Here is a 144179-nt window from a genome sequence, read left to right on the forward strand (position 1 = left end):
CATTCATGATTCCACAGATACTGAAACAGGCCATGTGAGCAAAACCTGGACAGTATTCAGGTTTGGGCTGGTAAGTGGCAAGGAACATTCATGGCACACAAGTGCGACCTCAGACATGAAAAAAAAGTACCATCTATCCTTGACATCCAATCGTTTTCTACTACTGAACCCAGCATTTTGGGGATGGCTTTGACCAGAACTGAAGTAAACTATCCGTAAAAATACTGTGGCTCTAAGAGCAGGTCAAAGACTTAAAAGGCTGTGGTGAGAAACTCACCTCCTGATTCCCCACAGTGTGTCCACCATCAACAAGACACAAGTTAGGAGTACAAAGTTAAAAATCACACAACACCAGGTTATAGTCCAACAGGTTTAATTAGAAGCACGCTACCTTTCGGAGCTCCGAAAGCTAGTGTGCTTCCAATTAAACCTGTTGGACTATACCCTGGTGTTGTGTGATTTTTAACTTTGTACACCACAGTCCAACATCACATCTCCAAATCAAGTTAGGAGTGTGATGGAATGCTCCCTACTTACCTGGATGAGTACACTTTCAACTGGTTGGTGTGATGCTGTACAGGATAAATAATCTGGTCGATTGCCACTCCATCTGGCACCTTCAGTATTCATTATCTCTACCATGATGCACTGTGGTAGCAGTTTTTAGTATTGTCAAGACGCAGTATACCAAGGTCCTTTGACAATGTGACCTATATGATCTAGAAGCCACACTCTAACCTGACTTAGAACTAGTATCGCTGTTACTTCACTATTATGTCAAGATCCTGAAATTCTCTTCCTGATAGCATTGTGATCATACCTATATCACAAGGACTGCAGTGGATCATGAAGGTGGATCATTACCACCTTCTCAAGAACAAGAAAATGAAACCTGGGTTTCCTTGTATGCATTCATGTGCAGCAGCTGGTGAAGAAGGGAAATGTTGGCCTACATGGTGGGAAGACTCAAGTACAAGAGCAGGGATGGTTGCTGCAACTGTACAGAGCCTTGGTGAGACCACACTTGGAGTAATGTGTGTAGTTTTGGTCTCCTTATCTGAGGAAGGATATCCTGACAATAGTGGGCGTTCAACAAAGCTTTACCAGTCTGATTCCTGGGATGCAGGAAGGATGTTCAAAGAGTGATTGGATCTGTTGGGGCTTTATACACTGGAGTTTAGATGAATGAAAGGGATAGCATAGAAACCTATGATGTTCCAACAGGACCAGGCAAGGTAAACAAAGGAAGGATGTTCTCAATGACCAGAGAGTCCAAAACCAGGAGGCACAGTCCAAGGATACAGGATTGGCTATTTAAGATTAAGTTGAGGAGAAATTCCTTCACCCAGACAGTGGTGGGCCTGTGGACTTCTATGTCACAATGGCTGCTGCAGGGGCCAAAAAGGTATTAATAAAATCTGGAATTATAAAGTTGGTCTGAGTACTGAAGACTCCGGAGCAATTATTAATTGCTATTTTCAATCTATTTTGTTTACTAACATCCTTTTAAATTGTTTTTCCAATCATTGTACCTGTCTGGCCTACATGCAACTCTTGATCCAAAGCAATGTGGTTGCCACTTAACAGCTTTTTGGATGGCTTGAAAAGCCACTCAGCTCAGAGCAATTATTCATGGGCAACAAAGTCTGGTCTTGCCTCATGAAAGATTAAGTGTAAAAGTTTTAGGAAGACCAAAACCGTTGATTTTATTCCTGATGTCCAACTCCATTCCCATTTGCTGACTCCATCCCTTTCCCTGGCAACAGACTAGGGTTATGTCTGGCTGTTTATCTGCAATGTGAGTGTCACATTTATCCCTGAGATGAGCTTCCAACCTCACAGTCATGACGTCATTACCACTGCCTATTTCCATCTCTATTAAATCCCCTGATTTTACCTCTGTGTCAGATCATTTGCTGCTGAAACCTTCATTCATACTTGCCTTACCTTGAGACTCCACCATTCCACCATATTCCAGGCTGGTTTCCCATTTTCAGTATTCTGTAAATGTAAGGTAATCCAAACTTCTGCTACCTATATCATAAATATACTGTCCTGGTTCCTATGTAGCCCCTGTGCTGACCTAAATAGGCATCTGTTTTGATATTGAAAATTCTAATTCTGTTTTGTCTTGTAAATATCTCAAAGGAGTATTTTAAATAAAGCATTTCTAATGCCAAAGGTTACAATGAAACAAAAATTGACTTTCAGTACAAATCTCAGTTAAGTCACCATCGTCCCAGAGGACTGCTGTCTCATTAGGTGATGGTTTGATATGAGGATCACCTTGCCTCAGGTGAGGGGTGAGGAAAGTAGGATCTGCATGGTGGTCTCAGTCAGTGCAGGACTGACATTGCTGACGTCACTTTGTATTGCAAACCCAGTTATTCAGCCAACTGAGCTACCTGACCTCACAAAGTTCAATAGTATGCTCTAACGCATTTAACACATTTTTAAAAGTGAACTCGTGTTTTAAAATTCAGAGTTTATTTGCATATAAAACCTTGCGCTGAAAGCTTTCATAGCAGGATTAGTGGTGATATGGCAGGTGAAGGCATTGAGAGGAAAGCTTGATACGTTCCTAACACTGTGGTGTATTGTCAGCAGCAGAACCTCAGCAGTTTCAGTCGCCTGCCAGATGGTCATTTAAGGGCTTGTTTAAGGACCACTCTCTGTTCTATCAGCATATCCTCTGGGCAGAACCTCCTTAATTCATAGCTTCGTACGCAAAGAAGAGCCCTGTTGAGAATGACCATCCACACCAAAATTTCTCGCACTCAGTAATCTGCTAACCCACTGCCTGCCTGCTCCAGCCTTTTTAAAGCAAGCCTGCTCTTTCCGGATAAACCAGCCCTGAAGTCGTCGCTCCTTTCTGCTGTCACCTTAGTAAAGTCTGCCCTATAATGGCGATACTGCCAAGGCTGTGGGACTATTGTCTTCTGATTGCTTGGTTTTTTGGGGAGAGTGTAAATGGGCTGCCACCAGCAACATGCCATCCCATGATCCCAAACCCCATTGGCAAAGTGTTAGCTCCTGCCTCTGGTCCCGGTGACAGCATGTCTGTTATGGTGGCAAAGCAATAACCAAAAACCTTCGAATTCAGTGCTGAGGATTCAAGTGTCTCAAGATGAATGGATCTTCCTTAGGGCATGAGGAGTAATTTCCTCTCTCAGGGGTGTCCATCTTTGGAACTCACTATACAAGGACAGTGCAGGCTGTGTTATTAAATATTTTCAAAGCTGAGCAAGAGTTTTGATCTGCAGGCAAGTCAAATGTGATGGGGGAGCAGCCAAGAAAGTGGAATGAAAGCCATACTCTCACTAAATGGTTGGGCAGGTTAAAGCAGTCAAATAGCCCATATTTCCTCTATTTTTAGAGGAAAGAATGACTAAGAGGGACTGTGCATTGCTCTTCATGACCTCAGGGCAGCTGGGCTAATGGATAGTTATTTTAATCAATCTGTTTGGGCATACCTGTGAGTTAGGTGGGACTTGAATACAGAATGTCGGACCTACAGGTACTACCATTGTGCCTGGAGAGCCCACTTGACTAATGCTAAGTGCCTTTCAAAAGCAGCCAATGAGGAATATTCCAGGTAGTGTATGACTGGCCATGTTTCCATTAGTGAAACTCATAGAATCCCATAAAAAGAATTCTCGCTTCGAAAAAAATACAATAAAATTTGCTATTTAATTCTCTGCCACTTACAATTAAAAATGCCCCGATCTTTAAGCACAGAAAACACTCCTCAGTGGTTAGCACTGCTGTCTCACAGCACCAGGGTCCCAGGTTCGATTCTAACCTCGGGCGACCGTTTATGTGGAGTTTGTACATTCTCCCCCTGTCTGCATGGGTTTCCTCTGGGTGCTCTGGTTTCTTCCCACAGTCCAAAGATGTGCAGATTAGGTAGATTGGCCATGCTAAATTGCCCATAGTGTTAGGTGCATTAGTCAGAGGGAAATGGGTCTGGGTGGGTTAAATTCGGAGGGTCGGTGTGAACTGTTGGGGCTGAAGGGCCTGTTTCCACACTGTAAGGAATCTAATCTTACACATTTCTTGTGCTTTATCACTCTTGTGAATAAATTACAAACAATCATGGAAAACATTTTAAAATCTTTTAAATTTATTTTGTGTGCAAAAACAATGAACAAATAAATAAGTACTTGCAGTATAATTACTTATTCATGTTCAATGGAACATACAATTCTAAAAGCTTACACATCAGTTGATAGTAAGATAAAAGTGGTGTTCAACAACATGTTTAACAGTACATAGATACTATGTAGGAAGGTTTTAAGTTTGATAAATCAGACTGATACAGCTGCTTAGTCTTCTCGGAGATGTTCTCAGTCCTGATATGACATTTCTTCCAATTTTTTGCTGAAACACAAAAGGAAACTATAAGTTTTATATAATCTAACCTGTCGGGACAAAAGCAATACACTAAAAATATAGCCACTCGTTGCTACAACATGCTAAATAATGCAAAGGACTTATTCACATTTTGCAGCAATTAAATAAGATAACATTTGTATTGAAATTTACATCCTAAAGGCCAATTGTGGAGCCACACTTTCTTGCTATAGGCTTATCAATGTCAAATACTTTTTCGATGTAATGGACAGTGAGCTTGCTGAATGTTGGAGCTTTTCCCATACCTCAAATAACGGAGAGCTCTTTTCACCCATTTGTTCTCAGGATCTGTACACACTGCCCGTCCTCCAACTGTGTAGAATCTGTGATATCATTAAACAGCATTTTTTACTTCACAGAACAGCATCAAGTAAGACATGGTTTTCAATCAGGTGCGCTACATCGAGTTCCTGTACTTACATGATTGCATCTAGATCACATACTTCATTGGATTGCTGTTCCACATAGCCACTGATTACCCTGAAAGGCAATCGCTTCTTGGAATAACCGAGACAGCAGTCGCTATACATCGAATCTAGGATGGAAAGCAAAAGGTAACTTTAAAAACAAAATACGTCCGAGCCCTGATTAAGTACTGTTCGAACAGGCAGCCCTGCTAGTAATAGGTTAAAAGGTAGTTGTGAAACTTACGTGCTGATACTGAGAAGTTAACAATGTCCAGCGTTAGCAGGGAGAGGACAGTCACCAGCAGCAGCTTCCTGAGTGCATACATTGCTGGCTATCGCTGTGTTTCTTTGCTGTCGAACGTGTTGTTAGGTCAGTCTCTGAGATGTGATGTCCTGTACGAAGCTGCCAACCAGGTTATATACACTGGCCATGCTGTTGGGATTTTTCCAGATCAAGGAAGTACATTGCTGATATATCCCTCTGGGGTTTCCTCTGTTGCCTTTCCTCGTGTGATCTGCGGTTTGTGATGTAATCGGTTTATTCGTGTATTTTATAAGTAGATATTTAACCTCTTCATTTCGCAAGCTCCAGGCACCGTCACCGTTCCCTTACTTCCCAAGGTATTGAAACTTATTGAAAGTTTTACGGTCAGTTTTGTGGCTCCTAAATTGTTTCTATTCAGATCAAAGATTAATCACAATTACGTAACAATCTAAAGTGAGTTTCCAAAGAAACTAATTCTTCAATATGAATTGAGAACCAGGTTTTTAAATCTCACAACACAGAACAAATAGTAAATGTGAACATTTATTCTATTATTTAGCAAAAATAAATTTAAAAACAATCAATCCTTACAAAAGGAATGAATGGATCAGAAATGCAAGGCAAAGAGTCATAAAGGTTAGCTTTGCTAATCAACTGGTTCAGAGATGTTGCTACACATTTCTGGAGCAGGTGGGACTTGAACTTGGGTCTCTTTCGGCCCTCTTGTACATTATATTTGATTGCATGTGGGTATTTCCGGTGATAATTAAATGTAATATGTATTTTACATACCGGATGTGGTTATTATTGAGGGTGTGGGACTCATACTGAAAAGTAAAATTCTGACCATGAGGGTTGAAGAGTTCATGTTTGATGTTAGGAGACATAGGAAAGAAAGCATTTCATATTACTTCTGTGAAAGCAGTGAAGGGACATATTGGGGACATGTTAAAGCAGAGAAAATTCTTCGTCAAAGGATGGAACAGTTAGCAATATGGCTGAAGGCTTTGTACATGGCTGCTCTGAATATTAGAATTCCCATTTCGTATTATGATGATCAGTGGAACCTTTCTATTCTGAAAGGTCGCATTTGCTCTCTTCTGTGCCGTCACTTGGTAATTCCCCTCATGAATAAACTAGGTTTGACCTTCTTTAGCAGTCTATGAATAAAGAGTTTAGGATGTATTCATGTCAATTTAAATATATCTAACCTTGAAAGCAAATCTGTTCTTGCATAGTTTCTAGAAAATTTATATCTGACTTTGTGTAACAACAAATAAATTGTGCAACTCTCCATTTGCCAATAAAAAATGATTTGGTTAATTTGAAATTGACATGCACGGAGTCAAATCATCGCTGAATTAGGCAGGTTTCAGCTAAGTTAGCAACATAATGATGCAAGGTCTACAATTTTGAAATTTGAAGATGACTTAATAAACACCTGATGAAGAAGCAACGCTTCAAAAGCTAGAGCTTCCACATAAACCTGTTGGACAATAACCTGGTGTTGTATGATTTTTAACTTTGTCCACCCCAGTCCAACACCGGCTTTTCCAAATCTTGAAACTCGTCAGTATTGTAAAGAGTGAGGAAATGGTAATGAACCAAGAAGACGTATTGCAAATGAAATTAAATGTGGGAAAGCAATTCATTTCATGTGCAGAGATAGTACATGCCAAATTTTATCATGTTCAAGAAAAAAAAGTGATCTGAGGCTTTATAAGCAGATGGTGGTCAAGGTAATGTCACTGGACTAGTAATCTCAACACCCACACTACTGAGCTGGGGACGCTGATTCATATATCACTATGGCAATTCATTCGGAAATTGAAAGCTAGTTTTGGACCCTAAACCCCTGGCAGTATGGTTGACTCTTAACTACTTTCTGAAATGGCTCAGCAACCACTCAGTCCATGTGTAGTTAGCAATGAGTAACAAACCTTAGTCTTGCTAATGACACTGTCCCATGAAATTTTTAAAAACACAATTTTTTATTAATTGAAAAAAAGATGAACAATGTTTTAAATAAAGCAGATGGAATACTGAGCTTTAAAAATAGAGGTACAGGATTAAAATAAACCAATATAAATTATTAATTCTATCCAGTTTGCATGTTGTCAGCTTCTGGATATCACAGTTTAGGAAGGATATGAAGCCTTGGGAGAGGGTCCAGAACTGATATAGACACTGATTTACCAGAATAATTCTAGGGATGACAGATTACAGTGAACTAGATAGCATAAAGTGGGATTGAAATCCTTCAATTGCGTTCCGCAAAGACCACTCCCTTCGTGACTCCCTCGTCAGGTCCACACCCCCCACCAACCCAACCTCCACTCCTGGCACCTTCCCCTGCAACCGCAGGAAATGTAAAACTTGCGCCCACACCTCCTCCCTCACTTCCCTCCAAGGCCCCAAGGGATCCTTCCATATCCGCCACAAGTTCACCTGTACCTCCACACACATCATCTATTGCATCCGCTGCACCCGATGTGGCCTCCTCTACATTGGGGAGACGGGCCGCTTACTTGCGGAACACTTCAGAGAACACCTCAGGGACGCCCGGACCAACCAACCCAACCACCCCGTGGCTCAACACTTTAACTCTCCCTCCCACTCCACCGAGGACATGCAGGTCCTTGGACTCCTCCACTGGCAAAACATAACAACATGACGGTTGGAGGAAGAACGCCTCATCTTCCGCTTGGGAACCCTCCAACCACAAGGGATGAACTCGGATTTCTCCAGTTTCCTCATTTCCCCTCCCCCCACCTTGTCTCAGTTGGTTCCCTCAACTCAGCACCGCCCTCCTAACCTGCAATCTTCTTCCTAACCTCTCCGCCCCCACCCCACTCCGGCCTATCACCCTCACCTTGACCTCCTTCCACCTATCACATCTCCATCGTCCCTCCCCCAAGTCCCTCCTCCCTACCTTTTATCTTAGCCTGCCTGGCACCCTCTCCTCATTCCTGATGTCGGGCTTATGCCCGAAACGTCGAATTTCCTATTCCTTGGATGCTGCCTAACCTGCTGTGCTTTAACCAGCAACACATTTTCAACTGTGATCTCCAGCATCTGCAGACCTCACTTTTTACTTGAAATCCTTCAAGCAGAGAACACAAATATTTGGTAATGGTGTTTAACATTTTAAAGGATTTTACTAAATAAAGTCCAAATATTTCTAATGTCTGGTCAAGAACCAAAGGGTACCAATTTGAGGCAATTGGCAAATTAACCCAAGGTATCATGAGGAAATGATACGTGTGGTTAAGATTTGCAATGCACCACCTGAAATGGTAAAGGCACAGATTCAAAAATAACCTTCAAAAGAGAATTAATAAATACTTGAAGAAGAAAAAATATTGTCAGCCTTTAAGGAAAGTGTGGGAATGGAACTACCTGCTTTAAAAGCATCAGTTCTGACTCGATTGGCTGAATCATCTTCATCTGTACTTAGCCATCTATGGATCCATGAAAACTGACTTCAAGTCAGTAATCTAGTAAAAGGGTAATATACCTCAGAGTGAATGCTACCTTGTGTACGATTAACTGTTGGAAAGTTACATGTTGACATCAGGGTTGACATTAATAACGTTTTGTGGAATGATTCAGGTGAGTGGGAGTACACACATTCTCACGTTACCAGTGGAGAATAATTATGTGACTGAGGAACTAGAATTCCCATGAAATTCTACCCAAAGGTTTATTAAAAATAGGGAGGGAGAAGGAATTATGAAAATGATAAATGAAATACTAATAGAATAAAAATAAGAGCTGATAATGTGGCATTTGAGGATAGAAGTATGGTGCTCCAATTAATCTTCACTTAATTGGTCAAAGCATGTATTTTATTTGCATGGGGAAAAGGGACTGTAACTAGAGAGTATTAACAAGAAGAGATTCATGTCTTAACAAAATGATGTTTAATGTTAAAACTATTAGGAGACACAAATGACACATTTGTTTCTTTCGAGATTTAGAACTATTGTCTTAACCTCTCCACTTAAGACTGTATGACATCAGATTAAGTGAGCTTTTTGCAGCCTCCAACATTAATCCTTACCAAAATATTATTTTTACAACTAAGTAGGGTTACTTAAATTTCCAAAATTTAAAGTGAAAAGCACAAACATTTGAGTGCAATAAAACAAAAGAGCAAGTTTAAAGTTTTCCAAATTTGTAACATGCAAAAATAACATAACCTCAAAATGGCTGCCAGAGATAAACTTAGAATGGCTTTGTACAGCATTCCTGCATCTATAATTTAATGCTTTTCCTTAATAAATACAAAAGACTAAGCAATGTAAGATCTGTGCCAATGAGTAATCAGGCATGTGGATTTGGCATTGAGCAGGAAGGTGCCAGTTTAGATCTGTAATGTTTTGCTCTATTCATTAATTCAGCTTTCCAATTGGTCTCAATGTCCTAATTGCAGGTAGGACAAACAAGCATAGTTTCTGCTAGTTTGTGCTTCTGCTAAGGCATTGGATGAGTTTGATTGTGATCTGTGCATTTCTTGTAACAATTCTAATGCTTGAATGAGAAATTGAGATTCAGATGAAGAATGGTTCTTGGCAGCACAATCAATTTGCACCAATGCCTTTGGATGTCTGCACAAATCCTGGCTTCAAAAACCATATTCGAAACAAACAGTTTCAAATGCTACATTCAAAAACTCCCATTCAAATGTAAATATGTGAGAACTTAACAATCATCATTATGGTATAATGACATCCAAACCCAGTAGTGATGCAATGTGAAATTCCAAAAAGAAACGTATCAGTGTAAAAAAACGCATTTAACTTAGCACCATTACACTATCATTTTTCCCTAAAGGTGAAATAAATGCTGACTTTTGTTACTTGACAGATCTGCACAAAGAACTAAATTGACATAAAGAAAGAACAAATAACAGTGAAAGGTCTCAGGTAAAAACAAAGTTGAAATAAGAGAAGCATCTCATTGTATATCCTGCATTTAAGCAGTGTCTTCTATGTCCTTGTTGCGTTGACCACTTTAATGCCAAAAAGGTATCGTTGAAGAGGGTTGATGTTGTAATGTGGAATACAGCTGTATTCAGCGATCACATTACGTGTTGTAGAGAGTTGAATGCGCAGAGGGTATGTTTCGGAGTTGTGTTTGATCAACTACAGTGAAATCATCCATGTGCTTTCTTAGAGATAGATACATTTAATTTTTAATTAAAAGTGAACGATATTCAGTGCTTTTTACTTTTTTCACATGCCGTCTGTGTGAATACTTCAATACGTTTAACTGTATTTCCTGTTTGAATTGATGCCAGGTTCAAAGTAATGTTAGGAAATGGGTAATCTATTGGGAAACCTTCATCAAAGTCAAAGTGTAAATGACCATTTCATCACTAACTGCAAAATTCAAGCTGTTATTTCAATATACTCGTTCAAAGGAGGAAATCCATCCCTTTAAACGTTTCTGTCTTTACCTGACCTACTAAGCACAAATAATTCCCAACAAAGAAGCAAGAAAGTGCAGAGACTGTGAGGTTCCACATACCTCAGCAGTTGAGATAATGGAAAGAATGTTGATCAAATGAAGAACAGCAGAGAACAAAGAATGAGAATGCAAAGAGAAAGAATAATTAGAAGTGAAGAATGTGCCATAAAAGAAAAACTTCTTTTTGAAATAAAATCGAGAAAGACCTGCTTTTAGTGCACTCTGATATCCTTGCTGAACTGAATCTGAGAATAATTTAAGCAGTTTTCTCATGCATAGAATAGCATGGAAATCCAGACACAGTCACCAGTGAATCCACACTTTTGCAGTGTTAAAGGTCCCACAGCCTCCAGTCTTCATTGCAACCATGATTTGACAAAAGCCTCTACAGCCTCATTATTAGACTTTCTGTCAAAATCCTCAATAAAGTTGCATCTTGTTTCATGTTTGTTTGAGAATTACTGTGAAAACCCTCATGGCCCTAAAAAATGTGTTTACGAATATCAAATTTGTTCAGAAATTCTTTTTGGAAGATGCCTTTTATTTAAAATATGCTTCTTTCTGGAAAGTCAGTTTAACTTTATTTTAGTTTCTATCTTAATATACCACATATTTATTTCACAATTTGAAAATGCGGATCAGAAGTGAAGGGTTTTAAATCCTATTAACTTCACAGAATTTAAGTTTGATTTGTTGACATCACCCTTGCCACATGCCAAGGCAACTCTGTGACTTGGAACAAGACGTAAACTGCTGCAAGGTTTGTAGTTCAGGTTGAGGTTTAGGGTGTAGGTTTGCTCGCTGAGCTGTAGGTTTGATATCCAGATGTTTCATTACCTGGCCAGGTAACATCATCAGTGGCGATCTCCAAGTGAAGCGAAGCTGTTGTCTCCTGCTTTCTATTTATATGTTTGTCCTGGATGGGGTTCCTGGGGTTTCCTGATGTCATTTCCTGTTCATTTTCTGAGGGGTTGATAGATGGTATCTAGATCTATGTGTTTGTTTATGGCGTTGTGGTTGGAGTGCCAGGCCTCTAGGAATTCTCTGGAATATCTTTGCTTAGGACTGGCACAAACACCTCGTAGGACAAACAGGAAGAAAGTTAGCCACCAGGATACGCAAACACCAGCTAGCCACAAAAAGACATGACCCTCTGTTCCTCGTAGCCCTACACATGGATGAAAAAAAATACCATTTTGACTGTGACAATACATCTATCCTGGGACTGGCTAAGCAAAGACATGCCAGAGAATTCCTAGAGGCCTGGCACTCTAACCACAATGCCATAAACAAACACATAGATCTAGATACCATCTATCAACCCCTCAGAAAATGAACAGGAAATGACATCAGGAAACCCCAGGAACCCATCCATGAGAAAGATATAAATAGAAAGCAGGAGTCAACAGCTTCGCTTCACTTGGAGGTTGCCACTGATGGTGTTACCTAGCCAGGTAATGAAACGTCTGGATATCAAACCTACAGCTCAGCGAGCAAACCTACACCCTATCACTTTTTGATTGTGCTGAGCTTTCTCTGAGGTCATTGCTGAGCACTCTTGTTTTCACTGATATCATCAAATGAAGGCCAGTAAAAAGCTGCAATTGTATACTGCACCCCTGAAAGTTCGCTCAACATCAATATAATTGTTGGTTGAAAGCCAGATAACGTTCTAACACCTCTGGAATTTTACATTTCTTTGCTGGCATTGTTTCTGTTTACTTTAAGTGAATGGTTAACTAAATGAAGGGTCTTGATAAACAGTGGAAACTCCTGACTTCTATGGGAATTTGTTGGTACTTTAGTAGAATTGCTACTACTTCTGTGAGCACATTAATGTCTTCTGCTCAGTGCCTTTCGTTCTTTGTTTAAGTAGCATACTGCTGTCATGACTGTATATTAAAACTTGTTATTGTTGTCTTTTATACGTGCTGTACTTCTGTGGCACACTGTTCATTCCTTGCACTGGTTTATGCTCTTCTGAAGGAAAATAATGATCAATCTTACCTCACCATTTGTTCCAAATTCTATGACTGTGTTATAACTTATGGAAAGGTTGGATGCTAACATAGCAGCATTGTTTATTGTATCTGATGATCAGTATTTGGAGTAATGAAGTGTTTCATCTCAGTTTGCTTAAAAACAGTCAGTTGCTGGTCTCAGATTGTTACTTGTGAAATGTGGAGTAGATTTAAAACAAATTAATTTCAGCTCCCAAATTCACTTTCTTTATTGATCACCAAGCTCAGAATATTATCGAAACAGAAAGATTGCATTATGCTGCAGTACAGAGGGACTTAGGTATCTATGTACATGAACCACAAAATCTAAGCATATGTGTGCAGCAAGTAATTAGAAAGGCAAATATAAATTCATATTGAAATGGTCACTGATGTTATTGCAAGGTGTTTGATCCCAGACTGCAAACTGTTTTGGTAGATCATATTTTGTATTTTTAATTAACAAAGTGGTCTTTCACTGAAGCGCAAGCATAAAATGCTGCAGATTTGATTTTAACAATAAAACAAAAAAAAATTATGCAAAATAAATTAATGTAAAATAGTGTACATATTAATACAATGTTAAAGATTTCAAATACATTTAAATACAATAATGTATCTACTCCAACAACAATCCTTTACAGTTCTTATACTGCACAGAATCCTTTCTCGATCACATACAGGTTCATGGTTATCAGTAGATTTTTAATCCCAGAGTTTTTTTGGAACTCAAATTCCACCATCTGCCATGGTGGAATTTGACTCTGGGTGCTCAGAATATATTAATTGCATTTTCAATATGTTGTGGTTCTGTTCGCCGAGCTGGAGGTTTTTGCTGCAAACGTTTCGTTCCCTGGCTAGGGAACATCATCAGTGCTATTGGAGCCTCCCGTGAAGCGCTGCTTTGATGTTTCTTCCGGTATTTATAGTGGCTTGTTCTTGCCGCTTCCGGGTGTCAGTTTCAGCTGTAGTAGTTTGTATGTGGGGTCCAGGTCGATGTGTCTGTTGATGGATGTTCTTGCCGTTTCCGGGTGTCAGTTTCAGCTGTAGTGGTTTGTATATTGGGTCCAGGTCCATGTGTCTGTTAATAGAGTTTGTGGATGAATGCCATGTCTATAGGAATTCCCTGGCTGTTCTCTGTCTGGCTTGTCCTATGATGGTAGTGTTTTCCCAGTCAAATTCATGTTCCTGGTTGTCTGAGTGTATGGCTACTAGGGATAGCTGGTTGTGTCGTTTTGTGGCTAGCTGATGTTCATGGATGCGGATTGTTAGCTGTCTTCCTGTTTGTCCTATATAGTGTTTTGTGCAGTCCTTGCATGGTATTTTATAAACTACATTAGTTTGGCTCATGCTGGCTATTGGGTCCTTTGTTCTAGTGAGTTGTTGTCTGAGTGTGGAAGTTGGCTTGTGTGCTGTTATGAGTCCTAGGGGTCGCAGTAGTCTGGCTGTCAGTTCTGAGACGCTCCTGACGTATGGTAGTGTGGCTAGTCCTTTTGGTTGTGGCATGTCCTCGTTCCGTGGTCTATCTCTTAGACATCTGGTGATAAAGTTGCGTGGGTATCCGTTTTTGGCGAATACCTTGTATAGGTGTTCTCTTCCTCTTTTCGCAGTTCTGGTGTGCTGCAGTGTGTTGTGGCTCTTTTGAATAGTGTCCTGATGCAGCTTCGTTTGTGTGTGTTGGGGTGGTTACTTTCATAGTTTAGGACTTGGTCTGTGTGTGTTGGTTTCCTGTGTACCCTTGTGGTGAATTCTCCGTTGGGTGTTCTCTCTACTAATACGTCTAGGAATGGGAGTTGGCTATCCTTTTCCTCTTCTCTCGTGAATCGTATTCCTGTGAGTGTGGCGTTGATGATTCGGTGTGTTTTTTCTATTTCTGTGTTTTTGATGATTACAAAGGTGTCATCTACGTATCTGATCCAGAGTTTGGGTTGGATTTGTGGTAGGGCTGTATGTTCTAACCTTTGCATAACTGCCTCTGCTATGAGTCCCGAGATTGGTGATCCCATGGGTGTTCCGTTGATTTGTTCGTATATCTGATTGTTGAATGTAAAGTGTGTGGTGAGGCACAGGTCTAGTAGTTTAAGTATGCCGTCCTTGTTGATAGGTTCGGCCTCCTGTGTTCTGTTATGTATGTCCAGTAGGTTGGCTATTGTTTCTCTGGCTAGGGTTTTGTCAATCGATGTGAACAGTGCCGTCACGTCGAATGATACCATGGTTTCTTCTTTGTCTATGTGTGTATTCCTGATGATGTCCAAGAATTCCTGTGTTGATTGTATGGAGTGTTTGGATCCGCTGACTAGGTGTTTCAGTTTTTGTTGTAGTTCTTTGGCCAGTTTGTATGCTGGTGTCCCTGGTAGCGATATTATGGGTCTGAGTATCCCTAGTAGCCATACACTCAGACAACCAGGAACATGAATTTGACTGGGAAAACACTACCATCATAGGACAAGCCAGACAGAGAACAGCCAGGGAATTCCTAGAGGCATGGCATTCATCCACAAACTCCATTAACAGATACATGGACCTGGACCCAATATACAAACCACTACAGCTGAAACTGACACCCGGAAACGGCAAGAACATCCATCAACAGACACATCGACCTGGACCCCACATACAAACTACTACAGCTGAAACTGACACCCGGAAGCAGCAAGAACAAGCCACTATAAATACCGGAAGAAACATCAAAGCAGCGCTTCACGGGAGGCTCCAATAGCACTGATGATGTTCCCTAGCTAGGGAACGAAACGTTTGCAGTAAAAACTTCCAGCTCGGCGAACAGAACCACAACAACGGACACCCGAGCTACAAATCTTCAACCAGACTTTAAGCATTTTCAATACTTTGTCTTGAGAATCAGATTGTCTCTACCTTGAGGATATAACTGAGTTTAAGTTTTTTTCAAATAACCTTGTTCTGTTCTAGAACTTTCAATCTCTACTCCTTACACCGGAGTATCCTATTAATTAACAATTCTAAACTAATCCTTTTCTTTAGTTAAAAATGTTTGGCATATCTAATTTCCACTAGGACTTCTCTGGACAGAAAGCAAAAGGCTTTACAAGTTGTGGGTGTTTTACTTAAGATAAAAAGTCAATTCTGGATCCTTCGAACTGGAGGCTGCCCAGTCCATTTATTCTGTCCATCTGTAAAACATGCCAGATGCAAACAAACCCCCATTACACTCAGAAAGTCTCTCTGTGTTTCACTTATACTGGGTTTAAAAATATATACATCAGAAAACACAGACAAGATAATCATTAAACCACACACAGACCAAAAATCCACCTGCTACTTGCTTAAAATGCAGTCTTCAAAAAATGATATTAAAATAACCATATCAATCACACACTTTATAGCACAGCATGTTAGTTCTTTTTTGCAAGAAGAATGGGACAATTATTTTATTCATTCACGAGTTGTGGACATCACTGGCCATGTCAGCATTTATTACCCACCTCTAATTGCTCAGAGGGCAGTTGTGAGTCAACCATATTACTGTAGGTTTGGAGTCACATGTAGGCCAGACCAGACAAAGATGGCAGATTTCTTTCCCTAAAAGACATTATTGAGCCAGGTGGGTTTTTCCAACAATCATAAATCGGTTCATGGTTATCAGTAGATTGTTAATCCCAGAGTTTTTTTTGGAACTCAAATTCCATCATCTCCCATGGTGGAATTTGACTCTGGGTCCTCTGAATATAACCTGGGTCTTTGGATTAATAATCTAGTGATAATACCACTAGGCCATCACTTTCCCAAAAGTAGGGAAATCTTGTTACAATCGTACAGTTCATTGATAGGACCATACCTGGAGTATTGTTTTGACTAGAAGAGGGACACACCTACAGTGGAGTTGATTCAGAGAATATTCGTTCAGCTGCTTCCTCAGATGAGGGTTTTGTCTTATGTGCAAAGGAGTTGAATCTATACTCATTGACGTTTCAAAGAATGAGAGACTGAAGCATACTGAGGGGGATTGATAGACTAGATGTTGAATGTTTGTGTTCCCATGTGCGAAATTCTGGAATGAGAGGCTCAGTTTCTAAATTAGGGGTCTCCATTGAAATTGAGAGGAGGAGAAATTTCTTCTCTCAAGAGGACATTAGTCTTTGGAATTCTCTTCCCCAATGTGCAGAAGAAGATGAATCACTGAATATATTCAAGACTGAATTGGACCTATTTTAGACTTAGAAAAATAGAGTTAAGGACCTAATTTGATCAGCTCAGATCTTACTAAATGGTGGAGAAAGCTGCAGGAGCCAAATAACCTAGTTCTGCCCCTTTTCTTATGTTCTCTGCACATTTTTGCAACAATAAGCATCAGATAATCTATTTTGAGGAGTGTGATGTCAAATACCTTTATGATAAACTGATGGGACCACCAAATAGCATCGACAAGATTCAAAGTTAAGTTAAAAGTGTAGGTAGCACAGTAATCCTCTTGATATGAATTGCAGTCAGATTATAGACAGCTGAGTTGCCGCACTGGTTTTGAAAGAATGCATATTCGAGATAATTTGACATTGACATGAAAATAGTCATATAATATATACTTTATCAGTTTATCTGTCATTGACTTGACAAATGGTTGTCTATTAAGTTAATAACCAGAGCATTGTTAAAAATTAAAGTGTTATTGCCAATAGTTGTATTTCTGCATAAATGTCATGCAAAGATAATGCTTCAAGCATCATTAAAACCAACACACTTTGATTATTCTGTGAACCCAATACAATCTTTCTGACATGTTTGTTGTAAGTGGGATAAATGTTCAATTAGTTTATTGTTACCAAGTTGAAACAGTAAGCCATTCATGAGACTTTACAAAGATACAAAACTCTTTCCCATAATTACTTAGAGTAAGCAGTAGGCCCGTGGTTTAATGACAGTTTTACTGAATGCTGCTTGCTTGTGTAAAGCCAGTTGGTGGGTTTCCCAGATGAGAAAGAAATGTAGCTGAAGCAAGATCTAAATAATTGTTAGGGAATAAAATCCTATGCTGGATAATTTAACGTCAGGAGTTGAGAGCTTGAGTATTAGCATGCTTTATCCATAGCCATGGGGATTACATTTTCCCTTGGAGAAGTCTGATGTGGTCCATCAAAATACAGATTGCCACAGGTTATATAGTATATCATAAGCACACTATCTGTTAGTTACGCAACCTAGAGGGAGTCATATGGTTAGATAAGGGCAATGGTCCGTTGGCACAGCTGCTATATACATATCTCAAGTCTACATTTCTCAAATTTGTAAATGAATGTTATCTTCTACTTCAGGTTCACATTAGGCAGAAACAGATAATTAGTACAATAGACAATTTGTAGCAGAACTAGTCTGGCGTTTTGGGGGAGCTAAGAATGAGCTTGTAACTACAAGGTAATTTCTAGCAAAAACAAATTTCTCAGCTTACTCGAAAAGCATTGTGTCAGCAGTCTAAGCTTTGCTGCGGAGATTGCTTTGTGACAAAATAGCTTTCACACAAATTTGTGTCAAGTCTTGTGGCAAATTTTCTCCCACAATTTTAATCCTTCTAACTTCATTAACTTAAGTTGAAAAGAAATGTTTTCAGTTTAGTTTTAGTTTAGAGGCTTAGTTCATTGATGACATAGGTGCTCACGTTAGAGGAATGCAGTGTTCTCAGAGGCTTAAAGAGCCGAAGAAAGTCATGGAACTAATAAGGGGCATTACTTTTCTTTTAATATAGTTATAGTGCCTATATCAAAATTGATCATGCTCTATGCCCAAATGCCTTAATGATGAGGTAGAGTGGTGGAAGAGAAGGAGAGAAGAGGAAGTAAATTCTGCTCTCCAGTTCCCAGTACTTCATTGGATGTTCTGTGCCATGTGCATAAAGGCCTATGGGTTGGGAGTCAGGCTATTCAATCACACAAAGACTCACGGCAGTAACATGCTAACATGAGAAGATATCATCCTTCATTCAAGGGACTGCCAATGTATATGTTCTTTGGGCCAATAATTTTATTTCTTTCATCACCATCATGGCATCGCATCACTGCAGCAGAATAGCAAGGCACAGAACATAATGGCAATTTGATGTTGATTGCTCTAGTTATCCTTTCACAAGGGGTATGCGAGAGACTACCCAAAGATGACTGTCTGCTTTGGATTTCACTCTCCTCTGTGACAGGGCTTGTAGCTTCCATTAAAAAGTGAATGAAGCAGACCTGCGTGGGCCTTATTCAGTTACACTCTGTCACCATTGCAGTTATTTAATGCCACAAAGCCACTGTTTCAGATTATTGTGCATACTTCTTTGGTCTAAGGTAACCTGCATTGTTTTGCACAGAATATCTTTCTTACAACCCTTGTTCAAATCAGTCAAATGATTGTTGAAAATAGTAAAAGTTCTTAATTATTTAGGTGGCTATAATTCAATAATTCAAAAACAAGCTCAGAGATGTACAACATTTAGAGTCAATGAGAATAGTTTTTTGTACAAATTTAGTCACAAGATTTAAGCTCCAGCTTACTAATTGATGTGACATTACAAAGGACAAATGCAGTATTATATGTGACATTTCAAATCTGTTACAAGTTTTGAAATGAGACCAAACGAAAGAGTGAAAGTCTCAACAAGTCAGGCAGCATCTCAGGAGAAAAACAGAGTTAACGTTTCATATTGATGATCTTTCATCAGAACATCAAATTGGATCAGTTGTGATGAAAGTGACAGTCTCTGGAATCAAACCATGCCTCCTCTTATTGCGATATAATCTCCTTTGTAGTGATGGGTGGAATTTTTTGCTGTCACCTCAAAAATCACCCCTCCTTTGCAATATGGAATCTGTCTGATTAAATGGGTCATCACTATGAATGACTAGTTTCCGATAATTTTGTGTGACATGGTAAACCCTTCCATTTATGTGGCTCCATCTAATTCAAAGATTGTTGCATTTTCACTCATTAATCTACATATCAACAACTCCTTTGAATCGTGGAGACAAATATTCCCAAACTAGGAAAATTTTGTATTTATCTGACCTTTTGTTGCAAAGTGCCTTACAGTCAGTTTTTGTGCTATTGAAGTGCAGCAAGGTGCAGAAAAAGCAATTCATTCAAAGCAAACTCTTGCAGTTATGTGCTGATAATCAAATAATTCTTTTAGCACTGTTCAGTTATACATTTTTGCCAGGATATGGGATAAACTCTTGTGTTCTTCCTCAATACATTGTCATAATTGACAATCCCTGTGAGTAATGGGACTGCAATTCTCATTATTGATGTCTTGATTGTTTAAAGTGGAAACATTTTTAAAAAGTGACGTGAAGGAGATTGAAACCTGAAAGTTGCGATGGCCTACTGAGCATGTTCATCATCACCAATGTGTGCAAATCATCGACCATGAAGTTGATGAGATCAGTCATTATATTAATGCTGTTCAGTTCTATTATGTGTAACATGTTGATTAAGGAATGTAAAGGTTGATGATCTCTCCGGTGAAAATGTTAATGTTTAATACAACAACCAACTTGCGTAATTTCCATTTTAATGAAACCCTTCAGCAACACTTGAGGCAAAACAAGAAGATTGCTTTGATGTGATGAAGATGAGCATTTAGCAGGAGGTTTTGTACAAGTACTGTCTGTTTTGAAGTCTTCTAACAGAAGGGCAGACGAGAGCTGAAATGTAACCTCCCTGTCGAACTGAGTTACTGGTGGGATTTTCCATTGGAATAATGTTGAGCAATGGTTATGCCCATGCAAAGTTTTGCTGCAATACTCAATTAATGTGGCCAGGGAGTAATGGAATACATCATGGTTGTTATATTTAGTGGCTTACCCCATAGTGAAGTGCTAGTCACGTCAGAATTGTGCTGGTGCCTGGTTGATGGGTTTTAATTTTTAAGGTGCTAAGATATTTAATCATTGAAACGTCTTACAGTTTTCTTCGGGAGCATCAACTCACTCATCATTTGGAAGGATAGGATAATCTCTTTAAGTTGATACAGGCAACAGAGGCATACAAAAAAAACTAATTTAGTTTGACTCCATCCAGCTGCAGCAGACTCTCTGATGCAAGTGAAAAAAAACCACTAAGAGTGTACCAAGACAAAACACTTTCTAAAAAATAGATATTTTTATTGAAGAAAAAGGCAATTTTTAAAACATTTTTTTACAAACTTACAAAATAACACAAACAAATGTAAACACTAATATACCATTAAATATGAAATAAATAATAACCAAAACACAACAATCACAAAAAAAGAAAGAAAAAAAACACTTCAACTAAGAACTAATCTAACCTACAAATAACCAAAGCATATAATAGAACATCTTACATTACTCAAAAAAACATAGTAATTAAATAATAAAGTACATGCTAAGAATGAATTAACACTAAGTCAGAATAAAACCTGTATTCATAGGGGATTCCTCCCCTCAGGGCCCCCCCGACCAGCCAGACCCACTACCACAGCTAGATAAAAGCCCTTGACAATATGGCCAAAATATCTGTATCTATATAGTTCAGGAAGGGCTGTGATATTTTATAGAATAATTTAGTATTTTGGTGCACCATATTTGTAAGGAAGTCAAGGGGAACACATTCCATGATTAACCTGTGCCAATTCGAAAGTCCTTGAGGGCCCTCAGTTACCCAGTTTACTAAGATATTTTTCCTTGCACAAAAGGAGAGAATAGAAAATAACTTCCTACCGTGCACATCCAGGGAGGGCAGGTTCGGAAAGCCCAGGAGAAGAGATCCTGGATTTACTCCAATTTCTGCTCCCAAGATTTCTGTCAGTGCATTTGCTACTCTGGTCCAGTATTTTCGGATCTTATGACAATTCCATAAGCAGTGTGTGAGAGTGCCTACTTCTATTTTACATCTAGGACACATTGGAGATGTTCCTGCCCTACATATTGCCACTTGTTCCAGTGCTATATGAGTCCTATAGAGCATCTTTAGTTGAATAGCTTGGGTTCTGTTAGAAATGGAGATCTTTCTGGCATTTTCCCAGATGTTGTCCTACATTTCTAATGGGATTTCCAACCCAATTCCTGATTCCATGTTCTAACCAATTGTTCCATGTCTTTCAATAATTCATTCTGTAATGAGTGATAAAGAGTGCTGACTGAGGATGGACCCATTGGCCATAACACTCTTCTTTCCCTATCCAATTTTGTAAGAGCTATCTAATAATGTGGTCTTCTTTTGTAAATAATCTAGAATTTGGAAATATCGAAAAAGGTCTCCATTAGGCAGTCCAAATTTCTGGTGCAGCTGTTCAAAACACATCATAACCTCCCCATCGAACAGATCCCCTCAGCAAGAAGTACCCCGGACTTCCAGGTTTTAAATGTAGCATCTGTGTGCCCCGGTTGAAAATTGCATGCTCCCACTATAGGAGAATAAGGAGAGTTTTTTTGTGAATTACCCTCGTCTTGCTGCATTATCTTCCAAGCTTTAATTGTATTTAATACAAATAGGGTTTTTACAATGGCCCATTGTTTGTTTAGAGGTTATTCTCTTGATCAATAGCTGAGCAATTCCAGCAAATATGAAATCAACTGTATCAGGCTAACCCTAGTGACATGATCAGTGAGGAAAGGCTAAACTGTTGCTTTGAGGTGCATTTAAGTTTCCTTACGATTTGATTTATATTTCCGTATCTATTGAAAATAAAGACTCAACTTATTTTGAACTTTGGTACAAAATGAACATTTTTCATCTTTAAAGTGTGATGGACGAACCAGAAAAATATCATTTTGCAATAAATCCTGTTGTAAAACCTCAATGGTGACTCCTATTGACAGGGAGGTTGATTCACTGGTCAACATTTCCATCACAAAAGAAAGTTTTTCGCCCTTCCAACACTGAGCTGAGTGATGACCTATTAATAAAACAACAAATCATTCCTTTCAGACCATGATGACTACCTATGTTTTCCTTGGTGTCATGATTTTGCTACAGGAGTATTATAATGCTGAGTGTCACCTGATGTCTATTTTTTTCAAGCTACCTTTTGGCAAATGAGTCATCATAAATATAGTCTCTGAACGGACTCAGCACACTTGCCTTATTATTAATTTAAATGCCTATCCTTCCATTTGCAAACTGCAAATTCAATATCACTCATGTTATCTTGTAACAACATTGATTTGATTTAAGCTGTATTGTCATGTGTACTCAAGTAGAGAAGTACAGGAGCACAGTGAAAAGTGTATAATTTCACCACATATGGTGCCAACTTAAGTACAAAACCTAGGTACAAGTAGTGACTTAGAGAAACAAAATTAAAAGTAAAGCATTGTCGTTGTTTTTCATATAAAGAGTTAAATAAAGAAGTAAAATCGGAAGTTAACATTACAGTCCTGAAGTCCTGCAAAAGCTCAGTTTCCTCTAGTTTGACCTGCTCTCCAGAAAATCTCGGGCTTCCTGCTCTTTTGAACCCGTTGATGCTGGGGTCTGACACGTCAGGCTGGCTCTAACCATATTGGGCTTAGGCCCACAACCGCTCCATGCACTGGATCCCCAGTCGACGGAGCTCAGGACCTAGGGCCAGTGCCACGCTCTCCACAATAGCAGCTTTCAAGAAGCACTTGGACGAATACATGAATAGGATGGGAAAAGAGGGATACAGATCCTGTAGGTGAAGATAGATTTGGTATGGAAGGGCAAAAATGTGGTGGTGCAGGCTTGGAGGGCTGAAGGGCCTGTTTCTGTCCTGTATTGTTGTTTGTTCTACCATGCTGGTGCTGTCATCTTGAACAACTGAATTGCTCTCCTCTCTGTACTGCCAGGAACTTTACAGTCAGCATTCAAACAACTAAATATCTTTTAAAAATGTACAAAGCTGTTCAATATATTGCTATTAAATTATTACTGTTAATGTTATCGGCCATAAAAAAAAGTGGCCTACAATTTGCTATTACAAAGTAAAGAGAGCTTCCAGTATTAGTTAGATTTGTCCATGACTATATAGTCTCTATCATGCCACATGTAAGTGTGAGCTGATCATGTGCCCACAGGGCAAGTGGGACCTGAGTGAACAATGTAAATGACTGTGTACCTTCAAACAGGTTAGAAAGTTGCGAAAAAACTGAGCAAAGGTTCAGAAGTATAAATTTGAAAGTGAAATTTGAATTTGCAATCATTATCAAGTTAGGTGAAGACAGAAAAAATGAATGGGAAAGAGAAATTTGACCAAGATGAATTTAAAAAAGAAACAAGAAGTATAAATAATCCTTGTGTGGAGGCTGATAGCAGTGAGGAAAGGCTGGGGGCTGGGGGCTGGGGGCTGTGGTGAGATGGGTGGCAGAATTGGGAGAGAAGTCTGACCATGCCCGTCTCAACATGGAGATCAGCTTGCCCCAACCTTTATTCTTTTCAAAAGCAGTTCAGAAAGATTCTCGTCAAATTCGCCCAACAAACTATGAAAACCCGACATGGAAGTGAGAGTGGGATCTGGCGACTTTAGCTCAGCACTTGTTCCAAACGGCCTCCATAATGCATGCACCATTCCTGCCTTGCAAAGCCTTGCCTTTTTGTGCTTTCTCTGAGATACCAGGATCATGTTACCACTGTCCTGTCATGCCATTTAGCATCAACACAAAGCCATGAAGCTTACCATAGTTGTCAGCAGTTCTCAGTTCAGTAAATGGGAATAGCCTTTGCTCAAGGCATCCCAGCACGGTAGGTGGAGGGCAGTCTATAATATCAGTCCAGAGCCCACTGTGTGTAGGATCCTATCCTAGAGTAAAGGGAAGACATTTTTTAGAACAGAGATATGGAGAAACGTGGTCAGCCAGAGACTATGGAATTTACTGTCATAGAAGGCTGAGGAGGCCAGGTTGTCGAGTGTATTTAAGATTGACATATATAGGTTCTTGATTGTCATTGGGATCAAGGATTACAGGGTGAATGTGGGAGAATGGCGATAAGAAACCTATCAGCCATGATTGGATGGCATAGCAGACTCGATGGGCTGAATAGCCTAACTTCTACTTCTCTGTCTTCTGGTCTTATAATCTATCCTCATGAGGGGTGAGGAGCTGAAGAAAAGGCAGCACAGCACTATCTTGACTGTTTTTGACCTATTGTGGGCTGTTCTTCCCTTGGAATAGGAGATGTTGATATTATGGAAGATGAGCACTTGAAATGTCATAACATTCAATTGCTGGAAATTTTGCTTGTGCAGACACGACAGACTAAAGGGCTTCTCCCGTACTGTGTATTCTGAGTGAGTAAGTAGGCAAACCAGAGGGCCTGCAGGGTTAGTGGTTTGCAGGTTGGAGTGGTTGGGGGTAGATGTGGAAGATGTCACAGAGGGTAGTGAGATTGGTAGAGCTTGAACCTTGGTTGGGAGCTGGGTGCAGTAGCAGAAATAGTGAGTGTGATATTATAATGACAGGATACATCCCAAGGTGTGCCATTGAATTGCAGAAGCATCCTGTAAAAGTATCAGAGATGTGTCATCAGGGTTGTTAGAGTCTGGCACATGTTGTATGGCAGTGTCTGTAGAAGTTGCTGATGACCATGGTGTGTGCATGGGATGTTAGTGCCCAGCATTCAACATGCAGATTTTTTAGAGAAAGCAGCAGGTTGAACCCACTCTGGTTTCTATGTCAAATTTTCCCGAAAGAATTTCTTTGGCGAGTTTAGTAAGATCGCAAACCATGGTGAGTTGTACCATTAACAAAGTATTTAACAAGCAACAGTGAACACAGATTGGGAGCTTGCTGCTCCTTGGACAGAATTGCAGCACACCACTTGGAAAAAAGCTGTGGTGATATGATCTAGACATCAAAATGTTGCTTACCGACATCGCACCATACCACACATCTCTCAGAGAGTTATAAGATTCTACCCAATGAGATTGAAGTACACTTCATGATTGAACGTGGATGGAGAATGTCTTGGTAAATTAGGATGTGAGCCAAATAATATGGAGTTATACCAAGTGAATTTTGTGTTAAGTGTTAACATTTGTGCCTTTGGTTTTCCTGTGTTGTTCAGGGATGTTGGTGACTCAATATAACAAAATGTGTCAAATAATGTTTGTGTAATGAACACCAGCCAGTTCAAACTAATGCGTCAAACTCACCCCAATGCTCAGGTCCCACCTCACCCCTTCAGCAGAGCATTGGAACTGTTCCCTCAGGACAATTCTCATAACAGCTGTCTGGTCATGCCTACACCATGAGGCTTTTTGCATTAGGTTTTCAGCAAACTTTATGATAGGTTTCTAAGTCCCTTGGATCATTATTTTGTGCTGCCTAGATCCAGTCTGAGACTTAATGGGGTGTCCATGACATGCAGCCTTGTAGTACACCTGCAAACAATCAGGAGATCACCAAATTAAAACACAGCTTTCAGAAATAGTACCTGCATTAAAGAGATGTGAGTCCATTCCTGGATGAACTATAATTGATTGAACAAACATCTAAATGCCTGAGAACTGTTCTACTTCTAGAAGAACCTTTCCTCTGATTCACTAAACTGCAGAATTGTAAAGGGAGATGGAAATCACTCCCTAAACAGCACCTTCAAATGATACAGACCCCTATTCACTGAATGCCTGGAATGATTTCAATAATTGTACAACACTTTATACCTACATACTATATATCTTTAAATCAGACATATACAGTTACATTTGTAAATCACAGTATGGAAGAATTCTACATTATCCTATCAAGAGGACATGCAGATTGGCAGAGAGGGCAGGGTTGCCTTGTTAGTAAAAGAATGAAATTGCATCGAAAACAAATGATATAGAGTTGGATGGCATTGAACCTGTATGGGTAGACTTGAGGAAGTGCAAAGGAAAAACACCCTGATGGGAATTATATACAGGCCTCCTAGCAGCAGTCAGGATGTGGTGCCAAAAATAAATCAGGAGACAGAAAAGGCATGCAAGGAAAGAACTGTAACAATAATCATGAGGGACTGACCTTTGCAAGTGGACTGAGAAAATCAGGTTGGTATCAGATCCCATGAAAAGGAATTTGTTTCATGTCAACGAAATGGGTTTCTGGGGCAGCTTGGGGTATAGCTCATGAGGGAACAGGAAATTCTGGATTTAGTAATGAGGCAGTTTGGTTAAGGAGCTTAAGATGAAGGGACCCCTATGGGACAGTGACCATAATATAGAATTCATTCTTGAGTTTGAGAGGGAGAAGCTTGTATCAGATGTAACAGTATTACAATTTGGGTAAAAATAACTACAAAGACATGAAAGAGGAGCTGGTCAGAGTTGATTGGAAGGGGAACCCAGTAGGAAAAACAGTAAAGTAGCAATGGCAGGAGTTTCTGGGGTTAATTCAGCAAAGCAGAAATTCATCTCAAGGAAGGAAAAAAACATACTAAGGGGAGGAAGAGGCAATCATGGCTGACAAAGGGAGTAGGAACAGCATAAAAAACAAAATGCTCAGAGACTGTACAGACTTGCTGAGCTGACTAATATCCTTCTATACTGTAACATTGCTGTGATCTGAAATATCAATACGTATTCAGCGAGTTTCAATGCAAATTACCATGGAGTCCAAACTAGAAATAATGATTCAAAAATAATTTAAATTTTAGATATGCCACTAATTGATCTAATGGAGTTCCTGTAGACTGGCGCACAAAGTATTTGCATTTTACAGCAATGAATAAAAACATCACTGAAATGATGCTCAGAAAATAGAATAAAATAAAATTATAATCTTAGCATAACATTTTAAATGCTACATGAACAGCAACAAGCATAAGTTGGACTAAAGGCCTCATTAAAATGTATTTAAAATACTTACTGACACCAAGCTATCAAACCCTAGGGGTCAATATTTTGCAAATGCAGAAATTCTGTTGCCAGGTCTGAAAATGGCTGGGAAAGGGTGGGTGTGGAGCTATATTTTTCAGTTGCTAAGTAAGTCTTTGCTACTAGAGTTGTGTTAAGAACTCATTTGGAAGGCTGGTAGCTCAACAGCCTCAATGGTGCTACTGCTAGTGTTGGAACTGTGCCTGGAGGATGAGATACCATTGATGGCTTTGCACCTTCAATGTCGGTGGGTGGGATGTGGGGTTCGTGGCCTGTCATGTAGGCTCCAGTGAAGTGTGGGAGGGCTGATGTAGCTGACGGCACTTTCGTTGGACAAAGAAGGCACACATCAGCTTGTTTCAGGTTACCAGGGTTTCACTGGTAAAACGCCAATGGAGAAGAGAATCAACCCATAACTGGCCACTAAAGTAGGTCCTTTGGACTCCAGGTGGAGGGATGTTTGCCATCTATTCAGTTGCTGGCAAATTTCATGACAGCAGCAAAGTGCTGGGCGCATCACTTGCAATCGTTCATCGCAACCTAGTCAGTCATCTTGTCTTGCAGCTGCTGCAATTCAGCCCTGACAGAACAAATCAGATTCTGTGTCTCCTAGAAATGTTAGCATGACTTAGCATGGCAAGAAGACCATTCAGTCCATCGTGCCTTGGCTGACTGTTTGCCCAGGTTTCTGGATGTTGTTGAGGATGGGAACTGAAGTGGAAGGAACACAAAGCTCCACAAGGCCAGTTATTCCCCCATCATATCCCACACCTTCCAGCAATGTCTGACAGGGCCAGCATAACATGGATCTGACAACTACCCAGAATCACAAGCTAGCTTGTTAAGTTCATTAAAAGACCATTTAACACTTGTGATAAGAGGCCAAATGGAAGTTTTGAGCTCGTCTTTTGGCTGCCAGTGTAGTCAGAAGCTAGCATTGGCCTGCCAATATGTAAATAGGATCACCTAGCTAGCGACAGCTATATTGTGCGTGGCAGATCAAACTATAACCACAGGCCATCCCTCCTTTATGGTGGTCTGGCAACTGTGGCCATATTTAATTTCAAACATTCTTAAAGAGCTGAGTGAGTGCTTCCTTTACCTCCAACATCATGCTACAGATCCTTTGTATCGAGAAAACCCCTTCCAATAGGTCCCACTCTTTTTTGTCCCCCCTTCGCCTCAAAAATGTCTTTTCTTATTGATGATGGTTCATTTCGCTAATACTGTTTCTCTTTCTATATTGCAGATGAAAGTTTCTACTCAGGTTGCTTCTTATAATTGCTGTCAGCTGTTAGACAGCAGCTCTTGTTTTACAAAGTCCCAGGCACTCACTACTTTTCCTCACTGGGTGCCTAAATAGGAGGACCCTCCCCAACCCCTCCCCCGCCACCCTCTCCCACCTCCACCCTGTCCTGTAGCCTGGTCAGGTGGGTTCACCTGGCTGTTTGCCTGTGTGTTAAGGCTCTTGTCCCCTCTCGGTGGGTGTGATAACAGGTAGTTATATGTATTGGGTTGGAAGGATCAGGGTGGTTTTGGGTGATGTTGGTGGGCTTGAGGAATGCCCTTAGCTGGTCCTTAATCATGGCCTTGTCCTTCGCTGGGCTGACTTTGCCTGTACAATCTAATGGTAGGGAGCTGGGAAGGTGATAGCTTCTCCAACCTGTGCCTTCCCATCAACATTGAAGCCCCCCCCACCCCCGCCACGCGACCCTTCACTTTTCAGCTTACAGTTACTGTTAGTTGCAGCAGTATGTAGCGGAACTACCACTAGGATAGCTGATGGTATCACATGTAGTTTCCTCAAGTTGTAATACTCGGTCTGCAGCAGGACATACTTTAAGACATAGCAATATAAGGATCTCTACTGGTTCTATGCATAATGTACATGCCTCAATCAGCAGTTCTGGTAGTTAAGACAAGCTCCACATTTATGTCTAAGCTCTGTCACAACACATCTATGCTACTGATTTGACACAAAAATCAATGCAACTATTAATTAGGCTCTCGACATGCATAAAGTACATGCACAGGCAAAAGGAACACATAGAAACACAAATTGGTGAATCTTTAGCACTTTAATGTATTACTTAAACATTGGAAAATGTATGAAAAATGAAGTTCGATTTTCTAACAAATAATGTATCTATACAAATAACATAGCCACACTCAGCTAACATTTCAATCTGTCACTGCAGCAAATTGTTAGCAGCCTTATTGCCACCAACTATAATTTAGTACATAGATGCTATGCAGAAATAATTGCTTAAGCAAAGCTGACAGTCTATTTGTGGAGAAGGAATTCATCAATCAAGGGACATCTCTTCCAGTTTTTTGCTGTAGGAAAAGAAAATGAGAATTTTGTTTCAGATCACTTAACTCTAACAATAAAGCAACACAATCATGATTAAAACTGGGATATGATTGGAAACCTACAGCAGAGGAGTCAGCCTCTGTGGTGGAGTTCAAATTCTGCCAATATGTATTTTTAACTCTTAAATTGTAATTTTGCAGGTGCACAACAGAAAGTGTTGTTTTGTCTGTTGTGTCCAGGGGTACTGATGGATTAGTTTGCAGCATTTCCTGTTCTTACTTTAAGTTTACAATTTCTGCACTGTTTTTTTCTTTTTATGTAAAATATAATTATGTTTTGTACATACTCAAAAGCTCTCATGCGGAGATTGTTAAGAAAGTATTTCTTTGAATTGAGAACTGTCATTTTCAGGGTGGATAGAACTCTTTCAATTATCTAGTGCCAACAATCCCAGGTCAAGAATTACATGCTTAGATACAACTTAAAAGCAAAGTTGCCAAAGTCCCAGAGGACTGTGCTGTCATTAGAGAGAGTTGATTGGTTGTGGGTTTAATTCCCACTCCCTTCGTGACTCCCTTGTCAGATCCACACCCCCCACCAACCCAACCTCCACCCCCGGCACCTTCCCCTGCAACCGCAGGAAATGTAAAACTTGCGCCCACACCTCCACACTCACTTCCCTCCAAGGCCCCAAGGGATCCTTCCATATCCGCCACAAGTTCACCTGTACCTCCACACACATCATCTATTGCATCCGCTGCACCCGATGTGGCCTCCTCTATATTGGTGAGACAGGCCGCTTACTTGCGGAATGCTTCAGAGAACACCTCTGGGCCGCCCGAACCAACCAACCCAATCACCCCGTGGCTCAACACTTTAACTCCCCCTCCCACTCCACCGAGGACATGCAGGTCCTTGGACTCCTCCACCGGCAGAACACAACTACACGACGGCTGGAGGAGGAGCGCCTCATCTTCCGCCTGGGAACCCTCCAACCACAAGGTATGAATTCAGATTTCTCCAGCTTCCTCATTTCCCCTCCCCCCACCTTGTCTCAGTCGGTTCCCTCAACTCAGCACCGCCCTCCTAACCTGCAATCCTCTTCCTGACCTCTCCGCCCCCACCCCACTCCGGCCTATCACCCTCACCTTGACCTCCTTCCACCTATCCCACCTCCATCGCCCCTCCCCCTAGTCCCTCCTCCCTACCTTTTATCTCAGCCTGCTTGGCTCTCTCTCTCTTATTCCTGATGAAGGGCTTATGCTCGAAACGTCGAATTCTCTATTCCTGAGATGCTGCCTAACCTGCTGTGCTTTGACCAGCAACACATTTGCAGGTTTAATTTGTAGGTCACCATACCTCAGGTGAAAGGTGAGTTAGAGAAGGGCTTCTATAGTGACCTCACACAGTGTGGAAATTGAACCTGTGTTGCTGGTGTTACAAAACATTACAAGCCAGGCATCCTGCCAAGTGACCTAACCAACCCAACCAGATGCCTTTTGGATATATCAGACTGTCTTGCCTTCTCCTGTTTACTATAATGATGGGCTCTAATTTTAACTCACTCAAACCCATTGACTTGCACAATTAATGCAATTTTAATTCTTTGATTCTGTTGCAGTCATGACACAACACTGTACCAGTGTCATATGTTCTGTTTCCCACCACAGTACAGATTGTGTGAGATTGGCAACGTGACACCAATTACAAAAAACAAAACACTGCAGATGGCAATCTGAAATAAAAACAAAGAATGCTGGAAAACACAAATCAGGTAGCATCTGTGTAAAAAGAAACAGAGTTTTGATGCAATGTTACCAATCTGAAACAATCATTGTTTCTCTCCACAGATGCTGCCTGACCTGTTAAGTATTCACAATATTCTTTACTTTGATACCTATTCACTTTCATTAGCAAGAAGACATGTAACAGCAGGAGTATAAAGGAACTGTTTTAGCTCTAAATGAATCTTATTTATTAGTACAGGCCTGTACTCTGTCTTCATGTTTCTATAACGAAGGCACAGTAATGACAACGCATGGGTGGTGGTGGCATTGTGGTGTTGTAATTGGATGATTAATCCAGCATCCCATGCTAGTGAATTGAAGATAGGGGTTCAAATCCTACCATGAGAGATTGAATTGATAAATCTGGAATTTAAAAGCACTAATTTAATGGTGACGACATAACTATTTTCTATTGTCTTTTGAGGGAAAGAAGTAAATAATCTGGTTTACTGATGTCCTTTTAGGGAATGAAATCGTCCATCCCTCACCAGACTGACCTACATATGGTTGACTATTAAGTGTCCATGAAATGACCAGAGGGCAGTTAAGGATTGGCAGCAAATGCCAGCAAGAAGGAAGAATATAAAGATAAGAAAAGTTCAGATATTTTTACAAAATTAACTTTTCTGGTAACTGTCCTCAAGTAACCTTTGGAGTTAGTTAATCAAATTTCAATTCTTCATAAAAAATTTATTTTGCTTTAGAATTGTACATATTTTCAGTAGAGAGCTGTAAAATGGCATATTCTTTGGCATACCCTTTTTAATTAATATTAATTTCTGATTTGTGTAGTTTATCAAAGGGAAAAATAGTACTTCAACATTCTAGAAACAAATTTCACCATTTTTTGGTATAATTAAGAGTTTGCGCTCTTACCTCAGCAACTTCAATGCAATTTTCACCCAAACCATGTCAGGGTTTGCACATACTGCCTGCCCTCCAACAGTGTAGAATCTGCATTTACATAAAGTTTGTTAGTTCATGGTCAATACTACAAGTAATTTCTAATCATTCCGTTTGATTCAGAAAGGCTTTGTACTTACATAATTGCATCTATATCACAGATCTCATTGGACTGTTGTTCCACATAGCCGGAAATTAGTCTAAAAGGTAACCGTTTCTTTGAGTACCGGAGACAGCAGTCCACTGTAGAGGTTGAAAATAATGGCATTAGATAGATGCATGTTTTGTTTTAAAACAGTAATCCATTTTGAAAGTAGGATTAATATAAACCCTTTGTCTTTATTAGATTTCACAGTACATTCAGTAATCATAATGAATTAAAAGTTACACCACCTTTGTGTAAACTTTAAATCAAAATTATATGAGTTTACAACGTTTCATTTATCTTTATATCCTCTTTACTCAGAGTTTGTCGTATCACATGCTGCATTATTCTATCGTCCCATTGAAAGCAATTATTTATGTCCTAAAAGGTAAAGTTGCTGCAGTTCCATTCCCTCATGAGAAAGTCCACTGGTGGTGGTTTAACCCGAGGGTCTCCATGCTTCAGCAGAGAGAAGAAGAGTCCTTTATGGTAACTTCAGCCAGTGCCAAAGTTGAACCCACACTGTCAGCATTACTATACATAGCAAACCAGCCATACAGTTAACCACACCTATGTTAGACTATAATCGATATTAGGAGAAAGTGAAGGCTGCAGATACTGGAGATCAGAGCTGAAAATGTGTTGCTGGAAAAGCGCAGCAGGTCAGGCTGCATCCAAGGAGCAGGAGAATCGACGTTTCGGGCATGAGCCCTTCTTCAGGAATTCCTGAAGAAGGGCTCATGCCCGAAATGTCGATTCTCCTGCTCCTTGGATGCTGCCTGACCTGCTGCGCTTTTCCAGCAACACATTTTCAGCTATAATAGATATTAGTTTTATAATATATCTTGAGTTGAAATAAGTTAATAGTTAATGCACTACTTACTTGCAGAGACTGAGTCATTGAGCATGTTCAGCACCAACAGTGAAAATAAAGCAGCTACTACGAGGTTCCTGAGAGCAGTCATTTTATCACTGATTACTTGAAGCAAACTTTTCTTCTGCTGGTCTCTAAATAATACCTCAGATAAGCAGTGATCTTGCCCTTTCTTATCATCTTATTTATAGAGAGGATTTGGAGTACAGGTAAAAAAAAAGTCAGTGGAAAAGATGTGCAATAAAGGAAGTGAAACAGCCTTCATATTCTAAATTTCCTGCGTGTATTTTCCCTTGTAGTCATCAGAGAAACATTCTTCAATGATATCAAGTGAAGTAGAAAATGTTTAAGTGAAATGAAGAAAATCAAGTGGAATCATTATATTTTGCAAATGATTTTGTAATAATTCTATTGCTTGAATAGAACTGTTTTGAAACTGAATTTATTGTGTGTTATAAAATTATTCTCTCACTAGGATGGAGATTGCTGATGTCTATATGTGTGGACAGCAATAAATATATTTGTTTCTGTCTTCTGTACTTAGGGTAAAATAATTAAAGATAGCTTATTTCAGAAGACAGTTACAATTTTCCTGGAAATGCCAAACAAGTTTTATTTAAAAATATGAATTAATATATGGGATAGAACTTCACAAGCATAGAGCCGAGAGTGTGGTGCTAGAAAAACACAGCAGGTCAGGCAGCATTCGAGTAGCAGGATAATCAACGTTTCGGGCAAAAGCCCTTCATCAGGAATTACCCGAAACATTGATTCTACTGCTCCTCGGATGCTGCCTGACCTGCTGCGCTTTTCCAGCACCAGACAATCAACTCTAATCTTCAACATCTGAAGTCCTCACTTTCCTCACAGAGCATATCCTGCCATCATTTTGGGGGCAGCCAAAAAAGCTGGAAAAACACTGCTTTTCTGTTTAATCATTGATCCAGAGTTTATTCTAATGACATTAGAGCATTAATCACTCTGATTCCTGAGAACATAAGTGCTGATTATTTTATGTTTATTATTTGAAAGCTGTGAATAACAGTTTCCTCAAGGAACAATGTAACTAAAATTCTACAAGATTCTGTGCGAGTCAGGGTGGCGATATGAACTGAAAGTATGTTGATGAAATATTTTGCCCTTACAATGTTAACATCCTTCAAAAAGACTTGTTGAAGCTTCACTGATCAATCATGACTGGCTCCCTGTGCCTCAGTGAATTTACTTTCATACCCATTATGCTTTGCCAGTCGTATGATGCCCTCTACAAACTGTTGATTGGAAGCAACATTGTCAGATGCTACCTTTCTGGAAAATTCTTTCCCCTTTCTTTCCACCCAGAATGCTGTCTTTAAAGTTTCATTAGAGATTTAGGGTATTTGTCTGTTCATAACATGGGGACAGTAGCAACTAATTTAAGTCAATGGAAAATAAAATTGTTTGATATGTGGAATGACCTGCCAATTTGCTATTCCCCATTTTGTTCTACGAACTGAGACCGCTTTATTGTTGGTATCCATTTCCTGAATTTTCCACTTATTCTTGCTCTTTGATCCCTAATTCAACCAACAATCTGACATTTCTCATTTCAAAAAGACTACACAATTGCTAGATTATTCTGTGGAACTTAATTGGTTTTAAAACATGTATTTTTCTGTTGCACATGAAGTACCACAGCTGGCTACTTGATTTCATAGTTGTTTAAAAAATTGTTCACAGGATGAAGTCATCACTGGGTAGGCCAGCATTTATTGCCCATCCCTAATTGCCCAGAGGGTAGTTCAGAGTCAAGCAAATTGCTGTGGGTCTGGAGTCACATGTAACCAAACCAGGTAAGGATGGCAGTTTCCTGCCTTAAAGGACATTAGTTAACCGGGCTGGTTTTTCCAATGGTCATCATTAGACTTCTAGTTCTAAATGATTATCAAATTCAATTTCCATGATTGAATTTGAACCCAGTTCCTCAGTCCAATACCTGGTCTCTGGATTGATAGACTAGCGATAATGCCAGTAGGCCATCCTTAATTATAACAGAATCTTTCTATTTGTGATGTATCTTTCACTGACCCTCTATCAAATTTCATTGCATTGCCACAGTTAATTAGGGTGTGAAAATCTATTGATATGCTATTTTTGTATTTCTATAATAATAATAAAATGCCTCAAGTCATTTCACATGATCTCTATGGAATGGTTTGATAGAAAGAAATATACAGTGAATATTATTATAGATGACCAGAAGTGGCCCAAGAGGAAGACTTTATGAAGAGTTTTAAAGAATAAAAGAGATGTAGAGAAATCACAAGACTTAGGGAGGGAATTTCAGGCTGATGACATGGTCAGCTGGAAGTAAATATAATAGATATCGTAGTACAGGTCATTCTTCTATAACACATGTTTTGTTAGCGTGAATTGGCTATAACACAATCGACATTTTGTGGCCATTGTTTGGATAACATGAACTTTATACTGAATGGGTACAGTGATTCTATTAGGGATCTTCCACAGTGCGATTTTCTATAGCGGTCTTCCACAGTGCGATTTTCTATAGCGGTTTTCCCACAGTTAGATTTTCTATAGCGGTTTTCCATAGTGTGATTTTCTATAGGTTGCGGAGGAAAACAACTGTCGCTTTAGAGCAGAATGGGAGAAGTGCAGTGCTGCCTGAGGATTGGCTGTAAAAGGTAATGGAAGCAGGTAATGGTGAGGTCATGGAGAGGTGTGAACACAGGGGTGAATACCGAGATGTTTTAAACTGATCCTCACTTCAGCAAAGCTGGCTGAGTTTAAAATCACTTAGGCAGCATTCATCTAGAAAACTTATTAAGGGATTAAAACTTTTAGCCTCTGAAAGCTCTTCTGATTTAAGTTCAAGCGAATTCATAGTTTCTTAAACTGTTAACAATGAAATTGTATAAAATGTATACTGTTAAATCAAAGAAGCTCATCAAAGTATTTGAGAATATTTGGAATTTCACTCTTTGGGGAAAGATAAGAATGGTCACAAGATCAATCAAATTCTTGACAAAACATTGACCTTGTCAACACCTGTACTTTCCGGAGGAATTATTGCTTTCCTTGTTGCTGCTCATGTATTTTCTAAGGTACATTTTTTTGAGAGCTGAATTCAGGAAGTTTATTTTGACTGTTTGTAGCATTGTTCCTTTGAATAATAAATCTTGTCCCCACAAAAGTCCCAATTGCCAGGGGTCATTTTGTGACAACATTCATTACTTACTGAATGTTGGCACTGAATTATGCCAAGAAAAGCCTTCATGAGGACAATCATTTCAAGAGGTAAAACATAGTACTGCAGTTTCTGGGAAACTGAAAGGACATGCTGCAGGAGGCACTCTCTTACCTGAAGAAAGAGAGTGGAGATAAAGGGGTCTTTTTCAGGATTAGTGGAGTTCTGCAGGGGTCATGTGTTGGGACCAAATTATTCACGTTATACATTAACAATATGGACAAAGGAACTAAGGGTGTTGCTACTAAGTTTGCAGATGATACAAGGATAGATGGAGCAACAGGTAGTGTTGAGGAAGCAAGGAGGCTGCAGAAGGACTTGGACAGGCTAGGAGTATAGGCAAAGAAATGGCAGGTGGAGTACAATGCAGGAAAATGTGAGGTTATGCGCTTTGGTAGGAAGAATAGAGGCATAGACTATTTTTTAAATGGAGAATTGATTCAGAATTTGAAGTACAAAGGGACTTAGGAATCCAAGTTCAGGATTCTTTTAAGGGTAACATGCAGGTTCAATTGGCAATTAGAGACAGAAATGCAATGTTAGCATTCACTTCAAGAGGGCGAGAATATAACCCATGAGATATACTACTGAGGCTGTCCAAGGTTTGGAATAGAATCAGGAATTTTCAGCCCTGTATCGAACAAAGGATGTACTGGTGTTGGATGGAGTCCAGAGGAGGTATACAAGAATGACCCCCAGGATGAAGGGGTTGTCATAAGAGGAGCAGTTGAGAACACTGGATCTGTGCTCGATGGAGTTTAGATGAATGAGATTGAATGATGACGACGATTAAAACTGACAGAATGCTGAGATTGCCTGGATAGAGTGGATGTCATGAAGATGTTTCCACTAACAGCAGAGACGAGAATCTGAGGGCACAGCCTCAAAGTGAAGGGAAGACCTTTTAGAACAGGGATGAGGAGGAAACTCTTCAGCCAGAAAGTGGTGAATCTGTGGAACTAGTTGCTGTAGAAAGCTGTAGAGGCCAAGTTATTGAGCATGTTTAAGACGGAGATAGATAGATTTTTGATTAATAAGGACATAAAGGGTTATGGTGAGAAGGCAAGGGAATGGGGTTGAGAAACAAAGCAGCCAAGATTGAGTGGTGGGAGCAGACCAGAGGAACCAAATGGCCTAATTCTGCTCTGATATCTTGTAGTCTTAAACTAGTAATAGCATTATATTTCTTATAATGAAAATAATGCTTACAAGTAGCGCAAGCAAATAATAATTCATTGCAATTTAGAAAACAAAGAATAAACAAGACCAGAGGGAGACAACAGGGAAGTGGGACTAGGTGAATGGCTCCTTGACTACAACAGCACACACACAGTGGGCCATATGGACTGCTTCGGTGTCGCAACCATTTGGTAAAAACCATCTTGCCATTTTTTCGGAACTTGGTTGCATGTAATGTTCCTTTTGGTACTTAGGCATATTGGAAGAAATATTCACTTCAAAAATAAACTTCAGTCCTTTCTGCTAAACTGGTAGAGCATGTTTTGGAACAATGTGGTTGTGTCATATTTTACATACCATGGGAAAGTTTGTGAAATTTTACCCTTCATTGGCTTGTTTTCTTCCATCTGTGATTATGTAATGCTTGCGTTGGTGAATACACAAACTGCAGTTTGATTGAAATACTTAATTCAATGGAATGTTGAGGTATAATAATGAAAAAATATTAGCTTTTTATGTTTGTGACAGCCATGGCGTAAGGAAATGACTGTGTGGATTTATTAGTATTTACATAAATAGGTCATTCAGCCTCTTGAGCCAGATTCACCACGATATTGGTTATTTGCCGACATGTGTCTGAACTCAATGTACAGCATGGAAACAGATCCTTCGGTCTATCTCGTCCATGCTGACCAGATAACCTAATACAATCTAGTCCAATTTACCAGCATTTACCCAATATCGTTCTAAACCCTTCATATTTGATCACGTCAATTTAGTTAATCCACATCTTCCTCTGTTGCAAGAAAAAAACACAAGTCTATCAAATCATGGCTGCAATTTATGAACCTTGGCAAATAAATCTCAGTTTCTTCTATCACTTACTTTTGTTCTTTCCATTCTCTTCTCCCCATCCCCCTCTATCTTGTCCAATATATCTTTGCAGATATATATCTGGACAGAGAAGAAGTTTACCTCAGAGTACAAATCGGAGCAGGACTTATTCACTTAATGGTAAGGCCCTTGGCAGTGTTGCTGAACAAAAAGACCTGGGAGTGCTGGTTCACAGCCCCTTGAAAGCAGAATCACAAATATATAGGATAGTTGAGAAGGTGCTTGGTATGCTTTCCTTTTTTGGTTAGAGCATCTGTAAGTTAGACCCTATCGGAAAGATGTTGTGAAACTCAAAAGGGCTCAGAAAAGATTTACAAGGACGTTGCCAGGGTTGGAGGATTTGAGCTATAGGGAGAGGCTGAACAGGCTGGGACTGTTTTCCCTGAAGTGTCGGAGGCTGAGGGATAACCTTACAGAGGTTTTATAAAATCTTGAGGGGTGTGGATAGGGTAAATAAACATGGCCGTTTCCCTGGGATGGAGGATTCCAGAACAAGAGGGCAAAAGTTTTGGGTGAGGGGGGAAAAGGTTACAAGGACATAAGGGGCAACTTTTTTAAGCAGAGGATGCTGCACGTATGGAATGAGTTGCCAGAGAAAGTGATGGAGGCTGGTACATTTACAGCATTTAAAAGCATCTCGATTGATACATGAATATAGAGCCATAGAGTCATAGAAATGTACCGCACGGAAACAGACCCTTCAGTCCAACTCATTCTTGCTGACCAGATATCCTAACTTAATCTAGTCCCACCTGCCAGCACCTGGCCCATATCCCTCCAAACCCTTCCTATCCTTACACCCATCAAAATGCCTTTTAAATGTTGTAATTGTACTAGTCTCCATTATTTCTTCTGGCAACTCATTCCATACACACACCACCCTTAGCTCTTTTTTATATCTTTCCCCTCTCACCCTAAACCTATGCTCTCTAGTTCTGGACTCGCCCACCCCAGGGAAAAGACTTTGTCTTTTTATCCTATCCATGCTCCTTATGATTTTATAAATCCAAGGTCACCCTTCTTATGCAGCATATGCAGTTTTTTTTGTCTCATCCCAATATAAAGGCAAACTCAATAAGCAGGCAGCAGTGCACATTTACTGCACTTGTTCCCATGTAAGTGTGTATAAAAGCAGATAATAAGCTCCATCTTTGTAACAGGACACTGACCAAATACTGATGCTGCATGCGCCATGATAATATCTTCTCTTTTTAAAATGCAAGTAACTTTTTTGAAGGTAGCATTACCTGTGAAGCTTGAGTCCAAAGAAGTTTGGAGCAAGGATTGACATCATGACCTATGACAATGCAACCAAGCCCAAATCAATGTTTACACCAGAGTTTTGCTTCTCAATCAGATGCTGGCATAATTCCAGCAGGTAATTCACAGACACTTGTAACATTGCTGGCGTATATTCCAAAAACTTTCCACACCAACAGAGATGAAAACAATTAGATAGCTGACACCAAGTCTGGTGACAGTCAAAGCAGTTTGCCCAGTGAGTTGATTAAATTATAAATGTACATTATCTTTGAAAAGAAAAACAGAACAACAGGATATTCCAGTTTCAAATACCATTGTGGTTTTTGACATGAACATTAACCCATTTTTCCACTGTAAGGGAGTTTCTTACTTGATTAATTCTTTAGACAGGTACAGATCCAATGGCAGAACAAACTCGATGGGCTGAATGGCCTAATTACTCTCCTTACGGTCTAGACTACTTCTTCGGAGTCAATTCACTTTTTAACATGGACCACCATCATATTTAACAGATATACACACTTCTATTTTGTCCCCACCAATTGCTCGGGGGTATTGTGGCACATCTCTGGAGCAGTTAGCTCTTGAACCTGGGCCTCCTGGTTCAGAGATGGGGACACTAAACTGCAGCACAAGTGCCCTTACAGGCACCAAATATTTCATACACTATATAAGTGTCAGCTCAATGACATGAAGTAATTTCCAACGTTCACCATGACTTTAACATCATGACATGGTTTCACTGAATGTAGAAATTGTCTTCTGTTCAGACTATAATGGCTTCCTTCAAATGCTTTATTTTTGTTCCTTTCCCATCACCTAGCAGCTTCAAGTTCACCCCTTGTCACTTAGGCCTGAGTGTTGGCAGTTGTCAAAAAGGACATTTCTAATCTTCAGGTAAATGAGCTAATCCCAAAACAGACAGGCAGAAGGCTGGAAGAACACAGACCCTCAGAGAAGGCGGTTGATTCGGGATAAACTGCCAATCTTAGAGAGTGAACTGGAACAACCTATTTTGAGAGAAACACTAAAATATTTAGAAACAGTTAAAACATGAAATGATTTGTGTTTCCAGTATTGAAGGAAGCATCTTATGGCCAAACCTCTGAGTTTGAATTGATTTAAAAGTCAAGACCCTTTTAATTAATTTAGTTGGATGGAAAATCAATTGGTGATGTGCTCCTTTTGATTTTGGTTCCTCTGGTTTTAGAAACGAGAATCATCTTGTTTCTCAAATGAATGCCAATCTACTATAATCCATGATATCTTGTCAAGATGAAAAATCGAAAATAAAATGTGTGGGTTCCTAACTGAGATTATTTGATTGATTGAATGACCTTTAGTTGCTGTGGACGTACCTTTAACATTCTGATGAAATAATTTCATTCTAAGTAACTGCCACTAACTATAATGTGATTGGATGGTAATTAATCTTGACAAGGAGCATCTTGCCTTTTGATTGGTGAATCAAATCCATACTCAGCAGTGTTACCGGGGCAGGTGTGGTGTGGTCACTGCTAGTACTCCACCAACCAACCAATGTACCAGATCAAGGCCACCAATGTGTGAGGGCACGATGGAGAGGATGAGAAGGGAGTTCCTGCTAGGTGAGATACTGGTTTGAAGAAAGGGCAGAAAGCTGGCTTTCAGTGCTGCCTGCAACCCAAAGTTGGGATCCTCAATCAAGCACTGAGAGGGAGGCCAAAAGCCAACTTGACAGGGTTTATTTTTCAGACGTCTTGCATAGTGAGTTCCCTGCCTACCTCTGGTTGAATACCAGTGGCTGTGGGATGAGTCCTTTGCGTATTACCTGGGTGTGAATCCCATTATCGATCCTTCCTGTCTTGGACTGAATCTGCTGCAGGTGACGTCCCCATCCTGCACCCTTCCACCTGATCAGATCCCCCCCTGCTTGCAAAGTTCCCTATGGGTGCGATTTATATTTCTCCCATTGTGTGAGACTTAAATCTAAATGGTTTTCATTGCACTGCTGATAAAAGTAGGTGCACTGTGGCACAGTGACATTTTGCAGTTTTACTTTCCCAACCTACTTGTAACGATGAGGTCTAAACCTTAACTGTCACTGTGACCTACATACAGAAATAACTTTTAACAAAAGCCTGGTTGTCATACTGTCATGGGACATTTCCACTTCCTCTAGTGTCCCCCAGGGAACTATCTTATTTCTCATTGGCCTGCTGGCTCTTGCGGCTATCATGCAAAATATACCACACTACTTTACATATTATAACTCATCACCAACCATTCCATTCCCACCAATGCCACAACATTGTCATACTACTTGTCTGACATTCAGAATTACATTAACAGAAATTTCTTCCAACTAAATATTGAGAAGTGTATTGGGGTCATTGAGGGGGAGGAGGTTGGAGGTGACTGACAAGTAGAATTTTAATATTCTGAAATCGAGACAGAGAGATGTATAGCGTGGAAACAGACCCTTTGGACCAATTGGTCCATGCCGACCGGATATCCTAAATAAATCTAGCCCCATTTGCCAGCACTTGGCCCATATCCCTCTAAACCCTTCTTATTCATATACCCATCCAGATGCCTTTTAAATGCTGTAATTGTACCAGCCTCTACCACTTCGTCTGGCAGCTCATTCCATACACGCACCACCCTGTTTGTGCAAAACGTTGCCCCTTAGATCCCTTGTAAATTTTTCCTCTCTCACCTTAAACCTCTGGCCTCCAGTTCAGGACTCTCCAACCCCAGGGAAAAGACCTTGTCTATGTACCCTATTCAAGGCCCTCAGGGTTTTATAAACTACTATAAGGTCACCCCTTACCCCAAATGCTCCAGGGAAAACAGCCCCAGCCTATTCAACCTCTCCCTATAGCTGAAACCTGATGATGCAAGTAACATATTTGTAATTCTTTTCTGAACCCTTTGAAGCTTCACAACATCGTTCCTATAGTAGGGAGACCAGAACCGCATGCAATATTTGAAAAGTAGCCGAATCAATGTCCTGTACAGCCAAAACGTGACCTCCCAACTCCTATAGAACAGAGAACATTACAGCGCAGTCCAGGCCCTTCAGCCATCGATGTTGGGCCGATCTGTGAAGCCAATCTGAAGCCCATTTAACCTACACTATTGCATTTTCATCCATATGTCTATCCAATGACCATTTAAATGCTCTTGAAGTTGACGAGTCTACTGCTGTTGCAGGCCGTGAGTTTCATGTCCCTACTACTCTCTGAGCCAAAATAATACCTGTGACATCTGTCCTCTATCTATCACCCCTCAATTAAAAGCTGTGCTCCTTTGTGCTTGCCATCTCCATTTAAAGAAGAAAGCTCTCACTGACCACTTATCTAACCCTCTGATTATCTTATACGTCTCAATTAAATCACCTCTCAATCTTCTTCTCTCCAATGAAAACAGCCTCAAGTCCCCCAACCTGTGGTTAGCACTGCTGCCTCACAGCGCCAGAGACCCAGGTTCAATTCCCGACTCAGGCGACTGACTGTGTGGAGTTTGCACATTCTCCCTGTGTCTGCGTGGGTTTCCTCCGGGTGCTCCGGTTTCCTCTCACAGTCCAAAGATGTGCGGGTCAGGTGAATTGGCTATGCTAAATTGCCCGTAGTGTTAGGTAAGGGGCATGGGTGGGTTGCGCTTCGGCGGGTCGGTGTGGACTTGTTGGGCCGAAGGGCCTGTTTCCACACTGTAAGTAATCTAATCTAATCTTTCCTCTTAAGACCTTCACTCAATTCCAGGCAACATCCTAGTAAATCTCTTCTGAACCCTTCCACATCCTTCCTATACCAGAACTGTATGCAATACTCCAATTGCAGCTTCACCAATGTTTTGTACAGCTGCAATATGACCTCATGGTACTGAAACTCAATCCCTCTACTAATAAAAGCTAACGCATCGTATGCCTTCTTAACAACCCTATCAACCTGGGTGGAAACTTTCAGGGATCTATTTACATGGACACCGAGATTGTGGGCAGCACGGTGGCACAGTGGTTAGCACTGCTGCCTCACAGGTGAATAAGCTATGCTAAATTGCCCGTAGTGTTAGGTAAGGGGTAAATGTAGGGGTATGGGTGGGTTGCGCTTTGGCGGGTCGGTGTGGACTTGTTGGGCCAAGTCTAATCTAATCTCTCTGCACATCTACACTGCCAAGAATCTTACCATTATCCCAGTACTCTTTACTTCTGTTGCTCCTTCCAAAGTGAATCACCTCACACGTTTCCACATTAAACTCCATTTGCCACCTCTCAGCCCAGCTCTGCAGCTTATCTATGTCCCTCTGTAACCTACAACACCCTTCAGCACTGTCCACAACTCCATCGACCTTTGTGTCATCTGCAAATTTACTAACTCATCCTTCTACACCCTCATCTTAAGCCATTAATACCTTAAGCCATTTACAAAAAATGACTAACAGCAGTGGGCGGAAAACTATAAATAACTGGACTCCAGGATGAACATTTCCCATCAACCACCACACTCTGTCTCCTTTCAGCTAGCCAATTTCTGATCCAGCTATACTCAATGCACTGACAAATAAAGGAAAGTGTATCAAATACCTTCTTCACTATTCGATCTACCTGTGACTCCACTTTCATAAGGAACAGTGAAAATGCTGAGGCTTTGAAGGGAGCAGGACAATGGTGCAGTAGTACAGTGAAATTCCAGAACTCTGGGTCAGCTCTCATGCTTTAGCGATTTAACTCCAAAGGAATTGTATGTTGTCACTAATAGACTTGGTCTGTTAGAATCAGGTAGGACCCATCTCTAATCCCAGTGTGGGGAAGTGTGCAATCCTGGGTCAGGGTTAAGATTCCTATCCCCAATGTGGGGAGGGTTCTGATGCCAATCCCTGACCTTGGAGCTAATGTGGACACGGGTGTCTGATCCGGGGTGGAGGACTGCGGAGGTTTTTCTGGGAAGACAGTCTGATGATGTAGGAACTTGGGAAATGAGGAATATTCTCTTTCTGCTCCTCCTGACTCACAAGAAGGTAGCTCTGAGTCTGTTCTCACCCCACTGACTACAGCTGCTGGCTTTCCCAACCCCTGGGACAACTTTCTGGCTCCAGTTAAACTCGCAAAACTAGTTAAATCAAAAATGTCCTGCCTCCTTACCTTTTTTAAAATGCCAGCCCACGTTGGGGGAGTGGATTGGAATTTGGCAGCTCCCTAATTGGCTTCCATTTCTTTTCTCCCACTTTACCGTTTCCCTAATCTCTGGATCTGCACGCAATCCCATTGTTAGCTTCCCTGAATTGTCCCCATTACCTGAATTGTCCAAATTCATTCACCACCGCCTGACTCCAGCTCCCCTCCTGAGTTTAAAACAGACTGTTTGCAATCCTTACAGCTTACAGAATTGTTTTTCAAATCCCTCAATACCCTGTAATTTCTTCCATGCCTATAGTCCTGTGAAATATATGTGCTTGTCCATTTCTGGCCCCTTAAATTAGCTCTGATTTTAATTGCTGCACCATCACCAGCATCAGTTGCCAAAACCATAGGCTCTGGAACTCCCTCCCTACATCTGTCCAATTTTGTACAAACCTGTCCTTGAAGATACCCTGAAAACATACATTTAAGAGGCACTGGAGAACGGGACTAGCTGGTTAGTTCTTTCAGGAGCTGGTATGGACATGACAAACTGAATGGCCTTCGATACTGTAAAAGTCTACGATTCTATTTTTGACTAAACTTGGAGCATCTTCCCAAGATCTCCTCATGTGGCTTATTATCAGATTTAGTTTGATAACATCCTAATAAAGTGATTTGGGACATCTTCCCACATTAAAGGACCCGTATAAATGTCAGTTTGTATCTCTGTTGAATAAATGGCAGTAGACAATGTGGCCGAGATATATCACTCACATCTCTCACAGCTTGTGATGAAAGATTTTAATGTAACCAGCAAAGTGACCACAGTGACTTGACCAGCTTCCCCTTATTTTTGATGTGGCAGTGAACTGCTTGACCTGACCGAATGTAAATGAGCAAAGTTTTTCAAGTATTTCCTTCTTTCCTTTTTCATCCTGAACAGTAAAAATTGTGTAATGAATACGTCATTCAGATGAGCTGGTTAACAAAGCAATTTTCCTGATTTTAACTCCATTTTGGGCATTTAAGCGGTGGTGAGAGTCGCAAACCAGGCCTGGGATATCTCCACTGGCTGGACAGAAGTAACAGAAAATCTCAGAGTCCAGAAGCTTTAGTTGTCTGGACTAAGTAACTGCTGAGAACAATTACTATACAAATAATGAGCTTTATTTTCTGGAGTAACATTAGTACAGAGATGAGGCATTCTTATTTTTGAGACCAGAAGTGTGAAACAACTAACAAGTTTAAATCAGTTAATAAGTTATCGTGCCAGTTTGACATTAAATTCATGTTCTCTATTTACGAAGACAGAAGTTAAGTAACCATTCAGTAGCTGTTGTTTGCACGGTTAGACTGAATCTGGATCTTGCCATGTGATAATTTTGAAACCAACATTTTGTTTAAGGGGAAGGATCAACAAGTGAAGTCAAGTCTGGCAGAGGAAAATCACTGACTGGTCTAACTACAGGAATCTCTTGCATTGAACAAGATAAGTTTATTCTTTTCGACAACCAGTTACGTGTTACATTGCACATTATTACTCAGAAGTGGAGGAGGACACTAAGTTATGCCTCACTCCTCTTAGATCCCTAAACTGTTCTGCCCAGAAGGTCACAGGATTACATCATGGTGGATGGTGATTAAGGCACTTCTTAGTATTAACCCTTTCGGACCTTTGCACACTCAGACATTAGATTCCTCAAGCTCTTATTTTCTTACTATTAATATGATTCAGTACCCCATCTCCCCAACAAGACTGACTTTATAAATTCAGGTAGCCTGGGGGTTTCACCATTCTCCAGAACAAAACAGTAGCCTGAACATTCTGAGGGACTTGGAGCAGCATAGACTCTAGAATATCCTTTATTGTCACACGTACTCAAATACGTATGTACAGAGGTATAATGAAAAATTTATGATGTCACCCCGTATGGCATCATCTTAGGTACAAAATATCTAGGTTCAGATCTTAGCTGCAGAGAAATAAAGGGAAAAAGAAAGGACAAAAGCTACAGTATTTACAGCTATTCATAGCATGAGTTAGAAAAAATGAGAAAGAAAGTTGAAAGATAAGCATTATAGTCTTTCCATAAAGGACCAGCACTAGATCAGTGCAGGGGAGTCCCAAACATGGTCTAACCAGGCTCACAAGCCACTAAACTCGTACCACTCCCCAGTCCAACAACTGTCCTGATCTGTGCGAGCCTCCAGCTCACCGATTGTCCCCCCTCCACTCAGACCTCCAGCCCACCGACTGTCCCCTCTCCCCTCAGACCTCCAGCCCACCGGCTGTCCCCTCTCCACTCAGGCCTCCAGCCCACCGACTGTCCCCTCTCCACTCAGGCCTCCAGCCCATTGACAATTCCCCCTCCACTCAAGCCTCCAACCTATTGACCATTCCTCCCTCCACTCAGGCCTCCAGCCCTTTGACAATCTCCTCTCCACACAGGCCTCCAGCCTGCTCTGCTCCATGCCTCCAACCTGCGGTACTTCAGGAGAGAATACCAAGAGGGGAGAAAGGGGAGAAAATGGGAAATAAACAGAAGGAGTGGAGCTCCAGTTGGAGCATCCTACTCTGCTGCCAGACAGGAGTTATACCTGGAGATTATGTGAAGTTCCAAGATTGGCACACTTTGTGTGTAATGCCCAGGAAATTGAATATTTGGATGGACAGTTGTACCATGTCTGGAACCCTCTGAAAATTGACAACTTTGGAGACTTCCTCTTGCCTTCAAGTCAATCATTACTCAGGAAATTTTAGATAATTATGTATGTCATATAAGTCCAGGGTGATTATATACACATGCGCACGCACAATCCAGACACCACCCCAGCCAACATTGCCCATACATCAAAGGCCAACCCACCATGAACCAACCTGGGACCTGAGACCTAGTGCTCTAAATCAAATGCCCTAGTCAGTCAGCCCCAGCAACCCTTCACTCCTGGCCCCAATACCTACTCCCATGCTGGTTCTGACACTTATCCCCCTGCTGCCAACCTTCTCAAGGATTACTGAGGAGGTACGAAAATGAAATTCTCTGCCTTTCCCAAGTCACCTCGAGATCTAATATCAGACCCGAATCTATCATTGCTATTTGTTTCCCAAGCTAGGGTGAACCTGAGTTACACAGTTACATGAAATAGCAATTCATTAGTTAGCTGAAGTAAGGTGTGCTGCTCATTAGCTATCTCATTATTTGCATTGCTGCACACACTTTCCTGTTCATTGCAGTGTAAACTCTGTTGATAGTAGGTAAAAATATCTCTGCCAATCCAGTATAGTTACAAGTTCCTATCTTGCTGACAATATGAAACAAATTTCTTAAGCCAATTTGGCTAGCCTCAATGGATGCTGCCTTCTCTTTGCATTCCACTATGAGGGTCTAAGGGGGCTGATGAAATCTTCTATTGGTCATTCGTGAATGGCTGTTCCTTTAGCAGATTCTGCTGCACCAGTTGTTTCTTGCCTTTAGCTTAAATACTATTTGAAGAAGATTGGAGGGAAGGCATGCATTTCCTACTCAAACATGAGAATTCTTAATTGTTGTGTATGCACACACTTTCTGCTATTTGGTGTCTCTAACGTTGGAGAGACACGTTAATTGCACACATTTAATTTTAAATGCAACTGAGTCCGGACAATATAGTTGCACTATTGTCAGCTGCAAACAGTGGTTTTTCAACCACTTGTTCACAATTTGATAATACAATGATGCTGGTACCAGTGTCTAGCTTGGTATTGCTGAGATAAAATTGACATAAGTATTCTCCTGCCAAAAATCTCGGTGCAGATCATGCACTCCCCTTAGGCTTATTTTAGGTTTTCCTTCTATTGTAGACTATTCGTCCTCATTAACCTTTTGTGTATTGATTCCTTGCTTTTCATGATTGAGTCCTTTTTCTGAAAATTTTCTGAAAATGACTTAAAGTGTGTCAGATAAAACTTTAATAGCTGAACACTGTGTCAGAGAGACTTTTCTGCTCAGCCGTGCTGTCAAGGACCTGATGTTTGTTCCACTTGCTATCGTCTTTTGTCAGGTATGTATTTTGTGGATTTGTAGTATAAGAATTGAATAGACTTTGCTGATGAAAGATTTTTCATTGTCAAAGGCTTTCAGTGCTGTTTCAAAGGTATCTATCATTTCCTTTACACCTTGGCAAGCCATAATGTCACCACCTATACTCTGATTCAGAGTGCATTTACTTGTTCATATTCTTGTTTAGCATCCTATTTGGAAGTTATTCTGTACCTTAACAACTGCTTATTCCAAGATTTCTAATTCTGTGTTGTTTGGCTAATTTCAAAAATTACGTCTTCCTGGCATTCATCATAAACTATGAGTGAGGAGGGGAGATGGAGATATTTGATGACATTGTCATTATTACTGAAATTAGCTTTATATTTGAGATTTATTAATTGAATTTAAAATCTACCCTTTGATTTGAACACATGAGCACAGGACATCAACTTGGTCTCTGGATTAGTATTGCAATGACATTATCATGATGAGTGGCAAGGCCTGTATAAATTTGGGATGGATTCTATTTGCAGGCCGGGTGGATTTTCCTAGAAAATAGCATTCTTCTCAGCCCGTTGTATATATGCGCTTGAGTTCTGATCCCCTCTGTAGCCTTCTAGTCGGTAAATGCCAGCTCCTTTTTTACAATCCAGGAGTATCATTCAACATCTGCTGATTCTCCTAACCATCCCTCGAGATGTCAGAAACCAGGTAAAATGAAGAGTGGTGCTTTAGCGATTCATCCCCAGACATTCTTCTGAAGACCATCCAGGACAGAGGTGAAGTTCTGTTTGATAAGGGAAGCAACAAAGAGGCCATTCTCACTGATGAAGGCAGTCTGAGCTGGACAGAGCTGTGTGCAGAGACCAACACTTACTGAAAAGGCTGAGGGGAAGTTACCTCCAGTGCTGCAGAGGATGAATAATGTGTAGCTATCGGCCAGGGTGTATGTCACTCTCAGAGTAGCATGTTTCTATGAGTTGAGTTAGCAATGTCAGGTTACCAATGCAGTGACTGTCACAGAGGAGTTTGGGTGCCAGGCATCTCAATCAGATGACTTGTGCAATCAATGTCTGTCACTTCTTTGCAGCTTCCAGTGGTATTGCCTCACACATCTATCAGGGTTCACACTTAAGACATCATAGGAGCTACAACATTCAGCAGGAGAATGTAAACGTCTGATAGTGTTTCATCAACAGCTTGCAAAGGGCTGGGACCCAGCCACAAAATATGGCCTTTTGAGTTGAGCTCCCTTTCAAGTTCAGTCTTGTTTATCTGGTCCTAGTGGAGTTGGATGCCTCACTTGGTCAGGCTGTTGACCCTTACATTTTAAGCATTTAATAACCTCAAGCCAGACGGTGTATCACTGTGAATTCTCATGGGTGGATCAACATGGAGAAGCTTCACCCCTAACATGGTAAGCACTGGGCAAGGAAATGGCTTGTTATGAGGAATATAACTGAAGAAGTTTATATTCATTGGAGTTTTAAGGAAGAAAGCTGTCCTTTCACCTACGTTACTCATATATATAGTTGGGTTTATGAACATGTTTTCTGTTCTTGGCCAACCGGATCGTGCCTATGAATGTAATTCCTTAAGCTAACCTTCCTGAACTGGTCTGAGAATTTAAATGCTTATCTTTAACCTGCCAGTGGGAACTGAAATGTTTGCCTTCTGCCCAATTAAGCTGCTCTGTGTCAAATAGATTTCTTTGTCCTGTGTGGTGACCACTGAGTATTGGGTGTAAAATTGGATGTGTTTATGAAATCTGGGAGAGCCATTTTAATACTGGCCAGAAGCAAAATACAATGTAATTATGAAATTGTAAAAGGACATTACCGATAGATCTTTAGACAGAACTCAACAGTGGTACCCTTTTTGCTAGCTTTGATCATAATATTACATTGTAACATTCAAACTGGGTAATTTGAAGGTGACCAAAATGTCCGGGACAAGTCGTTTACTCTCACATATGCTGGGATACAGAGTAGACACTTCACACTTGCTCTGTATTTATGGGTCAAGATGGCGAGGAACTAAAGCAAGTAAAACAGCATGGGAAGAGGACACACAGATTGTAGCACATTGACACAATTTGAAGAAGCCATGTTTGTAGCATTAGTAAAAGAAAACAGCAGTGGTAAAAGTCTTCCATCTGATATCTTATCTCTTCAAGTAATTATGATTTGGGTAAGAGGTAATGGCTTTGTAAAAAAAGGTAAACCATGAAGCATGAGTGTGAGGGAACAACAGACAGTGACAATATAACGGAGAAACCTGCTGTCTGGAGACCAAGTTTGCATTGTCCATTAGCTGCAAAATGTCAGACTCTTCCTTCATGGAATTGTGTAGTAGAGGAGAATTGTGACCTGAATACAATCACTTTCAATTATGATGTGACAGTGATGGAAGGATGTGTTGGAAACGAAGCTTCACTGCTCCACAAGGTACACATCGTGTAAATATTTTATTCAATTCCTAAAATCATCAATTTGTTTCACTTTATTACCATTAACTAGAACAAAAGAAACCTGTACCAGGTTTTTTTAATAAACTCAAAAATAGCTCATTTGTTAGAATCAAACTGATGGTTTAAACACAGCAAACTGATTCACAACTAAGCTTTGCAGGATTAAATTAAATTTTGCCCTCATTCCCAACACACACAAACTTACAAGCACCTTCATATTCGGACAGAGTGAGATACACAGCTCTGCAGAGCAATGATGAATGACAAAACTTTTTGATCAACAGTCCAAACTAGAAAGATAAAATGAGGTGACTTTTCTCAGATTTTCTTCAGTTTCCTGATGAGAGATAATGTTGCTGTTAGATCATTATATGATGATGGAAGACCCTCAGTTCAGGTAACGTTTCTTGCTTGCAAGCTGATGCACATCTAAAGAACTCCCAGGTCTGTGGCAAAACAAAAACCAAAAGTTCAGAGACTGTTGCTAGGCAAATGCCAGCACAAGGACTCTTCGAAAGTGCTTGTTTAATAATTAAGGTCATAAAGCAATCCCTTAAAAGCATTTCTATAAAAGTATCTTGCCTTTTTTTTATAAACAGCAGGTGATACTTAGTTCTTCTGACCCCTGAGCATTCATGTTTAAAAAAATGTCACATAGTAAATCCTTTGCAATTCATGAATGGTCTAAATCCTCAATTCTTATAATCCACAAATATTTGTATTTTCCCAGAAAGTACTAGAATTTGCTCAAAGTGTCTCAGAAGGTTGAGGTAACAGTTCAGTAATGGTGTGGAAAAATGGGCTAGTTGTATCAAAGTAGTTTTCAGGAAGACATTTTGGTTGAAATTGATCAGCCTTCTAGAGATGGGTGGGGAAGCAGCAGGACATCACGTGAGAAGATGGTGGAAACTTTCATAAGAGGAATCTGGCTTCTTGTGATGATCACAGGGTATTCTCAATGGAGGGAAGACCAGTGGCCTGGCTGCCTGGCAACTGGAGGTGGGCAGCCAATTAAACAAATTATTTGATCGATTAATGGGCCAGGTAATTGCATTGTCTCGGTTAACCAATGTGGCCTCCTAGTGGCTCTGGGGTGGGGTGAGAGATAGATACTAGTTGTGGGATGGGGTAAGCCTTTCTTTCTGCGAGCTGAATTGCCCAGCCAGGGCAATGCCCCGTCTGCCACTGATTGACAGAGCCTGCCATCTTCAAAAGGGGCTACAACATGGAGATGCTCCACCCGCTCTCCTTCCCACAGCCTCAACACCAGCCAGCTCCAACAGTGGCATCGCCAGGGCTGCCCAGCCTTGCAGCTGTTTGGTTGGACCTGCATTTCTGAAAGACATGTCCTCAGCTAGATACTGTCCTCAGTGATGGCCCATTAATTGGTTGCTAGTAGTAAAATACTGGTTGGCGCCGTGTCGTCTGCCCTTGTGTGCCCAGCACCCAATTTCCATCCTGGCTGTTGGTCCTTTCAACTAGGGATACGATTCTGACCTTTGGCGGGGCTTTCTGCCATGGACAGAGCTAATTCTAACAGCACCCCCTGGAGGCAGAGTATCTCAATGCAATCACAATGTCATGGATAGTGGCATTCCGGAGTACAAGTTTGGTGGCATGTGTGGAAGGGGTAGCACATCCAGTCTGATGGAGGTCAACTCAAGCTCACGCAGATGTCAGCTCAATACAAATGCATGATGTCAGGCAAATCTGGTAGCTGGAGCAGGGAGAGGTGGAGCCTGCACTGTTACCTTGTGGTTTTCCAGGTCCTACTGCAATATTTAGAGGTTACCTCGGCAGCTGTTCACTCCCTACAAGCCAGAAGCACCACCTGGTCACTTGAAGCAGAAATATTTAGGTCCTTCCTTCCTCAGACAAACCTCCACTCTTGGCCTGCTCCTGCGTCTGTACCTATTAGACTCTAACCTCCCTCCCTACCTTAGTCATCCCCATGCCCATCTATCTAAGACAACTTTGGACAAAGCAGTGACTGTTCACTCCAAAGTCCAGGAAGGGTCACTCCCTCCCCTGCTGCCGGTCACATCTCTTCAGTCATGAATCTTGCTCGAGTCGAACTCAAGGGAAAGAAACTTGAGCCGATTGTTGAATGAGCGAGCACAACAAGCAAGCTCATGCAAATGGGTTTCTTTATACTTGTGGCCATGAAACCCAACCGCCTTTAACATTTTGAAAACCGACTGAGGAAGTGTATTTTTAGCCTCGCATTCCATTAAGTTCCCCCGCCTGCTTTGTTCCTGTTCCCAGGAGCAGAACAAGATACTACCCAGTGGGCCTGCTGCACAGGAGATCACAACCGAACAACCCACAGCAGACACCTCTGTGGAGTTTCAACACACCAGCAGGTCATGTCTCCCTCATTGTGCTGAAAATGTGTTGCTGGAAAAGCGCAGCAGGTCAGGCAGCATCCAAAGAGCAGGAGAATCAACGTTTCGGGCATGAGACCTTCTTCAGGAATCTGCCCAAAACGTCGATTCTCCTGCTCTTTGGATGCTGCCTGACCTGCTGCACTTTTCCAGCAACACATTTTCAGCTCTGATCTCCAGCATCTGCAGTCCTCACTTGCTCCTCTCCCTCATTGTGACCCAACTTTCTGCTCCAATGCAAGGTAATGTCCAAAAACCTCACCAATGTTTCCATGATGGTCCAGATGGAACTACTCTTAGCCAAGGTCATATCATATTTGATCCTTTCAAACCCCTGACCAAATGGCTGTAGTAGTTAGAAGGTACCATTTTCTTGCCACCATTTCAGCAGATAGAATTGAAGCAATTGCAGTAACTTTTCAGAGAAAGAGAGAGCTTTGAATTCTGGTGCCATTGTCATGAAGTTATAAGGCACTGAGTGTCAAACAACTTCTAATGAGACCCAGCTGCCAGTCCTTGCACAGACTCTGTGAATTGTAGAAAGAGTCGGCTAGGCTTGGAAAGTGCACAGCATGCGTTGTCACAAAGGAGAAGCATGAGGGAAGAAATGCTTACAGACACAGGGGCAAATAGGGAAGTATATTTGATGCACTTTGTTTCACCTTTATCTAAAAAATGCCCTTCCTTTGCAGAATAAAATTAGCAGAAGAGTGAAACAACATTCTGTATTTGAGGTGATGAGAAAGACATGTTCATGGTGTTTTGATAGCATTCTGTTATAATCGCAGTTTGGCCTGGTCCTGCATTAGCATCGCCAGACCTTATGGCTCTAAAGAGTATTCCAATGGAGTATCTAACTGGTATTCTCAAGACAAAAAGTTTGATATGAGTGAAGAGGGTGTGAGAAATAGAGCATTGCACTGGGCTTGTGATGTAATTGTAAGCACATTGCAGTTGATGTGAGAAATCTGTTGAACTTCTTCCTGGATTCCACATGGACCCACAGAGTTACAATGCTTGCATTTACAATGATGGCCATCTTTCTTTCTGTCGAGATTGTCATGTTACTAATAATTGTCTCGTAATGAATCACTCATCAGGAATTGATTTACTCTGTGGTTTAGTTTATTTAAAACAGTAAAGCTGATTACAAGTTATAAATTAGACATTTTAGCAAACTGACAGATTTATCTGTGTTTGCAACGTGTAGGCCCACAGCAGACTGCAAACTGCCAGGCAGAGTCAAGACCTTCTAAACAACATACACAAATAAGAGGAAGCTCCTGGTCTAAGTGGGCAAAGAATCTCTCTCCTCCTGATCGCCACATGCTTTAAGGTCTCCTGTGCTGCACTGAAATCTTGGAGCTCTGTGCCTGCCTTCTCGTGTCACAACCACTCTTCCTAATCAGCCCTGGGTTGCTCATTGCTATCATTTAAATTGGCAGGCAGTGAGAACATTGTGTCCTTTCTGTATTGGAAGGAACGGCTGAGGATTAATCTGGATCACTGCATTCATACTTGTTTTTGAGTGATCAAATTGTGCTGCCTGCTTTGTGACTATCTTGGCTGTGTTTGCTCTATGTTATGATGAAAGTAAAACCTCGAGTCCTAACTCAGCTCCAACTCACTGACTGGCACTATGGTACCATTGGTCACTTTGATACTTTTTTTGATCTGTGGCAAGGGTGACGTCAATCTTCCTGCAAGGTAGAAACTGAAATGCATCATTGCTTATTGCAAATGGATCTGAAAGGTCACATGCGGCCACCTCAGACAGGAAGTTCAAAGTTGAGGCTGACAGCAACTTCCTTTTGTCAGTCTGCACAATGGATAGTTATTCATTCTTGAAGTCCAGAAAATGAGAATCATTGGAGCCCAGAAGCCAGGTTTCTGTAAAAGCATGGAAGCATTGATTCTTATTGCTGGAGCTTGCCATCCCTTTCTTCTCTCCATGTCTGGTGAACAAGCTTCTGCTGAAGGATTTTCTTGTGCTATGGGAATGTCGAGAACAGATTGCAATGAGGATTGTAGCACTGTAAGCAGAAGATCCATCATTAATCTCTCAGGAAACTTGGGATGGTACAATAAATGTTACCCTTAATCTGAGAACAAAAAAAATTCTTAATCTGTGAAGCATTTCCTTACATTCAATCAGGATAAGAGAAATTTGAAGGAGCTTCTATTTAGTTGTTTCTTGGTTCAGTGAAGTATTCTTGTGTCCTGATCTAAAGGGGAATCTGATTCTTCTGCATGGGAATAGCTGAGTTCAGCTTTAAGTGTTCTTCATAAAGGAGGATGCAAGTGTGTGAAGCACTGACACCCAATGTAGTCGTTAAATCTTAGTAAACACAGTTTTTTTAGAACTTCATGGTCGATGATAATTATTACAGGACAAGGATTGCCAATTGTTTTTATGGTTCCGGGCATGTGAAATTGCTATACTCCCAGACGAGAAGCACAGTGGCTCTATGATTAGCACTGCTGCCTCACCATGCCAGGGACCTAGATTCGATTCCAGTTTTGGGTGACTGTTTAGAGTTTACATAGTCGCCCCATGTCTGCATGGGTTTCCTCCCACAGTCTGTAGGTTAGGTGAATTGCCCATAATGTTCAGGATATGTAAGTTATATGCATTAGTAAGGGGAAATGTAGAGTGATAGGGCAGGGGAATGGGTCTGGGTGGGATACTCTTTGGAGGTTTGGTGTGGTCTTATTGGACCTAATGGCCTGTTTCTACACTGTAGGGGTTCTCTAGGGAGGAGAATTGCCTCACCTTCTTCATTTAAACCCCTCTCCCTTTGCCTTATCGGTCACAACAAAGTTAACCTTTCCCTTGTGGATATCTTTTCCAGTGTCAATGTATTAATGTTTGAGAAAAGAACCATTTAACCAGGCTTTGTCAGGCTAAAAAAGGAGTGAATTTATTAGTTATAAAAAAAATTGAGGAAGTGGTAATTGGTTTCCATTATCTCGACAACCACAGAAGATTACAGTTCAGTTTTTGCATTGTATCTATTCTTGTGAAGTATGTGTGTCGGAAGTTCCTTGACATCCTTCTTGTTTTAATGTTTTGTGGTCTCTCTTGGGGCTAAGCATAATTCACACAGGAATTTTCCAGATACCCATTGAATTACATTTTCAGAGTTTACATTCCGAGCCATCTTTAGCTTGTATGTTTTTCTTAAACCGTTGTTTTTAATAAAACCTGTCTTACTTAAAATGTCTTAACAGTAATCTTGGGCTATGATCCATTGTCTTGACAAGATACAAGATGTTAAAGTTTTTGACACAGAGAGTTTGAGGCTATGAAATCAACTCAGGAAACTATATCAATGCTCAATATCAATTAGATGGCTGGTATATTCTTTCTGTGTCTTAGAGTATTTGCCTTGTAGTAAGATCAGGTCAACAGTCAGGTGAGTGAACATTAATAGGCTTCATTGAACATAACAACATAGAAGAGATAGCAAAAGAGTGCATTTCTGGTATAGATCTGTGTTCTAGTTCCATATGATATGATGTTCCTATGACATTGCTTCTTACTCAAGTGTTCAGTAACTATTAGAGTAAAGGTACACAAGCACACATACTAGAAGCAGGACTAGGCACTTATCTGCAATTTAGATTTACAAGAAAATTAAGCTTTACTTTTCTCTTCTTACTTGGCTTCAATTTTTGGTTGAGAGTTAAGATGAGATATGGCTGTCTCGTGTGTGATGTGGTTTGCAGAATGTGGGAGTGTTATATACTCATCGCAGTCTGGATGAACACAGCTGCAGGAAGTCCTACCAGTCTGACCAGCTGACCCGCTGTCCTTTGTGGAGAAATTTGTGAAGAAAAACACCTTTGACCACAAGTCCATCAGCACATAGCATCCTTGAGACCCTTTGGGAAAAGGAGAGGGCGGACGCTGTTGAGCAGCTCCCTGAACAGACTGTCAAAACTATTTGGCAGATTGCCTCATTGCCAGAACTTTCAAACAAGCACCAGAATATGGCTTGGCTGGTGGTGAGAAGGGCACTGCCTGTGAGATCCCTTGTTTATGCCCAGACTCTCTGCACCACCACACTCTGCCCTTGAAGCAGCTGTGGAGGGGGTGAGACTGTCACACACCTCTTTCTGGAATGTGTCTCTGCAAAGAAAGTCTGGAGAGGAATACAGTGGTGTTTGTCAAAGTTCGTTCCAAGCAGATCCATGACGTGGGACACCGTGCTCTGCGGTCTGTTCCCCGGGACACACGCTGAGACAAATATCAACTGTGCTTGGAGGACCATCAACTCGGTCAAAGACGCTCTTTGGTCTGCCCGAAACTTGCTGGTCTTCCAATTGAAAGAGTTGCCTCTGATCTGAGCGTGCTGAAAATGGTTAAAATCGCCAAGGAGAAAGTCAGTGAGTCCCTCTCTCACTGCACCCCCCAGGTCATCTCCTCTGCACAGAAGCTCTTCAGCCATGTTACCTCCTTCCACCTATCGCATCTCCATCGCCCCTCCCCCAAGTCCCTCCTCTCTACCTTTTATCTTAGCCTGCTGGACACACTTTCCTCATTCCTGAAGAAGGGCTTATGCCCGAAACGTCAAATCTGCTGTTCCTTGGATCCAGCCTGACCTGTTGCGCTTTTCCAGCAATACATGTTCAGTTTTGATCTCCAGCATCTGCAGACCTGATCTGAGTGTTGCAGACTGGCCATTCCAAGATCCAGGACTACATGCGGAGGGATGTGCTGAAGCTTGGGGCAGCTGCCGCCAAGGCACGGTGGGGAAAGACCACTGTGTAAGGTCCTTCTGCCAGAAAAACAGGGGTCCATTCAGTAATTGGGCCCTACTGAAGCCTCAGCTATAGGCCAAGGGGTTGACTGTAAACATAGAGAATGGTCAAAATCAACGTCTTAATTTGTCCTCTGAAAGTAAAGACAATATACATCTGAACAGCTTCATTAACTGTACATGTACCAAAGATTTCTTTCTGTGAGTAAAGTGTATTTTGAAATAAAAGAAAACAGAGCTTGAGGGTCAGCTGGAGACACAGCAAGGTATCCACAAGGCTGAGAATTATGTAGTTACCAGGTTTTTAGCCATTGGTACCTTGCAATGAAAGAAAGTACAGTCAGAGACAGAATGGGTGAGTCTAGTCAGAAGAAGGGAACTGGGGAGCAGTTAGTCAAGCCCCAAAGAGCATCTCACTGTGAATTTTTTTTTTGTGTGTTGGGAAAAGATGATTGTAATTTTCTTTGCAGAGTGCAGCCACAGCCCAAGCTGTACAAGTGGGCCGGAGAAGAAAGAAGAAAAGCTATTGTGGTAGGAAACTCAATAGTGCGGAGTACAGGCAGATGCTTTTGTGACTGCAGACATGTCTCTAGCACCGGGCCCTCAGGTATGGGCACTGGACACAAGCTTGCAGTCACAAAAGCAATCTTCAACAAGAACCTTCTGCCTGCTGTCACAAAGCTCATTTTGGATCTAATTTGCCAAATTGTCCTGGTTTCATAGCTTTTTAACCAGTCACACAATGCAAGACCTTGACAAATGTCGAGAATCAATGCCTCGGGCATAAGCCCTTCTTCAGGAATCCTCCTGATTCTCCTGTTCCTCAGATGCTGCCTGACCTGCTGTGCTTTTCCAACACCACACTCTTGACTCTGATGCCCAGCATCTTTCTTCCTCCAAGACCTTGTCAAATGTCCTGTTGAAATCTGTGTAGGCAGCAACAACTGTGCCAACCCCGTCTGCATAGCTAGTCACCTCCTGGACCAGTTCAATCAAGCTATGCAATCCCACTCAGAGTGTGGTGAATCATTTTGAGCAGACCAACAAGTCGAGGGAGTATGGCAGGATTCAGACACCTGGTATGGTTATTGAGGGCAAGAGGGTAGGTGGATAGAGTGGTTAAGCAGACAATTGAGATATTTACCTTTATTATTTGAGACATAAAATACAACAACAGAGAGGTTACTCTGGAGTTATATATCACATGCTGGCTAGGCAACAGCTGATGGACTGTGAGCAGTTCTGCTCACCACACTATAGGAAGGAAGAGATTGCACTAAAGAGGGTGAAGAAGACATTCATCAGAATGTTTCCTGGGTTGGTGGGTCTGATCCTTTCAAGAGAGACGAGATAGACTGGAGTGGTCTCGTTTTCCTTAGAATAGTGAAGGCTGAGGGTTCCTGATTGAGGTCCGCAAAGTTGTGAGGGTAGATACGATGGCTGAAGATATTCTCTCTCCTGCTGACTGAAGCCGACACAGTTGGAATCCACTAGCCCTCTTCTCCGATCATGCTGTATCTGATATAAGTGGACTCACAGACCTGTGGATATCATGATTGGAAGGTCAGGATCATAATCAGACTTCAGTCAAATATTTGATATTGATTCTTGGCCTTGCATGATGCCTAATTTCATCTCAAAAGTTTCCTGAGAACTCCATTAACTTGAACTAAGTGGGTTCAGAATTTTCCTATCTGGTTCACCGTTCCCATAACATATTGGTTTTTCATGTTCCTTGGGGGCTAGAAATGTTCATATTGCTTTCTGTCATCTCCAGGTCTGCCATAATCCCTGTTACATGAACAAAATGACTTAAAAATGTTATCATTAGCTTTGAGAATTTGTACTTGTCATTAAATGTCAATCCAGAATCTTGTCGCTTACTCAAGATGCTTCTCAGCCTGTCATCATGTTGTGCTTTAGTGGAGCAACAGATGAGAACGTTAACTGCATAGCATTTATGTTTGACGTCATTCATTGAAGTAGATCTTGGGTGTGGAGGTGATGCCAAAGGGCAGGTGGTTAAATAATAATATTCAAAGGGTGTGATGAATATGGTCAACAGCTTTGAATCCTTGTCTAGCGGAAATTACCAGAAGTAGCTCTTAACAGCTAGTTTTTTGAAGACTATGCTGTTTGCAAGGTCAGCCAAGCTGTCATCCACTAATATTGCACTGCGTTGTTCAAATGTAGAAAGTTGAACCAAACTCTAGCTGGTCTGTTTGGTTTGGGAACGAACAAACCATGTAGCCTAGCTTTAAAAATGGACTTCTGTTGGAGCCTGGCCTTAATGCCAGGTCATACTCTGCTTTTACGTGTTTGTTGACAATCCTTGTTGTGAACAAGCAGATGGGATCAGTGTCTGCCTTAGTGTGTTGTGATTCATTATGTTCATTCAGAGTCATGGAGTCATAGAGCTGTATAGCGTGGAAACAGACACTTTGGTCCAAGTTGTCCATGCTGAACATAAATTCTAACCTAATCTAGCCCCATTTGCTATCACTTGGCCCATATTCCTCCAAACCTTTCCTATTCATGTACCCGTCCAGATGCCTTTTAAATATTATAATTGTACCAGCCTCCACCACTTCCTCTGGCAGCTCATTCCATGCATGCTCCACCGTCTGTGTGAAAATGTTGCCCCTTAGGTCCCTTGTGGACACATGTAGACAAGAAATGGCAGTAGAGGACAGCTTCTGAAACCCTCCAGACTTGACTTCCAGTTTCATTTGGTCTGACATCACATTCCTAAAGGAAAGGTACAGTTAATCTTTACTCCACACATCTCAGATATATGTGTTGCTTATAATTTCTATCATGGGCATTTCTTCCAGTCCATGTGTTACATGTACCTATGTTCTTACAGCATTTTTATCTGATGTCTGGCAACTCATTGCCAGTAGAAATTCAGTCACCTAAGGAGATCAAGTTCAGTTCAGGTATCCACAGAGTTCAGGAACGTATGTCATTTGTAACCAACTCCTCTTCAGTAAGGGAAAATGCTTCAACAGCTTATCATTAGCCATCTGAAAAGGCTGTGGCCTTTTATTTTACACCCCCAGCCTTTACTAATAAGTATTCCTTTGTTCGCATGATTGCATTGCGCTGCCGAAAATTTCTCTTGATACGAAATCGCCTGCGTGCATCTGATTTAACATTTGGCTTTCACTGTATCTCTTGGTAATTCAAGGACATTCTCACTTTTTTCATTCTTCTTGTGACTTGCCACAGCCACTGAGCATCATAATCTCAGCACTCTTATCCCTATGGTGAGGCAATTGTCAACTGATGCCATTTATGATAGGAAACTGGATAGCAGCTGAGTTTAATCGTGAAGTTGGCAGCGTTAACGTCCAGTGTACTTATAACTTTTATTTCATTCCTTTCACCTGATATCTGCCAAACCAGCCCTAAAGATTATGGAATTTTAGGCATGAGCTGCACTCATAATAAATTGCATAGTCACATATTTTGCACTGATTTAAAAGAACACATTTTGCTGGAAAACTGAAGGAAAATTAGTCAAGGCAGTTGGTGCCATGGAATTCCATTCCACAGCCTCATAACTCTCTGAGAAATTGAGCTTTCCTCATCTCTTAATCTTCTATGTATATTCTCACAGTCAGTTTATCAACTTATCTTTAGAAGATTTAGTCATTTATTAAGCCTTTAAGAGATTTGCTCATGGTACCTTTGTGTTTCCTGATGACTCAAAATGGCGATTCTCCTGCTCCTCGGATGCTGCCTCACTGCTTTTCCAGCATCACACCCTTTGACTCTGATCTCCAGCATCTGCAGTCCTCACTTTCTCCTATCTCTGTGTCATAGCATCTTATCTGATGGTAAAAAGGCCTCATAATTAATTTCGCCCTGGATCATTAGTGGAATCATGCTGCTCAATTGTAAGCTAATATTTGTGAATAGTAGTTAACTGTAATAAGTATCTTGTGGATTATTCAGTACCATGACAGCCATACCTGGTTTCTTATGGGTGATAAGTAATGCTGCAGCAGATACTGTGTACCCTGCTGGAAGCAAACTTACACCATGGTTAGCGGCAGCGGTTGAATTTTAAAAATCCACTATCTTCTTGGTGGATACTTAGAAACGAATTTGAAGACAAATCAGACAATGATTTTCAACATCACAGAATCAATCAGCAGCATCAATATCTAAGAACAGATCTGTACTTAGGGCCTTGATCATGGTGGAGGAAGCGAATATCTTATGATTAAATTTGAATATATACTTCTTGAAGGTACAAGAAACTTCCTTGAGTGCTGTACTTAAAAATAAACCAGTTGATGTTTCAAATGCAAATGAACTTAAGAGTTCCAGACCTATACCAAATCACAGTGGTCATTCTATCTTTCTCTCTCTCTGTCCCTCACATTAGAAAGAAACAAACTTGATAGGCTACTGACTAATTTAAAAACAAAACAGATATGTTGTCCTAAAAGCACAGCTCTAAAGTTCCCCTAATAGAAAATGCAGCTTAGACACATTAAGAAAACAGTTTTCCACATTAAAAATGAGCTTTTTAAAAATTCACTCACAAGATGTCGATGTCTCTGGCTAGGCCTGTGTAATGGATGCGTATATTTGAGAGATGCAAAATGGCTGACATGGGTATAAGCCATGGGTTTCCTGAAGAAGGGCTTATGCCCGAAACGTCGATCTCCTGCTCCTTGGTTGCTGCCTGACCTGCTGTGCTTTTCCAGCAACACATTTTTCAGCTCTGATCTCCAGCATCTCAGTCCTCACTTTCCCCCACATGGGTATAAACAGAATTAAAAGCCTGCTCCAGCGTTTCGACACAAAATGACTGACAAGTGTTTAAACAGAATTGAAAGTCTGCTTCAACATTTAAGTGAAGCAATGGTACCTTTGAGAAGGAGTTATTCTGAGGCAAAAGGGAGCATTGCCTGGATAGTAGTTGCAAAGAGTTGGTAGAGACAATCTTGATTACAAATGTCTGAAGATTTGTAACAAACAATGAAGGAGGAGGTAAACTTCTGCAATAGCAAGTGCAGATGAACTGGTGGGGCTGTGGCTTGTAAAAATCTGAAAGATCAAACAAATTCATTAAACCACGACAAGTGACCGACTCCAGCCTCACCGACTGAAAGGATGTTATCAGTCAGAATAAGGACAACAAACCTCATTGCAGAAGACAGTCAGCTGAACTCACCATGCAGCTGTGAAAACAGCAACTAAAGTTATTTTGCAGTAATTAGATTTTTAAAAAATAATTATTCACAATAGTAAGAAATAGCTTCTCAATTAAAAGTTCTTCAGATAGTCACAGAGATAGATACCAACATAAGTTTAGATACAAGTATACAACAAGATACATTGATAACTAAAAAGCATTACAGGAAAAGATTCCAACATAGATATGACGTTGGCATACCCTGTAAGAAGCAAATTGCTTGCAACTCATTAGCTAAAAAGTGCTAACAGTAGAGGTAACTATAAAAGCTTTACATATAACAAACTTTATAACTAATTAATAGTATGATTCTTATAGCAGTTAGTTAAAACCAACTGTCTTTTGTATTTTTCATACATAATTAGGACAGTGGGAAAATGTAAGAGGAGTAACAGAACTTAATAGAGATAGTAAATGAATCCAATGAACAACAGTCCTTAGATATAAGCAAGTCTGGAGCATGTCTGAAGGAGTATAGCCAGTAACTTTGGAATGCAAATTAATAGAATGCACAGAAAGATCCCAAGGCCTGGCAGCTACAATGTCTGTTAAATGCCATGAGCTCATGGGAACCGAGGGCTGTCCACACGAGTGTCCATCGTCTATTGCATGTTTCACAGGATTGGCTATATAGAAGAAGGGGAAGGGCACAGTGACCACATTGTACATGAATATTATAACTCAGAATGTACAAAAATATTGTATTTCTCTGTAAAGAGCAGAGTGTCATTGATCTCTCTTCTGATCTGAGCCAAAGATTAATTAAACGACTGACTTCTCACAGCAAGGCCAGATTCAGTGGGAGTCTCTGGCCCTCTCTGTGCACGATGCGGTGACTGCTTGAATAAGAATAAAGACTGGCAGAAAGTGAGGATTGCAGATGCTGGAGATCAGAGCTGAAAAATGTGTTGCTGGAAAAGCGCAGCAGGTCAGGCAGCATCAAAGGAACAGGAGAATCGACGTTTTGGGCATAAGCCCTTCTTCAGGGCTTATGCCCGAAACGTCGATTCTCCTGTTCCTTTGATGCTGCCTGACCTGCTGCGCTTTTCCAGCAACACATTTTTCAGCTAAGAATAAAGACTGCCATATGCCTGAATTCCTGATTTGGTTGGGGGTTTCGATCCTACAGCCAGTGTTTATTCCCCCATCCCTAATTGCCCAGAGGGTAGTTAAGAGTCAGCCACATTGGGGTGGGTCTGGAATCTGAAGATGCAGAGAGATCTGGATAGCCCAGTACATGAATCACAGAAGATTTGTATGCAGGTACAACAAGTAATCAGGAAGTCTAATAGAATGTCATGGCATTCAAGGGGCAGTGGATGCAAATATATAGAGGTTATGTTTCAGTTATCCAGGACAGTTATGAGACTATATCTGGTGTACTGAGTATAGTACTGGTCACCATACTTATGGAAGGTTATTAACGTGTTGGAAATAGTTGAGAGAAGGTTTGATTAATAGCTTGAAGGTGCAGATTGCCTTATGAGGAAAGGCTGCACAGGCAACACTTGTATGCTCTGAAGCTTAGAGGAGTCAGAGCTAACTTTATTGGAGTATGTTAGATCCTGAGCAGACTTGATGGGGTAGATGTTGATAGATGCTTCAGAAAATATGGAGCTAGGGGCCATAGTTTAAAAATAAGGGATTGCCTGTTTAAGACAGGGATGAGCAAACTTTATTTTCCTCTTAGAAGGTTGAGAGTCTTTTAGAATTCTCTTCCACAAGAGGCAGCGGATGCAGAGGCTTTAAACATTTTTACAGCAGTGGTAGATAGACTCTTGAATACTAAGGCAGGTGAAAGATTATTTGAGAGATGCAGGATTGTAGGAGTTGTGGTTAAAATCAGATCAGCCATGATCTTATTGAATAGTAAAGCAGATTTGAAACGTTGAGTGGCCTACTCTAGTTCCTTATTCACATGTTTGTATGTTTGTGTATTAAAAAGTCTGATCTGGTGGTTGTTTCCACCATTTTATTTTCACAACTTTCTGTGGAACGTCTTTGTTCATTATTTGGAGTGAACAGAACCTACAGGCAGAACCCTGCAATTCCTAAAGCAATAGTTTTAAAGGGGCCGAGGTTAGCAGAGCGGCAGCCTGAAAGGGACCAAGGACAGTGGAATAGCAGTTCTAATTTACACTGACACAGTGAGAGAGACACATCCGAATTTTAACAGTGCAAAGTTTTTAAAGCAGTATTATGGATTACAGAAACATCAGTGTGGCTTGAATGTGACTTCTTGGAAGGGAAATTGTCAGATTGCCTCCTTACAATCAAATCCTTTACAATCGATCCCTTGGGGAAGAAAAAGAGCTATACCATTGATGCATAAAATAACTTGAGGATGGATTTAAGTATGAAGCCATTGTTGCTGAGCAACAACAATTACATACCTTAATTGCAACCAGCATTACTGCTACAGTCAGCAAATGCATAAATCAACAAAATCTGTAAAAGATGCAGTTTGTCACACATCGCAAAGGCTGTCCAACTTTTATTAATATCAATGAAGCATGTGGCACTAAGCGACAGTGGACATACATTCAAAGGCCGAGCCAGATTCTGAGCAAAACATAGGTGACCAACAAGACAGTGCAACACCACAACAGTGGCAATTAAGTATGTGCATAAACACAAACACATCAATGAGGTTCAATTTCAACTCAGTGAAAAACAAATGGCAAATGATGACCCGCACCAACCATATCGTTAATATCCACAGCATGTCAATAGTAAAAGGTGATCAGAGCTTTCTCAGCCAGTAACGTCATATGTCCTGAAACTGGAGGAAGCAAAAGTGGACCAATGTCAATATATTTTTTACATCAAAGTGGTGCTGGAAAAGCACAGCAGGTCTGGCAGCATCCGAGGAGCAGGAAAATTGACGTTTCGGGCAAAAGCCCTTCATCAGGAATGCGCTTTCTGATGAAGGGCTTTTGCCTGAAATGTCGATTTTCCTGCTGTTTGGATGCTGTCTGACCTGTTGTGCTTTTCCAGCACCACTCTGATCTAAACTCTGGTTTCTAGCATCTGCAGTCCTCACTTTTGCCAATGTCAATATATATTATCACTGCATATCCTGAAAGACATATACCTTTGTAAGTGGTGTCCCATGTTACGTAAGCCTATGCCTCAGCAGAAAATGAACCATTAATTCTATTCTTTGGCAGAGTTCCACTACCACACCAATAGGTAAGCTCATCTTGGCTTTTTAAACTGTTATACCTGATGGAGATCAACAGTTCAGCATTGACAGGGCTACAGGTATGCTGTGTAGTCATAATTCATGTTAGCTGCAATAAAAGCATATTGTATTCTTCAGTACCATGATTTCCACATCCAGTTCCTTATGTTGTGAAAGATAGCATCAGCTTTGCCATATTTGGTTAAATGCCCAAGTGGAAATAAACTCAAACACAATCAGGAGTCCAAGATGTAATAGTCAAGAATAACAAATCATATTGGATATTGGAAAGTCTGTTGAAGCTGACAAGAGACTGCCCTCAATCCCTCTTTTAGTTTTATTGTTCCTTTTCTCAAACTATTGCTGTTCTTAATGCCTTTCAGGTTCAGTTAGAGGAAGGACCAAACATGGATAGTCCAGAACAGATGAAATAAAACTAGATGGTAAAGGAGCTGTTATCAGCAAATTAAAAGATAATGCAGTTGACTAAGATATATAGTTTCATGAATCATTCATAATCGCAACTGAGCCCTTCAAGTGTACATCTGCCTTTCAGTTAATGCTGTACCGGCACTAAGCACCTGTTTCGTGTGGGTGTAATTTATCTGCAGTGTAATGATGGAAAGCAGAATCACAATCTAGTGCCATCTCCTTTTAAATATGTCCAGCCATTTCTGTTCCTTGTTCTTGCACCCATCACTATTAAAACATTAGGTGGTATGAAAAGGAGATCTGTAGCCGTCTACTGGGCCTACTCATATGGAGGATGGAATAAATCGAGAACTGTGGGTACTGGAGAAAAAAGAAATTACTGGAGAAACGTAGGTTTGGCAGCACCTGTGGAGACAGAAACAGAATTCACGCTTTGAGTCCAGTGATCCTTCTTCAGTTCTGAGTTTCTCCAGCAATTTCAGTTCCCTAAAATGGAAGCTAATTTCAGTCACAACAATACCCATGGAGTGAATGTGTCAAATGAGTCAGAGGATGCAGCGGAACTGGGAGGTAGGGCAGGTCTGAGCCAATACTCAGTTTGGGGGGGGGTGGGGGGCGCGGTTGGTGATGGTGGGGCGGGTTGGGAAGGGGGCAGGGGAATAAAGAGAGAGAGTTGATGGCAAATGAATGTTGAAATGGCAAGTACTACTTATTTTGTCAAAACCCAGGGTTAAACCAGGGACCTTGATATCTTCAGTCCAGCACTCTCCCAGCTGAGCTATTTCAGTTGACACACGGTGTTCTGAAGAAGGGTCACTGGACCAGAAGCATTAACTCTGTTTTCTCTCCACAGATGCTGCCAGATCTGCTGAGCTTTTCCAGCAATTTGTTTTTGTTTCTGACTTCCAGCATCCACGATTGTTTAAGCTTTTGTTTTACAACAATACACACACACTCTTCTTTCCAATGAAAATACAGAGAAAGGTCAATGCCTTGATGAAGAAAATAAATTGATTTTCAGAATATTTTCTGTATAATTAGCAATGAACACATATACAGTACTCATCGGGCAAATGTGATCTGGCACAAGACACAGGAACTCAGGAGATAGAGTAGGAATGGTTTATATGACCATGTAAAGACCCTTCTGTCCTTTAATGGCGGTAGTTGATTTTCAACTTCAATTCCATCTTCCTGCCCAGTTCTTCTCTGTCCCTGTTCTCTGAGACACCAAGAATCAGTCTATCTCAGCCTTCAATGTGTTGAATGATGCAACATTCACCACCCTCTGAGATACAAAATTCTGAAGATTCACAACCCTTTGAGTGAAGCAGTTCCTTCCTGTCTCAATCCTGAATAATCAATCCCTTACCTTAAGACTATGCCCTCTGTTTTAGATACTCCAGTCAGTAGATACAATCTCTCAGTATTGACCTAATCAAGTCCCTTTACAATCCTGCCCCATCTAAACCCCTGGGACTAAGGGAGTCCTAGCCATTGTTGGGAAGTTAAAATCACCCACTACAACAACATCTTCCCATTATCTGCTTAGATATCTTTATCGTTTATCTCCCAATGGATATGGGGAAGTCTATACTATAACCACATTGCAGTGTTTACACTGTCTTATTCATGAGTTTTACCCCTATTGCCTTGCTGGATAAGCCCTCCAAGATGCTGTATTCAGTGCAGCTGTGATGTTCTCCTTCAACAGAAATGCAACTCTCCCATCCCTTTTGCATCCCTTTCTGTCTCACTTGAATCATTGAAATTATGGCATGTTGAGCTCCTAATCTTGCACATCTTTCAACCAAGTTTCTGTAATGTCTACAACATTATTCTTCCATATACTAAACCAGGCTCTAAGTTCATCTGCCTTACCTGTTATGTTCCTCTAGTCCTGCCATGTTCAATAACCTGGCCCTGTCTGTTCTTCATATTAGGTTTATTTGACTTAACCTCGACCCTCTCCTCACTCACTGCACATGCTGACCTACTGCTCTGGTTTCCAACCCCTGCCACACCAGTTCAAATCCCCCTGAGTGGCAATAGCAAGCCCCCTTGCAAGGATATTGGTGCCCCTCCAGTTTAGGTGCAACCAAACACTCTGGTACAGGACCCTCCTGCCCTGGAAGAGCTCCCAATGATCTACATATCTGAAACTCTCCCTCCTCCTCCTCCAGCTCTTTAACCACCCGGTTAACTGTATTGTCATCCTATTTCTGGTCTTACTCGCATGTGGCCCAGGGATTAATCCCAAGACTACAAGCCTAGATATCCTGCTTTTCAACTTTCTATCTAACTCCCTAAATTTCCTTTGCATGACCTCATATCCCTTTCTATTTCTGGCTGCTCTTGCTTCCCTTTCAGAATATCCTGTGGCCATTCAGAGAATAACTGATCCTGTCATAAGGGAGGCAACGCACCATTCTGGCGTCTCATTCACAGCCCCAGAAAATCCCTATATGTGTTCCTGAGTATTGAGTCCTTTAACACCATTACTCACCTACACGTCACATCTCCTTGCTGTACAACCTCTGTGGGGTCGCTCCTCAGCCTCTGACACACCAAGAAAAACAGCCCCAGCCTATTTACCCTCTCCCAGTAGATCAAATCCTCCAACCCTGGCAACATCCTTGTAATTCATTTCTGAAACCTTTCAAGTTTCACAACATCTTTCCTATAGCAGGGAGACCAGAATTGAGCACAATATTCCAAAAGTGGCCTAACCAATGTCCTGTACAGCTGCAACATGACCTCCTAACTCCTATACTCAGTGCCCTAACCAATAAAGAAAAGCACACCAAAGCCTTCTTCACTCTCCTATTTACGTACAACTCCACTTGTGGGGATCTGTGAACCTGTACTCCAAGGTACCTTTGTTTGGAAGACACCCTCTGTTTCCTTTCGCCTAAATAACTCGATTTTTGGATTGAATTATTTGAATATAGGCTCTAGGCCATTTGTGAGGACTGCTTCACATCTCAAACTGTAATAATTATGCAGTAAAGACTAGAAACACTGCACAAACTTGATTTACACAAACCTAATGTACTGTTTTAGTATTATATGATTCCGTTTGCTCAGACATGTTTCTCTTAAACTTGGTTTCATATTCACCTACTTGCATTTTCATCTCTATTTATTAACCACACTCTTTAAAACACCTTTTGTTTTCTCTGTGCCTAAGAATAGTCGGGGTTTTTTTTCTGTGATGACGCATAAAACTAAGTTCATGGCTGTTCCTGGTATTTCTGTGGTTTGCTCTCTATTCCTACCCCATTATAAAAATGCCACTTCTCATTTCATATAATAAAACTTCAAACAGTGTTGAAATAATTAAAAGGTGATTAGAAACACATCCTCCATTAATTCAATGTGACCTTATCTTGTGACAAGTACAAAATTGACAAAAACATTCTTCTATTTATGTTTGTATCAAGAGGAAAGTAAAACAAAATAGGTCACATTGGAGTGGGGGAAGAAAAATTTCATTGGTATTTTGAAAAAGATACATGCAGCCTACAGAAAAAGGGTGTAGGTTTCAAACCAATTCTGAAACAACCTATAAAAAAGCATATGTTTTGACGATGTCTCCAATGTGGCATTAGGATTGACCAAAACAACTACGTTCACCATCTTCTTAAAACAAGTCCCAATGATGGGCACAGACTACAGGAAGCTAGTTGTTCTGATGCCAAATTGATGTTCTGGATATTATATTTGGCCTTCTTTCTCTGTGTAGAAAGCACACTCAATTCTATTTCACCTTTGACTACCATGAGGTAAACTGTGCCTGGGGCTTGAAGGGACTTCAGAAAGAAATCCTCACCTATCCATGACATAGCATTTTAATGCTCTTATTTGGTGGTCTACCACTACAATTCCATATCCCTATCTAATTCCTTTCTCATGACATATCTCTACAAATTTTGACAGACTTCACACTGGAACATCATCAGTAAAGAAAGGGCCCGGTTGTTCAGTGGATTCCGGTTATCTGTGATGTGACATTCAGCAATAAAATAAAACATACCATTATGCTGTCATTGATGAAACCAGATACGAGTGCTGTATAGATATCAGTGTCTCTGGACTAACAAGGGTAGAACCAGTTGAGACTTGTACTGTAGGCCCTGAATACTTTTGAAAACAGAAGCTAACTAAAGAAGAAATACTTGTAGAACACAAGGTCATGGTATTCCTGGAACCAGTAATCTCTGCAAGCACGCACAGAACACAAGAAACCGTCTTTTACGGGCTACTGTTGTACACGTCATCCAGATGATAAAAACTGCTGTTCCTGTTGTTTGGAGAGAGTTGGTGTAGTCAAGTCCTTCGGTTAGGGTTTGCCCCTCCCACAATCTTTTCATTTAATATATTTGATTGACACTCCGAAATTTGTGTTTTATTAACTTTACTACAACACTTTACATTTGCTGCAGGATGAGCAATTGGTAAGGAAGTCTGCCTTCATCCATAGAGTAATATTCAAACATTTTGTCATTAAGCTCAAGAAAAGAGGGAACATGGCAGGATAAGACTGCAAAACTGTGCATAATACATGACAAAATTGACTGGCGCTCGGGTTCAACATTGTGTGCCTAAAATTAAAAAATGCCCTTGGTTATATTTCATGATTTATGTGTTGTCAATTGAGCCATTAAGAATATATGCAACATGTAAACTAATAATACAGCACTGACCTTGGAGTGAACAGCTACTGTAATAAAATTTTTATCTGAAATGAAACATGTTAAACTTTATAGGACCTGAGGAACAAGAGTGTGTAAGTTTGCCCCTTGCATCTATTCTGACATTCAGTGGGGTCTTGGCTGACCTCCAATCTAATTCCATGTAGATAGCCATCTTTGTCTCATGTCCCATGTTAACAGTCAAAGAGGAAACTTTATCAAACAGATAATTTGAACTATTTCATGCGAAATAGCAAATAAATTCAGTGCAGAAAGGCTTCAAGAGCAGTTATGTAATTGGTTCACACTGTGGCAGCTAGTGTACGTGCAGCTGAATCATCTGCAATCAGCATTAATTTCATTGCAGAGAATAATAGGGGAAAGAGAAACATAATCTTCCAGCAACATTTCATTCCAGTGTCTAATCTCTGATGGGATTTTACATAACTGCTGCTTCCTTACACTAGGCCCAGAGGGTTAAGTCTTTGTGCTCAAATTGCTATTTCATACTTGAGTTCTGAAGCAATTCTACTTATGACTGATAATTAATAATTGTTCACTCCACTGTGAAACAACTCCACAGGGGCTGGTATCCATCACCAAGTCACCCTTTATTTACACGTGAACAGTCCTTGACTTTAGTACTGTCTCATTCAGAGTCAGCTACCAGAGTGTCAGCTTTTCTGATACTGTCCTTTTTACATGTTAGCCAGGGCTCCCTGATTGGACCAGATTAACAGCCCCAATCAGGGAACTCATATTCTATGAGGCTCACCTCACTGACCTTATAACAATCCCCATAGACTAATTCTTAGGATGAAAAGGTTATATGATGAGGGAAGGTTGAACAGTTGGCACCTGTATCCAATTGGAATTTAGCATAATGAGGTGTGATTTTATTGAAACGTATAGGATCCTGAGAGAATTTGACAGGTTGGATGCTGTAAGGACGTTTCTTCTGAGGGGAGAGACTAGAGGTAAGGGACACCATTTAAAAATAAAGATTTTCCATTTAAGATAGAGGTGAGGAAAGATATTTTTTCATTAGGGCATTTTAGTTTATGGAATTTTGTACCTTAGGAAATCAGATTGTTGAATATTTTTAAGGCCAAGTTGGATACATTCTTGATTCCAAGGGAATCGAAGGGTACAGTGAGTAGACAACTTCAGTTAAGGCATAATCAGAAAAGTCTTGAACTGACCATCTACAAACTTACTGTTATTCCTCTATTCACATCTAAATCATTTACATATGACCTAAAGTAGTGAATCCAGCACCAATCCATGTGGCACACCGCTGGTCACAGGCCTCCAATCTGAAAAGCAATACTCTACTACCACTCCCTGTCTCCTACCTTGTAGCCAATCTTCTATCCAAATGGCCAGTTTTCTGTGTATTCCATGTGATCTAACCTTGTTAACCAGTCTATCATGAGGAACCTTGTCAAACGCCATACTGAAGCCCATATAGACAACGTCCACCACTCTGCCTTCATCAATCCTCTTCATTATTTCTTCAAAAAACTCAATCAAGTTAGTGAGATGTGATTTCCCATGCACAAAACCATATTGACTATCCCTACTCGGTCCTTGCCTTTCCAGTCCCTCACAATCTCTTCAATAACGTACCCACCACTGATGGTAGCCTCACCAATCTATAGTTCTCTGGCTCTTCCATACGACCTGTCTTAAATAATGGCATCACATTAGCCAATCTGCAGTCTTCCAGCACTTCCCCTGTCGTGTAGTGGACATTGAAGAAGCTTACTAGGAGAAAGTGAGGACTTCTTATGGTGGAGATCAGAATCGAGGGTGTGATGCTGGAAAGGCACAGCAGGTCAGGCAGGACTCTTGATGTGGGGCTTACACCTGAAATGTTCATTCTCCTGCTCCTTGGATGCTACCTGTGCTTTTCCAGCATCATAACTCTCGACAACGATATACCACAGGACCTTAATCCAATGGGCCGATGGGCCAAGAAGTGACAGATGGAGTTTAATCTAGATAAACGGTAAGGTCCTGCAGAATGTTGCTGAACAAATGGACCTTGGAGTGCAGGTACATAGGTCCCTGAAAGCGTAGTCGCAGGTTGATAGGATAGTGAAGATGGTGTTTGGTACGCTTGACTTCACTGTTCAGTGGGAGAAAGTGAGGACTGCAGATGCTGGAGACCAGAGTTGAAAAATGTGGTGCTGGAAAAACACAGCAGGCCAGGCAGCATCCGAGGAGCAGGAGAATCAACGTTTCGGGCATAAGCCCTTCTTCAGGAATGAGGCTTGTGTGCCAAGCGTGCTGAGATAAAAGGTAGGGGGGAGGGAATTTGGGGGAGGGACACTGGGAATACGATAGGTGGAAGGAGGTGAGGGTGAGGATGTTGGGCGGAGAGGGGGTGGGGGCGGAGAGGTTGGGAAGAAGATTGCAGGTCAAGAGGGCGGTCCTGAATCTGGGGGATGGGACTGAGATAAGGTGGGGGGAGGGGAAATGAGGAAGCTGGAGAAATCTACATTCATCCCGTGTGGTTGGAGGGTTCCTAGGCAGAAGGTTCCTCCAGGCATTGTGGGCCCAAACAGACCCAACCACCAAGGATATATTTCCCTCCCCTCCCCTATCAGCATTCCGGAGAAAGCACTCCCTCCGCAACTCCCTCGTCAGGGTAAAAGATGCAGGAGTTAAATGTATCTAAACGTTCAGAAAATTGTCCAACTAGGACACTAGGCTGACGTCTAATGTTACTGAAGTCAGTGACTTAGAAATTAGATTGCATTTTGACAGTGCAGATGAACAAATATGGGCTTCCTGAGCACGTTTGCCTTTGGTATTCATATTATACATGTGTCGTGTTATACACAGGCTGTAAACAGCTTAATGCAGTACTTTGCTGGCATAACAGAGTCCGAGTCATACTGCCATGTATAGGCTTTCAGAAGGAGTATCAAAATGGCATAACTCATGAAAAGATAATCATGGGAAGTGCCAAAAACATATAGATTGGAAAAACAAAATACATCGCAACCAATAGTCACATTGTCCCAGGCTATGAGTGATCTTCCTTGATTCTCCAATGATCTTTTTATAGGTGGCTCCGGAACCAGTTTTAATTGGTTGAGGCAACTTCCAATCCCTTGGCAGATCTTTCCACTGATGAAATGACTCACAACTTAAAAAACCATTACACTTTAAATCTGAAAATAGAAATAAGGAATAGAATTTACAAAAAAAAGTGGTTAAATTACCATCAGCCATGTGTGATAATATGGCTGATTTTATTTGCTATTAACCTTTCCATGTAACCCTAAATTATTGCTGAAAATTACTGAGCTGGTGTGGATATCATGCAAATACATTTTGTCTTAAACATTTTTCTTTATTTTCATTACCTCAAGTTGTAATAAATGCCATTAGGTTTTTATAATAGTTTACATTTATGCTTGCAATGTTAATTTTGTTCAATAATTTGTCTTACTAATTATTATTAATAGTTTCATAATAAATATATGGTAAGGATAAATAGCAAAGAAATTCTTTGAAAACGTATGTTGTGAGTTAAGGTTTCGATCATTTGTAGCATTTATCTGTGCATTTATTCTCTGTTATGTATCTAGTGTTCTTCTCCGTCAGTCTTTCTAAGGATTGCAAATCTAGAGGTTGGAACTCTCCTGTCTTTTGATTTCTGTGGGAAAAGCTGAGAAGGGTAGGAAAATAAAGCAAAACTAAAAAGGGCAGAATCTCGATATCAAGTGAAACATTTGTGACTTTTCCCTTAATGTATAAGTAATGAGTTCAAAATCTCATGAACCATGCTGGGCTAAGTACCATGAATTTCACTCAAAAAACACTGCCAGAAGATGGGAAGCTTCAGCGCAGAATGCTGCTTTCAGCATGTGGACTGGGTGCAGTTTCTGGAAAACGCAACCTTGTGAACCTTGGCATCACAGGTTACACACAGGCCGTGGTCAGAAAGTGTGGTGCTGCCGGTCAGGCAGCATCCAAAGAGCAGAAGAGTCGATGTTTCGAGCACAGACTATCTCTGTTTCTGAGATGTGGAAGTGAGTGTTACTTTCTTTCTCTTATTGTCACACTATATCCAATTCCAATACATCCTTCAGAATATAATGCAATGTAGAAAATATTGTTGCACATGTGGCAGTCTGTAGGTGAATATAATCAATAATAATGCATGATTTATTCACAAGTATTTGCCTTGGACACACACCTTAGCATAATCATATATATTAAAGCAATATTTTAGTTGTCCTAATAGACTTAAATGGTATCTATTTGTTAAACCCGGCATATCAATAATAACACTTATATAAGTAATTCAATGAATGAAGTGATGTTCAATCTTTCAAAATGATAAAATATAATGGAGTCATTATTTATTTATAATTTTAGTTTGATTGGATGTATAACAACCTTATTCAATTCAAGCAGAATGCATTAATTTTAAATGTCTAGTCAGAAAATTGCCCTGCTATTCAGCACAAATCATTTAACGGTGTGTTGCATCAAGAAAGGATTCTCCATCACAAACCTTAACATATTTACATCAAAGAACAATTGGAACTTAAAATGTTTTCACATGACACATTGAAGAATTATTAGAACAAGTAAGGGTGAAAAAGATTAAAATAATAAAATATCAAAAATGCTGCAATTCAGTACTAATACTGATGATTGGTAACATTGGAATGAATAAGGCTGTAGCTCTCAGTATTGAGCCTTGTGACATCGCCACACCATGTGCAATAAGGAAAAAGCTCCTGTTGTTTGATTTTGCAACAATTGAGAGTGGTCAAAGTCACCAGTTGCTGCTGCAAAGCAGCTTTGAATAATTTCACTTGCATCTAATTGCAAAATGGGCCTGACTGAAAAGAATTTACTATTAAGTTATCCTTAGTTAAAATATAAACAGCACTTCACCAGAGGAAAGTCCAGTAGATACTTGACACTATAATAAACTGGAAGGTGATTGAACCTTGTGATCATTTAACTTTCAAATTAGCCTCATCAAAGTTCATTTCAAAATGAACACTTCGTGCAAAGATTGCAGATTTGTTGCAAGCACTCAAAGGGAATATGGGCATGTTCTTCACTGTTGTCACCATTTCACGCTGAAGACACGTGGAGGGGATATCTGTCCCCAGTCACCTTTAGGGGCTGGAAAGGCATCTTCAAAGGTCGTTCCTTCCCTGAACAGTATTTTGTGCACTTGTATGGTGGGGAAGTAGAAGGTTGCAAGTCACAATTAGTAGTCATTATATGATGAGATTACAGAACACGTTTCATAGATCATCTAGTCCCTCCTGTCCCCTTCATATGCCATTGTTTGATCTGCCTCTTCTTTAATCAACCATTCCTTTTTATCAAGCCACTTTGTTTCAAACCACAAAATTATTGTACTGTCATCCAACCATGTTTCTGGAAAGTGGGTTCATGACTGTTTTTCTCCAACAGTTAATCACAAAATTGTTGTTTATTGAAGGAGAGCCTTATATTTCATTGACTCATTTGAAAAGTGTTTAACAACTTTACGAAGGAGGTTGGGAGGTTAACACATCCTCCTTACCAATGTTTAGAGGTTAACCAGCTCCAACATTTGAAACTGACAGCTGAAAATTATAACAATAGCTACATTATGAGACATTGAATTGTAATTATAAATACAGTGAACTTTTATTTTGCCAACTAGCAGATCCAAGCACCAATAGGTACAGGTCCAAACAAACCTGTCTTTAATGCAACAAACTAGTATTCTGTCACTAAGTTTTATCTCGGCTGTCTCTACCTGTAGTTATTAACTATCTTCTGGGACTACACTTCCAAGCTATCACCCAGTGCCTGTCCAACTGAGATCAACTGTCGATGCGGGCCTATAACCAAACCAAATTAATGGCTAGTGTGTTTCTCAGGTACTCATCGATTTTCTTACTTGACTATCAGGGTAGCATTCTAAGCAGACAACCTTAACCATGAACTGGGAAATGTGTAAGGTGGTCTGTTATGTCTGAAATATTCTCTAAATCTTTAGAAGTAACGGAGGTAGACTTTCCATTGGCTCAAGTGAAAGTGAGGACCGCAGATGCTGGAGATTAGAGTCGAGAGTGTGGTGCTGGAAAAGCACAGCAGGTCAGGCAGCATCTGAGGAGCAGGAAAATTGAAGTTTTGTGCAAAAGCCCTTCATCAGGAATGAAGGGCTTTGTCTGAAACATCAACTTTCCTGCTCCTCAAATGCTGCCTGACCTGCTGTGCTTTTCCAGCACCACACACTTGTCTCCATTGGCTCAGTCAACTAATCCAATCAGGAGCTGAGTCACACCAATCAAGACAACTCTAAGTAAGTTAATTCCTATTTCATGATTTGTTAGTACCCAGAGTCAGGGTGATACTAATTCAATTTAAAGCAAAATTGCCTGTGAGATCTTGGTGTCACTGGCTGAGCCAGCACTTATTGCCTATCCCTAATTTCCCTTGAGAAGGTAGTGTTGAGCAACTTTCTTGAATGATTGTAATCCAATTACTACTCAAAATATCATTTCACTTATACTTAGGTTTTGTTTATGTTATGGTCCAGTAGATTGATGGCAGAGTAAGCTATCTTCAAGACTAGTTTAATGGCAGACAGAGAGAGTATATTCAATCTGAAGTTTGTATTCATTGGATGCTAATAACATCCTACAGCAATCATCCTCAGAAGTTTGTTGTTTAAAGTCATGGATAACTTTGAAAATTAAATTTGATCAACGAAAGTGTATGCGAAAATCCAATGGGCAGCGATTAAGTATTGCTGTATCAAATGGATACTTGTGGATTTAAGAACTGTTACAGCTTTTATTCTATTTGTCAATCTCACACTTCGTGCTCTCAATCCCTTCTTGCTATCAGAGTCTCTCAGTTTATCTGTACTTTTAGGAGTATTACTATCGTGCTTGGAGCTTTCATCACTTGTTTGTCCACAATTCAACCTCAACATTGTCCACTGTGCTTCCTCACTTTAATGGCATTATGACTGATGAATTATTCTTTTCCAGAACCTCCAAATCATGGATTCTTCCCTCCACTGGACCCTCCCTTGCAAGCATTTAAAAACTGATCAGTTGTCCTCATTATTACTTCTTAATTTCTTTCATCTTCTCTATAATTCTCTTCTGCCTTGGAAGGATCCTTACTACATCCATTTCCCTTCATTTAGACTTCTCATCAAAAGTTAGGAACTCGGAATTTCTTCCACTTTTCTCATAATCCAGACAAAATGTGTAAATTGAATCAATTTGGGAGACCCAACTGTAAATGTCCTGTTCAAAATTGGATCTTCTAATTTCAAGCCTAATTCACTCATTACGTTGTCCCCATTATATTGTCATCCATTAACAAATGTTGATAGGACCTGAAATTATTCTAATCCAGAGAATGAGAGAAGAATTTATAGACTGGGGGAGGCTCATTACTGTTTCCAACGTATAATGGAAATTTTGATGAGAAAAGAAGATTAAATTAGACGACTAGGTTTGAAGGTGGCCTTGCTCATTTCTTAAGTACTGTTTCAGTCACATTCAACTTTCTTTATTTTTCAAATCTACAGTAATTGTAATGTGAAACATTTAAGCTGATAAGTGAAGCCTGATGACTCAACGTTGGATGTATTCAGTGACCCAAATAAAACATGTTTGCACTGCAAGTGAATGAATGCGTATAATAAACTGCTAATTTATCATGTTATACTTTTGCTTTAGACTTTTCTGCATGTTTGAAAATACGCAAACGTAGGTGCATAAATTCACATCCTATCAATGTACATTCATTACAAACAGCTTCAGATTAGAAAGTGCACTTTGAGTCTACATCCTGTAAAAATATGCACCAGTCTTCTACTAGCAGAGCTGATGAGTTGAAATGTAAGAGTTTAACAATATGTCTCTCACCGTGCTGGCTGCAATGTAGGATGTAAGTGTTGAGCTACCTAGAACACTGATGTCCAAAATGTGAGCTATCACCTTTTAATATACCCATGCATTCCCATCCATCGTAAATGAAGACAAGTGTTCTTATGAAATTAACATTTGTTTCACTCTTAATCTTAGCTGGAGTTCTTGGTTATTAACATTTCTGACTGAAACGAACTTCAAGGATGAGAAATTTGACCTGAGGCTAAAACTGATGTGACATTGGTGGAGCAACTGTCTCCACACTCTGTTCTCATTTCTATAGCAGGGCATGCTGCAGATTGATGAATACTTAGAATTCACTGGCCAGTACTTATCTGGGTCACATTATGAGCTAAATAGTTATTAGAGTTCCTGGTGTTGGTTTGAGGGTGGGTGGTGTTGTGGTTATGAGTAATGCTACCTCAGTGCTGCACAGAGCATCAGGCAGATGCAGAATCATGTGACCAAGACCCTGAAGTGGGGCTTAAACCCACAACTTTCTGACTGAGAGGTGATTGTAAGCTGCCATGGAGTTATACATCATGGAAACGGACCCTTTGATCCAACCAGTCCATAATTTCAGACTTAACTAGTCCACCTGCCTGTGCTTGGCCCATGTCTCTGCAAACATGTCTTATTCATGTACTCATCTAAATGTCTTTTAAACATTGTAAGTGTACCCGCATCCACCACTTCTTCTGGAAGTTCATTCCACATGCAAATTACAATTGTATAAAAAGAAATTACCCCTCATGACTTTTTAAATTTTTCTCCTCTTACCTTAAAAATATGCCACCTCTCCTTGATATTCACCACCCAAGGGAAAGGACACCTGGCATCCTATACCGCTCATCATTTTATAAACCTCTGTGAAGTCATCCCTTAACCTCCTACCCTCCAGTGAAAAAAGTCCCAGCCTCTTCCCATAACTCAAACCCGACATGCCCTGCAACATCCTGGTAAATCTCTTATGAACCCTCTGCAGCTGAATAACTTAATAACTTGAATAACTCCAGCTTCAGAAATACCTCTCAAAAGAGGGCAACCTAAATTGGACACAGTATTCCAGAAGAGGCCTCACCAATGTACTCTACAACCTCAATATAAGATCCTAATTCCTATACTCAAAGGTCTGAGCAATGAAGGCAAGCGTGCTAAATGCCTCCTTAACCATCCTGTCTACATGTGATACAAACTTCAAAGAATTATATTATGATATCAATGAACCACAGTTGACATCTACTGGCTGCAGACAGGTATCTACAGTATTACAGAAGTTGGCGGCGAACTGCAGTTTGTACGACAAGACAGTGTAATATTTGTTCAATTGTTGCGGTGAATGGCAATATCAGATAAATAGTGGCTATCATGTTTTTGAACTGAAGGCCTCACTATACAACCACAAGTCAATCTCTAGTAAATATTTCCAATCAAGAAACCAAAGTAACAATGAAACAAACACAAAGAGACAAAATAATAGAGCACATTCTTGATTGCTGAACCATAAGGAGTAAGCATGAAGAAATATGAGCAGAATCCTTGAATAAAATTTGGATCATATTATCTTACCTCTGTGAGCATCTAATTCTCTAACCTCAGCTGAGAGGATGAAAAACCAAGCAAAAAAGCATCAAAATAAATACCATGCAACATCAAAAGTGGCATTATTCAACTTGTGAAAATTAAGGGAATTAAAACCTATTTATACTGATGACTATGAAGGATATAAAATGGAGCTGGTATAGAGGAAAACAAAGTATATTTTGCTCAAAAAAGTTCAAGGTACTTTTGTCTGAAATTACTCCATATCCAGCAATCATGGATAGCAAACTGTAATCAAATAAGCCCCTCTAGAATTTTCATAAATTGCTTATTATTCTTATTAAATCTAGTTAGCTGAAAACAGTGTGTAATTCATTAGTCAGTGTTATCGCATTGTTAGCATTCTTGCTGTTGTATTTAAGCCGAGCTCTAGGATTTGTGTATATTATCTAGGCTGACGATTCAGAGCAGTGTTTAGGGAATGCTGCATTGTCTAAACTGATAGAGGTATAAGCAGTTCTTGAATATTTAAGATCCAATGGGACCATGGGAATAGAAGCAGATATGTTCTAGTGTTCTGGTTACCGTTATATCTCAACAAAAGCTACCAGAAACACATTTCTTGGCCATTCATCCCATTATTCTTATTGGCAGAAACTGGCTACACAACACAGATCTGGGCCCAATTTTAACGTTGAGCAAGTGGATGGCTTTTGAATAGATGTAAATTGGATCCTATATTTCATAATCACCTTGAGGTGGCAAGAAGATTTATAAAGATTGGATGCAGACCTTAAGAAATACCATTGATTTACACTTTCTTCAGTGTACTGAGGGTGAGGATTTGCTGAGGTTATCTTATGGTATATCTCTGACTGGTTTGGGATGTTCAATCACATTGCTGATTCTTTTGCCCCTTGCTAAACTTTACATACACTGGTTGAAAGAATCTTGATTTCCTGCAGCGGCAGGAAGTTTAATTTATTATGCATTGGATTAGCACCTATTTGCAGTGTGAAGATTCAGAATAACAAACTGAAGTAAGGCAAAACAAACCTCTTATATTTAGCCTTAACAGACAAAACTGTCTGTGGTTCTGCACAATGCCTGTATCGGCTGCTCACTCATTTTATCCAAATCATCAGAGCACATTCAAATAGTGCCCAATGGATAAGGGCAGGTCCCAAATGTATCTAAGCCATGTTAAGATTTTAACCTTTGACTTATACTGAGTTGCCTTATCTTGGAAATAAAGATTTGGGGAACTGCAATATTCCTCAATGCATCTGGCCCATGAAAAGTAGAGAGGAAGTATGAAAGAACCATTTTAAAAAAAATATATACTGTTTAGACTGCAGTTTAATTTTACGAGGCTGGTGTACTTAGTAAATTTAAGACAATTTCAACTTTAATGATTTGGTCTTGCATGCAAGTTGGCTCAATCCTCATCCAGGAGAAAGTGAGGACTGCAGATGCTGGAGATCAGAGCTGAAAATGTGTTGCTGGAAAAGCGCAGCAGGTCAGGCAGCATCCAAGGAGCAGGAGAATCGACGTTTCGGGCATGAGCCCTTCTTCAGGAATGAGGAGAGTGTGCCAAGCAGGCTAAGATAAAAGGTAGGGAGGAGGGACTTGGGGGAGGGGCGTTGGAAATGCGATAGGTGGAAGGAGGTTAAGGTGAGGGTGATAGGCCGGAGTGGGGGTGGGGACGGAGAGGTCAGGAAGAAGATTGCAGGTTAGGAAGGCCGTGCTGAGTTCGAGGCTTGGGATTGAGACGAGGTGGGGGGAGGGGAAATGAGGAAACTGGAGAAATCTGAGTTCATCCCTTGTGGTTGGAGGGTTCCTAGGCAGAAGATGAGGCGCTCTTCCTCCAGCCATCGTGTTGCTATGATCTGGCGATGGAGGAGTCCAAGGACCTGAATGTCCTTGGTGGAGTGGGGGGGGGAGTTGAAGTTTTGAGCCATGGGGTGGTTGGGTTGGTTGGCTCGGGTGTCCCAGAGGTGTTCTCTGAAATGTTCCAAAAGTAGGCGGCCAGTCTCCCCAATATAGAGGAGGCCACATCGGGTGCAGTGGATGCAGTAAATGATGTGTGTGGAGGTGCAGGTGAATTTGTGGTGGATATGGAAGGATCCCTTGGGGCCTTGGAGGGAAGTAAAGGGGGAGGTGTGGGCGCAAGTTTTGCATTTCTTGCGGTTGCAGGGGAAGGTGCCGGTAGTGGGGGCTGGGTTGGTGGGGGTCATGGAGGGAGTGGTCTTTTCGGAACGCTGATAGGGGAGGGGAGGGAAATATATCCCTGGTGGTGGGGTCCGTTTGGAGTTGGCGGAAATGACGACGGATGATACGATGTATATGGAGGTTGGTGGGGTGGTAGGTGAGGACCAGTGGGGTTCTGTCTTGGTGGTGATTGGAGGGGCGGGGCTCAAGGGCGGAGGAGCGGGAAGTGGAGGAGATGCGGTGGAGAACATCGTCGATCACCTCTGAGGGGAAATTGCGGTCTTTGAAGGAGGCCATCTGGGTTGCTCAGTATTGGAACTGGTCCTCCTGGGAGAGATGCCGTGGAGACGAAAGAATTGGGAATATGGATGGCATTTTTACAGGGGGCAGGGTAGGTAGAGGTGTAGTCTAGGTAGCTGTGGGAGTCAGTCGGTTTATAGTAAATGTCCGTGTTGATTCGGTCACCTGAGATAGAAATGGAGAGGTCTAGGAAGGGGAGGGAGGAGTCTGAGATGGTCCAGGTAAATTTGAGGTCGGGGTGGAAGGTGTTGGTCAAGTGGATGATCTTTTCAACCTCCTCGTGGGAGCACGAGGTAGCGCCGATCAGTCATCAATGTAGCGGAGGAAGAGGTGGGGGGTGGTGCCAGTGTAGCTGCTCCCAGGAGGACCAATTCCAATACCGAACAACCCAGATGGCCTCCTTCTTCAAAGACCGCAATTTCCCCCAGAGGTGATCAACGATGTTCTCCACAGCATCTCCTCCACTTTCCGCTCCTCCGCCCTTGAGCCCCACCCTCACACCGGCCTATCACCCTCACATTAACCTCCTTCCACCTATCGCATTTCCAACGCACCCCCCCCCACAAGTCTCTCCTCCCTACCTTTTATCTTAGCCTGCTTGGCACACACTCCTCATTTCTGAAGAAGGGCTCATGCCTGAAACGTCGATTCTCCTGCTCTTTGGATGCTGCCTGACCTGCTGCGCTTTTCCAGCAACACATTTTCAGCTCAATCCTCATCCAGCACTGCTAACTCTATCTCCTTGACAATGTGAATTTCATGCATTGATCACACAAGTTTAAAAATAAATGTGGAGTACAGGATTAATAGGAAAATTGTCATTGTTGCCATATTACTCATCCAACATACAGGTGTACATATTTCCCAATGGAAATCATTACATGCCGCTCAGGGATAGACACTCTTCACAGTCAACTGGTCTATTGCCTCAGGAAAGTACAATTGTGTTTCCAAATCATATTGGACCACCTGTATACAGAGCAATGATTTAAGTTAGAGCACACACATACAAAATAATGCATTACATCTTACAATGTAACTAAGTGATCCAGTGCACCCAGGGATGTCTCCAGAATGACTGTGCTTTGATATCCTTTAGTCTACTTTCCCAGTAAAATTGCATTGGCCAAGAGGAAAATCCAGCTCTTGTGCTTCTGATTTTGCTGGAGATACAAATATACAATCAGCACATCAGTGTAGAGACTTAGAATGCAATCTGTACATTTTTATTTTGACACAGACTGCTAGTGTTACTTTCAGCTTGGCCTGCTTTGGGACTGGTAAATTGCAGAAACTTTCTATTTGCTGCAACTAGCATAAAACTCAAAGGAAGTTTCATTAGATGCAAAGTAATAACTGTAATTTTCTTTCAACATTTTAACTTTGTGGCCTATATTTGTATATGAAAATTGAACAGGAAATCAGTGTGTATTTTTGTTATTAACGAAGGAACATTTCGTCACAGGCGGGGTTGACTATGTTGTGGTAAATGCAATAATGAACAAACATCTATAAAAATCCCATCAGCAAGCAAACAGCATGCAGAAACTAGCAATAGACCTCAGCTTCATTGTCTTGAGCTGATCAATTAGTAAGAACTAAAAGGTAACAGAGGATAATGGGATATAAGGTGACTGGTTTGGCTAATTTGAAATTTCTGGTGATCCTGATTATGATCTGGTTTTCTGGATCACATGCAGGTAAGTCCCATAATATCTCTTTTTTGATTCTATATAGGTTGTTATGGCATCATTTAGTTGCATAATATTGAGGTAGGAAGTTATAATAATTGCATCAATGAGTTAAAATGTAGCAATTGAAAACAAAACTGTTTTAAACTTATAATTCAATTGCTCAAAAAATATTTGAAATATTTCAAATGAATGCAGCCTTGATGATTTAAATGCAAAATTATGATAATTTATGACACATTTAGTGTCAGCCACAGTTAAAGTAGTAGTGGTACAGGTTGTTGGTTTAAATCCCACTCTAGAACACAGAAAACCAGGCAAATACTCAAGTGAAGTGCTGAAAGAAGACAGCGGCATTGGAGATGAGATGCTAAAATGAGACCCTAGTTATATTTTAGGGAACCATATAAGATCTTATGGTGCTAATACAAAGAGCAGTATGATGTTTGTCTCCAGCAGTTTGGCCAATATTTATCCTCCATTCAAGATCATAAACATATAACAAATCTTTAAAGCATTACTGATTGTGTGAGTTTGCTGCACAAAAATTGCCAATGTGTTTCCGAAATTACAACTTGGGCAATAGTTCATTGGGTGTTATGTGTTTTGGGACATCTACAGTTTACAAAAACAATATGCCATCCATGTCCAAATCCTTCTTTTTCTCTTTCCTTTTCCTGCTCCAATTTTGTTGCTCCATCCTTTCTTATCCTGATCATAGTTTTTCACACTTGAGTGTAACTAATTACTCAGCCAGATGAAATCTAGGGATGGAGAGAACCAAATACCTGTAGAGAGTCCATACGAATTTTCTTTGCAGTTATGTTAATATATGGCTATTTGCACAGCCTCTAATATAGATGGTCCATCCACCTCAGTGAATTTTCCTCCACCTTGTCCATCTGGTCAACTCATCTTTGAACTACCTCAGTCAATAATCAGCATGAATCTGCACATTTATATTTCTCAGCTGATTGCTTTCATTTTGTTGGGCTGAGGGACATTTGACATCTTATCTCCTCCATCCACTACACCAACTGGGATAAATTGGTTTAGCACAGATCATTGAAAAAAACATTATTCCTTCTTGATTGATATGAATGAATATTATATCACATAATCATTTACCTTTCGTGTTATTGGAGCTCATCTCATTTCTGAAAGAATAACAGATATTTGTTTATGTGAGCTGTTTTCAACATTGGAACAATATTGTGAGCTACAAAGAAATGGCCATTGTTTAAGAATTTTAACTTCTGGAGCTTGTTTAATTTCTGTTAGCCAACTTTCTGCCCTTTAAGCTCCAGATGCTCCCTGCTTTTGACAGATTAGTAATAAATTTGGCTTCCAGTTTCTTTCAGGGTCTCACAATGGGGGAGGGGATTAAGGGTCTATGGCAGAAGAGGCCTGAGTTCCTATTCATACTTGCTGTTAATGACACCACAAGGAAATTAAGAATAAAATGTTTAAAGGAACATGCATTTTTGAGGTTCTTCCCTGATTTCTTTTCCCAATAGGTTGACCTGTCCATTTTGCCAATCAGGCCTCCATTTTGCAATTGCATTTGGGACCACCACTGAGACTTGACACACATGAACGTTAAGAAGAACCTACTGACTTTGGGTCTGTGTTTTTGCTGCCTGATCAGTTGATCACACAAAAAAGATGCAATAAAAATGATTGTTCAGAAAATTAAGGAATGTGCTGCCATGCAAAGTTGCTGGAGATTGTAGAGTAGTATGGGACTTAACCATAGCAATCCAGTTTGTAAACTCACAGTAATAATGAGGTACTTCTTTTTTACATATCAATTTGTAACATTTCTGTGAACTCTTTATTCCAGTACGTATACATGTGCAAGACTGTTGCCTGAAATATTCAAAGGGATCTCTCCCATTTATGCGCATTGCTGGCTATGTGGAGCAGAAGTCCAATGAAGCTTGTAGAATAGATGCAATTGTGTGAGTAGGACTCGAGATCTAAAAGTCAAATCATTTCTAAATGTCACAATTTTATTTAAAGCCAATCAAAGGTTAATCTTTTCCATCATTTATTTTAACAGACTGTATACTGTGAAAGGCCGGTGGGTTTGTGCAGATCCAAAACATATATGGGTGAAACGTGCACTTCGCTATTTAAGGTAAAAGTGCAATCTTTGCTTTCATCCTCCCAAAGACTCTATATGTGTTATAGATTAATAAGAATCTTTGCTTATTTTGGAATTTCATTGGCATACCTCACCTTCCAGGAAGTATTCAGACTGGTACACAGTTAGGTATAAAATTATCTTAAGTCCGATTGTTAGAAACATTAGCTTTCAATGAAATTTCTGTTGCTCAGTTTGAAGGTGTTGCCAAAAATGCCAACAAGAAAGAAACTTATCACCTGTTCTCGATACGGGATCAAAGTGGCAATAATATTTCAAAGGATCTATAATTAATTTTTTTTTCGGTTTTTAGTGCGAAGCTGGAGAAAATGTCCCAGAAAAACAAAGTTCTTCAATCTACAACAGCAAGTGTTAACTGATATCCTTATTACCATCTTACAAGGTTATTGTATAGGTTTTTGCAACAGCTAAATCTTAAGTGTTTCAAATTTATTAAAGCCATACTGTAGTATTAGCTGCTGAAATGACACGTTCAAATTGTGTATATACTGGTTTAGGTATGAGCATGGTTTCTGAAAAGTTGAGGCTGCATTTAAGATTAATTTTGAATATATTAGCTTCAAATAATGTATTTCCACATTCACTGACAAAATATTGATGTGGGGCTTCAAAGATGCCTTTGAATGTCGGAGGTGATGGGTATTTTGTCTTGTTGGTGATAGACATTGCAAAGCATTTGTGTGGTCTGAATGTTACATGCCACTTATGAGAATGTCATCTAGCTCTTACTGAATGTAAATATAAACTGGTTCATTATCTGAGGAGCTGAGAATAATATGGAATATTCTGTGCAACTATCAGAGTGCATCTCAATCAACGAGATTTCCTTTGGCTACGTTTGATCTGATTGGGCTTCATGGAGTCTGAAGTTATTTGACAGCACCTAATAAAGTCAACATGGGTTTCACCCAACAGTCTTATTTCATTTCTTTATTGACATCCTTCCAAAGTAAGTATCACCTAGGAGTTAGCTGGACAGCAGTGAACCTTCTCTGCAAGGACTATAGGGCTGAAGCCCTACTCACTGACAGTTGGCAGCCTAACATACACCAGTAGTTTTATTGAATGACAGCACCAGTGGAGAAAAGGTGGTTGCTGCTACTACAACATTCATGTGGTGGCGAGATGGGCATCATGGAGGTGGATGCTGTGGTACACAAAGGGCAAAGGGTAGCTCTAAGTGACCACCATTCCCCGCAACATTCCTGAGGCCAGTTTCATCAATCTGACACTAATGTCTTTGAACAGGTTACACCTCCCCAGGTTCCCAAAAGTAGCATTGCACAACTTTGCCTGTTATTTTTCCTGGAAGGTCAGCCCCTGCACATTGCTGGATTAATACCACCAACAGCGAGGTGAGCCCCTTCATTGGATAATAATTGCCCACTTAAGGACTTCCACTGACATAAGGACATGACGCTTTCGTGACATTTCCATGACATTTTTCCTCAGAGACTTTAGTGGAAGGGAGGCTGGAAGGTTATGAATGTCAATAGCTGGGAGAAAGTAAGGACTGCAGATGCTGGGAATCAGAGTCGGAGAGTGTGGTGCTGGAAAAACAGAGCCAGTCAGGCAGCATCCAAGCAGCAGGAGCATAAATGTTTCAGGCATAAGCCCTTCATCAGGAATGAAACCCTGAAGTGTCGATTCTCCTGCTCCTCAGATGCTGTCTAACCGGATGTCAATAACTGCCTCTCTCCTGCCTGATAAAGTGCCTCTGGGAGGAAATTAAATTAAATTAACACACCCAGGGACACACCAACTGGACTACATACCACTTAGTTGTGATGGGGGTAGCTTGCTGGTGGTACTGATGTAACCAAGGATAGTGATGATAGACAGATGAGTCTGGGGCATCGGCTATATAGTATGATTCAGTGAGAATGACTATGGGAGGCTGTTGTTTGACTAGTCTATGAGGCAGTAAAAAGTGAGGTCTGCAGATGCTGGAGATCAGAGCTGAAATGTGTTGCTGGTTAAAGCACAGCAGGTCAGGCAGCATCCAAGGAACAGGAAATTCGAAGTTTCGGGCCAGAGCCCTTCATCAGGAATGAGGAGAGGGTGCCAGGCAGGCTAAGATAAAAGGTAGGGAGGAGGGACTTGGGGGAGGGGCGATGGAGATGTGATAGGTGGAAGGAGGTCAAGGTGAGGGTGATAGGCCAGAGTGGGGTGGGGGCGGAGAGGTCAGGAAGAGGATTTCAGGTTAGGAGGGCGGTGCTGAGTTCAAGGGAATCGACTGAGACAAGGTGGGGGGAGGGGAAATGAGGAAACTGGAGAAATCTGAGTTCATCCCTTGTGGTTGGAGGGTTCCCAGGCGGAAGATGAGGCGCTCTTCCTCCAACCGTCGTGTTGTTATGTTCTGGTGATGGAGGAGTCCAAGGACCTGCATGTCTTTGGTGGAGTGGGAGGGAGAGTTAAAGTGTTGAGCCACGGGGTGGTTGGGTTGGTTGGTCCGGGCGTCCCAGAGGTGTTCCCTGAAGCGTTCTGCAAGTAGGCGGCCCATCTCCCCAATATAGAGGAGGCCACATCGGGTGCAGCGGATGCAATAGATGATGTGTGTGGAGGTGCAGGTGAATTTGTGGCGGATATGGAAGGATCCCTTGGGGCCTTGGAGAGAAGTAAGGGAGGAGGTGTGGGCGCAAGTTTTACATTTCCTGCGGTTGCAGGGGAAGGTACCGGGAGTGGAGGTAGGGTTGGTGGGGGGTGTGGACCTGACGAGGGAGTCACGAAGGGAGTGGTCTTTGCGGAACGCTGATAGGGGAGGGGAGGGAAATATATCCCTGGTGGTGGGGTCCGTTTGGAGTTGGCGGAAATGACGGCGGATGATACGCTGTATACGGAAGTTGGTGGGGTGGTAGGTGAGAACCAGTGGGGTTCTGTCTTGGTGGCGATTGGAGGGGCGGGGCTCAAGGGTGGAGGAGCGGGAAGTGGAGGAGATGCGGTGGAGGGCATTGTCGATCACGTCTGGGGGGAATCTGCGGTCCTTGAAGAAGGAGGCCATCTGGGCTGTATGGTATTGGAACTGGTCCTCCTGGGAGCAGATGCAGCGGAGACGAAGGAATTGGGAATATGGGATGGAGTTTTTACAGGGGGCAGGGTGGGAGGAGGTGTAGTCCAGGTAACTGTGGGAGTCAGTCGGTTTATAATAGATGTCAGCTTTCCCAATTTTGGCACATGCTTCAAAACGATTGTGAGGATGGTATTGTTGGATTGACCAGGTCAGACATGCTTTTGTCATTTCCAGTGTCCAGTGTAATGTTGGGTAGGCCATCCTGTTTTAAGCTTTTCCTGCAGAAGTTTGATAGAACTGAACAGCTTGCTCAATCATTTCATTTTGATGCTTCCTTGTATTTCCAAAGAGTTATTAGTAACTCTTCGTTTCTGTGTATTGCCACAACATTTTACATTAATGTGCGCGTACGTATGTTATTTGGCCAATGAATTACAATGTTATTATTTCTATCATAATAAAATAATGTAAACCTGTGTGTGACTTTGGTTATTTCTGACTGTTTCCAAAGAAGAATGAATCTATTTTGTCTACTTTGTAATGTTAACCATTACCCTCTGCTCTGTTTGCTTTCAGTGCCTGTTTAAAATTTAAGCACAGGAGTGCCCATCAGAAATTGCTTAGAATGGAGAAAGAATTTGCAATTGTGTCTTTAAAGCCAACTTGAAGAATGGTCATTGTAATGCAAAGAAATATAGCCAAATCTAGTTGAATATGGCAAACATTCCCAAGGTCTATATTGTGGTTTAATTGCAGGATAAATACTGGCCAGGTCTCAACTTCTCTTCTTAAGGGCTACGGGGAGAATGCGGGTAAGTGGAGTTGAAATGCCCATCAGCCATGATTGAATGGCGGAGTGGACTCGGGCCGAATGGCCTTACTTCTACTCCTATGTCTTATGGTCTTAAGTTTGCAAATGGTCTAGTTGATCTCCAGATATCTTCCAGGGAGCCAGTGGTGAGGGTATGATGTTTGTGACAGGGGCCAAAGATCATGTCTTTTGATCTTATTTAATGGGAAGAAATTTCTGTTCATCTTGCACGAGATGTGAGACAACAGTGAGACAACTCAAAGAGGGGTAGAGAGAGCTAGAGCTGGGTATCAAAATATGATAACAGAATGACAAAGTGATTATGACACTCACCTAGTAATCATTGAACCTGTGCTAATAATGCAAAGATTTAAATTCAATCCCAACATGGTACTTTGTGCAATCAAATTCCATTAATTAACTGAATCTGAAATAAAAAGCTCGTCTCAGTTTATGTGAGTTGTCAAGAGAGCCCCTCTTGTTCATGACTATCCCTTAGCAGCAGAAGCCCAGTTATCTCTGGCCTGCCCTGAAGATCTCAGTTCCACAGAAATGCACTTGTATCCTCCTCAAATAGCTAGAGGTCCACTCATTTGTATCAGACAGTTTTTTGACATTTGTATTAAGGACAAAAGCCATGAACAGCAATGAGGGGTTGTTAAAAACTGACAATGGTTTTGTAGGGATATGTATCAAATTGATAGAAGGCTCCAGGAGATATGGTCCAAAGGCAGGCAAATAAGACTAGTTTATTTTAGGAAATCTGGTTAGCATGTACAGATTGATCCTGTTTCAGTGCTGTGTTACTCTATGTTTATTTTGTTATTTCACAGGCACATATGGAGAGGAGCTTTCACAGAGGGCTTCGAACCTTACTCAGCTGAATTACAAAATTCTTTCAAGCTTCATACAGATTGCAGCGTGCACATTACAATTTTCACATTCAATTTCATGTGTCCCTTATCATCTGTGTTTCCCACAGTCTCTGTAGGTGTTGTTTATTTCTTACCCAAGGCCTTTGATACCTATTAATCTTTTTCAGCCTGGATGCTTTGTTTGTTAGCTCCAGCTTCACTTGTTGCTAACTATTTGGCGAAAGCTTTCACCATTATTAATTTAACCCTTTCAATGCTGACATTGTCAATGAAAATAAGGAAATGGCTGAAGTGATGATAATTGGTGAATAATTGCTTTTGTGTCAACATTTACAGTAGAGGAAGAGGTCAGTGTACCACACGTACCAGGAAAGCCAGTAATACATTGAATCAGGGACAGGAACACAACAAAATTATTATAAACAAAATAACAGGAAGGAAGAAAATAATGGCAGTGCGATTGACAAATCTCCAGAGCTAAACAGTTCCTATCCCAATATTTTAAAGAATGTGGGTGAAAACATTGGGAATATCTCAACTGTAATAGCCCAACCTTTCCTTGTTTCAGAAATCTGTTTTTTTTAAGATTGGAAAATGATGGATGTAGGTCTGTGATTTAGAAAGAGTGAAAGCTGGGAGCCACGGGAATTATAGATCAGTTAGTTCAACAGCTGTTGTTGGAAAACTACCGATGAGGAAATAATCGGGCAAGGCTTCCATGCTGAGATGCTCTCCCACTTCTTGCCAGCTAATCAGTTCAGTTCTTGGTGAGAAATTGGGAAATGACTTGGAATATATTGCCATTCTTTCAGTGTCGCTGGGTTATAATTCTGCAACTCAGCCCCTAATGGCTTTGTGTGTCTACCCACACCAAGTGGACTGCAGCAGTTCAGGAAGGCAGCTCACCTCTACCTTCTCAAGGACAACTAGGGATAAGCAATAAATTCTGGCCCAGCCAGCGACCCCTACATCCCATGGATGAACAACAAAAATGAGTGGTTGAATTATGAATTGTGGCCTGAGGTAACACCTTTAATATTACCTGTGATTACCTCTGCATCAGAGATGGCTATGATACATTTTTAATGACTATTGGTGTGATGGAGATGGCATGTGGTCAGGATTTGTATTTCACATAGTTGGTCAGTGCACACATTTCGCATACAGAATTCCGCAATTACAGATGTTTCAGCTTCACCATGCAAGCCCTTGATTAGTGAAATGACCTCTTAAGGGGCTTCAGATCACTCACAACACGCAGCCCATGTCCTCACACAGAACAAAACACGTACTCCATCTACTCCAGGTGAGGTTAAATCATGTTTTTGCTTGCAATATGAATTTGTGATTCTGGTGCAGATGGAAGGCAACACTGGACAAGCTTCACAGTGTGAGTTTCAGACTCAGCCTGTTCATGTAGGTGACACCCCCAACCTTCATGTTCATTTCTTCCTTAAGACTATAAGACCATAAGACATAGGAGTGGAGGTAAGGCCAATCGACCCACCGAGTCCACTCCACCATTCATTCTTGGCTGATGGGTATTTCAATGCCACTTACCTGCACTCTCTCCGTGTCCCTTAATTCCTTGCAAAGTTAAGAATTTATCAATCTCTTGATAAATGAAGACATTTAGCGTCCAGACCTCCACTGCGCTCTGTGGCAATGAATTCCACAGGCCCACCACTCTCTGGCTGAAGAAATGTCTCCTCATTTCCATTTTAAATTGACCCCCTCTAATTCTAAGATCCTAGTATCCCTGCCTGACAGAAACAAATTCCCAGCGTCCACCCTTTCTAAGCCATGCATTATCTTGTAGGTTTCTATTTGATCTCCCCTCAACCTTCTAAACTCTAATGAACACAATCCCAGGATCCTCAGCCATTCCTTGCACTCTATGCTGACCCCATCTGTTCTGAGCCTCCACTCATTCCCACCCAAATTTTTCATTTAAGACTTCATCTCCCCACTTTACCTTCTGGACCCAGGCCTATAGCTTAGTCATGTCAATCAGCATGATGTGCTGTCCCCCTGTTGAAACCAGGGTGGTAGTGATTATCAAAGACCCTCTCATCCTGCTGTAATCTCTCTAATGTACTATTTTCCTACATGTTTCCGCTGAGTTACACTCCATCACATGCTGCCTCCAATATCCACTTGACTTCCCCAACTTGCCCACTACAGCAGTGGCCCTTGATCACTTGCCTTGACTGTTAGTGAACAGATCTCCAGGACTGACTGTTGCCCACCTCCCTGACTAACTGGAAGTGCAGCCACCACTGATGAGCGACGAGGCCCCTGACGGATTTTGTGCAGCTCCAAGACTGGCTTACCAGCAAGTCCCAGACGGATTGCACTGGACCTGCAACATGTCCACCCACTTGGCTGATCACAGGCAGAGATGCTGCAAGCAGATATCCAGATGCAAAGTGTGCAAGCTAAAAGCACTCTGCTCTGATGCCTGTGATAGGTGCTGCCCTGACTGCAAAGTGGCCTTACAGTGGCAATGCAATCCACTGTCCCATTGTGCTGCAAAGTGAATTGGTGAACTGAACCGCTAAAGATAGTTAGGTCTGGCTCACTGCTCTGAGGAACTCCTGCAGAGATGACTGACCTCCCGCAGCCAGTGGTGAGGGTATGATATTACTGGGAGACAAGGGCTACCCTCTGCAAACACGCCTGATGACTCATGACTGATGTGAAGTGTAGATACATTGCTACCCATTCTTCAACCAGAGCCATTGTGGAGGAGATGCTAGGTCTGTTGAAGGTAACGTATTGATGTTCGGATCGGCCTCGGAGTTGGCCAAACAGTGTGCTCCAAACACAGTGTATCACATAAACCTAGCACTCTGTGCTCTACACAACTGTACAGGCAAAGAGGGAGTGCGATAGATGCTGAAGAGCGGGGAGAGTGGTAGCAGTTTTCCGAGGTGGAATATGGGAACACAGAACAGGAAGAACTTCAACCTTTAGTACGATGGAGTGGTTCACCTTCAGTTGCTACAACTCAGTCTGGAGTAAATTGTTGCCCTCTTCCAATTTATGTCAGTTGAGCAGAATCAGGATTTATTGGCTGTAAATGTGTTTTTTGAAAGGCAAGCAGTTCTTTGTTTATTCCTAGAAGAAAATGCAACTTGTTTTGCTTGGATTTATTTTTCCTTTGCTTTTCCTCTGGTTAAATGAACATTAAGGTTATCAGCTGTTTGAAGACTTTCCAACATACTCCCGCACAGAACAACAGAAATTGCTGGAAAAACTCAGCAGGTCTGGCAGCATCTGTGCAAAGAAATCAGAGTTAACGTTTCAGGGCTGGTGACCCTTCCTCAGAACAATTCCTGCTTTTGCTCCTGATTTACAGAATCCACAGTTCTTTCCATTTTTATGTGATGCTCACAGAGTGGCCTCCTGAGGTAAAGGTCCTGTATCCACAAGCAAGCAAATGGGAATTATTAAAAAAAATTCTTGCATGAAATTGGAAATGAGAAAAGCAATCCACCCTTTTTGTTGGAATGATCATTGTTTCATTGATGAATCCTGACAAACACCATGATGTTCTCAGAAAGTTCACTCCATAGAGAGCTGCGGGGGCAGAAACCTTGTGTATATTTAAGGCTGAGATAGACTCTTGTTCAAAAGGGAAATCAAGGGTTATGGGGAAGGGGCAAGAAAGTGGATGTGAGGAACATCAGATCAGCCAGGTTCCTACTGACTGGCAAAGCGAGCTCCTGTTCCTATTTCTTATGGTCTCACAATATATATGTACGTGTGCAAAACTGACCCATTGCAATGATGTAATGATTGTGACAGATGAATTCACTTCAGCAGTTTTAACCTGCATATGAGTCATTAAAAAATGAGTTGAGATCAAAATATTTTTTTAGAAGCATTGTTTATTGATCTGTGAGGGACATTTGTTTTCTGCATAATTTACAAGCATTCACAGTAAGTAACAATTTGCCAGTCAATACAGTTAGAAATATAAACTTAATTTTAGAGAACTTAGTAGCTGAAATACTTTTTTTTGAGAAACTGCTGAGATGTGCATAGGATCATCATGTTGAAATGAGCAATATGTTTTTCAAGGTTATGTCCTGTGATTATTAAAAGGTGACATCGTTACGCCCATGGAATTAAGGTCACTGAACCATTCATTTCTGTTTCAGTTCTTTCCTAGAAAATAAGCATAAAAAGAAATGAGACATCAAAGTACAGACAGTTTCAATATTCAGGCTCGTTAAATAGATTATTTTAACTGCTCTCTTCAGTTGTTATTGTTTGTTAAAATGATCATGCTTTAAAATAACGATTGTCCAAAGGCAAAATATGTTGATCTCATGGCTTACAGGACAAATGAATGATAAAATATTCCCTATAGATTCTTTGAAAAAGACAATGACCTCATTTGTATTCTTGACTTGATAAGCAAATTTGATAAACATAAATAATTGGTGAGGTTGTGAATTCTATATGTTTAAAATGGCAAAGGCATTCTTAGTTTAACAAACAAAGTCAATGCGTTCCAGCTTATTATTCATAAAAAAAATGTTCTGCACAAAATAGTTCAGTAAAACATTGTATATTAACAAAAGTGATTTTTTTCCTTACCTCAGGAAACCAGTGATAATCCTGTTCACCCATACCTCTTCTGGATTTGCACAAACTCTTCTTCCTTTTCTTGTGTAAAATCTGTAAAGAAATATTTTTGAAAGAACCTTGATTAAATTGGTATATTTCTTACATGTGGTGCATTTTAACGTAGGGGTTCTGCTAACCAGACTCAGGACTGTCCATAGCCTGCCCTCAGCTAAACTCCATCTCTGGTGTCTCAGTACAAATCCCTTATGTACTTATGGAGAATATAAGCAATGCTGCAGATACCAAAATGTTTTCACAAACTAAGTGGTGGACTAATCACCTTAAGCTCAGCAAATGAAGCTGTCGCTTGGCTCTGCTCATTTACATTTAGTAAATAAATATTTGACTGTATTTACAGGGCTTAAAGGTAACTTTAAAACATTACATCACTTTTCAACAAATTAAGCAACAATTTATACTTACATGACTGCATTAATAGTGCAAAGTTCATTCCCAAATTGCCTCACATAGCCTACAATTAGTCTTGGTGGTAAAGGTTTCTTTGAATATGAAAGACAGCAGTCTACTGGAGACTGGGCATCTGTGTAAAAATAAACACCACAGTAATAAACATTGATTAGAAAGGAAATACCTCATGAACGGTGAAAAAGATAATGCATGTTCAGGCGAAAGAGTTTTAAAAAGTAGCACATAGTCACCTGCAAATGGAGATATGTCCATCAAATTGAACAGGATCAGTCCCATCAACATAGACATGGTCAGCTTCATGCAGAAGTGCATCATCTGAGTCATTTTCTTGATTTATCACAACAAGTGTTAGCACTCAACAGATCGTGGAATGGATCTGATTTGACGAAATCTCTATCTGCTTTTATACCTTTTTCTCTCAACATCCTGGGGAAATTTATGAAAATGAATTTTCGGAAAGAGAACTGAGTGACGTAAAGCTCCAATCAGAAAGGATATCCGATTTTTTTTATACTCCCACAACATTCATGATCACCTTTTTTCAGCCCTACCCACCATCAAAGGAAGATTTGCCGAGCATGAGTGCTCAAATTTCAATAACTTTAATTTACATATGAAAAAAGGTTTTTTTTTGTTAGTTTTTATCCAATTAGGTTAAAGCGAGAAGAAAAACCCCTAACCTCAATACCAATAGCAAGATCTCAACTTCAATTTACTAGAAAGACCACACTCAATTTTACCTGTTAAAAGGTTCCTTTGTTTTAATATATTTTAATGCAAAAAAAGATACTTTGCTTTGTTAACATTTCTGAATAATTTTTTTTATTATGCAAAGGAATGTTCATGAATACTCAAAAATGTGACAGCTGGCCCTTTCTACAGAAACTAATAAATAATGTGCAACACAATATAAAAGGTTATTAATCTTAGAATGGGTAATTGCACTTAAATATTACAATGCATAAATGATGAATCAGTCAGTTATTAGGCAATTGAGAGTAGGGAGGCCAACCAAGCGAATGCGCTATTTGAATCTCTCAATCAGTACAGATGGATTACATGAAAACTCTTACCTCTTTATTAGAAAAAGAAATTAATAAAATTGCTTACATATTTTGAGAACTTTAGCAAATCCTTGGTGTTAGTGACTGAGCTAAGTGCCAAAAGAAATTATGTTTTCTTCCAGGAAATTATATGGTGTTTATGTTCAGTGATGTTATCATTTGTTTGTGGAGGATTTGACCACTGAAGAAGTTTCAAATACAATTTTTTTAATGAGTATATTTGTGTGAAATTTATTGAGTACATAACAGGAGAAAGTGAGGACTGCAGATACTGGAGATCAGAGCTGAAAATGTGTTGCTGGAAAAGCACAGCAGATCAGGCAGCATCCAAGGAGCAGGAGAATCGACTTTTCGGGCATGAGCCCTTCTTCAGGAATGAATCAACGTTTTGGGCATGAGCCTTCTTCAGGAATGCGATCCTGAAGAAGGGATCATGCCTGAAACGTCGATTCTCCTACTCTTGGACACTGCCTGACCTGCTGCGCTTTTCCAGCAACACATTTTCAGGTCTGAGTACATAACAGAACAGCTTTTACAAGAATATTTATAGTCTTTTTTTAATGCAATCCCTACAGTATGGATACAGGCCCTTCAGCCCAATGAGTCCACACCAACCCTCCGAAGAGTAACCTACCCAGGCGCACTCCCTACCCTTTTATCTTATATTCACCCATGACTAATGCACCTAACTTACACATTCCTGAACACTATAGGTAATTTAGCATGGCCAATTCACCTGACCTGCACACCTTTGGACCGTGGGAGGAAACCAGAGCACCTGGAGGAAACCCATGCAGACACGGAGAGAATATGCAAACTCCACACTGACAATCACCTAAGGTTGGAAACAAACCAAGGTCCCTGGCACTGTGAGACAGCAGTGCTAACGACTGAGCCACTGTCCCACCCATCTTTTCATGGGCATGAGAACTTAAAAGATACAATCCTGTATTCAAATTACATGTGATACCAGTAAAAATCAGTACACATCAATTTGATTGACTGACTTTTGGACTCTGGTGCTCCAGCATCTGCAGCCCTCAGTTTCTCCTGAATCTTCATCAGTCCTCCCAAGAATTGGGATGCAAACGTCCCAACTTACTTGTAGACTTTGGAACTGGACAAGCAAGTAAATAATTAAACAGATATCAACAGCTCTATAAAATTGATTTGTCTTGCTGATATGTAATATTCATAAACATCTTTGATTTGCAGTTAGTTCTGTTATATATTCTTAATCATTCTGGCATTGGTTTTACCAGAAATGGGCAAAATGTCAGTTTCATTGAGTTTTGTGGAGTTTTTCTCTTTGAAACTGAGCAGGTTTTCTCACAGTAGTCTCCCAAGCGCACTCATTAATAAGGTACCACACCCCCAGGATGACTCGCTCATCCGACGTCAGTTTGATTCTCCCACTCACCAAATATGGAAGTGATTGCCATTGCCAGGATACCCTAGCATCCTTGGTGTTGGTACCATAGTTGAAAGATTGTTGTGCACCCAGTCAAGTGGTGGCCATGCTGTAGTATTCAAAACATTTGTCCTAGATATAGCAGAAAAGAGGATCTTAGTGTGTAGGGTGAGTAGGGAGCTAATGACGTAGGTAAACAGGTTTGGTGGTGACCTGGGGAAGTTCGAAGCTATGAACCTGCAACTCCAAGGTCTCTTCGTTCAGCAACACTCCCTAGGACCTTATCATTAAGCCTATAAGTCCTGCTAAGATTTGCTTTCCCAAAATGCAGCACCTCGCATTTATCTGAATTAAACTCCATCTGCCATTTCTCAGCCCATTGGGCCCATCTGGTCCAGATCCCATTGTAATCTGAGGTAACTTTCTTTGCTGTCCACTACTCCTCCAATTTTTCGTGTCATCTGCAAACTTACTAACTGTACCTCTTATGCTCGCATCCAAATCATTTATGTATATGACAAAAAGTACAGGGCCCAGCACCGATCCTTGTGGCACTCCACTGGTCACAGGCCTCCAGTCTGAAAAACAACCCACCACCACCACCCTCTGTCTTCTACCTTGGAGCCAGTTCTGTATCCAAATGGCTCGTTCTCCCTGTATTCCGTGAGATATAATCTTGCTAACAGGCTGATCGTGGTCCTGTCTCAGAACTGTAGGTGTCCCTGGCTATGACCACCTCACCTGTCTCACTGTGTCCAAGCACTTGGATTGATATTGGAGGCTGTCCTTGACTTACTGTGCCAAAGACCACTTAACTGAAGGCTGTCTCCCTTGACTTGACTGAAGACTAGGCTTTGAGATATGGCCTTATGGTTGATGCACATGCAGTGAGTTTGCTGTTTATGTGGCTGGCATATGCTGCAGACATGAGATTCAAAGTTTGGGAGAAGATTTGCAGCTCGGGTGCTCGTTGTTGTAGTTCTGTTCGCCGAGCTGGGAATTTGTGTTGCAGACTTTTCGTGTAAAGGCACTGTTCACCTCTATCGACAAAACCCTAGCCAGAGAAACAATAGCCAACCTGCTGGACATACAGAACAGACAACAAGACAGGGAACCTATCAACAAAGAAGGCATACTCAAACCACTGGGCCTGTGCCTCACAACACACTTCACATTCAACAAGCAAATATATGAACAAATCAACGGCATACCCTTGGGCTCACCCATCTCTGGACTCATAGCAGAAGCAGTAATGCAAAGGTTAAAACAAATGGTCTTGCTGCAAATTCAACCCAAACTCTGGGTCAGATAGGTACATGATACCTTTGTAATCATTAAAAACACAGAAATAGAGAACACACACCGGATCATCAACGCCACACTCACAGGAATCTGATTCACTAGAGAGGAAGAAAAGGACAACCAACTCCCATTCCTAGTTGTGATGGTACAGAGAACACCGAATGGAGAATTCACCACAATTGTATACAGGAAAGCCACACACACAGACCAAGTCCTAAACTACGAAAGCAACCACCCCAACACACACAAAAGAAGTTGCATCAAGACGCTGTTCAAAAGGGCCACAACACACTGCAGCACACCAGAACTGCAAAAAGAGGAAGAAGAACACCTCTACAATGTATTCGCCAAAAACGGATACCCCCGCAATTTCATTAACAGATGCCTAAGGGAAAGACAACTGAATGAGGACATGCCACAACCCAAAGGACTAGCCACACTGCCATACATCAAAAACATTTCTGAACTGACAGCCAGACTACTGCGACCACTAGAACACATAACAGCACACAAACCAACAGCCACTCTCAGACAACAACTCACCAGGACGAAGGACCCGATACCCAGCATGAGCAAAACCAATGTAGCGTACAAAATCCCACGCAAGGACTGCACAAAATACTACATAGGACAAACAGGAAGACAGCTAACGATCCGCATCCATGAAAACCAACTAGCCACGAAACGACATGACCAGCTATCCTTAGTAGCCACACACTCAGATGACAAGCAACATGAGTTCGACTGGGACAACACTACTATAGGACAAGCCAAACAGAGAACAGCCTAGAGGCATGGCACTCATCCACAGATTCAATCAATAAGCACATCGACCTGGACCCAATATAGCGGCCACTGCAGCGGACAGCTGGAACTGACAACCGGAAACGGCAGATTCAAACCACTATAAATGCCAGAGGAAACATCACAGAAGTGCTTCACAGGAGGCTCCCAAGCACTGGGGATGTCACCTAGATAGGGGATGAAACATCTGCAACACAAATTCCCAGCTCAGCGAACAGAACCACAACAGATATGAGATTCATATAACAGCCATGACAAGCTGTCTGGCTTCGTGTCTGCAGTAAATAGCAAAATTAAACTGTGACTAGCAAGAAGAACTGTGAGTGTCTAAGCTCTAGTTGAAGGATACAAAGCACAAAAAGGTAAGTTAATGCAAGGCAAGGCATGGGTGCTGTAAGCGTTGATGTAGGTGAGTGAGTGCTAAGTTAGTGAGCGAGCAGACCTGAGATGCATCCTGGTTCCTGATCTAGGTGCCTGGTGCTGCACATAGCGTATCCTTGCTGGAGCATTCAGGTACAGCATGGAAGTGCAGAGGTAGACTTGAAATGGATCAGATATGCCCCATGAAGATGTGTCAGTGCCAATGTCTGTGCATGTGGGGTGCATGCAGCTGCTGCCCACAGAGAATGCCCTGAGATTTTAGTGCTAAGCGTCCAAGTTGGAAATCCAGAAGTGCGAGTTATGGGCTGGAGTTGCTAGGTAACTGCTCTGACTTTCATGTTGGGGAATTCCCAGTATCCAACTTTTATCCAGCAGCCGGGAGAATGGAAAAATTGCATATTAGTGAGGTGAGATTAGATAGTCATCAGTCTGATAATGAGTGATAATAAATACAAATAGGCTGCAATCGCTCTAATTCTTTTTCCTTTTGAATCAGATGGGTATGGCAACAACTTCCAAAACAGGAAGTCAATGCTAGAAACAAGGTCAGCTTGCTGATCAGTGTGAGTGACCCCCTTGGCCGTGTGGCAGTGCGCCCAAGGGTGGACATTGCAAATTGGCCTCTCACTGTTTGCAAGCAAGGATAACGTCCCACTGTCCAATACCTGGTTAGAAAATATGACTTTTTGATCTTGACACTAACAAGTCCTCACTGGGCATCTCGCCAATTTTTCCCAACTTTCTCACCAAGGCCCACATTGTTCCAAGACTGATGAGATTCCACCCTCTTTCAGGAAATTCTTCGGGTGTATTTTTTTTAATAGCAAGTGTGAGCCCTTAATCTTGTATAAGCATTTAGATAAGTCTTGGTTGATGTTATCTTAATTCTGTCTACCATGCTTGGTTTCATATCTCTTAACATTCTTATCTAATAAAACCTATGAATCTTAATTCTTAAATTTCCATTAACTGCCGCAGCTGAAAAAGATAATCAGATTTCCACTAGTTTGTTTAGAAAAAAAGTGCTTTGGGATATCAGATGCGATGGTGATGTGTGATGCTCTGTTGCTTAGTGTCAGTCATTTAGAAATATAGTAAACAGTTGACACCCCAGGATGGAGGATACCACTAGTCATCATCCTTTCACATTAAGTATATGTGATAATCAGTGTCCCTAGGCTGTTTCCTAACTCCTAACCAATATCCTGAACATGTCAAAAGGATGTCACCAATTGTTCACATTTCACTTTTATTAACAGTTTCTAATATAGAAGGGCATCTGCATATTCAGAAAATAATATCCATAGATGTTCCCTTGGGATGCTCAGTTGGCTGGATGATACAAAATGATGAGCTCAATTCCAATTCCAGCTGAGACAGATTTAGGAGCTGCTCCTAGACCAGGCCCTGAAAGGGGAAGGTGATGCTAAACGATGAAAACTGTCCAGACAGCTCCTCAGGAAGTGGTGCTCACTGGCAATGAGCCAATGTCCTGCCTTTGGGCACAGCACCCTCCCTTATTCACCACACGAAAAAATTCAATTCTGTTTAACAATAGGAAGAATAGTTGGTAGTTTAACCATTTCAAAGAGCTTCATGATATCCAGTCAGGTGACAGTCAGTGGTATTGAGAAAGATGTCAATGCAGGACCTTGTTTTCAGATTTTCAAAGTGTGAACTCTGTCACTCATATATAAATTCTTGTTTCTCATTAGTTCTTCTGTTCTCAATGTACTATCTATCATGAAGAAATTAGGTAAAAAACAAGCACTGCAGATGCTGGAAACCAGAGTCTAGATTCGAGTGGTGCTGGAAAAGCACAGCAGGTCAGGCAGCATCTTAGGAGCAGGAAAATCGACATTTCGGGCAAAAGCCCTTCATCAGGAATAGAAGGACTTTTCCTGATGAAGGGCTTTTGCCTGAAACGTCGATTTTCCTGGTCCACGGATGCTGCCTGACCTGCTGTACTTTTCCAGCACCACTCTGATCTAGACCATCATGAAGAAATTGACTGCTCCTCAGCTGTGTGCAGTTACAGAGACTGAGAGAAAGTGAGGACTATAGATGCTGAAGATCAGAGTCGAAAAGTGTGGCACTGAAAAAACACAGCAGATCAGGCAGCATCCAAAGAGCAGGAGAGTTGACGTTTCGAGTATAAGCCTTCATCAGGATTCGACTGTCCTGCTCTTCAGATGCTGCCTGACCTGCTGTGCTTTTCCAGTGCCACACTTTTTAACTGTGTACAGTTACAGTAAAATGCCATGCACTTTGGCATGATGTACACAGCCTCTACTCTGTGCCTCACACGTTGGTCTAGTTGAGATAATTTAAGGTTTGACAGATACTGTTGCCAAGTTTGCTCTTCATATGGAGTGAAAAACAGAGATATTTCACAGACCCAGCATTATCAGCTCAATACTAACACTCATGATCAGATTGGAGAGAGCTATAACAGTGGCCATTCTGATATTGGATTCCATTGACCTGTCAGTGAATGGCCAGCAATTCTAGACCATTAACGGATGCAGAAAATATGCAGAACCAATTCCAGCTTTAGAACTCCTTTAATGCATTTCAGAGACATAACATTTAGTATTTCTGATAAAATAACCAGAATCACACATGCTAGAAGTAATATTTATTCACTGTGTTAACTCCATCAAGAATTTTGACAGCCGCAGTTCCAGGTTGGTACAAAGTATAGCAAACAACTGCACCCACTTCCTTGGGAACCCACAAACAGACATCAGTCTTACAGACACGACCACACTTATCACTTCCTACCTCCTTAATCAGCATAAATAAAATCTGTGGTCCAAATATGAGAGAGGTTGATGCTCCAAAGCATTTAGATTGATGTTCATGCCTTTGCCAATTTTGTGAGCCCTATTTCCTACAGCCCCAGAGATTTGGGGTTGCAAAGATGGTCATAGCCATTACTATCAAACAACAAATGCAACAGAGTTGTTGCTAAGGAACATTTTCTGTTAAGATTGTTGTTTCTGATTTTCCTGATGTTTGCACTGATATGATTAATTCCCAAGAGAATCTAACAGCAATTGTGACATAACTGCTGTACTGGATGCAAGCTTCTGATAAGCATCCAACTTTTGTAGCAATAAAATAAGACTATTAGGCACTGGATGTGAAATACGTCCAGTTTGAGATCGAAAGTGTGACGAGTGGAATTACGATATTGAGTGTTTGTTTTTTGGTCTTGAGATTGATTTGTAACAATGTTCCCTTTTAGCTACAACCTTAAAGATCCCAACCAGACTGTGTATTAATCCAATCCTTTAAGTTAGCATGGTTGCGAGAGCTGCTCAAAGATATTAAAGGAGTTGTTAACAGAAACCAATCTTGCACTCTTAAAAAAAACATTTAGACATTGCATTCAATCTCTATAGTAGCTATCAAGTCCCTTCCTGTCACCCTTTGCTTATTTTTTCACCTTTTTAAGACGCTGTACTTCTGTTCTCTAATTTCTTTTTGGCTTTAAAAAATTGCCTTCAGTTGAATCCTCCACTCATTAATTAACTTAAAGCCTTGCCTACAATCCTGGTTAGACAATTGAATCATGGACAGCACATTCAGAAAGAGTGTTGGTGTCTCCTCTCCTCCTTCACACCACTACCTCCGCGCAACTCCCCCCCCCCCCCCCACCTCCTCCCCTTTCCCCTGTGCCTCAACTTCTTACTATGCTGCTGGTGAGGTTGTGCAACGTGCTGCAGTTCATCATCGAATCTGGATACACACCTAGTACATTGCAGGGCTTCTCCTGACTGGTCCAAACAGGAGAATTTTAATTTCAAAATGGCAATTGCCTGTTCATTCAGATTTTGTGTTGCATCTCCTTGTGCAATATTAAAAGGCAAACTGAGAGATGTGAATATTCCCTGCTCCAGCCAGGAAGGAACCCAATACGTGAAAGTTAATGGCTATTTATACCTTAATGGCATCTGGCACTAAGTGCCCACACTGCTGTGAGTCTGCATGGGGTAGCAGATTTCAATGATAGTATCCTGATTGAAGTCAGATGTCCTACATGTTGTGATTATGGAGATTCAGGCTGGAGAGCACTCTGGATAGATATACCCTCCTATTGTGAGTTCCTGTTCTATTCTGCCTCTTTCCTCTTCCAACACTTCATTCTCTGAGACATGTGTATTCAAGAACCATGCCAACTTGTGTACCTCGATCTTGAAGCAGGCGGTTTGTGGAGATCTGTATGAAATTCTTCAGCATCTGCTATAGCACTCCCGGCAGACTTCAGAAACTTGCTAAAACACTAGGCACCACCAAACACTTCCCTGATCACAGCAGTAGCCAGTGGAACTCAATTAGCAAGGAAGCTGTATGTATCGTTGGTGCTGAAAATATGTTGAGCTGTGTTAGGTCAAGACAGTATTTGAGCTGGAACATTGAGCCCAAAGTAGCAACACTATGGCAACAAGTCAACTGCAAAACCTGTACACTTCTGGCAGAGGATCCCTTTGCACGTGCTCACCCTCATTAAACAGGAGGATGGAAAACAGCAAAGTGGGCAATGATTTTTCCCAATTCATTCATTTGGAACTACTTACATCAAAGGAAATAGCCAGAGGTTATTTTGAAAGGGTATTAGATAAGAATAAAAAAGATCTGAAATTTATGTTGCTCTGTCACTCACATTTCAGAACAATCTCAAAGTGCTTTATGCCTGATATGGAGTGCTCAACAGACGTGGCTATTATTAGCTGGACAGCAACATTCGACAAAGCATTGAGGTTAATAATCTGATCATTTTCAGCAGTAGTTGAAGGAGCAACATTGACCAGGACACTGGGTTAACCTTTAGCTGTTTATATAGCATCAGCAGATCCTTCTTTTCCATATGAATGGCCAAGGCGATCATGGCTTTAAAAGTCACTTGTGAATATAACACTTCCTCAATGAAGCGTTGGATTGTCAGTCTAGGTTCTGTGTGAATGGAGTGTGTCAACCTCAAGAACTGTTCAAATTACAGGCTAATTCCACAATTTTTAAGCCTTATTTTCGTTACTCAGAGGCTGAGGGGTGATCTTATAGCAGTTTATAAAATCATGAGAGGCATGGATTGGGTAAACAGACAAGGTCCTTTCCCCGGGGTGGGGGAGTCCAGAATTAAAAGGCATAGGTTTAGGATGAGCGGGTAAATGTTTAAAAGGAACCTAAGGGGCAACTTTTTCACATAGAATGTGGTGCATGTATGGAATGAGCTGCCAGAGGAAGTGGTGAAGGCTGGTACAATTACAACATTTAAAAGGCATCTGGATGGGTATATGAATAGAAAAGTTTAGTGGGATTTGGTCCAAGTGCTGAAAAATGGGACTAGGTTAGTTTAGGATATGGGCATATGAATAGGAAGGATTGGGAGGGATATGGGCCGGGTGCTGGTAGGTGGGACTAGATTAATTTGGAGATGCCGGTGTTGGACTGGGGTGTACAAAGTTAAAAATCACACAAGTGACTATCACCTGATGAAGCAGCGTCGCTCCGAAAGCCAGTGTGCTTCCAATTAAACCTGTTGGACTATAACCTGGTGTTGTGTGATTTTTAACTTAGGACTAGATTGGGTTGGGATATCTGGTCAGCATGGACAAGTTGGACCGAAGGGTTTGTTTCCGTGCTGTACATCACTCTGACTCAATGACTCTATGACTGAAGGGTCTGTTTCCCTGCTGTATATTTTGATGACTCTATGACTCTATGAGTTTATTTTTCCCCTTAAATAACCAAATGGGTCTTGAAATACCTGAGAAGTAAGCCAGTTGAAAGTGTAATTCCACAATAACATCCGTTGCAATATTAGGAGGCAACCTGTTAAGTAAAATTGCGTTTTTAGGTAAATCGATAAGTAAAATTCAAAGAAACAGGTCGCTAATGAAGAAAGTGAGCATGAAATCATAGATGTTGAACAACATTTCTGGAATATTTAATTGAAATGTGAAAAGATAAAAGGATTTAACTTGTGCTAGTAAAGAATAAGAACAAAAAAGTCATTCTGGAAGCATCCTGATCTGCAAACGTGCATTGTTTAATGAAAGATATTTTCACCATGTTTTCCTTATTTCACATTTTTTATTTTGTAGCAATAAATACTTAAAAGAATTTTAAAAATTTGAGTTAATATGTTCTTTTCCCTAAACTGAATACACTCCATTGCCATGGTCATAAATACCTCAAATTTAAAATGTGTTTGTTGATATTGATTACAGCTTTTCAAGGTTTTAGTATTCTATGCAAACTCAGCACTTTGGAGGAATAAATACAATAACATTAAAGTTTACGTAGGTCTCTGTGCTGCTTGCATCGATCATGCTGTGCAGAGGACCACAAAATTGACCACAAGGTGCAGGATACAAAGTCAAGATTAAAAAAAACCATGTGAGGTAATTGAATGGTTTCTGCTTATTGTTCCACGGAATTTTTTTTTGTTTCTCCGTTGTAACAATTTCATAAGTCAGTGTATCCATCCAATACTGTCCCACATTGAATTGTACTAACTTCCTACAATTGCATTACTTAGTTTTCTTTCTAGGTTTGTTTGCTAAATTCAATTTAATGTTCTTCAATTAATAAAATGCTAACATTGGTATTTATTTATATTTTCTGGCCAGATGAAGTCACCGATGACATTGACAGTTACTATTTATAAACTTAGTTTATCCTAACCTCTGTTATATTACCTTGCCCTGCCTTATTGTATGGGATATGTGACAGGGCGTGGGAGGATGGATGGAGGGGAGAAGGAGGAACGGATTCACATTGATTACTACAACTGGGTTGATGTTTAATTAACAATGCACGGCTTCTGCCCTACTGTCCTTGCCTTTGGCCTGTAATGCCGTCCTGAATTGAAAATATGGCCAGCTAGAGCCTTCTTAATCAAGATGGGTCTGTGCAGTCAGGAGCATTCCCCATTGTCAATCTCCATCTCCTTGTGGAAAATCAGGACAGGAGGCTTTTCTTCAAAGTCTAAAATCAAGTAGATCCACCTGTGCCTTGCTAACCATCAGCAGTTGTGATTGCAAAGAAAATAATAGCACATAATGCTAGGAAACTATGGTCATGTGACATTGACAGTAGCGCAGCAACAGGCTTGAACATAACAGAGAGAACATCTTATCTAGAGCCGGCTGGAACCAGGCTCCAGTTCAACAGGATCTGATTTCACAATTTCAAACATCACTAATGAACATAATGCAATCTCTTTGCTCATATGCTGTCTTTACACTAAAATGCAATTCTCTTAGTTCAACAAAAGAATAAACTCAACTTTTGAAGATGAGTTTTGAAGGACTTGGTCCTCGAACCTGTTTATTTTCTGCTCTTTTGGTGCTGTTCTGTCAGGCCAGTCATTGATATGAAAGAAACAAAAACTTTTTCAGCACCCTGCAGCGTGCTGGCCAATGTCTGAAAACAGAGCTGAAAATGTGTTGCTGGAAAAGCGCAGCAGGTCAGGCAGCATCCAAAGAACAGGAAATTTGATGTTTCGGGCATAAGTCCTTCATCAGGAATGAGGAAAGTGTGTCCAGCAGGCTAAGATCTAGAAAACACCTGTTGTACCAATTCTTTTAATTTTGCATATTCTTTAAACATAATCTAGCATAAGTGTGTGCAAGACAATTTTCTGATTCAGTATGTGGATGTACCTACTAGAGAAGTTGCAAAACTAGACCTACTCTTGGGAAATAAGGCAGGGCAGTTGACTGAGGTGTCAGTGGGGGAGCACTTTGGGGCTAGTGACCATAATTCTATTCGTTTTAAAATAGTGATGGAAAAGGATAGAACAGATGTAAAAGTTGAACTTCTAAATTGGAGAAAGGCCAATTTTGACGGTGTTAGGCAACAACTTTTGAAAGCTGATTGGAGGCAGATATTCACAGGTAAAGGAACGGCTGAAAAATGTGAAGCCTTCAGAAATGAGATAACAAGAATCCAGAGAAAGTATATTCCTGTCAGGGTGAAAGGGAAGGCTGGTAGGTATAGGAATGCTGGTTGACTAAAGAAATTGAGGGTTTGGTTAAGAAAAAGAAGGAAGCATATGCCCGGTATAGACAGGACAGATCAAGTGAATTCTTAGAAGAGTATAAAAGAAGTAGGAATATACTTAAGAGGTAAATCAGGAGGACAAAACAGGGACATGAGACAGCTTTGGCAAATAGAATTAAAGAGAATCCAAAGGGTCTTTACAAATATATTAAGGACAAAAGGGTAACTAGGGAGAGAATAGGGCCCCTCAAAGATCAGCAAGGCAGCTTTTGTGTGGAGCCACAGAAAATGGGGGAGATACTAAATGAATATTTTGCATCAGTATTTACTGTGGAAAAGGATATGGAAGATATAGACTGCAGGGAAATAGATGGCGACATCTTGCAAAATGTCCAGATTACAGACGAGGAAGTGCTGGATGTCTTGAAACGGTTAAAAGTGGATAAATCCCTAGGACCTGATCAGGTGTACCCGAGAACTCTGTGGGAAACTAGAGAAGTGATGCTGGGCCTCTTGCTGAGATATTTGTATCATCGATAGTCATAGGTGAGGTGCTGGAAGACTGGAGGTTGGCAAACGTGGTGCCACTTTTGAAGAAGGGCAGTAAAAACAAGCCAGGGAACTATAGACCGGTGAGCCTGACCTCATTGGTGGGCAAGTTGTTGGAGGGAATCCTGAGGGACAGGATGTACATGTATTTGGAAAGGCAAGGTATGATACAGGATAGTCAACATGGCTTTGTCTCAAAAACTTGATTAAGTTTTTGAAGAAATAACAAAGAAGATTGATGAGGGCAGAGCAGTAGATGTGATCTATATGGACTTCATGAAGGCATTCGACAAGGTTCCCCGTGGGAGACTGATTAGCAAAGTTAAATCTCATGGAATACAGGGAGAACTAGCCATTTAGATACAGAACTGGCTCAAAGGTAGAAGACAGAGGGTGATGGTGCAGGGTTGTTTTTCAGACTGGAGGCCTGTGACCAGTGGAATGCCACAAGGATCAGTGCTGGGCCCTCTACTTTTTGTCATTTAAATAAATGATTTGGATGCCAGTGTAAGAGGTACAATTAGTAAGTTTGCAGATGACACCAAAATTGGAGGTGTAGTGGACAGTGAAGAGGGTTACCTCAGATTACAAAAGGATCTGGACCAGATGGGCCAATGGGCTGAGAAGTGGCAGATGGAGTTTAATTCAGATAAATGTGAGGTGCTGCATTTTTGGGAAAGCAAATTTTAGCAGGACTTATACACTTAATGGTAAGGTCCTAAGGAGTGTTGCTGAACAAAGACACCTTGGAGTGCAGGTTCATAGCTCCTTGAAAGTGGAGTCGCAGGTAGATAGGATAGTGAAGAAAGCATTTGGTATGCTTTCCGTTATTGGTCAGAGTATTGAGTACAGGAGTTGGGAGGTCATGTTGCGGCTGTACAGGATATTGGTTAGGCCACTTTTGGAATATTGCGTGCAATCCTGGTCTCCTTCCTATCAGAATGATGTTGTGAAACTTGAAAGGGTTCAGAAAAGATTTACATGGATGTTGCCAGGGTTGGAGGATTTGAGGTATAGGAAGATGCTGAACAGGCTGGGGCTGTTTTCCCTGGAGCGTCAGTGGCTGAGGGGTGACCTTATAGAGGTTTACAAAATTATGAGGGGCATGGATAGCGTAAACATGCAAAGCCTTTTCCCTGGGTTGGGGGAGTCCAGAACTCGAGGGCATAGGTTTAGGGTGAGAGGGAAAAGATACAAAAGAAACCTAAGTGGCAACTTTTTCACGCAGAGGGCGGTATGTGTATGGAATAAACTGCCAGAGGAAGTGGTGGAGGCTGGTACAATTGCAACATTTAAAAGGCATTTGGATGGGTATATGAATTGGAAGGGTTTGGAAGGATATGGGCCAGGTGCTGGCAGGTGGGACTAGATTGGGTTGGGATATCTGGTTGGCATGGACAGGTTGGATCGAACGGTCTGTTTTCATGCTGTACATCTCTATGACTCTATATCTTTTTTTAACAAAAAAAACCTGTTCTGATCAAATGAGGAGAAGGAAAAGTATGGGCTCATTCTCTCCCCTTTTACCTGATTGTAGCACCACTTACATCCAACCCAATTTTGAAGAAGGCTCGCGGGATCCGAAATGCTACCTGTGCTTTCTCTCCCCAGCTGCTGCCAGACCTAATGAGGTTTGTCCAGCAACTTCTGTTCTTGTTTCTGATTTCCAGTGTTCTCTGTTCTTTCAGTTTCCAATTATGCAAAACCTTTGGGGACAGAAGTTGAGCTGCAAATGCTAATTAACAGTCAATAACCTATGGAATTCTCTACCTGAGAGAGCAGTGGAGGTTGAAACGTTGAATGCCTTGAAGGATGAATTGGAAAGGTTTTGGATGTACAAGTGAATCAATGCTAGTGGCCAGGAAAATGGTGTTGAGGTTATGACATTTCTGAATGGTATAGTAGGTTTGAGAGGCCAAATAGACTTCTCTTGCTCCCATTTCTTATGCTGTTACACTCCCAGATGCCTTCTCGCCATCAGTGGTTAACAAGTGGTTTTGCGAAACAGATGAACTAATTGTTCACATCAGCATTGGAGAATTTGAGCACCTAGGCTCATTCATAGAGAAGTGAAAACATTCATTACATAATGAGGATAGGAGTGAGAGTGTTAGCCATGATTTGGGCTCAAACTTGAAAACTGAGAGGTGTGAAGCCAACGCCTAACCACATAACCACTCCAGGCAGCGGTGTTCAGGCATATGTCTGTACATTCTCATCACCACAATAAGGTATGTGTTAGCATATATGATACTTTCGCAACTTACAAAAAGTGCATTGGAAAGTGCTTTGCTTTCAATGGAAATTATTTGCGTATACCACTAATAGAACATAGAACATAGAAAAATACAGCGCAGTACAGGCCCTTCGACCCTCGATGTTGCGCCGATCCAAGCCCACCTAACCTACACTAGCCCACTTTCCTCCATATGCCTATCCAATGCTCGTTTAAATGCCCATAAAGAGGGAGAATCCACCACTGTTACTGGCAGGGCATTCCATGAACTCACAACTCGCTGAGTAAAGAATCTACCCCTAACGTCTGTCCTATACCTACCACCCCATAATTTAAAGCTATGCCCCCTCGTAATATCTGACTCCATACGTGGAAAAAGGTTTTCATGGTCAACGCTATCTACTATGTCATGTTCGAGTAATCAGTGTCAGATCATACTCCCAATGTTTGGAACTCTCTTTAAGAACATAATCTGTGAAAAGTACTGGGACAATTTGACTCAGTAATACTTTCTTGCCATTTATTTCCACTAGCTGCTGCCTCAACAACTAATCTCTGAAATTCATTGGAATCTAATTGTTGGTTGGATCAAGGGACCAAACAGTGGGGAATATGCCAATGCTGACTGGAATTCAGAGAGGAAACAGAACTTAGGGATAAATAGTAAAATGAGTCATTACTTGGTACAGAAAGTCCTTGTTTAACACTGCCTGTTTAACTTTAATTTACTTCAGTAGTTAATGGGCCTGCAATCTCATTTAATGTCATGAGATTCAATTTAATGCGTTTCCTACCTGATCCAGCTTCTGTGCATCAATCACATAGAGGTTCCTCGTACCTACCACAAAGTGATTACCTTGCATCAAGCTCCGAATGGTTCCCTGCTTCAAATGCAATATGGCTAACCCCTGTACCAGGCACCAAGCGGATCCTCACACATCTGACTCAGTCCTAAATAATTGTACATCTCTCTGTGACTTGAAATGGCTTCCACAGTCTGATATGATACTGGAGTGCCAATGTGAGCAAAAGCTCTGAAGGAAGCAATGCTGGTAAAAGGCAAGAACAGCTTCCAGTGTGTTAAAAATAATGTCGCCAGTGTCTTTCTATTTGTCACGACTTCCTGAGGAGGAATAGCAGATAGCAGTCTACTCGTATCAAACCTCCTCAAAGGAAAATTGGTAAAAATGAACATAATGCTTGGATAGTCAGCCAAGCAGTCTGTGCTGCTCTGAAATCTATAAAAGAGCACCTCAACTTCTGGTAAATACAGCAAATGGGATCACTGCAAATTGTGATGCTGTTGCAGTTCTCAGTGTCAATCATTGTGTCTCAGCATTGGTTGTTATTGGTTTTGCAAAATCCAGGCTGGGGATAATACCAGCCCCAGCACTTCAGCAACTTAGTTTCTCGCCAAAAGCTGGAACAGGAAATAAATACATTCGCGTAGAGAAGAAAGAAGAAAGGAGCAGAGAGTTTGGTGAGAGCAAGGTGAAGAGGATGTGGGCCACGGCATTTGGTGAGCTTTGCATCAAAAGCAATTTGGGTTCAATTTTCCCTTGGGCCTCCGGTTTGAGAAGGCTTGAGCAGGAGGAAGTTGCATTTTTCTTCAGTTAACTTTTAAAACATACTTTTTTTAAGCATTAGGACTTGCAGACTATGGCGTTTCAATGTTATTCCTTTGCTGAAACTGAGGCTGTTTCAGAACATATGGGCTATTTTCAATTGGGACATCCATGGATTCCTGACCCATGGCCTTGAAGACTGCAGCTGAGATGTTGCACTTTAAAACTGACAACAATGAGGCTGAACACGAATGTGCTAAGACCTGTGATAAGACTTGACCTGCAGACATCAGTCCACACTTACACCTACCTTGTGAGTGAGAGTATTAGATCAGTGATGATTCCATATATCTCTACAGGCAGTTGGATTTGAAGTGGGATCACCCAAAGATACCATGCATATGATCAAATGGAAAACAAAATATTTGTTTAGCAACACAAAAGGTCAAGGACTGCAAAAAATATGAAGGGCCATATGTTCTTTACAGTAAACAGGAAAGAATGTGTGCTTGCCATTTAACAAACAGAGTATTAAGCAATGAAACAAAGGCAGCTTATTCATCCGAGAAGCTGGTTTCAGTTTTGTTACGTCTAGCCTCCCAGCTCGATGATACATTGCTCTGTCATGGTCTGATGGACATCACGCCTGGTAAACGTTCTGTTCATAAGATGGCCATTTTCCATTTTGTCCATTTCTAGGATATCCCTCTTGGTTATCACAATAATGCAATAAAGTGGGCTGTAGTGCGAGACATTGAATCATCATCTTAAGGAAGCCTCTGGTCAGGTGAACGTGTGAACAGTGTCCTGTCCTTATTCTACAGCAGTCTGAGTGCTTCATAAAGGTGTTAGGAGCCATGTTGTTACCCAGTGGCCATTCCTGTTTGGCCCAAGGATCTTTGAAGGAGACAGGAGCTGAAGAGTTCTCCAGTAAGTCAGAGTCATTGCCAATTCTGGGATATCTGGCACTGACTTCCAGAATTTGGAATCAATGGTCACCTGTAATTTGAACTTTGATGAAGTGCATACTTTTTCTATTGATGAACTCTGCAGATTGGTGATAGGCTGTTCTCAAAGCAATGTGGTACAGTGGATATCTCCCTGGCGGAGATGATGGAGGATACCACTGGCCAAGTGTTTTGACTCTCTTTGTCATGGAGGAAGTATATGGAGACCTGTGCTCTGGGGAAAATGGCATTAGTTACATCACAGAAGTGTGTTTCTATGTTGAAGAATGGGAGATACCACGCACCCTCCCGAATTGTTCCTTGAAATGAGCCACAGCATAAAGTTTAAGGGCAGCCATGACCTTGACAGCCATCAGGGTGGGACGTCCACTTTGTCTTTCTGAGCACAAGTGATGTTGCAGTTAATGGGACAGTTCAATGATCATGGGCTGGGACATCCTTACTGGTGCCTGCATTATATTTCAGAGAATTGCTAAAATTGACAGAGAAGCCTGTGGATGAAGGGTCTCAACATTCTCCTTCATCTTCTCGGTGAGTCTTCATCTGCTGCTTTGCCCCTTGGAGATGTGTGGCAGCCACTGGGGGTGAAGTGCTGTTTTGAACATACTGTTGAAATAGCCATTGCTGTTTTGTTCTACATTGTCCTCATAGTTACACCAAAGCCATAGAGACTTCTCTTGACACCGTGGTCTCTCCATGTGAGATATCTGATAATCTGTGGGAAATGTTAGTAAAATATCTCAATGTTTTGAAGGAACTCCTGGAACATATTATGAAACATCATGTTCTGCTGTCATGCTGCTGTGAAGTGTTGTTTTCCAGGGCTTGTTGTGGAAGCTGAAATGGAACACTCAACTGTCACTTTTAAGTGTTTTTTTCTCATTACTGTTGCTGAGCTGACATGATGTAGAGCCAATTATGGGCACCATCTAATGGTTATGATTGATTGAGGTATAATTTTTAATGCATGTTCTTGGTCAGTGGCTGACTTGCTGATGAAGTTCAAATTGAAGTCAGAGTGGGTGATATCAGTTAATCAGTGAAATTACTGCAATTACCCCTAGGAGAGGCTTCAATTTCAAAAGGATTACTCTATGCCCTGCTTCTAAAAAAATGTAACATACTCTGCATCCAGTCGTGTCAACCATTTTGTGCAAATTTGCACAGTAAACTATCCATCTCACGTGCCGTGCTTGTGGCCAGTGCTACCATGACCTGTTTGAAGCTCCCTAACCCACTTCTGGAGCTCCCATTAGCCTCCTACACAGTATTAGGTCCCACCTTATAATTACTAATTGTCCCTATTACTGTTACCATTCCCTCAGTGATCAGTACAATGAAGTCCACCCCAGTTGCTCACTTTCCTCAAGATAGCATTGATTGCCACCAGTAAACCCCCAGATCATTCCAAACTTCCAGGACCAACTTGACCCCGGACTAGCTTCTCAAAACTGACCAACTTTATTTACTAGATTAAATTTGTTTGCCCTGCAGGACTGACTGTGGTTCAATCACTGGACTGCAATGGCATAGATCTCTAAACTCTAATCGGACCAAGTTCCTGAATGATTGTGGCCAGTCCACTGGACTAGAATCAGATGAGTCGCTTAACAGAATGGGAGTGTATCCCACTTACTGACTGTAGAATCTTTTCACATCCCGAGGGACTGCTAACCTTTGAGTTCCACGGTTGAAGTACAGTATGTTTGCTGTGTGAGCTGCTGGCATATGCTGATGGTCTTACATCAATGTAATATGGTTCTGGAGAACAACATTCTCATCTCTGATGTGAGCAATTCTTTAGACAAATGGTACTCACCATCATCACAAGCTGCAAGCGTCTTCCCCTGTGTTTTAAGCAGGGCAAGCCATACAGCCTGGCCGCCTGGAACGCAGCACTAAAGACCATGTGTGATATGAGCCACTCAGAGGCTGACAGCCCATAAGTCAATAGTCAAGTCAGCAAGTGTGCACTGAGAAAGAAACGTAAAGTAGACAGAGGTTGGTAGCCTCCAACCAAGCAGGAAAATGAGTGAGTGCTAAGACTCATAAGATTGAGATGCATGAGTGGGCCCTGTGTGAAAGTGGTCTGACAGAGGAATACAAGTCATGGGTGCTGCTGAGCACCAATGGAAAGTGTTGAAGGATTGAAGTGATCAATGAGATGCATTGAAAGTAGATGTGATTATGTGGTGAGGCTGGCGACTTGTTGACATCGATCTGTGTGGATAAAATATTGATTGGGTTGATGGCCAAGGGACATTCAGGGACTTTGTTGTGAAAAAGTATTTGCCTATTGGCTGGGATAAGCATGAAGCAAACTGCAGCAACTAGGTATTTGCTCTGATTTATGTTGGAAATTTACACAGGCTATTGTTTATCAGTGAAGAGGACAACTAGAAAGTGGCATTCATATAAAGTGCAATGCAAATGCCTAAAAACAAAATAGTTATCATTGAGATTCTTCTCAATATCAAAATTCTGGCTTTTACACTCTTCCTTTTCTCACAATTCCTCCTGCTGTAATGGATGGGGATGAGGAGGAGTGGGGATGGGGAGGAGTGGGGATGGCGAGGAGTGGGGATGGGGAGGAGTGGGGGTGGGGAGGAGTAGGGATGGGGAGGAGTGGGGATGGGGAGGAGTGGGGATGGGGAGGAGTGGGGGTGGGGAGGAGTGAGGATGGGGAGGAGTGGGGGTGGGGAGGAGTGGGGGTGGGGAGGAGTGAGGATGGGGAGGAGTGGGGGTGGGGAGGAGTGAGGATGGGGAGGAGTGGGGATGGCGAGGAGTGGGGGTGGGGAGGAGTGAGGATGGGGAGGAGTGGGGGTGGGGAGGAGTGGGGGTGGGGAGGAGTGAGGATGGGGAGGAGTGGGGGTGGGGAGGAGTGGGGATGGGGAGGAGTGGGGATGGCGAGGAGTGGGGGTGGGGAGGAGTGAGGATGGGGAGGAGTGGGGGTGGGGAGGAGTGGGGGTGGGGAGGAGTGAGGATGGGGAGGAGTGGGGGTGGGGAGGAGTGAGGATGGGGAGGAGTGGGGATGGGGAGGAGTAGGGATGGGGAGGAGTGGGGGTGGGGAGGAGTGGGGATGGGGAGGAGTGAGGATGGCGAGGAGTGGGGATGGGGAGGAGTGAGGATGGCGAGGAGTGGGGATGGGGAGGAGTGGGGATGGCGAGGAGTGGGGATGGGGAGGAGTGAGGATGGGGAGGAGTGGGGATGGCGAGGAGTGGGGATGGGGAGGAGTGAGGATGGGGAGGAGTGGGGATGGGGATGAGTGGGGATGGCGAGGAGTGGGGATGGGGATGAGTGGGGATGGGGAGGAGTGGGGATGGCGAGGAGTGGGGATGGGGAGGAGTGGGGATGGCGAGGAGTGGGGATGGGGATGAGTGGGGATGGGGAGGAGTGGGGATGGCGAGGAGTGAGGATGAGGAGGAGAGGGGATGGGGAGGAGTGGGGATGGGGAGGAGTGGGGATGGGGAGGAGTGGGGATGGGGAGGAGTGGGGATGGGGAGGAGTGGGGATGGGGAGGAGTGGGGATGGCGAGGAGTGAGGATGGGGAGGAGTAGGGATGGGGAGGAGTGGGGATGGGGAGGAGTGGGGATGGGGAGGAGTGGGGATGGGGAGGAGTGGGGATGGGGAGGAGTGAGGATGAGGAGGAGTGGGGATGAGGAGGAGTGGGGATGGGGAGGAGTGGGGATGGGGAGGAGTGGGGATGGGGAGGAGTGGGGATGAGGAGGAGTGGGGATGGGGAGGAGTGGGGATGAGGAGGAGTGGGGATGGGGAGGAGTGGGGATGGGGAGGAGTGAGGATGGGGAGGAGTGGGGATGGGGAGGAGTGGGGATGGCGAGGAGTGGGGATGAGGAGGAGTGGGGATGGGGAGGAGGGGTGAGGAGGGGATTTCCAATTAATGTTCCATTTAATGTTGTTTCACTTGAAGTTGCAGCTTTCAGGAACAGAACTATAACTTCAAGTTGGGATTTGTTGGATTTGTTTATTAATTATTAGGAATAAAATTGGACAAGGCTGACAATTTGGCAAAGGGATTGCAAACTAAATTGGCTCATGCCTGTCTGTCACACTGTAGGTGTTAAGCAAACTTTTTATCAACTCTATAATTAGTGCAACTTCACAAACTTCCATTATATCTGTGCTTATCTAGTCTGGCTTGTTTCATTGCCTTGATTTTAATAGCCCAGCCATTGGTGGTTATGCCTTCAGCTGTGAAAGCTCTAAGCTCTGGATTCTCTTTCTCTGAACCCTGCTAGCTCCCTAACTCTTTGCTCCTTTCAAATGCTCCATAAAACCTATCTCTACGATCAAACGTTTACTTATCTGCTCCAGTTGTGGTTTGGTGTCAAATTTTGTTTCGTAATGCCCCCAAGAAACTTAGAACTTTTTCTTTTAAATTACAGATACTATATAAATATATGTTACTGTTGTTTAACATAAATGTAGAATGCAAGATTTAGGGTAAAGTCAAAACTGAGACTAAGGCTAGCAATTTACCTGCAAGTCCTTGAAGATCCCTTTGAACAGAACACGCTGGCTAGAAGCTGGGGTGCAGTCATTACTGCTGCTGAATGTATATGTTTAAGAGAAGTGTTAACCAGAACAATGAGGTTGGAAGTGGCAGCACAGGATCCAAATCACAAGTTGCTCGGCATTACAACATGCCTGCCTTCCATACTTCTAGTACATTCTTCCAATACCCACATTAAAATCCTCAGCAGCATGATATTTGGTGCTGGCTGTGCATACATGGTTTGACATCATTTTGGTACCAGAACAACAGCAGTAGCACAGAAACCACCAAAGGCTATTTAGTGTCATTTATTTGGGTTTAATATTAAAGTATTATAAAAGGTCTAGTTTTAAGTTCGAACGGATATTGTGCAGGCAGGTCCAAAGCAGCAGCTAACTACTAGTTGTCTGGATAATGAAACGTGGGTTTACTTTCTGGGGCTCTTGCACTCCCCATAAAAGCAGCAGGAGTCACATCACTGCCAATTATGGGCAGTCAGTACTTTGGCTGCAGGGATGGCTGTCAGAGTTCAAGGATGTAGGCCCCTGCAATGTAAATAATGATCAGGCAGAAGTACTGCTGTTAGCGATGTGGTTCGGCCATGATGTATCTATGAGGCCATGCCTGTTGATCCTTCTGGCCTACAAGTTATCTTAAAAACAATTTTATAAACCCTTATCTAGCCCTCCAGGTTGGGATCGTGACTGTTGTCAGCTTTTGCTGACAGTTCAGAGTCTATGTGGCTCTGTTGATAGCTTGTGGTTTAGCATCTCAATGAGGACATCAAGCATAGGATTTTTTAACTTAATCCCTCATTCCTCTCTTTTGTGGCAGGAGCAACAACATTTGATATTATTGGGTCTGAACGTGAAACAACTGACCTCACTCACCCTATCCCAGCCAATCCTTCCCTGGTTCATAGTATTCTGACCAATACTGGTTGGTGGGGAGGCGGTGGCATAACAATGGCTGATAAAATAGGTCTTTCGGAATTTTAAACTTTTAGTGTAGGTGGGAGATTGCATCTGCTTTCACTTAGCCCACTTTATAAATTGTGAGGCATGAAACTGAACTTCCCCTCATTAGCCAACATGGGCTGTGGTTTCTACAGGTAGTGTCTACAACAGAATCTGGGGGAGTTTGTAGAAAACCCCTAACTCAAGAAGGTATCTAGGTTAAGAACAATCTTTATGGCCCAAATTTATTTCTTTCACTAATTGCTTATTTAAATTATGCTCTCAATGATAAAAGTTTTCAGCTAACCCCTACTTGTCTATTTTTTTTGTTCATTCACAAGATGTGGACACACTAGCTAAGCCAGCATTTATTGCACATCACTATTTGCCCTGAAGAATGTGATGGTGAGCTTCCTTTTGTAGTCCTTGGAGTGGAGGTATATCTTGGGCTGTTAGGAGGGGAGTTTTGAGGGTTTTGACCCACTGACACTGAAGGAACAGCAATATATTTCCCAGTCAGGAAGGTCATGATCTGGAGGAGAAAGTGCGACTGGGATGTTTGTGTGTACCAGCTCCTTATATTGGAAGGTGCTATTGGAGGAGGCTTGGTAAACTGTTGCATTGTGTCATAAAGATGGTACTTCCTGATGAAGGGCTTATGCCCGAAATGTCGAATTTCCTGTTCCTTGGATGCTGCCTGACCTGCTGCACTTTAACCAGCAACACATTTTCAGCTCAGTTCTGGCCTTGTTGTGGAATGGATGAATGCTGAAGGTGGTAGATGGGGTACCAATCAAATGGCTACTTTGTCCTGGATGGTGTCAAGCTTCTTGACTGTTGTTTGAAACTGGACCCAGGTGCACCTAAGTGAAGAATATTTCATTATATTCCTGACTTGTGCTTTTTGGGTGGTGAATGTGCTTTAAGGAGTCAGGATGCGAGTTACCCACCAGAGATTTTCCAACTTCTAACAGCTCTTGAAACAACAATATTTACATGGTTGGTCTCACTCAGTTCCTGGTCAGCGGTAACCCCCAGGATGTTGTTCAGGTGGATTTAAGTGACATAATTAAAATAAATTACATTAAAACCCATACTGCCCTGGAGTTGCCCTTGAGGTAGACCTGCTCTGCAATTGTAACTTGGATAGCAATAGTGACAAAAAAGAGCATTAATAACACCTTTCCTCCCTCTGTTATGTCCTTCCCCTTACTCTGATTTGCAGAATTGAGATCACTTCATGTTTGTGACTACAAGCCACATGGGAGACAGAATAGGGTCGCAGTGACCACTGAGTTTGAGTTTTACCTTAACACTACAGAATTCTTATGTTTTTAATCTGCAGTGTGAAACTCTGAGACACATTATTTGATGCCAAACTATTGCTCAATGTGTTGTTCTGAGCTGTGGTGTCACCCAACAGTTTCTAAATTGAAAACTCTTATAATCTTACAATTTAAAAAAAAAACTCTTTTAAAAATAGCACTCAAAATATAATGTATGGGATAAATGATAAGAGGAACACAAACATTTTGCTTACTAACCTCTGTGGACAATATGGGGCAACCGGCTTTTAAGATAACATCTTCTGTCAAACTCCTATGCTTTAGTTCTAAGTAAGATTAGAGATATATCTCGCAACCTAGTTTAGGTGGTAAGCTGTCAGCCTCAATTTCCTGTTTCCTTTCATCAAACCTGATATACATTAAACTTGATGAAGAAAATATCACAATTTAATAATAACATGGCTTTAAAGGAATGGAATCACAGATGTTTTCCTCATCTGGAAAATTAAATCACATCTTAATGAATATTCTAATCTCCTCTTTGCACAATAATTAACTCTTTATTTAAAATGAAACAAGTAGTATTGACAGATCATCAAATTTTTATTTGGTTAATATTCTTCAATCTTATTGAGGTTTATAAAATCATGAGCAGCATTGATAGAGTGAATTGCCAGAGTCTTTTCCCAGAGGTGGGGTAGTCCAAAACTAGAGGGCATAGGGTTAAGCGGAGAAGGAAAAGATTTAAAAGCGTTCTAAGGGGCAACATTTTCATGCAGAGGATGGTGCATGTATAGAATGAGCTGCCAGGGGAAGTCATTGAGTCATAGGGATGTACAGAACGGAAACAGACCCTTCAGTCCAACTCGTCCATGCTGACTAGATATCCTCAACTAATCTAGTCCCATTTTCCAGCACTTGGTCCATATCCCTCTAAACTCTTCCTATTCATACACCCATCCAGATGCCTTTTAAATGTTGTAATGGTACGAGCTTCCATAACTTCCTGTGGCAGCTCATTCCATTCATGCACCACCCTCTGTGTGAAACATTTGCCCCTTAGGTCCCTTTTAAATTTTTCCTCTCTCACCTGAAACCCATATCCTCCAGTTCTGGATTTCCTCACCCCAGGGAAAAGACCTTGTCTATTTACCCTATCCGTGCCCCTCATGATTTTATAAATCACTATAAGTTACCCCTCAGCCTCCGATGCTCCATGGAAAACAGCTTCAGCTTATTCTGCTTATCCCTATAGCTCAAATTCACCAACCCTGTCAACATCCTTGTAAATCTTTTCTGAATCCTTTCAACTTTCACAACATCCTTCTGATAGGAGGGAGACCAGAAATTGCACATAATATTCCAAAAGTGTCCTAACTGATGTCCTGTAGAGCTGCAACATGACCTCCCAACTCCTTTACTCAATGCTCTGACAAATAAAGGAAAGAATACCAAATGCATTCTCCACTACCCAATCTACCTTCCTTTTTAAGGAGCTATGAACCTGCACTCCAAGGTCTATTTGCTCAGCAACATTGCCCAGGACCATTTCATATATATGTCTTGCTCTGATTTGGCTTTCCAAAATGCAGAACCTCACGTTTATCTAAAGTATACTCCATCTGCCATTCCTTAGGCCATTGGCCCATCTGATCAAGATCCCGTTGTACTCCGAGGTAACCTTCTTTGCTGTCCACTACACCTCCAATTTTGATGTCATCTGCAAATGTACTAACTATACTTCCAATCTTTGCATCCAACTCATGTATATAAATGATAAAAAGTACAGGACCCAGCACCGAGATCTGTGGCACACCACCGGTCACAGGCCTTCAGTCTAAAAAGCAACCCTCCACCAACACCCTCTGTCTTTTACCTTTGAGCCAGTTCTGTATTCAAATGACTAGTTCTCCCTGTATTCCATGAGACCTAACTTTGCTAACCAGTCTCCCATGGGGAATGTTGTCAGACTTCTTACTGAAGTCTATATAGGTCAGGACCACTGCTCTGTCCTCATCAATCCTCTTTGATACTTCTTCAAAAAACTCAATCAGATTACTTACAGTGTGGAAACAGGCCCTTCGGCCCAACAAGTCCACACCGACCCGCCGAAGTGCAACCCACCCATACCCCTACATTTACCCCTTACCTAACACTACGGACAATTTAGCATGGCCAATTCACCTGACCCGCACATCTTTGGACTGTGGGAGGAAACCAGAGCACCCAGAGGAAACCCACACAGACATGGGGAGAATGTGCAAACTCCACACAGTCAGTCGCCTGAGGTGGGAATTGAACCCGGATCTCTGGCGCTGTGAGGCAGCAGTGCTAACCACTGTGCCACCGTGCCGCCCTTAGTGAGACATGATTTCCTTAGTAATCATGTTGACTATCCCTAATCAGTCCTTGCCTTTTCAAATACGTGTAAATCCTATCCCTCAGCACGCCCTCTAAATACTTGCCCACCACCGACGTCAGGCTCACCAGTCTATAGTTCTTTGGCTTTTCATTACCATCTTTCTTAAATAGTAGCACCACGTTAGCCAACCTCCAGTTTTCCGGCATCTCACCTGTGACTATCGATGACACAAATATCTCAGCAAGAGGCCCAGCAATCACTTCTCTAGCTTCTCACAGAGTTGTAGGGTGCACCTGATCAGGTCCTGGGGATTAATCCATCTTTATGTATTTTAAAACATCCAGCAACACCTCCTGTGTAATATGGACATTTTTCAAGATCTATTTCCTTACACTCTATATCTTCCATGTCCTTCCCCACAGTAAACACTGATGCAACATACTAATTTAGTGTCTCCCCCATCAACTGCAGTTCCACACAAAGGTCCCCTTGCTGATCTTTGAGGGGCCCTATTGATGGAAGAGGATACAATTACAATATGTAAAAGACATCTGGATGTGTATACGCATAGGAAGGTTTTAGAGGGATGTGGGCCAAATGCTGGCAAATGGGACTAGAATACTTTAGAATATCTGGTCTTCATGGATGAGTTGGATTGAAGGGTTTGTTTTTGTGTTGTACATCTCTATGACTGTGACGTTACATCCCTGCAACCAATTATTCCAGCTGTTCCAATTAAAAGGTTTTAACCCCCACTTTTACAGTTTCATTTCTCCTATGGTTTACCTGGTCAAGGAGTTCAATGCAAGGTCAAGAGGAAATGACCTTGAGTTCGTGAAGCCAGACTTTTAAAACCTATGAGAATTTAATACATGTACAGCCCGAAGATCATGAGCAAATATTCTTTATTCCACTGGCATCAGGCCATTGCCAATCCATTGGAAAGTAAGGATAAACAATGATCCAATTACATTATGTACACAAAAAGTGTGGTTTACTTTGCTCTGAGCAAGCCTCCTTGCCTTCCCATCAGCCCTACCCACGAATGACATGTTTTCTTTATGGTAAGAGGCTATTTGCCTGCTCCAAACTGGCATCCCTCAGCATTGCCACTTGCTGCTGGATGTCCCATTACGTGTGCAGAAAGGAATGTGATATAGCCAATCATTGAACAATGTAGATTGCTTTTCTCTGTGGATTGAGAGTTGTGTGTAATTCCAGCTTTGAACTTCCTGTGGAGGAGGGAAAGATACCAAAAAGTGTGTCCTCACCTGCACCGTCTTCTTAGGGGATGTTGGTGTGTAAGAAAAACATTACCACTTTTGTAAAAATGGTAGTCTTTATTGTCCGTTGGTGGAATTAGGCAAATGTGGGGAATTTTGTATCAACTTTTTTTGCCCCCATTGCAACATTTTCAGCAAAAAGCGACAATTGTAAAGAAGGGCTTGTACTAAGAAGCTCTGCAAGTCTGGCAGCATCTGTGGGAAGAAAGCAGAGTTTTGGGTCTGGTGACTCTTCAATACTTCAGATTTCTGATGAAGAGTCACTGGACTTGAAATGTGAATGTCGCTTTCTTCCCATAGATGCTGCCAGACCCCGTTGAGTTTCCCCAGCAATTTCTTCTTCTGTTTCAGTATTTTACAGCCTCATTAGAGGTTAATATCCACAGTACATTCTCTCTATTGATTGATCCTACAAAAATATTTCCTGAAACCTCTTCAAAAAGATTTCAGCAGCAATATATTTTGTGGTACTCAAGTTGCGTTTAGTACAAGCCCTTCTTTACATTATATTATAGATCAGGTTGCGTTCATTAGATTTAATCACATTTTGTAACTTTAACAGGTAATTTCCTCTTGCACTGAGTCACTTACACTTCCGTCATTCAGAGACTGAAACTACCTGGAACTGGAGCTGTGTGTATATGATTACTGTAAGAGGCAAATGATAGTCAGAAATGATTGCAATAATAAATAATTTTATTCCTGATGCCATATCATCAATTAAGCTGAGTGGAATCGTTAACCATTAAATGTAAGCGCTTTGTCTCTGAAATAATTAACGCCTGCCATTGAAAATTATCTAGGAACTTATTCATGTATTAATATGTGAAACAGAGAATATTAAATATCTCATTTCAGTATTAATGTTTTCTTCAAAAGTCTGAGCTTCAAAATATCAAATAACTAAAAGTTAATGGCAAACCCACAAGTTAATTTATGATTCAATAGATCTTTCCCAGATGATGTCATAAAATAACATTGGAATCCGTAATTTATAGTTTAGACATAAGCATTCACAAAAAATTTCAACACTTTATATTAACAGTGTCGCAGCTATGTGCATTAACACTGGCAGAATTCAAATTTATTTTGAAAGCTAGAAATTGCTTAAGGCTTGAGCTCAAGTCATGAAAAGAAATATACATTTTCAAAGCCCGACAAAGATGCTAAGTCTTTTGCTGACCAAATTACACATTTCTTGCTCAGGGTATATTTTTATCTCTGAGTCGGTGAGATATGGGTTAATGCCTCACTCCATAGAATGGAGAATATAATCCAGGGTTTCATTTCAGTCCAAAGCTGGTGAATTACAATGGCAGAGGTGCCAACTTTTGCAAAGGCCTCAGATGTTGTGTCAGCAAAACATGTTTTGCATTGTTTAAAGAGGAGAGTAATTTCTCCTAATTTCCTAACCAACATTTATTGCTCAATTAACATCATTACAACAGATTATCCAAATATTTATTCATATTTATAAATGTAAATGTAATATAATACAAATATCCTTCTTGCTTATCAACAGGGCACATCAACAAAATTCGTGGCCTCTTTTCCCTTAAAAGCACAAACTAACCTTCAAACACCTGAACTTGTGAAATCTGTTGGTCTCAATTTGCTCACTGAGGAAGGAACCATATGTGGTCTTGAATGCTGTGGACTATAATGGGATCTGTGACAGTGCCTGGTGAGTCCTATCTCGACATTGGGTGCATCCTACTCCATGTTTTTATGGAATGGCGAGACATATTCCTCACCAGTCTGTAGTGAGTTGTAATTAAGGGGGTTAGAGATTGGGTATGCATTTTATCATTACCACAACTGACCTCATTAATTTTCAATGTCCTCTCTTACGAAATATACTCAACAAGCTAGATGATAAGAATTCTCATCGTGGGAGTCAGTGCGGGTAGCTGCAACTTCAGGTCATGAAAAGACTTCATTAGGCACCAAATACTCAGGGCTGGCTTCAGGGGCATATACACATCATCATATGACATGTCAGCCTCTAAGAAGCTTTTGGCACATCTCTGGTCCACTTACAGCACACTTCTAAACTTCCAGGCAGTACCTCAGACTGCACTGGCAGCTACCAATGTAATACTACAGCAAGGATAGCTCAGGGGCATGCACCCAGCTAGTTAAGTGAATCATGCTGCAACTCCAGGCCGTTTTATTGCTGTCATGGAGCTCACTTACAGTGAGCCCCACCCGGAAGCTCACAACATCCATGCCTTGTGTTGCTTTGCCTTGGATATATTCTCTTTGACCCCTCAGCCAGAATTACCAGGCCCGTGCTACCTCAACCTTGCCTTGTCTTTTACCACAAACACAAAGGCAACAAGCTTTTCATGGTTGTCAGTGGGCCTCATTCAAGCTAACAAAGAAGGACCTCACCCAGGAATCCCACACAGTATGTCCATGGGCCTGATACTAGAGTATGGATATGGTCAGTCAGCCAATCAGGGGAAGTAACAGTCATGATCCTTTCCATTTAAGGAGCTGAATGTTGCTCAGCCTATCATCTGTATTGATTGTGTCCCATTGTGGGCTGTGGCCCTCCTGGCATATGAGAGAGAGAGAGATGGGTATTACTAGAGATGGAAATGGGTAACAGATTGGTTGGTACAGGGATGGTGTCCCGAGCTACTGATAATACAACACAAAGGGCAATGCAGCATTAGTAATATTTGGGATGGTGTGGGTGGCAGTGAGGGAGGCAAGATGTTGCAAGCAATTCTGAGAGTGATAGAGCATGAGCCTTGATGGGAGCTGGGTATGATCAGAGTGGGGGAGTGACCGTAAGGTATCAGAAAGGAGATAGTGGCAATTATGCTGGCAGAGTGGCAAATGATATTAAACCTCTTCTTACACTTCTGGGCATTCCTCCAGACAGCTGAGACTGCTCTGACCTTGGTACCGAACATGAATCAGGCTGGCATTGCCTGGTGTCGTGCCCTCCACTCCTGGTGTCGTGCCCTTCACTCCTGGTCCTGGGACAGAAGGACATCCTGTCTGTATGTCCAAAAGGACCTCAAAATCCCAGCATCAGTGAGGCATCAATTCAGCCTCATCTGAGACAAATTTCAGGAACTGTGCAGGGCAACTCTGGACTCCATGGTGGTTGTCTGGGTGCATAATGGGTTGGTAAAGATGACATCAGGGATGCTGGTCAATTACACAATATCCAGTAAGTGGCAGGTATTCAATTTCATTCACCATTCTCATTTTGCTCACTTGTCTGTCGTGTTGCAGGCAAATCATGTCATTCTCATCCTTTGCTACTCCTCCAAATTTGGCATCATAGTGAAAATTTGAAATTTTACTCTGCAGCTCAAAATCAAAAACATTTATTATTAGTAAAAAAGGAAGCAGCGGCCCTAGCATTGACATTAAAAGAGCACTAGAGTCTACCATTTTTTATTTGAACAATAACCATTTATCATCACTCCTTAAACCAACTTGCTATCAATTGATTACTGACCATCCTACTCCATGACAGTAGATTTTGTTCACCAACTTTTGCTTGTGAAATACTTGCTAAAAATCTACATGGACAACATCCATTTCATTCCCTTCAGCTACTGTTTTTTTTCTTCATCCAAGTAAAATTAATCAGATTAGTCTACTGTCGTTTACAACTTGTGACACACCCTACTTCTGCTTCATCTCACTTCATCCCTCTCATCACCAGTGAATTCTGGCTTTGATAGCCCTATCTCCCTCCTATAAAATAATCTAAGCTCTGCCTGAATTATCTACATAAAGGCTGTGATTGTTCAATTACAATTTGTCTGTGGATCTTTCATTCTAATTTACCTTAACCAAATCAAGCAGTTCTCAGCCTGCTCATCTGACCCTTCTCTAATTAAGTATTATTACTCAATATTATCCTACTTCATAGCTAATCTAAATCTAAGACACCATGATCATTATTCCTAAATGCTCCCCATTGGCAGTTGTTCGGCTTGTGATTCTTGTGGTGCTGTGGTACTGTCGCTACCCCTGAGCCAGGAGGCTCACGTTCAAGTCTTACCTGCTCCAGAGATGCATAATAACATCTCTGAACAAGTTGGTTACAAGGGTAGGCAACGGTCAAGTGTTATTATTGCTCAACTATTAATCCAGAGACCCAGGTAATGTTCTGGGATGAAAATGTGTTGCTGGAAAAGCGCAGCAGGTCAGGCAGCATCCAAGGAGCAGGAGAATCGACGTTTCGCGCATGAGCCCTTCTTCAGGCTTTTGGCTCATACCTGAAACATAGATTCTCCTGTTCCTTGGATGCTGCCTGACCTGCTGCGCTTTTCCAGCAACACATTTTCAGCTCTGATCTCCAGCATCTGCAGTCCTCACTTTCTCCTAATGTTCTGGGAGCCATGTTTGAATTCCACTGTCACACTTGGTGAAATTTTAATTCAATTAAAAATCTAGAATTAAGAGTCTAATGATGACCATAAAATGTTGTCAGTTATGAGGAAAAACCATCTGGTTCACTAATGCCCTTTAAGGAAGTATTCAGCCTTCCTTACCTGGTCTGGCCTACATGTAACTTCAGACCCACAGCAATGTGTTGAACTCTTAACTGCCCTCTGGGCAACTAAGCTAGTTAGGAATGGGCAATAAAATTCCATGAATGAATTTTAAAAAAGCCAGATCCTGCAAAGCATCCTTCCACATAGGGCCCAAGACTGACAAGCAACGTCCTCCTGTAGGTCACCAGTATATAAACTGGTAAGTTTTATCCATTTTTAACTTTGAATGTAATTATAAAATAAATTCTGTACATCAGATTTAAGAACAATCCCTACTGAAGAATAAACAGTTATGAAACAACTCATAGAAATGGTAGAAGCATGAAACTTATGATCGCGAAAAGCAGATGCCAGCTTAATCAGTACTCGAAACACTGGACTTGATAGATTGTTGCTGACCAAGGAGATTAAGAGAATTGATCTAGGATTCCGATTAACCAGGATTAATGCATGGTGGAAGAGGTTCGAGGAGCTTCTACTCTGCTCCTATATTCCTCTAACAGTTTCAAGTTACCCTCAGAATACTATTAGCTGAAACACGTTGTTAGCTCATTTGCAACGTTTTGGTCCTGGGAGAGAGTTGATCTGGATATATCCACTGGAGCGATTGTTCACTATACCAAACTGACTTCATTTTAAAGAGAAGACTGGGATATTGCTCCTTCTGTTCATGACAAACCAAGCAAAAGTCTAGAAAGTCTATTTAACAATATACCATACAGTATACATCTTTGACACTATTTTTATTGGCACAATATTTTCATGTTCGAAACTAGTCAGGAATTTGAATTGAGTACTGCAATCAATCTCCTTGTCTCTCTCAATCAGTGTAATACTCAATTCTGTCCCTAACCTAATTTTCTTAGTTTACTCAATCCTATTAAACCCAATGGCAATAGCCAAGTTTGTCCCATGAACCTTTTACACTATTTGCCTGAGGGGATCACTTTCAGATTATAGACTATTTCTTCACAACCATTATGCAGTCAAGTGCTATTTTGTTTGATATATAGGTTTGATAGAGAAATAAGTGCAACTAATTAGATAGGACATACATAGATATTAAAAATGATTAAAGATAAAGATTTGTGTTAGTTAACTATGAACAACTTCATCACAGTTCACAAGAAAATGATATATCTAGAAGGAAGCATGGAAGTGACACACACACATACTAAAAAGTAAGTTAGTGCTCAGTACAGCCACCAAATAAAAGGGCCTGGAAAGAGATATGGTAAAATGATACCTCGTGCATTTGATGAAGAGTCATCTAGACTCAAAATGTTAGCTTGCTCTCTCTCCATGAATGCTATCTGACCCACTGTGATGTCCAGTATTTTTGTTTTCAGTCGTGAAAATGTACCAACTACAGGAGTACAGGAACCACCCAATAAATAAGGGATGGTGAAGATCCTTCTTATATAACCGCCTTTAGAAAACCAAAGTCAAACAACACCATAACAGTAAAGAAATAAATCATTCTTTTTTCCTGACAAACCTTTGGTAAAAGATTATTTTAAGCTAAAAGAATAAAGGAGAGATGGAATCTTCATATAGAAGTCTAAAACAGAGAGCATTTAAATTTACTGGCAGGCTCTGTGGTGCCCATGTTAGCCATGCTGCTAATTGACAGGAGGCACATGTTAGTGGGAAGCCTGATATACTTGGTAGCTGATGTTGCTGAAACCAACTTCCAGACCTTATCGGAAGATACATTGTGCCCTGCAACAGAACGGAATCAGTACTGACTTGTTTATTCCCACTGAGGTAAGGTTGACCATGCTCATCATCATGCATGTTTGATGGTGTTCTGCTGTTTTTACTTTCTACTCTTTCGCAGGATTTCGGAGGTCTTTTAAAACTAATATAGTGAGAATTCAAGGCAGCATATTCCTCTATGATTGAAGGGCAAGGGCAGCATCTCTAGGGAAACCTGGATGTCAAGAGATATTGAGAGTTTGATCAAGAAATAGAAGGAAGCATATTGTTGGGCGTATAGTACAACCTCAACTATTTGAATGAGATGGATGGGGTGTATTTTGTTTGGATAACTGATCATTTGGATAACTGATTTGATCGTAAACAAGCGGCAATTTATGAGTGCCGATTATCTGAGCACACCTCGGTTATCTGGCAATGCACGCCATAATGCCGTTTAACTGATAACTGTCTAATGCCATTATTACAGGACCTAGAGATCTTGCTCAGATAATCAAAAATTTGGATAATTGATGTTCGGATAATTGTGGTTGTACTGTAGTGCATTAAACGGGGAGGTCCTCCAAACGTATAGAGAATGTAAGGGGTTGCTTAAAGAGGAAATTAGGAAGGCAAGAACAGGCCACAAAATAACTTTGGCAGATAGGATCTAGGAAAGTCAGACGTTAAAAGTAAGAGATTTACCAGAGACAGAGTACAGCCTATTATTGACCAAAGGGTCAACCTGTGTGTAGAGCCAATGGACAAGGCTGAGGTTTTACATAAATGCTTCTCACCTGTATTCTCATTAAATGATTCTCATTTGAGATGGTGACGTTCTAGAATACATTCAGATTAATGAGGAGGAGATATCCAATACTGTAGTGAGCATACAGGTACACATATGACTAGGACCTGATGGGATACATCCCAGACTGCTGTGGGAGGCAAGGGAAGAGACCTTCTATCATGTGGAGGCAGACCATTCAGCCCACAGAGACCATACTGACCCTCCAAAGAGCATCCCATCCAGGCCCTTGCCCCTATCCTATAGCCCTGCATTTCCCATGGCTAATCCACCCAGGCTGCACATCCCTGGACCCTATGGGCAATTTTGCATGACCAGTCCCCCTAACCTGTACACCTTTGTTCCATTTTCCTCCCACAGTCCACCTGGAGGAAACTCATGCAGATACCTCACCAGCCACAGTGAAATGTCAGGTGATTACAGGTGAACGATGTGGTTCCTTTGTTCAAGGTTGCAGCAGGGATAGGCCAGGTATTTATAGACCAGTTAGTCTGGTGTCAGTGGTAGAAAGGTTATTGGAAAATGTCCTGAAGGACAGGATTAATCAATACTTGGAAGGGCAGGCATTAATCAGGGATAGGTCGATTTGTTAGAGGGAGATCCTGTTTGACAAAACTAATTAAGTTTTTTGAAAGGGTAATTAAATATGTTGATGAGGGTAGTGCAGATGATATTGTTGATATGGATTTCAGTAAGGCCATTGACAAGGTTCCATATAGAAGCTTTGTCTAAGACCACGGGTTCCAAGCAAATTGGCAAATTGGATCCAAAACTGGCTAACAAAAAGGAGGCAAAGATTGAAGGTGGAGGGATGTTTTTGTGATTGTAAGTCTATGACCCGTAATATACCACAGGAATTGATGCTGAGGTTTTTGTTATTTGTTATGTACATTTATGACTTGGATGCTAACATAGAAGTTTTAATTTATAAGTCTGTAGATGACATGAAAATTGGGGGTGTTGTTGACAGTCAGGAGGATGGCCTCAGATTACAGTCTGGAGAAAAGCTCAGATGATCCATCTTGCAAGCTCACACTGTGGTCATCATGAGCTGGGGTAAACTGTTCAAAGACCAAATTCAACAGGTCAATGGGATTGCTGGTCGGACCTGCTTCCATGGTTTGAGGTGCTTCCTATCGTGTATTGTATCCTCTGCAGTTCTACCTTTGTGGATCTATTTGCCAACAGATCTCACTGATTAGGTTCAGCTCTGCATTGTTGAAGAAGTCTGCTTATTTAGATTTCACCTACTGAGTCCGTTGCCTTCATGTTATTCAGGAGTGACTATTATCTGGCTCATGGGAGTTCAACTAAAGTGTTTATTTGCTTACCAACACATGGAATATTGGTTACATTTCTCTGATACAGTTCTCTCATTCCTCTCCTGTTTTCAAAGTCTAGAACGTAGAAAAGTACAGCACAGAACAGGCCCTTTGGCCCACGATGTTTTGCCGAGGTTTAATCCTAATGTTAAATAAAATAACTTAACCTATGCACCCCTCAATTCACTGCATTCCATGCGCAAGTCCAGCAATCTCTTAAATGTCCCTAATGACTCTGCTTCCACCACCTCAACTGGCAACGCATTCCATGCATTCACAACTCTCTGTTTAAAGAAACTTACTCTGACTCTCCTAATATCTTAAAATTATGACCCCTCATGCCAGTCAGTCCTCCCCTGGGGAAAAGTCTCTGGCTATTGACTCTATCTATTCCTCTCATTATTTTGTACACCTTGATCAGGTCACCTCTCTTTCTCCTTCTCTCCAGAGAGAAGAGTCTGAGCTTAGTCAACCTCTCTTCATAAGGCAAGCCCTCCAGTCCACGCAGCATCCTGGTAAACCTTCTATGCACCCTCTCCAAAGCCTCTGTATCTTTCCTATAGTAGGGCGACCAGAACTGGATACAAATTCCAAGTATGGTCTCACCAGGGACTCGTACAGCTGCAGCAAAACCTCACGGCTCTTAAACTGAATCCCCCTGTTAATGAAAGCCAAAACACCATATGCTTTCTTAACAACCCTATCCACTTGGGTGACAACTTTGAGGGATCTATATACTTGAACACCAAGATCTCTCTGTTCCTCCAAAAATCCTGTCTTTAATCCTACATTCAACATTTGTGTTCAACCTTCCAAAATGTATCACTTCACATTTATCCAGGTTGAACTCCATTTACCATTTCTCAGCCCAGCTCTGCATCCTGTCTATGTCATGCTGCAGCCTGCAATAGCCCTCGATACTATCGATGGCACCTCCAACCTTTGTGTCATCTGCAAATTTACTAACCCATCCCTCAACCTCCTCATCCAAGTCAGAGGCCCAAGAACAGAGCCCTGCAGGACCCCACTCAACATTGTCCTCCAGACAGAATACTTTCCATCTACAATCACTCTCTGCCTTCTGTCAGTCAACCAGTTCTGAATCCAGACAGCCGAATCTCCCTCTATCCCATACTTCCTGACTTTATGAATGAGCCTACCATGGGGAACCTTTTCAAATGCCTTGCTGAAGTCCATATACACCGCATCCACTGCTCGACCTTCATTGACCTGTCTTGTCACCTCCTCAAAGAATTCAATAAGATTTGTGAGGCATGACCTGCCCCTCACAAAGCCATGCTGATTACCTTTAATCACGGAATGCTTTTCCAAATAGTCATAAATCCTATCCCTCAGAATTCTTTCAAAAACTTTGCTGACCACAGATGTAAGACTGACTGCCAGGGATTTCCCTATTACCCTTCTTGAAAAGAGAAACAACTACTCCGGTACAACTCCTGTGGAGCGTGAGATGGCAAAGACCTTTACCAGCAGTTTAGCAAACTCGATTCTCATTTCCTGGAGCAGCCTAGGATAAATCTGGTTTGGCTCTGGGGACTTCTCAATTTTAATGTTTGCCAAAATTTCTAGCACATCAACCTCATCAATCTTGATCTGGTCAAGCCTGTATCCCAGCTCCTCAAAATTCTCATTCACAACAGGTCCCTTTCCTTAGTGAAAACCAAAGCAAAAAACTCATTTAGCGCTTTCCCTATCTGCTCAGACCCCACGCACAAGTGCCCTACGCTATCCCTGATCGGCCCTACCTTCTCTCTGATCATTCTCTTATGCCTCATGTATGAGTAAAATGCCTTTGGGTTCTCCCTAGTCCTTCTTGTCAAGCCTTTTTCATGCCCCCTCCTGGCTCTCCTCAGTCCATTCTGATCTCCTTTCTAGCAAGCCTGCAATCCTCTAAAGCTGTACTAGATCTTTGCTTCCTCCATCTTACGTAAGCTGCCTTCTTCCATTTGACGAGAAGCTCCTCTGTGCTCATCATCCAAGGTTCCTTAATCTTGCCCCTTCTTACCTGTCTCAGAGGAGCAGATTTATGCATCACTCGCAACAACTGCTTCTTAAATAGTCTCCACATGTCTGCTGTGTCCTTTCTGTGGAACAATTACTCCCAGCCTGTACTTCCCAACTCCTGTCTGATAGCGTCATAATTTCCTTTTCCCCAATTCAATATCTTCCCTCAGTAACTGCTCCTTTTCCTTTCCAAGGCTATGGTAAGTTTGCGGCAGTTGTGATCGCTGTCATCAACGTGTTCTCCAACCGCGAGATCTGACACCTATCCTGGCTCATTGCCGAGCACCAGATCCAAAATGGCCTCTCCCCTCATCGGTCTGTCTACATACTGAGTAAGGAAACCCTCCTGAACATACCTGACAAAACAGTTCTATCCAAACCATCTGCACTAAGGAGGTTCCAGTTGACATTGGGAAAGTTGAAATCACCCATAACAACAACCCTGCTACTTCTGCATTTTTCCAAAATTTGCCTCACGATGAGTTCTTCAATCTCTCTACTGCTAAAAGGGGGTCTGCAGAAAACCCCAAATGAGGTGGCTGTTCCCTTGCTGTTCCTAACTTCCATCCATACTGCCTAAGTAGACAAACCTTCCTCAACAATCTTTGTTTCTGTAGCTGTGATGCACTCTCTGATTAGCAAATACGTCTAGGTAAGACATCTGTTATAGTTTCAGAGGTACATTCCATTATACTTACAGCCATGTGGAACAGAAAACTGCTCTCAGCGTGATAACATTCTGATCCCCTGCCCCTCCTTTCTGTTGACTGCCAGCTAATGGAAAATCCCAGAAATACTAAACGAGTCAGGCCGCATATGGAAGGAAGCAAAGGATTTAGGGATTCAGGGATTACACCATAGGTCACTCTCAGAAGTATTAGTTCAGGACATTCCAGGGAGCTGAGTTCTGGACACTGGGAAATTGTCACCATTCCACATGCTAGGCAGGCAGTTAGACTCATTAAGAGTGTTTTTAAAAAGAGATTATTCTGTTGATCTCCAGTACATAACAAGTCAAGTGTGTGAAAGCTGCAGTGACAGTGCTCCTGCAGGCCGTCCGGTGATTGGTTGGACATAAAACTGAAGACATCTGGACAGAGATTTCAACCCTCACACACACATAATTGTGGTGGTTCAGCTGGCTATTTTTTTGCTGTTTTTGTACTTAAAGTCTTTAAACAGTGGCTGAGAGGGCTGAGAGGTTATCTCCTTGTTGAAGTGCCCTCCCTGTTGTTTATCTTCTACTGTGCTTCCTTGAAACTGCACATCCCCTGTTTGACCTCTGCCCTGACTTGGGCAGAGAATTGGTCTCCATGCTAACTAAAGGTTCACCCATGTGAACATTTTGACTTTAATCCATTCCTCCACCTTCCCAGAGACAGGTTCTCACTCAAAACAAATTCGGCTCCTCTTGCTTGTCTCTGTGGTGAAAATTCAGCAATGACCTCCAACCTGATGACCTTTTATGAGATTTGGATAGAGATGGCAGGTTTTAAGCAGCAAGTTAGGGAGGGGAAGAGTGACAAATTGACAAAAGTGAAAGGTCAAAAGGAGATGGTAATGGGACAAGAACAAAACCGAGGGTGTGGGCATAGAGGGGGTGTAATTGGTATTGATGTAGTTATTACAAGCAGCTGTAGGATGAAAGAAAGTTGGGTATCATTTGAAATTACTGAGTAAATGTCAAGTCTAAAAGACTGCAAAGTGGCTAATTGTAATATGACGAACCATTCCTTGAGCATCTGTTCAGCTTCAATAGAGCAATAGAGATGACCCAATGTGGGAGTGGGAGAGAATTAAAAAGACTGTTAAGGATTACATTGACATGCTGTACCTCCGAGGGAGGAGTACAGACTGAAAACAGGCAAACTATAGGCCAACACTGGGGCAGGAGGAGTACAGGCTGACACCAGGGTGGGAGGGAGTACAGGCCAACACCAGGGCGGAAGGGGTACAGGCCAACACCAGGGCGGAAGGGGTTCAGGCCGATACCATGGCGGGAGGAGTATAGGCCAACACCAGGACGGAAGGGGTTCAGGCCGATACCATGGCGGGAGGAGTACAGGCCAACACCAGGACGGAAGGGGTACAGGCCGCCACCAGGGCGGGAGGAGTGCAGGCCAACACCAGGGCGGAAGGGGTACAGGCCGCCACCAGGGCGGGAGGAGTACAGGCCAACACCAGGGCGGAAGGGGTACAGGCTGCCACCAGGGTGGGAGGCAGTACAGGCCAATACCAGGGCGGGAGGAGCTCAAGCCAATACCAGGGCTTGAGGAGTACAGGCTAACACCAGGGTGGGAGGAGCATGAGCCGACACCAGGACGGAAGGGGTACACGCCGACACCAGGGTGGGAGGAGTACAGGCCAACACCAGGATGGGAGAAGTACAGGCCGACACCAGGGCGGGGACAGTACAGGCCAACACCAGGGCAGGAGGAGTACAGGCCGACACCAGGGTGGGAGGAGTACAGGCCGACACCAGGGCAGGTGGTGTACAGGCCAACAGGAAGGGGTACAGGCCAACACCAGGGCGGGAGGAGTACAGGCTGACACCAGGGCGGGGGGATACAGGCCAACACCAGGCTGGAAGGTGTACAGGCCGACACCAGGGCAGGAGGAGTACAGGCTGATACCAGGGCGGGGGAGTACAGGCCAACACCAGGCTGGAAGGGGTACAGGCCAACACCAGGCCAGAAGAGGTACAGGCTGACACCAGGACAGAAGGAGTACAGGCTAACACCAGGGCGGGGGAGTACAGGACAACACCAGGGTGGAAGGGGTACAGGCCGACACCAGGTCGGGGGGATACAGGCCGACACCAGGGCAGAAGGGGTACAGGCCGACACCAGGTCGGGGGGAGTACAGGACAACACCAGGGCGGAAGGGGTACAGGCCGACACCAGGGCGGGGGGAGTATAGGCCAACACCAGGGCGGAAGGGGTACAGGCCGACACCAGGGCAGAAGGGGTACAGGCTGACAATAGGCCCTCCAGAACCGGAGCTAGAGCTGCTGAAACTCACCATCGCAATCTCCAGGCAGCTTTCAACTCTCATGCTGCAGCCATTGAGGAAATACCTGTTAAGAACACCTAAGGAAAGCAGATATCTGGAATGCAGGCTCAAAGAGAAGGCACAAGGATGCACACATTATTTAATGAGTGAAGTTATAAAATTAGATTTGAAAGTGGATTTTCTGATTGTCTTAACTTGGTGCCAGCAGACAATGAGAATGGCGTGATTATTAATGATAAAGCAAAGACAGAGTGTGGGACTGTTGGCTAATGAACAGGCAACATTTGTGCTTATTCGCTATCACACATGACTGATGTGATGAGGTCAAGCCTGGCCTGAATGTAGCTGTCTATATGAAAGGTTCCTTTCACCTTCCTCTTCCTCCACTTCTTCATGAACTTCCTCCTGCTCTTTCAGTTCCTCCTTCTCCATTCTCCCTGTGTTTGGCAGCTTCTTGCCTGAGAGCTGCTGATGAGCTCAGGTTGCTCAGTATACAAGTTCTCAGCTGAGTACTGTCGGCCTATTCCAGAGTGATCCTAGCAACTATGTTATATTCCTTGTGGAAGCAGTAGGTCTGCTTAACATGTACATTCATTCCTGATCTGAGCCATGAACCATGTGATTACAGTCAAACCCTGTCCCTTGCAGGTATCGTTTGACTAGCTGTAAGAAAACAGAGGATTTCTGCAGGGTGATTACTGGCAGATTAGTGGGGTTTCAGGACAGCGGACAAAATAGAAGCATAAGTAGGACATGGGGTTCCTTTAGCCTGCTCTTCACTCTGTATAACCATGACAACTTCATTTTCCCACCAACTAGTCACAAAGCTTGATTCCTTGAGAGATTCAGAATCTAAATCAGCCTTGAAGTTACATAACAATAAAACATCTCCAGCCTTGGCGAGCAATCAATTCCAAAATGTCATGACAGTTTGAGTCATTTCTTCTTATCGCAGTCCTAGATGACCAACACCTCATTGCCCACTGAGTTGGTGCCCTCCTGTTCTAGTTTCCCCAGTATCTACCCTGTCAAGAGCTTCAGGATCAATGGTCACCTTTCATTCTTCCAAACTCTAAAGAGTGTAGGCCTAATCTAATTCGTCTCAGCATGGGACCCTCCTCTTATCCCAGGAACCAATCTTGTAGATCTATGCGGTAGTGCCTCCAAGGCAAAGATATATTTCCTTCAACTGTGATGACCAAAGATACTGCACACCGTATCTGGATGTGGTCTCATCAAAGTCCTGCACAACTTGACAAGACTTTCTTATTATCATTCCCCAATTTCCTCGTACACCGAAATGCCATTTGCCTTCCTAACTGCCAACTTACCTGCTTGCTAACTTTGTATTTTCTATCTGAGTGCATTCATTTGAATATTAATTGAATGCTTTAATAGGCTTGTGAGAGTCTCTCTTCACTTTCTCTGTCATGTTCGATTCCTAGAATTAACCCTATAAGGCTGCCTATGTTTCAAAGCAATTTCTTTAAGCACATAATTTAACTTGTTAAAACACATGCTACCAGAGCTCTCCCTGTGACTCAAATTGTGGACAATTGTAGGATAACTCCAAAGATGCATTAAAATATACCAGCAGCCAGAACTATTAATTGAGTAATCGAGTTGTAAGTAATTTATAATTCTTTCATGGGCTCTTGTGGTTCAGTGGTAATGTCTCTCAACCTGAAGCATGAATGTTCATTTTGGATTACACCCTGGAGTCTCAGACCTCCCCTCTCTTACAAAGGCTCGTGCATCTTATAGGGGCAAATTACTGCCGATGCTGGGGTCTGTACTGAAAACAACAAATGCCGGAGATCACAGTGGATCAGACAGCAACCATAGAGAAAGCAAGCATGCTAATGTTTTGGGTCTAGATAACTGTTCATCAGAGCCACGAGGAAGAGACACCTCAACTCGAAATGTTAGCTTGCTCTCACTCCATGGATGCTGTCTGACCTGTTGTAATCTCTTATATCTTGCACTACAAGAGGAACCTCGATTATCCGGCATTCGATGATCCAAATGTTGGATTATTCGAATAAGATCGCAAGGTCTTGATGCTTGGCTAAACTGTGTTATCTGACATTCACTTGTAACAAAGAAGATTGATGAGGGCAGAATGGTAGATGTGATCAATATGGACTTCAGTAAGGCATTCGACAAGGTTCCCCATGAGAGACGGATTAGCAAAGTTAGATCCCATGGAATACAGGGAGAACTAGCCATTTGGATACAGAACTGGCTCAAAGGTAGAAGACAGAGGGTGGTGATGGAGGGTTGTTTTTCAGCCTGGAGGCCTGTGACCAGTGGTGTGCTACAAGGATCGGTGCTGGGCCCTCTACTTTTTGTCATTTAAATAAATGATTTGGATGCCAGTGTAAGAGGTACAATTAGTAAGTTTGCAGATGACACCAAAATTGGATGTGTAGTGGACAGCAAAGAGGGTTACCTCAGATTACAACAGGATCTGGACCAGATGGGCCAATGGGCTGAGAAGTGGCAGATGGAGTTTAATTCAGATAAATACAAGGTGCTGCATATTTGGAAAGCAAATCTTAGCAGGACCTATACACTTAATGGTAAGGTCCTAGGGAATGTTGCTGAACAAAGAGACCTTGGAGTGCAGGTTCATAGTTCCTTGAAAGTGGAGTCGCAGGTAGATAGGATAGTGAAGAAGGCGTTTGGTATGCTTTCCTTTATTGGTCAGAGTATTGGGTACAGGAGTTGGGAGGTCATGTTGTAGCTGTACTGGACATTGGTTAGGCCACTGTTGGAAATATTGCGTGTGAAACTTGAAAGGGTTCAGAAAAGATTTACAAGGATGTTGCCAGGGTTGGAGATTTGTTTCCCTGGAGCGTCGGAGGCTGATGGGTGACCTTATAGAGGTTTACAAAATTATGAGGGGCATGGAAATAATAAATAGACAAAAGTATTTTCCCTGAGGTGGGGGAATCCAGAATTAGAGGGCATAGGTTTAAGGTGAGAGGGGAAAGACACAAAAGAGACCTAAGGGGCGACGTTTTCACGCAGAGGGTGGTACGTGTATGGAATGAGCTGCCAGTGGATGTGGTGGAGGCTGGTACAATTACAACATTTAAGAGGCATTCAGATGGATAAATGAATAGGAAGAGTTTGGAGGGATATGGGCTGGGTGCTGGCAAGTGGGACTAGATTGGGTTGGGATATCTGGTTGGCATGGACAGGTTGGACCGAAGGGTCTGTTTCCATGCTGTACATCTCTATGACTCTATGACACTTATCTGAACATTTGATTATTCGAATAAAATGCTCCGGCCCATGTCATTTGGAGATTCGAGGTTCCTCTGTGTAATGAAATACCACCACCTTGTGGCCATTGATATAATTAATGTTTAACTGCGCAAGAAGTGATCACTTAAATCTTCATATACACTTAAACAGACATGCTCCAAGCAGAACCATTCAGACAACTCTTGTTTAACTTATAATGATGAAGCTTGTTCAGTGATTCTGCCTTTATAGATGCAAGTATATTGTTTGGACGAGAGAGACTGGGATACATTTCATAATGAGCTCATGGTTTCTGCGCAGAATTAAAGTGCTCATGATTCATTTGCAAAATCATAGAAACAGAAGTTTACAACAGAGAAGGAGATGATTTGGCCCATCATATCTGTACCAGCTCCCTAAACAGCTACCCAGCTCATCCCATTCTCCAACCCTATCTCAGATGGCTTCTAAATTCATTACTTCAAATATATATCCAGCTCTCTTTTGAAATCTTCAATGGGGAATCCACCTCCACCACTCTCCCAGGGAGTGCAATCCAAATCCTAACATCTCTCAGAGTAAAGAGATTTCTCCTCATCTCACTCCTAGTTCTCTCACTGACAATCTTGACCCCCTACTTACTGACATACCAACTTGGGGAAACAGAATATCTGTCTTTACCTTGTCAAGGTCACTTCTTAATCTTCTCTGCCCCAAGGGGAATAAGCCCAAATTCTCGAATCTTTCCCTGTATCTTTAATCCCTCATTCCTTTCTGAAAGTCCAACCATACAACATCCACAGCATTACCTTCATCTGCCTGTGTTACCAATTCAAAGTACTCAACTAATTTGATCAGACATGACCTGCTCTTGACAAAACCATATTGATTGCCTAGTATTAACTTGGAGAAAAAAGTATTTTGGCCTCTGTCAGCTTTACTACTATTGATATCAAGCTGTAGTTTGTATCAAGCTGTCTTTGGTTTCCTGGGTTATATTTTACCCCTTTCTTAAACAATGTTATCACATTTAAAAT

At 41.5% G+C, this 144179-nt stretch overlaps 4 protein-coding genes and 1 long non-coding RNA gene across 5 annotated transcripts; 1 reads left to right on the forward strand and 4 right to left on the reverse strand.

The window, feature by feature from the left end:
- Positions 1-4136: 4136 nt before the first annotated feature.
- On the reverse strand, positions 4137-5341 carry LOC132821603 (C-C motif chemokine 20-like). Its single transcript, XM_060834278.1, has 4 exons — positions 5065-5341; positions 4834-4948; positions 4659-4736; positions 4137-4380 (listed from the first exon to the last, which is right to left on the reverse strand). Exons 1-4 carry the CDS (start codon positions 5144-5146, stop codon positions 4347-4349), a joined length of 309 nt encoding a protein of 102 aa, XP_060690261.1. The 5' UTR covers positions 5147-5341; the 3' UTR covers positions 4137-4346.
- A 24074-nt stretch (positions 5342-29415) lies between these two features.
- Positions 29416-33522, reverse strand: LOC132821600 (C-C motif chemokine 20-like). Its single transcript, XM_060834276.1, has 4 exons — positions 33369-33522; positions 32481-32583; positions 32314-32391; positions 29416-29673 (listed from the first exon to the last, which is right to left on the reverse strand). Exons 1-4 carry the CDS (start codon positions 33448-33450, stop codon positions 29643-29645), a joined length of 294 nt encoding a protein of 97 aa, XP_060690259.1. The 5' UTR covers positions 33451-33522; the 3' UTR covers positions 29416-29642.
- An 18205-nt stretch (positions 33523-51727) lies between these two features.
- On the reverse strand, positions 51728-71650 carry LOC132821601 (uncharacterized). Its single transcript, XR_009645335.1, has 3 exons — positions 71547-71650; positions 62374-62518; positions 51728-51981 (listed from the first exon to the last, which is right to left on the reverse strand). It is a non-coding gene; the product is annotated as an uncharacterized LOC132821601 (long non-coding RNA).
- Positions 71651-85737: 14087 nt separating this feature from the next.
- LOC132821602 (C-C motif chemokine 20-like) lies at positions 85738-90125 on the forward strand. Its single transcript, XM_060834277.1, has 4 exons — positions 85738-85882; positions 87717-87834; positions 87936-88013; positions 88333-90125. The coding sequence occupies exons 1-4, from the start codon at positions 85801-85803 to the stop codon at positions 88397-88399; spliced, it is 345 nt and encodes a 114-aa protein (XP_060690260.1). The 5' UTR covers positions 85738-85800; the 3' UTR covers positions 88400-90125.
- Positions 90126-96633: 6508 nt separating this feature from the next.
- LOC132821605 (C-C motif chemokine 20-like) lies at positions 96634-98230 on the reverse strand. Its single transcript, XM_060834279.1, has 4 exons — positions 98034-98230; positions 97798-97915; positions 97345-97425; positions 96634-96909 (listed from the first exon to the last, which is right to left on the reverse strand). The coding sequence occupies exons 1-4, from the start codon at positions 98125-98127 to the stop codon at positions 96888-96890; spliced, it is 315 nt and encodes a 104-aa protein (XP_060690262.1). The 5' UTR covers positions 98128-98230; the 3' UTR covers positions 96634-96887.
- Between the last annotated feature and the right edge of the window lie 45949 nt (positions 98231-144179).

Source organism: Hemiscyllium ocellatum, chromosome 13 (genome assembly GCF_020745735.1).
Source record: "Hemiscyllium ocellatum isolate sHemOce1 chromosome 13, sHemOce1.pat.X.cur, whole genome shotgun sequence".
Classification (NCBI taxonomy): Eukaryota; Metazoa; Chordata; class Chondrichthyes; order Orectolobiformes; family Hemiscylliidae; genus Hemiscyllium; species Hemiscyllium ocellatum.

Coding starts and splice junctions, on each gene's coding strand:
- LOC132821603 (XM_060834278.1), bottom strand. CDS start 5,146: ATGTATGCACTCAGGAAGCTGCTGCTGGTGACTGTCCTCTCCCTGCTA. Junction 4,949..5,064: donor TAACTTCTCAGTATCAGCAC/GTAAGTTTCACA, acceptor TTTCCATCCTAG/ATTCGATGTATAGCGACTGC. Junction 4,381..4,658: donor AGAGCTCTCCGTTATTTGAG/GTATGGGAAAAG, acceptor TTTGTGTTTCAG/CAAAAAATTGGAAGAAATGT.
- LOC132821600 (XM_060834276.1), bottom strand. CDS start 33,450: ATGACTGCTCTCAGGAACCTCGTAGTAGCTGCTTTATTTTCACTGTTG. Junction 32,392..32,480: donor TGTGATATAGATGCAATTAT/GTAAGTACAAAG, acceptor ATGTAAATGCAG/ATTCTACACTGTTGGAGGGC. Junction 29,674..32,313: donor ATTGCATTGAAGTTGCTGAG/GTAAGAGCGCAA, acceptor CTTTTCCTACAG/CAAAAAACTGGAAGAGATGT.
- LOC132821602 (XM_060834277.1), top strand. CDS start 85,801: ATGGGATATAAGGTGACTGGTTTGGCTAATTTGAAATTTCTGGTGATC. Junction 85,883..87,716: donor GTTTTCTGGATCACATGCAG/GTAAGTCCCATA, acceptor TCTTTATTCCAG/TACGTATACATGTGCAAGAC. Junction 88,014..88,332: donor CGTGCACTTCGCTATTTAAG/GTAAAAGTGCAA, acceptor TTCGGTTTTTAG/TGCGAAGCTGGAGAAAATGT.
- LOC132821605 (XM_060834279.1), bottom strand. CDS start 98,127: ATGACTCAGATGATGCACTTCTGCATGAAGCTGACCATGTCTATGTTG. Junction 97,916..98,033: donor GGACATATCTCCATTTGCAG/GTGACTATGTGC, acceptor ATTTTTACACAG/ATGCCCAGTCTCCAGTAGAC. Junction 96,910..97,344: donor ATTATCACTGGTTTCCTGAG/GTAAGGAAAAAA, acceptor CTTATTTTCTAG/GAAAGAACTGAAACAGAAAT.